Source organism: Amblyomma mixtum, chromosome 1, assembly GCF_055824585.1.
Source record: "Amblyomma mixtum isolate Tamu chromosome 1, ASM5582458v1, whole genome shotgun sequence".
NCBI lineage: Eukaryota > Metazoa > Arthropoda > Arachnida > Ixodida > Ixodidae > Amblyomma > Amblyomma mixtum.
The window spans coordinates 12,248,969-12,392,412 of NC_143012.1; the positions used below are offsets into that span (position 1 = coordinate 12,248,969).

General features: G+C 47.8%; 4 protein-coding genes across 9 annotated transcripts in view; 2 read left to right on the top strand and 2 right to left on the bottom strand.

Annotated features, from left to right (window-relative positions):
• The first annotated feature begins 9,032 nt into the window (after positions 1-9,032).
• On the top strand, positions 9,033-88,174 carry LOC149365484 (uncharacterized). 6 transcript variants are annotated; one of them, XM_089542908.1, is made up of 8 exons: positions 27,650-27,753; positions 34,657-34,765; positions 39,653-39,761; positions 46,591-46,699; positions 54,345-55,416; positions 67,935-70,282; positions 73,269-73,303; positions 81,307-81,535. In XM_089542908.1, the coding sequence occupies exons 5-8, from the start codon at positions 54,359-54,361 to the stop codon at positions 81,448-81,450; spliced, it is 3,585 nt and encodes a 1,194-aa protein (XP_089399034.1). In that variant the 5' UTR covers positions 27,650-27,753; positions 34,657-34,765; positions 39,653-39,761; positions 46,591-46,699; positions 54,345-54,358; the 3' UTR covers positions 81,451-81,535. The 6 variants fall into 6 exon arrangements, with proteins under 6 accessions (XP_089399058.1, XP_089399034.1, XP_089399043.1 ...); XM_089542932.1 differs by lacking the exons at positions 27,650-27,753; positions 34,657-34,765; positions 39,653-39,761 and adding an exon at positions 9,033-9,176; XM_089542917.1 differs by lacking the exons at positions 39,653-39,761; positions 46,591-46,699.
• On the bottom strand, positions 35,774-44,290 carry LOC149365485 (uncharacterized). The gene is made up of 4 exons (XM_089568759.1): positions 44,285-44,290; positions 42,934-43,090; positions 41,492-41,520; positions 35,774-36,130 (listed from the first exon to the last, which is right to left on the bottom strand). Exons 1-4 carry the CDS (start codon positions 44,288-44,290, stop codon positions 35,774-35,776), a joined length of 549 nt encoding a protein of 182 aa, XP_089424885.1.
• Positions 88,175-96,149: 7,975 nt separating the features above from the next.
• LOC149365486 (uncharacterized) lies at positions 96,150-110,993 on the top strand. Its single transcript, XM_089542945.1, has 7 exons — positions 96,150-97,042; positions 97,900-98,105; positions 99,322-99,681; positions 102,152-102,236; positions 103,452-103,516; positions 105,323-105,667; positions 110,633-110,993. Exons 1-7 carry the CDS (start codon positions 96,658-96,660, stop codon positions 110,798-110,800), a joined length of 1,614 nt encoding a protein of 537 aa, XP_089399071.1. The 5' UTR covers positions 96,150-96,657; the 3' UTR covers positions 110,801-110,993.
• Positions 110,994-124,552: 13,559 nt separating this feature from the next.
• LOC149365487 (histone acetyltransferase KAT6B-like) overlaps positions 124,553-143,444 on the bottom strand; it is a 26,087-nt gene continuing 7,195 nt past the window's right edge. The window contains exons 2-8 of the mRNA XM_089542959.1: positions 133,403-133,577; positions 131,419-131,531; positions 129,964-130,045; positions 129,799-129,864; positions 129,588-129,678; positions 128,576-128,708; positions 124,553-124,933 (exon numbers count right to left, since the gene is read on the bottom strand). Of these exons, the coding sequence (XP_089399085.1) occupies positions 124,793-124,933; positions 128,576-128,708; positions 129,588-129,678; positions 129,799-129,864; positions 129,964-130,045; positions 131,419-131,531; positions 133,403-133,577 (801 nt within the window). The 3' untranslated portion in view covers positions 124,553-124,792. The remainder of the gene's footprint in view (positions 124,934-128,575; positions 128,709-129,587; positions 129,679-129,798; positions 129,865-129,963; positions 130,046-131,418; positions 131,532-133,402; positions 133,578-143,444) is intronic.

The window sequence follows — 143,444 nt, forward strand, 5'->3', positions numbered from 1 at the left end:
CTGTGTCTGCATCGGCTGCTCCTGAACGCCGACGCAAAAGTTCGTCGTTCGGTGATGCAGGCACTTATGGACGCTTGCTGCGTGCGTGCCGGAACTCTGACCCAACCCGTCACCATCTCTTTTCAAACTACCGGGCCCTCGGACTTCCAGCCAAAATGGAGAACCAGCTCTTGTTCCCGGCCCGAAACCACCTCTCTGCCCGCAGTGTCCTGCTTGCCTATCGATAGGAGACTAGACTATATGCCCTCCTCTAAGCCTGCGGCCTGCCCGGACCTGTTACTTTATGGACCTCCGCATTCAGACCTGGACCTTGACTGCAGCAACGAAATAGACACAAGGTAACACAGTACACTGTATGCTAAAGATCTCTACTAACTCATGCGCTTAAGCAGCCGATTTTTGCGGATGAGAAAACCGGCCTGTATTTCTTTCACGATCTTAGGAGCCGTTATTTTTGTTGTACTATCTGCAGAACTTCTGATCGTGACATGCAAGTGCCAGAGGGATGCCGTCGCCGTCCACCGGAGACGCCTGGATGCCGTTAAACCCACGGCAAACCGACGACTACCAACGGAGCCAGGCCACCGGCATCGAAGGTGAGTGCGAGGCAAGGCCTCGCGGCGAGAGCGATATAGGTCTGTGAAACCTGCCCTGGACTTCGCAAATTTAAGCTTCATTTGTGCTGTTTCAAGTACCATTACATAATAGTCAGAAAGTAACAGCATAACGTAAAATAGAGGTTTCATGGACCGTCGCCATCGGATTTCTTCTCCGTGACGGAAGCGCGGTGAGCTGGGATTCGTGGCGCGTACAGCTCTAGGCTTATCTCACTGTAGGCAGGTCAGCTGTAGGTATTGAGCCAGCGAGGAAAGTGCATATAGGGCTGGCTTTGCTTGCTGCCTCAAGGTGGTAACATATGCGAGCCGCTGTCGTTTGCGTCACGGAAAGAAATCCGTTCCGAACGGCGTTGCGTCCAAGCCACCACTATGTCATGCCATCAAACGCAAGGGTGCGGATGTGCTCTTAAGCGACATGTGGTTTGTGGAAGCACACGGCGCTCGGAAGTTCTCGCCAACCACGACAAGCAACTCCGAAGAATGGACGTTGCCTACGGTCTGCGGCACATCGTGATTCCGCTGCAGCCAAGGTAGGTAGTTCGCTTTCTTTATGCTTTTTTTTAACCCCATGGTGAGTAGCTTCTCGGCTTGAGGCTTCAGTCGCGCTCAGTTGGCTGGCACGGTGAGTTTGCGCAAATGTGATACGCCTGCGAGTCGTCACCCTTTATTTTCCGTTACAGATTTGCTAATTCCCGCCTTCTCAGATTTGATCAATCGGCACTGCTGAATTGAGCCCGATATGATATCTGGCCAGAAGTGACCACTGAGCAGGAGACCATTCTGCCTGGAGGGTGAGTACCCACGCCAACTCGCTGGGAAATGCTGAGCCTTCGGGCCTCGACCGTGATCCAGGTGGCTGGATCAAAGTCCAGCGCAAGGCCTGGCGTCCAGCCTCCCGCAGATTTCCAAGGCTGACCATGGTTCTTATCTTTCCTTTACGACAAACCCTCTCCCTCAAGGATGTGGTCAAAGAGGACTACAGCCCCTTCCTCTACAGCCAGCCCGGAGTCCTATAGGTGCGGATGAACTGCAAACGCAACATGAATACAGGAGACGCATCTACCAAGGTATCCCAGGAGCAGCTTCTGGCCTCCACCACCCTCCTCTCCACTCCGGACCGCACCATCGAGACCTCCCTTCCTAACGGCAGCATGGGCGGTATCTACGGGGCCGACCGCGAAGTGTACGACACCGACGTTGCGGCTACCATTGAGGCTCCAGTCGACACTAGTAGCCTAAGGCGCCGTGGCCATGCCATCACCGCTGACCATGTGTTCATTACAGGAATGCACTTCAGGGTGCGCCCTCTCTTGTCCGGACCCTGCAGTGCTCCTAGTGCAGGGGCTACAAGCAAATGATTGCCACCTGCAGGAGGCCCCAGCGCTGCACGACTTGTATCAGTGCGCATTACCATGGAGTTGCTGAAAGTAGTAAGAGAACACGTCTACTTAGGTGAGTAGTGACCGCTGATTCGGATCATGACAGAAACAACTAGAAGAATAAGAATGAGTTGGAGCACATATGGCAGGTTCTCTCAGATCAGGAATGGCAGTTTACAAAAGCCCCTCAAGAGAAAAGAATAGAACAGCTACGTCTACCAGAGCTCACCTATGATGCAGAAACGAGGTGGCTAACAAAGATGGCTCAGCTTAAATTAAGGACAACGCAGTGAGTTATGGAAAGAAAATTGATTGGTGTGACTTCAAGAGATCGGTAGGGGGCGGGCGGTTGAGAGAACAAATGCAGGTTATCACATCCTAGTCGAAATCGAGAGGAAGAAATATGCTTGGGCAGGACATGAAGGCAACCGCTGGTCCTTAAGGGTAATGGAGTGGACACCAAGAGAAGGAGAGCGTAGCAAGGGGGGGTAGGAAGTTAGGTGGGCGAATGAGTTGAAGAAGTTTGTGGGTATACGGTGGTCGCAGCTGGCAAAAAACAAGGTTAATTGGGGAGACATGGGAAAAGCCTTTGGCCTGCAGTGACCGTAGTCAGGCTGATGACGACCACATTGCCATGGCGATTGCTCGGCTTCTGAACGCAGGTGCCTCCACTGTGGAAGGCGTCAGGGCTTCGGACTCCAGCCCTCTCAGGGAGAACGAGCAGAGCCAGGTCACCACGATCGTTCGCAGGACGGCCAACCATTTCAGGTCAGAGGCTCGCAAGCTGTACGAGGGCACTCTTGCTGCCGAGAGCTCTATCGACCGCCATCATGGCAGTCCTCTTAAAGGAAACTGCAAGGTCAGGCATTATGCTGTGGAATGTGAATTCCCTGCTCGCGCATGTTTCTGACCTAAATGACCTTGTGTTGGTGGGTACCATGGACTATGATGTGCTCGCCCCCCAGGGACCCGGATTTCAGCCGAAGCCTCCAGTCTGCCTGGGTAAACTAGGTACTCCGATCTCTCCTTCTGAGCCCCCCCCCCCCCCCACGGCTGCAGCGACGCCCCCCGCTTCGACGACGCTCACACTCAGGTGAGGCCCTGTAGAGCCATCTACATGAGGAATAACATCCCTCACTTGGGCCACTTGGAGATTTGTGGTGCGGGAATGCGAATGGGCCGCATGGATACCTGTGTCCTCAGTCTACCTAGCTCCCAGTGTGTCTTGGGATCCAACAATGCCTTCTTGCCCTCCATGCTCGGCTCGGCTAGAGTGTTCTTATGTGTGGTGATTTTAATTCTCTTCACAGGGAATGGGGCAACTGAACCTTTACCACGAGAGGCACAAAATTCCTGGATGCCACCACCGCCGCAAGCTTCCGTGTCCTGCAGCCCATGGCCCTTATCTTCATCCGACCAGGACGCTCGTCTATCATCGACCTCCCGCTCGTGTCAGACGCTTGCCATTACTATTGGGAAAGAGCAGCTGATTCCCGAGGCTCAGACAACTGCTCCATCTTCGTGAACCCCACCTCTAAAGGCAACAGAAGGAAAAGGTGCATAGTGTCTCTCAGTGGCCAGTGTTCAGGGATCTGGTAAAGGACATTCTCCATGCAGGCTACCATCCTCGGCACCCGCTCATTGGCAGCGCAGGCCCCTGGCCCTGAGGTTCGACTGCTGGCCCTCCGAGCTGCTGGGGTCGCGCAGAGCGGAGGGCGTAGAGAACGTCACTGCCTGCAGATTGGGTAGCCTATCGGCGGATCGACGCTGTCTGCCGCTGTCTGGCCAACCTAACTGCTCGGGGACGGCTGGGCTGGCTTCTGCCACTCCATCAGCTCTGCCCGGCAGTCGGCTACACCCTGCCGCCTCCTGCGGTCACTGCTCCCGGTTACCACCAACCGCTATCCTGTCTTCGGAGCGGCCGTCGCACAGGGCGTGTCCTGTCAGGCACTCGCAGATTAGCTGGCAGGCCACCTCTCCAAGGCAACCCACCTGCGCCCCAGCCTCTTGCTGAGCTCCCAGACACCGCAGAGCTGCCCTCCTGCGCCTGCAGGCACTATGGGAGCACACGCGTTGTGCAACGACCACGAGCTCCACAGGGCCCTCAATCGATCCTAGTGCCCTCGGGCCAACGGGTCACAGTGCAGATGCTGCAGAATCTGTATGCCCAAGAATAGATTCGTCACCTGGCCGTGTTCGACGACAATCGTGGAACCCATCCTGATGCCCCGCAAGGCCTCCAGGGAGCTGTGTTCCTACAGATAGTCTCACGGACCTCTGTTGCCTGTAAAGCATTGGATTCAGGGGCACTCGAAAGACTCACATGTACCGCGAGGGGTGCCAACTTCCTGCCGGAGAACCAGATAGGGTACGCCAGGCACTGATTCACCACACACTACATGTCGGTTAAAGATTCTTCCCTCGACAAGGCGAGGCATCATGGAGACATCGACTGCTTAGTCCTCCTGGACGACCAGTCGCCATTCAAGAGCCTGCCGCACACCACCATCGAGCCAGCACAGGACGAACTGCAGCCGATGGGATAGCTCTCACACTTCATAAACTCCTTTTCCTCTGATCGTTCCATGCAGGTACGGGAAGGCACCATCCTGAGCACTCCTCACCTCATAACCTCCGGGATACTTCAGGGCTCGATCCTGAGCATTTCCTGTTCATCCTGGTGAAGGCAGGACTGCCCGGCCCCATCCAGGAGTGCTGCCGCCACAATGTTCACTGCTCTGCGTACGTGAACAATGTGGCTTTCTGGTTCCGAGCACAGACGAGGCAGATCACCGCAGGCAGGCAGGCCCTCCAGCGTGCCTTCAACCGGGTGCAGCGGTTCCTGGCGACCAAGGGCCTGTCACTCTGGGCCAACAAGTTCGAGGCACTTTTTGTCGATCCGAGCGGAGCACGAGCCGCGGCTGGAATATCTACCCTCAAGATCAATGAAAGTAACCTCCCTTGGAAACCCCAGGTGAAGTACCTCAGTCTCACCATTGACCACTGGGTCACCTGGTTTCCTGCTGACAAGGCCCTCCTGAGCCACATTGATTGAGTCGGCCGAGCGGCCCAGTGCCTCCTCGTCCGAGGCAGCGGCTGGACCCCAGCTGGGCCATCCGACTGTTCGAGGCAACGGCCACATCAACCATCGCTTGTGCCTGCCTCTTTCACCCTCTGCCCTATCCTCCTTACTTGCTTGGAACTATCTCGCTGGAGATGCATTCGTCGACTTATGGGAGCCCCACAGCAGTCGCTGGTGCCGGCACCCTGGCAGAGGCGGTCGACTAACGACTGAATCTCCGGCCCCTCCAGAGAGACCTGATGCTCATGGACCGGCTCAATCACATTCTAGAATGCAGGCGCCGTCCGTGAGCGACTGCATTCCAACCCCACTTCATGAAGGGTAAGCTGTCTGCAGCCTATGTGGAAACGGTTTTACCTTCCCACCGGCGGCCGGTCCTCCCTCCCAACCCGATCTCCCCTGTAGGTTACCCTGGGCCTTAACATAGTGACCAAATGTCGGTCCCCTGTCGTCGCACTTCGCCAGACCACCGTAGCCTTACTCGATGGTTGAAAAGGTACAAACCTTATGCTCACCGAAGACTCGGCTCTACGAGCCACTTGGCAGGCCGCGCCTCTGGCGTTCCCACAATTGCAGCAGTCCTGGACCTATAGGCTCTCTTTTCCGTGCAGCTGCCCAAAAGCTGAACTTGCAGGTCTCCACTTAAGAGCTGATTTGATCGGGACCCACGACTCTACTGGCCTCGTTGTTGTCCTGTGTGATTGCAGGCCGGCCCTCCAGCTCCTGAGGAAGCTCCACATCTCCCAGACCTTGACCAGTGTCTGCGCGCCCAGTGTAACGCCCTTGAGGACACCGACGACCAGGTGGCTCTCCACTGTGTGCCTGCCTATGCCGGCATCCAGGGCAATGAGGACGTCAATGTGCTTTCCAAGGCGGGCAACAGCAACGGGTTGCCAGTGACTATGAATCTAGCCCCCCACGACTTTGGAGCTCCGCTAATAAAGCAGGAGATAAGGGCTCTTCGCCCTCACAAGGGTATCTCGGGATACCGACCCTTCCACCGACTCTCGGACAAGATACGACGCCTTCGTGCTGTGTCTGCATCGGCTGCTCCTGAACGCCGACGCAAAAGTTCGTCGTTCGGTGATGCAGGCACTTATGGACGCTTGCTGCGTGCGTGCCGGAACTCTGACCCAACCCGTCACCATCTCTTTTCAAACTACCGGGCCCTCGGACTTCCAGCCAAAATGGAGAACCAGCTCTTGTTCCCGGCCCGAAACCACCTCTCTGCCCGCAGTGTCCTGCTTGCCTATCGATAGGAGACTAGACTATATGCCCTCCTCTAAGCCTGCGGCCTGCTCGATGTGCTGTGCGATGTCAGGTGGTCGAAATTATTCCGGAGACCTCCACTACGGCACCTCTTTCTCTCTCTTTCTTTTTTTCATTCCTACCTTCCTCCATTCCCTTACGGCGCGGTTCAGGTGTCCACCGAGATATGCGAGACAGATACTGCACCATTTCCTTTCCTCAAAAAACCAATTTACCCATCGTTTGCCGCAGGATGTTCCGGATGATGTCATACGATTCAGCGTTTCGTGCAGCATACACTGATTAGTTAGAGCCTAGCTCGCGGCAGGGATTCGAACGGACGAGCTATAATGGGCTGCGCAAAAAAAAAATTAGCTACGGTTTATAGTTACTGTTGAACCTGGTTAGAGAGCGAAAGCTATGGCGTATCGGGCAAACTATACGCGGCTTGGCGTCCGTAACATTGAGTGCGTTCCGGACACTGGATAGGCAGCGCGCCCACCCTGCCACCTTGGCGCGTTTTCTCACCCAATGAACGCTGCTGCCTACTGCTGCAGTGCCGCGTGTCTGCCACAACGTTGTCAGCGCTAACGCATGCAGACCACATCTCTCTCTCTCTCTCACCACCCAATGCACTTCAAAGCGCGATTCAGGCGTTCATTGACCCAGGGAGCCAATTATGCGCACTTCCTTTCCTTAAAATCATCGGAGTTTAAAACGTTGTCAATGACAATGCCAATGAAAGGCTTCAGCCGCTTATCTGTTTCTTCAGCAGCGTCCGCTTCGGCGGACGCGGTTGTTGCTGCGACGCGCGTCTTTCTTTCCTTTTTCTCTTTCCTCTCATCTTTTAACTCTCCTCTATCTGCACGCGGCAGCGGTGGTGGCTCGGCTTGAGCCAGTTGGCAGGCCCGTGCACTTTTCCTTCTCACCCCTCTCTCAGTCACAACAACACAACAACAACATGCCAATGAACGCCGACGGCATATGACTTCAGTGCCGCCTTTCTGCCAAAACGTTGTCAATGCCAACACATGCAGCGCACATCTGTCACTACCGCCGCGTAGCTTAAAGCACGACTGAAGTGTCCACTGTCCCGGGGGCCAGTTATGCGCCTTTGCTTTCCTTTGCTTTATCTGTTTCAGCGTAGCTCTGGAGCTGTTGAAGGTCACTCAAGGCGAAAGCGACATGATCGGCGAAACTCGAGGAACATGCCTTATTTTAAAACTGCTTTATGCGCGGCTCGGTGTCCACCAAGACGTGAGACTGTTGCTGCGTCATTTCCTTTTCTAAAAAAAAAAAAAAATTTCTATTTGTCCAACGCCGCGGTGGTTCAGCGATAAGGCGTTCGTCTACCGAGCCGGAGTACCCGGGTTCGAACCCGATCGCGGCGGCCGCGTTTCAATGGAGGCGAAACGCAAAGGGGCGCCCGTGGGCTGTGCGATGTCAGTGCACGTTAAAGAGCCCCAGGTGGTCGAAATTCTTCTTCTTCTTCTTCTCTACATGAACATCGCACATACCCACGCGGGGGGATTGGCCAAGGTACGGTGGCGAATATGTGAGACAGAGACTGCGCCATTTCCTTTCCTCCAAAAAACCAAACCAAACCAACGGGCAAGTCGTCGCGCCGTACAGGCGATGGCATTCTGTGCACTCCCTTGCAGCGTTGCAGGATGCTGTCGCGTTCCACTCTTAAAAGGCCCAGCTTAGCGTCCTACAAATTTTTTTCCTCTCGTGATCCGGGTCAACGGTCACCTGCCTAAGTATAGACGTATTAAGGCGAAAGCCTTTAATGCGTCATACTGCCGTTAGCAGACGCGTCGGCAGGAGTGTCGACAGACGCGTCGGCAGCCGTGTCGACGGACGCGTCGGCAGGAGTGTCGACAGACGCGTCGGCAGATTCGTCCGCCTTTCGGCGTCACTGCTTAAAAGGCTCAAGGTTCCAGCATGAATAAAGGCGCATCTAGTGAATGCATGGGCTTCATAAATAAAATAAAAGGAGTAAAGTCAAGAAAAAAGAATGAAAACAAGGTGTGAAAATAAAAATAAAAAACAATAAAATTAAGAAAAGGAGCAAAAAAATAAAAACAAAATATGAGAAATAAAAAAAGTAAATAAAAGCAAGCAGTGGCCAGGAAACGCTTTCGCCTTGCAGCACTTTAGAGAGCCAAAGTGCCCCCGGAATTTTCCCTTACCAGTTCCACACCTCACCACCAGTTGTGAACTGTTCGCTTGCGAGACTGTTGAACATTACTTTGGTTTCTGCGTTTGTCCTGCAGTGGACGCACTCAGGCTGCTGCTGCTGATGATGATGATGGCTGAATTCCATTTTTTTTTATTGTGACAGTATGCCTGCTGGCACAAAGCATTATTTACAAATACACCTAGATACACAATGAACCCTCTAAGGAAGTCCAATAATGTCCGATGGTGCGGCCCAAAAATCCATTCTTCCATTTGCTTGATGGAAGAGAGATGGCTGTTCGGGAACGCGCAGCTCATTATCGTCTGATAGGACCAGCGCGGTGTCATGAGGTCACGTGCTGCTGTTGTGGGCGCTCCCTATTGGCTGTTCCCTCGTAGCCTCCACCACGCCAGCGATGCTTGGTAGAGAGCGAAAGCTCCAAGACAAAGCCAGACAAAGCCGGAAAAGGCCACTTTGTCTTCTTCGTGCATGCACGGACGTCGCAGTGTGCGTTGCAGTGATCGTTCGCCGAGGAAGGTCAACTTCGTCTTCTTTGTGGCCGTCGCAGCGTGCGTTGCCGTAGCCGTGATCCGGGAAGCGTTAACATTGGCAGTAACCGTGCGCCGAAGAGTCTCCGTCGCGGGTGCGTTCCGTCGCGTTGGTTAACGGTAAGTGGTGGCTTTGGCTTTCTTCGTGTTCGGTGCTTTGTCCCTGCTTTTAGGGCCGCGCTGCGCCCTGTACGCCACGAGTTTGGTGCGATTCCGCCTGAGAAGGCATGCATGGAGTCCATCCAACCGTGCAGCGTACTACAAATTCATTGTCGTTGCCTGAGCACCGCGTCACGCGTCAGAAGATCTTGCTAAGCAGCGTCACGGGAACCCTGCAAATCTTTTATAAAAAAAGTACATTTTTTTAGAAATGCATTTTCAAGGCGCATATCTTGCTGTCTGCGTACGCGTCCGGCCAGAGCTGTAGAGGAGGAGGAGGAAGAACATTTATTTCCGCCGAATATGGCGCGGCAGCCACCTCCGGGTCCGCACGCAGGCGTCCGGGGAGGCAGTCTGTCGCACCGCGGCCGGAGGACATCCGATCCCGTCTAGGAGAAGAGGTCTTCAGCCTCGGCCGCCAGGCGGACGGCGAAGCGTTGAGTTTTTTCGTCGGAGCTTCTCAGCGTGGTCTCCCATTCATCGCTAGTTTTAATCGCGTTGCGCCCTGGGGCACGAACGCATCTCCAAATTATGTGATCTAACGTTGCCACGTGGCCGCAAAATTGACAAATTTCGGTTTCTGCACCGTCCCTCTTCCGCCCTCTGGCACCCGTCCAACTCCTCCAGAGGGGCGAGAAGAAATTTCGAGCTTGGAGTCTTCTCCACTCGTACGACTCATTTTTACTGAGGGATCTATCCGGTGGCGGATATATCCTCCGGTCTTTCTTCAGATTTTCGGTTACATCCCTAAACGTACCAATACTTTCTTTGCTTTTAGATGCTTTTAGATGATGATGTGGAGGCGTCCGCAGCACCCCGAGGTAGCGAGGAGCGGGCGAGCATGTGGGCAGCTGTAGAGGTTGCTAAAGGAAGTTCCACCTCTGCTCTAGGGTGCCTCGACGCCAGTGTCTTCACCCAGTACGGCGGTGCGCTACACTGAGTAACCCTATTCAGGCCTAGAACGCTTCGATGCCAGCGGTGCGCAAAGTCGAGGCACCTTACTCGGGTTTGTAGGGTAGCGCCCTCTGTGTATCACATGATCATCCGAGCGTGCAAGTACGGACACTTGTCCGTCAATCATAGGTGGTGGTGGTAAACACTTATATTATCACAGAGGAGTTGCAGCCCCCTGGGCCTCCGCACAGCTCCACTACACTCAAACGTTCATGTTCAGGGCCGCTTTGACTGTCTAAAGTGCGTAGAGGCGAAAGCGTTTTCCGCACCACTTTGCCGCTGCGGCACTATAGCGACGTCACCACAGGATGAGGCCACACACAGTCAATTACTGATTAATGTCAAATTACCAATTAATCACTAATTATTGATTAATGACGCTTAAGCTTCGCCTTTAGGAGTGGAACGCGACAGCGTGTTGTAGCGCTGCCAGGGAATCCACGGAACGCCACCATCCGTTCGGAGCGACGCCTTGCCTGTTGGAAATACCTTCGAACGCAACACATTTTTAAGGCGAAAGCCTTTAATACACGTTAGCAAATCTGTCCGCGTTTCGGATTGGTCGAAATAGTCGTGACGTTACTGCGCGTGAATTTTGGCGGGTGTCCGCCCAACTGTCTGAGGCGGTTACTGCGCAATTTCCTTTCCTCGAATACAAGACATGTGAGACAGTTACTGCTTAATTTCCTTTCCTCAAATACAATTTTCTTTTTCTTCATTACGGCTCCTCTTTCTCTTTCACTCTACTTCCTCCCTTTCTGTGTGCGGTTCGGGTGTCCACAGAGATGGCAGAGAATTACAGCGCGATTTCCTTTCCTCAAAAAGCGTTGCGTTCAAAGGGCAACGCATCGCGCCGAACGGGTGGTGGCGTTCCGTGGACTCCCTGGCTAGGGTGCCTCGATGCGCGCGCGGGGGCGCGCGCATCGAGGTGTTGATCGAGGCCGCACGCATCGAGGCACCCTCTCCCTGGCAGCGCTACAACACGCAGTCGCGTTCCACTCCTAAAGGCAAAGATTAAGTGTCATTAATTGGCAGTTAATTAATGCACCAACAGAATGTGGAGTGAACAATCGCGTAGCAGAATGCAGCACTCAGGCTTTCGCCTTTCACCACTCTAGCCGCGAAAGTTCCGAGTATAACAAGGAAAGAAGAGCGGCGAGGGCCAAGGCTCTCATCGACCTGCACGCCAACGACGAGCACGCGCGGTACGTGGACGCGGCCGAATACCAACGGAACGCCTTCGCAGCGGTCGTCATACAGGCGTCGACCGGCGCCACGAGGACGGCAGCGAGCGTGAGAGGCGCCGGAGCGGAACAAGCGGAGGAGGTGGCCATCGCCCTGGCCATTGCCGACGCAGACTGCTACACGGTGCTGAGTGACTCGAGACAGGCGGTGCGAAACTTCGCCAAAGGCCAAGTCTGCAGGGAGGCCGAGCGCGTACTACGAGCGACTAAACTGCAAGACAGAAGAGTAAGAATCAAGTGGTTTCCGGCGCACGCGGGCGACGCGTCGGAACGCAGTGCGAACCACAATGAGACGGCACATGCAGCAGCGCGAGCGCTAACCAACCGCGCCCCGGCAACACACCGTCCGACGTGGTTGGGAGCCAAGGACCGCATGACCGACTACAGCGAAATCACGAAGGCCTACCGCCTGGCTCGCAGGACTCTCCCACCCCCGCACCCGAGGCTGAGTCGAGCGGAGGCGGTACTACTGAGACAGCTCCAGACCGGATCGCTACCGAGCCCGAGACTGATGCATCGCATGTACCCCGAGACCTACCCGACCGATACGTGTAGAGTCTGCCGGAGGGAGCCGGCAGATCACACGCACATCCTGTGGGACTGCATAAAAAATCCAAAGGAAGCAAGATCAGGAACAATCCCGCCGCGGCTGGAGGCAGCCGCGAAGAGCAACGACCATGACCAACAGCTATGGGCCGTCCAGCAGGTCCTCGGGGCGCTCGAAAGGCAAGGATCCAGCGAGCCGGCAACGGCGAGCGGAGACCCGCGCCGAGTAACGGCAGCCTCGTAGACGACGTAGGCCCTCGTCGGGGCGCGCGAGCGTCCAACTGCAGGCACAAATAAAGTTTACTCCAATCCAATCCAATCCTCGTAATTTTTGAGGAAAGGAAATGGCGCAGTAATTCTCCGTCATCTTGGTGCGTAGAGGAAGGGAGAAAGTGCGGGTGAAACAGAAAGAGGTGCCGTAATGAATAAAATGGTAAATTGGTTTTTGAGGAAAGGAAATGGCGCAGTATCTGTCGCGCATATCTCGGCGGACACCTTAAGGGAAGGGAGGAAGGTAGGAATGAAAGAAAGAGAGGAAGAGGTGCCGTAGTGGAGGTTTGGTTGGTAACAACTTTATTCATAGTCCTGCAGAGCTTTCGCCGACGGGGCCTTAGGTCTCCCACGTGGGGACGTCGAGGCGCTGCCTCGCCGTCGCCTCGCGGGCCTGCTGGACGGCCCAGAGTTGGTCCCCGAGGCTGGGGCTGCGCAAGGCAGCGGCCAACCGCGGCGGGAGGGTTCCGGAATTAGCACCGTGAAGGTTTTTCTTACAGTCCCAGAGCATGTGAGTTAAAGTGGCTACATTGGCGTTGCAGACCTTGCATATATTTGTCGGGTATGTACCGGGGTAAAGCCTGTGGTATAGTTCCGGGTTGGGGTACGTGCGCGTCTGCAGTTGTCTGAGGGTCACCGCGTGCGCCCTGTCCAGCTTGTCGCTGGGCGGAGGGAAGGTTCGGCGGGCCAGGCTGAGGGCCTTGGTAATTTCGTTGTAGCTGGTCAAGCAGTCTTTGGTGCTATTCCACGGACGACGGTCGCCGGCGCGGTTCGCGAGCTCGCGCGCCTTGGCGTGTGCCGTCTCGTTGCGGTTGCGATACGTCCTCGATACTTCTCCCATGTGCGCCGGGAACCACTGAATTCTGGTTTGGAATTCTACCTCCTGCTGGACTTGCCGGTTCCTCAGGACTTGGGCCGCTCTCTGTGAGATCCATCCTTTGGCGAAGTTTCTAACCGTCTGACGCGAGTCGCAGAGAACCACGGTGCACGTCGGATCCGTGAGGGCGAGTGCCACCGCCGCTTCCTCCGCCTCTTCTGCGCGTTCGCACGCTACACTTGACGTTATGCGCGTTTTGCCGCACGAATCGACGACCGCAACCGCGAATCGCGAGCGTTCTGCGTATTCCGCGGCGTCAACGAACCTTGTCCCCGTATCGTCTCCATGGCTGTGCAGGAGAGCTCTGGCCCTGGCCACTCTTCTTCCCCGGTTGTGTTCCGGGTGGACGTTTCGTGGAATCGGGTCGACTCTTAGCGTTTGTCTGATCGCGTTTGGAATGGCGACTTTCTGGCCTTGTTGTACGTGGTAACGGATGCCGAGACTTTCCATGATCTGGCGGCCTGCTGTCGTTCCCGTTAATCTTTCCAGTTGTGAAGTGCGCTGCGCCTCGGCGATTTCGCTAAGCGTGTTGTGAAGTCCGAGCTGGAGCAAGCGATGCGTGCTGGTAGACTCGGGTAGACCCAGTGCTATCTTGTACACCCTGCGAATGAGGACATTGATCTTGGCTTCTTCTCCCTTGTACCAGTTGTGGAATGCCGCAACGTACGCAATATGGCTAATGACGAAAGAGTGTATGAGTCGTGTGAGACTCTCCTCCCTCATCCCGTTTCTTCTGCTAGTGACCCTCTTGAGGATTCGCAGGGCGTTAGCTGTCTTGTGCTTTAATTTAGTGATCGTTTCGCCGTTGACGCCGTTGGCCTCGATTATCATGCCGAGGACCCTAATTGTGTGTACTATCGGGATGGTTGCTCCGTTTCTCGTACGTAGTCTGATCTCTTCGTACTCGCGCTTTGTCGTTGCCGCATTCCGACCACTCCCGGGTGGTCTGCCCCTCTGCGTGGGGCGGTAGAGTAGGAGTTCTGACTTTTTCGGCGAACATCGTAAACCCGTACCCTCTAGGTATTCCTCTATTGTCTCGATTGCTAGTTGCAGTGCTGTTTCGATGTGACCGTCTCTGCCTTTGTGCACCCAAAGGGTTATATCGTCGGCGTATATTGTGTGCCGGACGTCTTTCAGTTCTTGTAGATTTTCTGCTAGGCCGATCATGACCAGGTTGAAGAGTGTGGGCGAGATGACGGAGCCCTGCGGGGTGCCGGTGCTCCCCAGCGTTTGCTCTTCTAGCTGGAGGTCCCCTGCCACTAAAACAGCTCGCCTGTCTGTCAAGAAATCTTTAACGTAGTTGTACGTGCGTACACCAAGGTTATGCCGCGATATCTGGTGTAAGATCGCCGAGTGCGCGATTCTATCGAACGCGCTTTCAAGGTCGAGGCCGAGAATTGCTTTGGTGCCTCTCGTCTTGCCATCAAGAACGTGGTGCTTCAGTTGTATCATTGCGTCCTGCGTGGACAATTGTGGGCGAAATCCTATGATGGATGGTGGGTATGCCCCTTTGTGCTCTAAGTGGGCTTGCCAGCGGTTAAGCAATGCGTGCTCCATGGTCTTGCCGACGCAGGACGTCAGCGATATCGGGCGAAGGTTTTCGAGGCTCGGTGCTTTTCCGGGTTTCGGGATTAGTATCATTTTCGCAGTTTTCCATTGTTGCGGGAGGGTGCCGCGCTGCCAGCAGTCATTGATAAATGCCGTTAACTGTTCCACGGATTTGTCGTCAAGATTCTTCAGGGCGCGATTCGACACACAGTCAGGGCCTGGCGCCGATCTGCTGTGTAGGTTGTGCAGCGCCGTCCTGATCTCTTCTGCACTAAAGTCCTTATCCAATTCTACATTCGGATCTCCATCATAAGGGCCGTGTTGTACAGTCGACGTGTGCGGCAAGTACTTGGCTAGTAACTGGTCGGTCACTGCATCTTCTCCGTACTTCTCGAGCTCCCTGTGTAATAGACGTGCGAGGCAGTCACTCTGGTGGGATTTGGTCTTCGTTTCGTCCAACAGATACCTGAGCAGGTTCCACGATTTCCCGTTGTGCAGTTGTCCATCGACTGCATTGCATAACTCGTCCCATTGCTGGCGGTTGAGCGTTCGGCAGTGCTCCTCGATGTTGCGGTTGATCTCAGCTATTTTCTTTCTAAGTCTCCGATTGAGTCTCTGGCCCTTCCACCTGGCCAGGAACGAATCTCCGGAATAATTTCGACCACCTGGTGATCTTTAACGTGCACTGACATCGCACAGCACACGGGCGCCTCTTGCGCTTCGCCTCCATCGAAACGCGGCCGCCGCGGTCGGGTTCGAACCCGAGTACTCCGGCTCGGTAGACGAGCGCCTTACCACTGAGCCACCGCGGCGGGTGTGAAGAAAATGAAAATTGTATTTGAGGAAAGGAAATGACGCAGTAAATGTCTCACATGTTTGTGGACACCGTTATAGATGACGTCACCTTTTGGCAGCTGCGCTCTTCGATGAGTCACCCCGGGCGCTGGATGTAGCGACACTCTCCGCGACACTCTCCTCCTTCGCGGCGCATTCCTCCTCGTTTCTTCTCGCCCGCCGGCTGCCCGCGCTGCACAGGGCACACTTTTTCACCCCAGCGCTCGCCGGCCAGCCGCGCCTTTGAACGCTGGCTTGCTTTTGAAGCGAAAAGCTTCACTAGCTTCACTACGCGGGTCAGAGCCGAATTTCGCGTGAGCCGAACTGGTGAGTTATGCGTATGCGCGAAACCGAGTGACGTCACGCGCCGCGCGGGGGGTCGCTCCTCGCCGCTGCCACCGACTGCGTCGTCTGATCTTTCGGCGCAGCCGCGCGCTACTGCGCATGTGCGTCGCCTCCTCGCTGTCGCTACAACTGCGCGCTTCCCCTCATCGCCCACCGTTTGACCTTTCGTTGCAGCCGCGTGTTGCCCCAACACCCCTTGCCCGCGTCGCAGCCGGCAACCCTCCTCTCCGCATTCCTGCGGGCAGTTTTAACCGCGCCGATTTCCGTCTCCTCCTCCGCCTCCGTACAGGCAGTGTGTGGACGGCCGAACGCCACGGTGGTTATGGTCTCCTTCTAGCCACCATACCGTGGTGCTCCCACTGCATTGTGCGCGAACTGCTACAGCCATGACGTCAAATCAAGCATAACTGAAGCTTTTCGCTTGTATATCCAGGCTTAACCAGAGCTAAGCCACTGCCTAATTTTTTTAGGACAGTTTACAGCTTCCGAAGTGAAAAGAATTCTCATAAACGGTTACCCAAGCGATGCGAATGTTGAGAAAAAATTCTGTACTTTTTTCAGCACCTAATTTGTAAATATTTCCCAAAAGCAAACAATTTTCTGCGGGTTTCATTTACAAAGACTGCCTGTCAACTAAGTGCTGCTCAGCTATGTACTCAACTGAGGACTGCTACAGGCATATGTTAATGCGTGTTAAGCTTATCAGTGCAAGACATCTAACGGTTTGCTAGTGTTTACGGCGGGGTACAATAAATTAGTTGTAAGTGCAGTGCAAGACGATGTGTTTAGTTTCCTGATGCGAACGTAAGTGCATGCAGTGAGATGCGCGGCGCAGAAGTGATGGGCTTACAAAAACTTACAGCAGTGACAGATCAAAACAGAACACAAAAAGCAAGCGCAAGGGTACAAAAAAAAAATATTACGCCATGCATGAATAAATCAGTTTTAGTGTGGCTCAAAAATGACCAGTACGGTCTCAAGCATGAGCTGCTTAGATTTCCAAATGGAGACTGATGTAATGAAGCCGACGCTACATGGTGCGAGGGCTAGCACATTATTTGGAGCCGGAACTCTGCATTAAAAGGAAGTTCAACGCATGGAACGCACGAAACGCAGTTTTATTTAACGTTTATTCTCTATCCCTTGCCCCGTATGGACGCTCTGAAGCTTTTTTTTTTCTTGTTGCACTTCCCCATTGAGCCCCTTCAGTTTTATGTTACAGCAAATTGAAAGCGGGTAGAAATAAAAAAAGTCGTTTCTGTTGTGAACTAAATTTATTTCGACATGAAAAGTGAAATCCTCACTTTAGATATTAAAAGTAAGACACGACGATTTCGCGCAGAATGGCTTGCACATTAGTCAAGCGTAGCGGTTGCCAAGCTACCATGATGCAACCGGACATAAAGATTGAACAGGTGTGCAGGCTTTCGCCCTGACGCGTTCCCTTTTTGTCACAGCTGTAGCGCTACCCAGTGTAACTTGCAATTAGATACGTAATAAGGGATTTGTGGCTGACCGCTATAGCCATATCAGGGAGTGTTCACCATGTCTAAAGGGATTATGTCCGGACAGTAATATGGCGCCCGTGACGTCACGTTAACACTCCCCTCTGTCGCACACGCGAAGGAGAAAAGTAAGGAGGGAGTGGTACAGTGAGGAGGTCCATGGAGAGATCAGACACTGGCGGTATACCACCGAGTTTAGCCCTCCGGCATTGTGAGGCGAAGTAAATGTTTGGTTAAGGAAGTACAGCAGCTGGTTTACTCTTTTTGTGTGCCTACAGTTTTTCTAGTCCTTAAAAAGCAACGTTCTTTTGCAGCGCCATGTTGCCAGCCACAAGGTTCCGTGGCGGTTTTTGACATCGCGGCTCTCCCACTCGTGCCGTGGTGAATTCGACATCGGAGCAGATCGCCTAAGCGTTTGAGGTGGGTACATGTCTGTAGTCGCTTTTACATGAATGCGGCAGAAGTGGACTCCAGTCCACTTTTTGACGGAAAGAGCAGGTTTTGAGAACGAAAGGAGTGACTCGCCCTCAGCTTTCTCACCCATCACTTTAGGCTGGGGAGGCGCGCATATCCCCCTCCCCACAAATCGTTAACAAAAGCGCAGCAAGTTACCTGGCGCCGACTGCAAACGCGCTCCCTTCTGAATCCGGCAGTGCTTGCCCTCATGTGCCCTGGCCAGTACGACCCAAACTGCCATAAATGTGGTGAAAGGGCCACCTACGACCACATTCTGTGGAATTGTGCAGATGATCCGCCTCCGGCGGAGTTGATACAGCTCCCTTCTCCCGAGCGGTGGGAGGCCGTGCTGGTCAGCTTGGACCCCAAGATCCAAGTGCGGGCAATCGAGCGGGCCAACGAGGTCGCCGCCAGCCATGGGCTAGCTGCCATCTGCCCTTATAAAAATGGTCTATAGACAGTGTATAGACTTCTTATTGACTCTATTGACTTCATATAGATATTGCTTTTTGTCCATTCATAGCCTATAGACTCTCTATAGACAAAATTCTACTAGAAGTGTATGGCCATAAATCTATACGTTGTCTATAGACAGTCTATGGCATTTGTTTTGCCTATAGACTGCTGTTTAGGATTTGTATATAGACAGTCTACAGACTTCATAGACAGACGTGTATAGACACTCTAGAGACTGTATAAAACTTTTTCTTTAAGGGTGGTAATAACTGCATGGCGCTCCTCCGGCTTCGTGAGATTGATCTGCAGAATACAAATCAACATCAGTAACGTCTAAAGGTTTATACACTACTAATGCTAAGATGGAAAAAATATGGACAGAGAAAACGGAAGGACAGTAAAAAGGCGGGAATAGCTACACCCGAACTGAGAAAGCAATTCAGGGAAATGAGATCGTACTGTAGAAAAACCGACAAAAAACTCTTTTAGCAAAAAATTCACTGGTACCTTCATCTTTAGCGGCTCCAAAATTTCAGAATTCCAGGTCGAAACTTCGCATGCTCGGTGCGTCTTTGCTGTGTGCGTTCAGAAGGCAGTGGGTAACCATAGGCTCGGAGCAGAATGTAGCCTTGCGTCCCGCATGCAAGCCGTGTGCTCAGCGACTTCACCAGAGTGTCAGCTTCCCACCGCGATCTATGAGTGGACAACCGCTCCATTGACGACATTTGATCATCATTGAAGAGGTGCTTGATTTTCTTCTGTAGCTGCTCCTTCTCGGTTTTACACTTCAGGTATCTCCTTTTAGCAATTTGTAGTTCTCTGTTAGCATCCTTTTTGGCGCGTTCCAAATCTGCTGTGTGTTCCGGGAGTGCCTGCTGGGATGTTAAAAAAGAAAGCCGATTTCAAAAACTGAAATTTGAGCCCTGCACTCACGAAAGTTTAAGAAACATAATATTCAGGGTTTCTAATGAGGCGCGAAAGCTCTTCTTCCTTTGGCGTATATCAGTATAGTAGTAAAGGTCGCATGGCAGCATAATATATTCTAAATTTCTGTACGTTACAAGCTACACTATAATGAACAAAAAGCAGCATTTACCATTCACTCAACTCTGCTCGTGGGGCGTGCATGGTACCTCTCGATGTACTTCGGATGGGGCTGTAGAAAAAAGATAATGTTACATGTACTACGGACTATATTGGAAGTATGAACACGAAGGCGGCCGCTTACAGCAGGGTTCACTTGTAGCGGTGAACTCTGCTGTTGACTCACTGAAGTCTGCGGAGACTGCTGCTGGGGTACTGAGTGCTGCATAAAAAATCACGCTAGCATCTGATGCAAGAAAAATAAATTCAGGGGGCACTTTGGCTGTCTAAAGTGCGTAGAGGCGAAAGCGTTTTCCGAACCACTTTGCCTATGTGACACTGGTCAGGACACCACTGGATGACGTCGCACGTAATTGATGACGAAGTAATGGCAAATTACTGATTAATCGCTCAGCACTAATTGACTACTAATTAATGGCGCTTAAGCTTGGCCTTTAGGAGTGGAACGCGAGAGCATGTTGTAGCGTTGCCAGGGAGTCCACGGAATGCCACCATCCGTTCGGCGCGATGCCTTGCCCTTTGAATGCAACTCTTTTTGATGAAAGGAAATGGCGCTGTAATTCTCAGTCATCTCGGTGGACACCTTAACCGCACCGTACAGGAAGAGAGGAAGTGGGAGTGAAAGAAGAAAGAGGGGCCGTAATGAAGAAACTGAAAATTGTATTTGAGCAAAGGAAATTACGCAGTAACTGTCTCACATATCTCGGTGGACGCCCTTCAAAACGCGGACACATCTGTCGACACGGCTGCCGACACGGACGCGGACACGGCTGCCGATAGCATGAGGCATTAAAGGCTTTCGCCTTAATAAAACCTAACTCACCGTCGGTTAAATCTGGTTCATGGCACGCGTTTGGTAGCTCAAGGCACTCTTGAGATGGGTCTGAGAGAGTTCTGAAACTAATGTAGAAACTGACTATCGGAGCCAAATTCATGAGTAAGTAAATAAAAAAAAGATGCTTACAGAAGAGATCCCTTGAAAATGGGACAGGCCCTATTGCTGCGACACTGGCTTATGAACAAAAGTAAGGATTGCTAATACCTTTGGCCAAACGTTATTCCTGCGCTGCATCAGGTAGCGACGAGAACTTTCGGGGAAGTGCTGATTGAGGAGTAAAATTATTGCAGGAATGTGCGAAATTCAGATTTAATCAAAACGGGTACTATTTTCAAGAGACTTCATTAGGATTTGTGGCGGGTGTCGAGGCATGGCATGGAGCGGGCAGCAAAGCGGAGGTGGAACAGGCTGTACGAAAAATCACTTCCTTCATATCACGCGCTCCAAAAATGTGAAAAACGGACGTTTGCCATTGCTTAAATACAGGCTCATGGCACGCCTCAGATAGCTCGGAGCTCTCTCCGTCTGCTGCTAATGAACATTCATTGTAAGGACGCATGACCAGGCACTAAATTCACACGCAATCACTAAGAACATCGCTTAAAGAGTTTTTCATTCGAAGAAGTACCAGACTACTCTGAGACATTGCAGGAACTAGGCAAGCCCGCACTGTTTACACTTGCTGGAGAAAAAAAAAAAGATGATGAGCTGCATCGCTGAGCGACAGAACTGATAGATACGAATAACTGGACAAAGAAAGAAAAAAAAACAGCAGTTATCACTCACTTCTGTTTTCTCGAGGGTCAAGTCTTAGTCGGGGCGGTTTCCCTGGTTTTGCAACAGGTCTGTGCGAGAAAAGCTTCGGAACCGCATTTGGCGCCAGCTTCTTTTTTCCATATTTTTGCAATATCAGTAGTTCAAACTGATCGTCGCTGATATGTGCACATATACCTAACCTTGGTGGACCACCTTTGACATTGAACTTTGACACTGAACTTTGTCTTTGCACTTTGGCCTTGACCTTTAAACTTGACATTTGACCTTGAACTTCGAGATTGAATTCCGAGCTTGCAAGTTGTCGGAAGACGCAGTAAGAAAGCCACGTGGTAATTAAGTTGTAGAAATAACGTTTTGTCACGCGATTCAGTTCACAGTTGTGACGTCAGAAATGGGGTATATACAACCAGTGCTGTGCTCTTGACAGTCGGACGCTATGGAGGAAGGAGAGCGCGCTGAGGAGCTCACGTCTAGTGAACTACATCTTAGAACGGCGGTGCACGAAATGGCGGTGCATATGTACCGCGTTGATTCGTTTTTGCTTAACTACTGCTCACATACAAGGCTGTAGGGCCAGGGTTTAGTCTAGGCTGCGGCGGCCGTGTTTCGGTGGAGGCGAAACTGAAAAGATGCCAGTGTGCTGTGCGATGTCATGGCAACGGCACATTACACCACGGGCGTTTTTGAAGCGAAGAGCTTCACTACGAGGGTCGGAGCCGAGCTTCGCGTGATCTGGTGCACAGATTTGCAAGTTCTGCGCATGCGCGAAACCGAGTGACGTCACACCCGGCGCAGGTGGCCGCAGCCGTCGCCGCCGACTCCATCGCCTGACCTTTCGCCGCAGCCGTGCGCTACTCCTCCTCGCCACCGCGCGCTACTGGGCTATAAATGCGCTTGTCAGAGAATGGGCGCTCGCACTCGCCATGGAAGAAGCACCCAGACGTGGCTGTAGAAAATCTACCGATCCAGAAGTGCTAGCTTGGGAGTTGGCCGAAAAGCAGCGAAGAAATGAAAAGCGCAAAGCGAAACCTATGGCCGAAACGCCAGAAAACCGGGCGGAACGCCTCTCAAACCAAGCGTAACTGAAGCTTTTCGCTTCTATATCCAGGCTTAACCAGAGCTGAGCCACTGCCAAATGTTTTTGCTTTTTTTTTAAAGTAAGACACGACGATTTCGCGAAGAATGGCTTGCACATTAGTCAAGCCTAGCGTTTGCCAAGCTACCATGCATGATGCAGTCGGACATAAAGATTGAACAGGTGTGCAGGCTTTTTCGCCCTGACGCGTTCCCTTTCTGTCACAGCTGTAGCGCTACCCAGTGCAGCTTGCATTTAAAAACGTAATAAAGGATTTGTGGCTGACCGCTATAGCCATATCAGGGAGTGTTCACCATGTCTAAAGGGATTGTGTCCGGACAGTAATATGGCGCCCGTGACGTCACGTTAATACTCCCCTCAGTCGCACACGCGAGGGACAAAAGTGAGGAGAGAGTGGTACAGTGAGGAGGTCCATGGCGAGGTCAGAGACTGGTGGTATACCTCCGAGTTTAGCCCTCAGGCATTGTGAGGCGAAGTAAATGCTCGGTTAAGGAAGTACAGCAGCTGGTTTACTCTTTTTGTGTGCCAACATTTTTTCTAGGCCATAAGAGCATCGTTCTTTTGCAGCGCCATGTTGCCAGCCACAAGGCTCCGTGGCGGTTTGTGACTTCGCGGCTCTCCCACTCTTGCCGTGGTGAATTCGACGTCGGAACAGATCGCCTAACAAGCATTTCAGGTGGGTACATGTCTATAGTCGCCTTTACATGAATGCGGCAGAAGTCGACTTCAGTCCACTTTTTGACGGAAAGAGCAGGTTTTGAGAACGAAAGGAGTGACTCGCCCTCAGCTTTCTCACCCATCACTTTAGGCTGGGGAGGCGCGCATATCCCCCTCCCCTCAAATCGTTAACAAAAGCGCAGGAAGTTACTTGGGGCCGACTGCAAACGCGCTCCCTTCTGAATCCGGCAGTGCTTGCCCTCATGTGCCCTGGCCAGTACGACCCAAACTGCCATAAGAGTGGTGAAAGGGCCACATACGACCACATTCTGTGGAACTGCGCAAATGATCTGCCTCCGGCAGAGTTGATACAGCTCCCTTCTCCCGAGCGGGTCCGTGCTGGTCAGCTCGGACCCCAAGATTCAAATACGGGCAATCGAGCGGGCCAATGAGGTCGCCACCAGCCATGGGCTAGCTGCCATCTGCCCTTATAAAAATGGTCTATAGACAGTGTATAGACTTCTTATTGACTCTATTGACTTCATATAGATATTGCTTTTTTTCCATTCATAGTCTATAGACTCTCTATAGACAAAATTCTACTAAAAGTGTATGGCCATAAATCTATACGTTGTCTATAGACAGTCTATGGCATTTGTATTGCCTATAGACTGCTGTTTAGGATTTTTATATAGACAGTCTACAGACTTCATAGACAGACGTCTATAGACACTCTAGAGACTGTATAAAACTTTTTCTTTAAGGGTGGTAATAACTGCATGGCGCTCCTCCGGCTTCGTGAGATTGATCTGCAGAATACAAATCAACATTAGTAACGTCTAAAGGTTTATACACTACTAATGCTAAGATGGAAAAAATATGGACAGAGAAAACGGAAGGACAGCAAAAAAGGCGGGAACAGCTACACCCGAACTGAGAAAGCAATTCACGGAAATGAGATCGTACTGTAGAAAAACCGACAAAAAACTCTTTTAGCAAAAAATTCACTGGTACCTTCATCTTTAGCGGCTCCAAAATTTCAGAATTCCAGGTCTAAACTTCGCATGCTCGATGCGTCTTTGCAGTGTGCGTTCAGAAGGCAGTGGGTAACCATAGGCTCGGAGCAGAATGTAGCCTTGCGTCCCGCATGCAAGCCGTATGCTCAGCGACTTCACCAGAGTGTCAGCTTCCCACCGCGATCTATGAGTGGACAACCGCTCCATTGACGACATTTGATCATCATTGAAGAGGTGCTTGATTTTCTTCTGTAGCTTCTCCTTTTCGGTTTTACACTTCAGGTATCTCCTTTTAGCAATTTGTAGTTCTCTGTTAGCATCCTTTCTGGCGCGTTCCAAATCTGCTATGTGTTCCGGGAGTGCCTGCTGGGATGTTAAAAAAGAAAGCCGATTTCAAAAACTGAAATTTGAGCCCTGCACTCACGAAAGTTTAAGAAACATAATGTTCACGGTTTCTAATGAGGCGCGAAAGCTCTTCTTCCTTTGGCATATATCAGTATAGTAGTAAAGGTCGCATGGCAGCATAATATATTCTAAATTTCTGTACGTTACAAGCTACACTATAATGAACAAAAAGCAGCATTTACCATTCACTCAACTCTGCTCGTGGGGCGTGCATGGTACCTCTCGATGTACTTCGGATGGGGCTGTAGAAAAAAGAAATAATGTTACATGTACTACGGACTATATTGAAGTATGAACACGAAGGCGGCCGCTTACAGCAGGGTTCACTTGTAGCGGTGAACTCTGCTGTTGACTCACTGAAGTCTGCGGAGACTGCTGCTGGGGTACTGAGTGCTGCATAAAAATTCACGCTAGCATCTGATGCAAGAAAAATAAATTCAGGGGGTACTTTGGCAGTCTAAAGTGCGTAGAGGCGAAAGGGTTTTCCGAACCACTTTGCCTATGTGACACTGGTCAGGACACCACTGGATGACGTCGCACGTAATTGATGACGAAGTAATGACAAATTACTAATCAATGACAAATTACTGATTAATCGCTCAGCACTAATTGACTACTAATTAAGGACGCTTAAGCTTGGCCTTTAGGAGTGGAACGCGAGAGCGTGTTGTAGCGCTGCCAGGGAGTCCACGGAATGCCACCATCCGTTCGGCGCGATGCCTTGCCCTTTGAACGCAACTCTTTTTGATGAAAGGAAATGGCGCTGTAATTCTCAGTCATCTCGGTGGACACCTTAACCGCACCGTACAGGAAGAGAGGAAGTGGAAGTGAAAGAAGAAAGAGGGGCCGTAATGAAGAAACTGAAAATTGCATTTGAGCAAAGGAAATTACGCAGTAACTGTATCACATATCTCGGTGGACGCCCTTCAAAACGCGGACACATCTGTCGACACGACTGCCGACACGGACGCGGACACGGCTGCCGACACGGATTGCTGGCGACAGCATGAGGCATTAAAGGCTTTCGCCTTAATAAAACCTAACTCACCATCGGTTAAATCTGGTTCATGGCACGCGTTTGGTAGCTCAAGGCACTCTTGAGATGGGTCTTAGAGAGTTCTGAAACTAATGTAGAAACTGACTATCGGAGCCAAATTCATGAGTAAGTAAATAAAAAAAAAAGATGCTTACAGAAGAGATCCCTTGAAAATGGGACAGGCCCTATTGCTGCGACACTGGCTTATGAACAAAAGTAAGGATTGCTAATACCTTTGGCCAAACGTTATTCCTGCGCTGCATCAGGTAGCGACGAGAACTTTCGGGGAAGTGCTGATTGAGGAGTAAAATTATTGCAGGAATGTGCGAAATTCAGATTTAATCAAAACGGGTACTATTTTCAAGAGACTTCATTAGGATTTGTGGCGGGTGTCGAGGCATGGCATGGAGCGGGCAGCAAAGCGGAGGTGGAACAGGCTGTACGAAAAATCACTTCCTTCATATCACGCGCTCCAAAAATGTGAAAAACGGACGTTTGCCATTGCTTAAATACAGGCTCATGGCACGCCTCAGATAGCTCGGAGCTCTCTCCGTCTGCTGCTAATGAACATTCATTGTAAGGACGCATGACCAGGCACTAAATTTACGCGCAATCACTAAGAACATCGCTTAAAGAGTTTTTCATTCGAAGAAGTACCAGACTCTACTCTGAGACATTGCAGGAACTAGGCAAACCCGCACTGTTTACACTTGCTGGAGAAAAAAAAAAGATGATGAGCTGCATCGCTGAGCGACAGAACTGATAGATACGAATAACTGGACAAAGAAAGAAAAAAAACAGCAGTTATCACTCACTTCTGTTTTCTCGAGGGTCAAGTCTTAGTCGGGGCGGTTTCCCTGGTTTTGCAACAGGTCTGTGCGAGAAAAGCTTCGGAACCGCATTTGGCGCCAGCTTCTTTTTTCCATATTTTTGCAATATCAGTAGTTCAAACTGATCGTCGCTGAAATGTGCGCATATACCTAACCTTGGTGGACCACCTTTGACATTGAACTTTGACACTGAACTTTTTCTTTGCACTTTGGTCTTGACCTTTAAACTTGACATTTGACCTTGAACTTCGAGATTGAATTCCGAGCTTGCAAGTTGTCGGAAGACGCAGTAAGAAAGCCACGTGGTAATTAAGTTGTAGAAATAACGTTGTGTCACGCGATTCTGTTCACAGTTGTGACGTCAGAAATGGGGTATATACAACCAGTGCTGTGCTCTTGACAATCGGACGCTATGGAGGAAGGAGAGCGCGCTGAGGAGCTCACGTCTAGTGAACTACATCTTAGAACGGCGGTGCACGAAAAGACGGTGCATATGTACCGCGTTGATTCGTTTTTGCTTAACTACTGCTCACATACAAGGCTCTAGGGCCAGGGTTTAGTCTAGGCTGCGGCGGCCGTGTTTCGGTGGAGGCGAAACTGAAAAGATGCCAGTGCGCTGTGCGATGTCATGACAACGGCACATTACACCACGGGCGTTTTTGAAGCGAAGAGCTTCACTACGAGGGTCGGAGCCGAGCTTCGCGTGATCTGGTGCACAGATTTGCAAGTTCTGCGCATGCGCGAAACCGAGTGACGTCACACGCGGCGCATGTGGCCGCAGCCGTCGTCGCCGACTCCATCGCCTGACCTTTCGCCGCAGCCGCGCGCTACTACTCCTCGCCACCGCGCGCTACTGGGCTATAAATGCGCTTGTCAGAGAATGGGCGCTCGCACTCGCCATGGAAGAAGCACCCAGACGTGGCTGTAGAAAATCTACCGATGCAGAAGTGCTAGCTTGGGAGTTGGCCGAAAAGCAGCGAAGAAATGAAAAGCGCAAAGCGAAACCTATGGTCGAAACGCCAGAAAACCGGGCGGAACGCCTCTCAAACCAAGCGTAACTGAAGCTTTTCGCTTCTATATCCAGGCTTAACCAGAGCTGAGCCACTGCCAAATGTTTTTGCTTTTTTTTAAAGTAAGACACGACGATTTCGCGAAGAATGGCTTGCACATTAGTCAAGCCTAGCGTTTGCCAAACTACAATGATGCAGTCGGACATAAAGATTGAACAGGTGTGCAGGCTTTTTCGCCTTGACGCGTTCCCTTTCTGTCACAGCTGTAGCGCTACCCAGTGCAACTTGCATTGAAAAACGTAATAAAGGATTTGTGGCTGACCGCTATAGCCATATCAGGGAGTGTTCACCATGTCTAAAGGGATTTTGTCCGAACACTAATATGGCGCCCGTGACGTCACGTTAATACTCCCCTCAGTCACACACGCGAGGGAGAAAAGTGAGGAGAGAGTGGTACAGTGAGGAGGTCCATGGCGAGGTCAGAGACTGGTGGTATACCTCCCAGTTTAGCCCTCCGGCATTATTAGGCGAAGTAAATGCTCGGTTAAGGAAGTACAGCAGCTGGTTTACTCTTTTTATGTGCCTACATTTTTTCTAGGCCATAAAGAGCATCGTTCTTTTGCAGCGCCATGTTCCCAGCCACAAGGCTCCGTGGCAGTTTGTGACTTCGCGGCTCTCCCACTCTTGCCGTGGTGAATTCGACGTCGGAACAGATCGCCTAATAAGCATTTCAGGTGGGTACATGTCTATAGTCGCCTTTACATGAATGCAGCAGAAGTCGACTTCAGTCCACTTTTTGACGGAAAGAGCAGGTTTTGAGAACGAAAGGAGTGACTCGCCCTCAGCTTTCTCACCCATCACTTTAGGCTGGGGAGGCGCGCATATCCCCCTCCCCTCAAATCGTTAACAAAAGCGCAGGAAGTTACTTGGGGCCGACTGCAAACGCGCTCCCTTCTGAATCCGGCAGTGCTTGCCCTCATGTGCCCTGGCCAGTACGAGCCAAACTGCCATAAGAGTGGTGAAAGGGCCACATACGACCACATTCTGTGGAACTGCGCAAATGATCTGCCTCCGGCAGAGTTGATACAGCTCCCTTCTCCCGAGCGGGTCCGTGCTGGTCAGCTCGGACCCCAAGATTCAAGTACGGGCAATCGAGCGGGCCAATGAGGTCGCCACCAGCCATGGGCTAGCTGCCATCTGCCCTTATAAAAATGGTCTATAGACAGTGTATAGACTTCTTATTGACTCTATTGACTTCACATAGATATTGCTTTTTTTTCCATTCATAGTCTCTAGACTCTCTATAAACAAAATTCTACTTAGTGTACGGCCATAAATCTATAGCTTGTCTATAGACTGTCTATGGCATTTGTATTGCCTATAGACTGCTCTTTAGGATTTGTATGTAGGCACTCTACAGACTTTATAGACAGACGTCTATGGACACTTAGAGACTGTCTAAAACTTTTTCTGTAAGGGTGGTAATAACAACATGGCGCTCCTCCGGCTTCGTGAGATTGATCTGCAGAATACAAATCAACATTAGTAACATCTAAAGGTTGATACGCACTACTAATGCTAAGATGGAAAAAAATATGGACAGGGAAAATGGAAGCTCTCCCGAACTCTGAAAGCAATTCAGGGAAATGAGATCATACAGTAGGAAAACCGACAAAAAACTCTGGTAGCAAAACATTCACAAGTACCTTCATCTTTAGCGGTTCCAAAATATCAGAATTCCAGGTCGAAACTTCGCATGCTCGATGCGTCATTGCAGTGTGCGTTCAGAAGGCAGTGGGTAACACCATAGTCTCGGAGCGGAATGTAGCCTTGCGTCCCGCATGCAAGCCGTATTCTCAGCGACTTCACCAGTGTGTCAGCTTCCCACCGTGAACTATGAGTGGACAACCGCTCCATTGACGACATTTCATCATCATTGAAAAGGTGCTTGATTTTCTTTTTTAGCTGCTCCTTCTCCACTTCAGACTTCAGGTATCTCCTTTCAGGAATTTGCAGTTTTCTGTTAGCACCCTTTCTGGCGCGTTCCAAATCTGCTATGCGTTCCGGGAGTGCCTGCTGGGATGTTAAAAAAGAAAGCCGATTTCAAACAACCGATATTTAAGCCCTGCACTCAAGAAAGTCTAAGAAACATAACATTCGCGGTTTCTAATGAGGCGCGAAAGCTGTTCTTTCTTTGGCGTATATTAGTATAGTATAGTACAAGTCGCATGGCAGTACAATGTATTCTAAATTGCTGTACGTTACTAGCTACACTATGACGAACAAAAAGCAGCATTTACCATTCACCCAACTCTGCTCGTGAGGCATGCATGGTACCTCTCGATGTACTTCGGATGGGGCTGTACAAAAAAGAAGTTATGTTCTGAACATATACTGCGGGCTATATTGAAGTATGAACACGAAGGCAGCCGTTTACAGCAGGATTCACTTGTGGCGGTGAACTCTGCTGCTGACCCACTGAAGTCTGCGGAGACTGCTGCTGGGGTACTGAGTGCTGCATGAAAAATCACGCTAGCATCTGATACAAGAAAAATATTAAAACCGAACTCACCGTTGGTTAAATCTGGTTCATGACATGCACTTGGTAGATCAAGGCACTCTTGAGATGGGGCTGAGAGAGGTATGAAACTAATGTAGAAACTGACTCTCTTAGCCAAATTCTTGAGTAAATAAAGAAAAGATGCTTACAGAAGAGATCCCTTGAAGGTGGGACAGGCCCTATTGCTGCGACACTGCATTCACCGGGCAAGGGTGCACTGGTTGAAGGCTCTGCATGAAAGATCAGAGAGAGGTGGTTTAAGAACAAATGTAAGGATTGCTAATACCTTTGGCCAAACGTTATTCCTGCACTGTATCCGGTAGCGACGACAACTTTCGGGGAAGTGCGGATTGAGGAGCGAAATTATTGCAGGAATGTGCGAAATTCAGACGTAATTAAAACGGACACGACTTACGAAAGACTTCGCTAGGATTTGTGGCGGGTGTCGAGGCATGGCATGGATCGGGCAGGAAAGCGGAGGTGGAAGAGGCTGTATGAGAAATCATTTCCTTCATATCACGCGCTCCGAAAATTGGAAAAATGGACGTTTACCATTGGTTAAAATCAGGCTCATGGCACGCCTCAGATAGCTCGGAACTCCCTCCATCTGTTGCTAATGAACATTCATTGTAAGAACGCATGACCAGGCACTAAATTCACGCGCAATCACAAAGAACATCGCTTACAGAGTTTTTCATTCGAAGAAGTGCCAGACTCTACTCTGGAGACATAGCAGGAATCAGATAAGCCCGCACTGTTTACACTTGGTGCAGAAAAAAAAAGGCGATGAGCTGCATCGCTGAGCGACAGAACTGATACGAATACATGGACAAAGAAAGAAAAAAGCCGGCATTTATCACTCACCTCTGTTTTCTCGAGGGTCAAGTATTGATCGGGGCGATTTCCTTGGTTTTACAACAGGTCTGTGCGGGAAAAGCTTCGGAACCGCATTTGGCTTCAACTTCTTTTCCCCATATTTTTGCAATATCAGTGGTTCAAACTGATCGTCACTGAAATGTGCCTAGAATGAAAAGCGAAGATTGGGTCCCCCAAGAAGGATGAGTCAATTTCCGTCAAATGACGCGGCTAAAAATTTATGTAGTTAAACAGCGATACAAAGAATTTATTCCCACAACCATCCCCGCAGTATTTCGAAAGCAACTGAATGCCCATCGCAGCTAGAACTCTGTCATTGGCGCCGGAATAAGAGCTGTTAAGAAGCATCTAAGCTTAAAAGGCGAGATGCCATGGTCACACCGCTACGAGCGAAAATTACAAGAAACGAATAAAAATAATAGTTTATGATGCATTTCATTTCAAATCAGTCATCGCAAACTTATTTCACAAAATTAAATAATTCAAACGAAGATATTTAGAGCGATCTAAATAAATACAAATAAATTACAGCTAATTAGGGTGATTATACAGTACCCGAACGAAGTTCACTTGGTATTTCAGCTAATATCTCGTGCTTCCAGATTAAGTAACACTCATTCCGTAAATTTTCTAAAAGAATATTTCCGCATGGATTTCACCTCGTCTAGTAAACTTGGCCAGAACTGCCTGTATTCTCAAATACAAAAAAAAAAAACAAACAAACAAAAGAAACGGAGATTAACGCTGGGTCCTGACATTTTAAAGCAAAGGTTCCTGGTTTCTGCATAATTTCGATTCAGAAACCGGGATTCGGGTTGGAAATGAGTTGTGGTCCTATTGGAATTTTTGGGTCCGGTAGGCCAAATTTCGGGTGTCACCCATCTAAATGTGGAGGCCACCATTGAGTCGGTCATACTCAAATTACGTACGACGCCAATTTCGGTCAATATTAGAATTAGTCGAATTGCGGAGGTCCGGTGGGCCAAATTTCGGGGGCGACCCTCCTAAACATGCAAATCACTATTGAGCTGGTCATACCCAAATTACACCGGACACTGATTTTGGCCGAATCAAAACGAGCCAAATTTTGGAGGTGCTGCATAAAAAATCACGCTAGCATCTGATGCAAGAAAAATAAATTCAGGGGGCACTTTGGCAGTCTAAAGTGCGTAGAGGCGAAAGCGTTTTCCGAACCACTTTGCCTATGTGACACTGGTCAGGACACCACTGGATGACGTCGCACGTAATTGATGACGAAGTAATGACAAATTACTAATCAATGACAAATTACTGATTAATCGCTCAGCACTAATTGACTGCTAATTAATGGCGCTTAAGCTTGGCCTTTAGGAGTGGAACGCGAGAGCGTGTTGTAGCGCAGCCAGGGAGTCCACGGAATGCCACCATCCGTTCGGCGCGATGCCTCGCCCTTTGAACGCAACTCTTTTTGATGAAAGGAAATGGCGCTGTAATTCTCAGTCATCTCGGTGGACACCTTAACCGCACCGTACAGGAAGAGAGGAAGTGGAAGTGAAAGAAGAAAGAGGGGCCGTAATGAAGAAACTGAAAATTGTATTTGAGCACAGGAAATTACGCATAACTGTCTTACATATCTCGGTGGACGCCCTTCAAAACGCGGACACATCTGTCGACACGGCTGCCGACACGGACGCGGACACGGCTGCCGACACGGATTCCTGGCGACAGCATGAGGCATTAAAGGCTTTCGCCTTAATAAAACCTAACTCACCGTCGGTTAAATCTGGTTCATGGCACGCGTTTGGTAGCTCAAGGCACTCTTGAGATGGGTCTGAGAGAGTTCTGAAACTAATGTAGAATCTGACTATCGGAGCCAAATTCATGAGTAAGTAAATAAAAAAAAGATGCTTACAGAAGAGATCCCTTGAAAATGGGACAGGCCCTATTGCTGCGACACTGGCTTATGAACAAAAGTAAGGATTGCTAATACCTTTAGCCAAACGTTATTCCTGCGCTGCATCAGGTAGCGACGAGAACTTTCGGGGAAGTGCTGATTGAGGAGTAAAATTATTGCAGGAATGTGCGAAATTCAGATTTAATCAAAACGGGTACTATATTCAAGAGACTTCATTAGGATTTGTGGCGGGTGTCGAGGCATGGCATGGAGCGGGCAGCAAAGCGGAGGTGGAACAGGCTTTACGAAAAATCACTTCCTTCATATCACGCGCTCCAAAAATGTGAAAAACGGACGTTTGCCATTGGTTAAATACAGGCTCATGGCACGCCTCAGATAGCTCGGAGCTCTCTCCGTCTGCTGCTAATGAACATTCATTGTAAGGACGCATGACCAGGCACTAAATTCACGCGCAATCACTAAGAACATCGCTTAAAGAGTTTTTCATTCGAAGAAGTACCAGACTCTACTCTGAGACATTGCAGGAACTAGGCAAGCCCGCACTGTTTACACTTGCTGGAAAAAAAAAAGATGATGAGCTGCATCGCTGAGCGACAGAACTGATAGATACGAATAACTGGACAAAGAAAGAAAAAAAAACAGCAGTTATCACTCACTTCTGTTTTCTCGAGGGTCAAGTCTTAGTCGTGGCGGTTTCCCTAGTTTTGCAACAGGTCTGTGCGAGAAAAGCTTCGGAACCGCATTTGGCGCCAGCTTCTTTTTTCCATATTTTTGCAATATCAGTAGTTCAAACTGATCGTCGCTGAAATGTGCACATATACCTAACCTTGGTGGACCACCTATGACATTGAACTTTGACACTGAACTTTGTCTTTGCACTTTGGCCTTGACCTTTAAACTTGACATTTGACCTTGAACTTCGAGATTGAATTCCGAGCTTGCAAGTTGTCGGAAGACGCAGTAAGAAAGCCACGTGGTAATTAAGTTGTAGAAATAACGTTTTGTCACGTGATTCAGTTCACAGTTGTGACGTCAGAAATGGGGTATATACAACCAGTGCTGTGCTCTTGACAATCGGACGCTATGGAGGAAGGAGAGCGCGCTGAGGAGCTCACGTCTTGTGAACTACATCTTAGAACGGCGGTGCACGAAATGGCGGTGCATATGTACCGCGTTGATTCCCTTTTGCTTAACTACTGCTCACATACAAGGCTCTAGGGCCACGGTTTAGTCTAGGCTGCGGCGGCCGTGTTTCGGTGGAGGCGAAACTGAAAAGATGCCAGTGCGCTGTGCGATGTCATGACAACGGCACATTACACCACGGGCGTTTTTGAAGCGAAGAGCTTCACTACGAGGGTCGGAGCCGAGCTTCGCGTGATCTGGTGCACAGATTTGCAAGTTCTGCGCATGCGCGAAACCGAGTGACGTCACACGCGGCGCATGTAGCCGCAGCCGTCGCCGCCGACTCCATCGCCTGACCTTTCGCAGCAGCCGCGCGCTACTCCTCCTCGCCACCGCGCGCTACTGGGCTATAAATGCGCTTGTCAGAGAATGGGCGCTCGCACTCGCCATGGAAGAAGCACCCACACGTGGCTGTAGAAAATCTACCGATCCAGAAGTGCTAGCTTGGGAGTTGGCCGAAAAGCAGCGAAGAAATGAAAAGCGCAAAGCGAAACCTATGGCCGAAACGCCAGAAAACCGGGCGGAACGCCTCTCAAACCAAGCGTAACTGAAGCTTTTCGCTTCTATATCCAGGCTTAACCAGAGCTGAGCCACTGCCAAATGTTTTTGCTTTTTCTTTAAAGTAAGACACGACGATTTCGCGAAGAATGGCTTGCACATTAGTCAAGCGTAGCGTTTGCCAAGCTACCATGATGCAGTCGGACATAAAGATTGAACAGGTGTGCTGGCTTTTTCGCCCTGACGCGTTCCCTTTCTGTTACAGCTGTAGCGCTACCCAGTGCAACTTGCATTCAAAAACGTAATAAAGGATTTGTGGCTGACCGCTATAGCCATATCAGGGAGTGTTCACCATGTCTAAAGGGATTGTGTCCGGACAGTAATATGGCGCCCGTGACGTCACGTTAATACTCCCCTCAGTCGCACACGCGAGGGAGAAAAGTGAGGAGAGAGTGGTACAGTGAGGAGGTCCATGGCGAGGTCAGAGACTGGCGGTATACCTCCGAGTTTAGCCCTCCGGCATTATTAGGCGAAGTAAATGCTCGGTTAAGGAAGTACAGCAGCTGGTTTACTCTTTTTGTGTGCCTACATTTTTTCTAGGGCATAAAGAGCATCGTTCTTTTGCAGCGCCATGTTGCCAGCCACAAGGCTCCGTGGCGGTTTGTGACTTCGCGGCTCTCCCACTCTTGCCGTGGTGAATTCGACGTCGGAACAGATCGCCTAACAAGCATTTCAGGTGGATACATGTCTATAGTCGCCTTTACATGAATGCGGCAGAAGTCGACTTCAGTCCACTTTTTGACGGAAAGAGCAGGTTTTGAAAACGAAAGGAGTGACTCGTCCTCAGCTTTCTCACCCATCACTTTAGGTTGGAGAGGCGCGCATATCCCCCTCCCCTCAAATCGTTAACAAAAGCGCAGGAAGTTACTTGGGGCCGACTGCAAACGCGCTCCCTTCTGAATCCGGCAGTGCTTGCCCTCATGTGCCCTGGCCAGTACGACCCAAACTGCCATAAAGTGGCGAAAGGGCCACATACGACCACATTCTGTGGAACTGCGCAAATGATCTGCCTCCGGCAGAGTTGATACAGCTCCCTCCTCCCGAGCGGTGGGAGGCCGTGCTGGTCAGCTCGGACCCCAAGATTCAAGTACGGGCAATCGAGAGGGCCAATGAGGTCGCCACCAGCCAAGGGCTAGCTGCCATCTGCCCTTATAAAAATGGTCTATAGACAGTGTATAGACTTCTTATTGACTCTATTGACTTCATATAGATATTGCTTTTTGTCCATTCATAGTCTATAGACTCTCTATAGACAAAATTCTACTAAAAGTGTATGGCCATAAATCTATACGTTGTCTATAGACAGTCTATGGCATTTGTATTGCCTATAGACTGCTGTTTAGGATTTGTATATAGACAGTCTACAGACTTCATAGACAGACGTCTATAGACACTCTAGAGACTGTATAAAACTTTTTCTTTAAGGGTGGTAATAACTGCATGGCGCTCCTCCGGCTTCGTGAGATTGATCTGCAGAATACAAATCAACATTAGTAACGTCTAAAGGTTTATACACTACTAATGCTAAGATGGAAAAAATATGGACAGAGAAAACGGAAGGACCGTAAAAAAAGGCGGGAATAGCTACACCCGAACTGAGAAAGCAATTCAGGGAAATGAGATCGTACTGTAGAAAAACCGACAAAAAACTCTTTTAGCAAAAAATTCACTGGTACCTTCATCTTTAGCGGCTCCAAAATTTCAGAATTCCAGGTCGAAACTTCGCATGCTCGATGCGTCTTTGCAGTGTGCGTTCAGAAGGCAGTGGGTAACCATAGGCTCGGAGCAGAATGTAGCCTTGCGTCCCGCATGCAAGCCGTATGCTCAGCGACTTCACCAGAGTGTCAGCTTCCCACCGCAATCTATGAGTGGACAACCGCTCCATTGACGACATTTGATCATCATTGAAGAGGTGCTTTATTTTCTTCTGTAGCTGCACCTTCTCGGTTTTACACTTCAGGTATCTCCTTTTAGCAATTTGTAGTTCTCTGTTAGCATCCTTTCTAGCGCGTTCCAAATCTGCTATGTGTTCCGGGAGTGCCTGCTGGGATGTTAAAAAAGAAAGCCGATTTCAAAAACTGAAATTTGAGCCCTGCACTCACGAAAGTTTAAGAAACATAATATTCACGGTTTCTAATGAGGCGCGAAAGCTCTTCTTCCTTTGGCGTATATCAGTATAGTAGTAAAGGTCGGATGGCAGCATAATATATTCTAAATTTCTGTACGTTACAAGCTGCACTATAATGAACAAAAAGCAGCATTTACCATTCACTCAACTCTGCTCGTGGGGCGTGCATGGTACCTCTCGATGTACTTCGGATGGGGCTGTAGAAAAAAGATAATGTTACATGTACTACGGACTATATTGGAAGTATGAACACGAAGGCGGCCGCTTACAGCAGGGTTCACTTGTAGCGGTGAACTCTGCTGTTGACTCACTGAAGTCTGCGGAGACTGCTGCTGGGGTACTGAGTGCTGCATAAAAAATCACGCTAGCATCTGATGCAAGAAAAATAAATTCAGGGGGCACTTTGGCTGTCTAAAGTGCGAAGAGGCGAAAGCGTTTTCCGAACCACTTTGCCTATGTGACACTGGTCAGGACACCACTGGATGACGTCGCACGTAATTGATGACGAAGTAATGGCAAATTACTAATCAATGACAAATTACTGATTAATCGCTCAGTACTAATTGACTACTAATTAATGGCGCTTAAGCTTGGCCTTTAGGAGTGGAACGCGAGAGCGTGTTGTAGCGCTGCCAGGGAGTCCACGGAATGCCACCATCCGTTCGGCGCGATGCCTTGCCCTTTGAACGCAACTCTTTTTGATGAAAGGAAATGGCGCTGTAATTCTCAGTCATCTCGGTGGACACCTTAACCGCACCGTACAGGAAGAGAGGAAGTGGAAGTGAAAGAAGAAAGAGGGGCCGTAATGAAGAAACTGAAAATTGTATTTGAGCAAAGGAAATTACGCAGTAACTGTCTCACATATCTCGGTGGACGCCCTTCAAAACGCGGACACATCTGTCGACACGGCTGCCGACACGGACGCGGACACGGCTGCCGACAGCATGAGGCATTAAAGGCTTTCGCCTTAATAAAACCTAACTCACCGTCGGTTAAATCTGGTTCATGGCACGCGTTTGGTAGCTCAAGGCACTCTTGAGATGGGTCTGAGAGAGTTCTGAAACTAATGTAGAAACTGACTATCGGAGCCAAATTCATGAGTAAGTAAATAAAAAAAGATGCTTACAAAAGAGATCCCTCGAAAATGGGACAGGCCCTATTGCTGCGACACTGGCTTATGAACAAAAGTAAGGATTGCTAATACCTTTGGCCAAACGTTATTCCTGCGCTGCATCAGGTAGCGACGAGAACTTTCGGGGAAGTGCTGATTGAGGAGTAAAATTAGTGCAGGATTGTGCGAAATTCAGATTTAATCAAAACGGGTACTATTTTCAGGAGACTTCATTAGGATTTGTGGCGGGTGTCGAGGCATGGCATGGAGCGGGCAGCAAAGCGGAGGTGGAACAGGCTGTACGAAAAATCACTTCCTTCATATCACGCGCTCCAAAAATGTGAAAAACGGACGTTTGCAATTGGTTAAATACAGGCTCATGGCACGCCTCAGATAGCTCGGAGCTCTCTCCGTCTGCTGCTAATGAACATTCATTGTAAGGACGCATGACCAGGCACTAAATTCACGCGCAATCACTAAGAACATCGCTTAAAGAGTTTTTCATTCGAAGTAGTACCAGACTCTACTCTGAGACATTGCAGGAACTAGGCAAGCCCGCACTGTTTACACTTGCTGGAGAAAAAAAAAATGATGAGCTGCATCGCTGAGCGACAGAACTGATAGATACGAATAACTGGACAAAGAAAGAAAAAAAAAACAGCAGTTATTACTCACTTCTGTTTTCTCGAGGGTCAAGTCTTAGTCGGGGCGGTTTCCCTGGTTTTGCAACAGGTCTGTGCGAGAAAAGCTTCGGAACCGCATTTGGCGCCAGCTTCTTTTTTCCATATTTTTGCAATATCAGTAGTTCAAACTGATCGTCGCTGATATGTGCACATATACCTAACCTTGGTGGACCACCTTTGACATTGAACTTTGACACTGAACTTTGTCTTTGCACTTTGGCCTTGACCTTTAAACTTGACATTTGACCTTGAACTTCGAGATTGAATTCCGAGCTTGCAAGTTGTCGGAAGACGCAGTAAGAAAGCCACGTGGTAATTAAGTTGTAGAAATAACGTTTTGTCACGCGATTCAGTTCACAGTTGTGACGTCAGAAATGGGGTATATACAACCAGTGCTGTGCTCTTGACAGTCGGACGCTATGGAGGAAGGAGAGCGCGCTGAGGAGCTCACGTCTAGTGAACTACATCTTAGAACGGCGGTGCACGAAATGGCGGTGCATATGTACCGCGTTGATTCGTTTTTGCTTAACTACTGCTCACATACAAGGCTGTAGGGCCAGGGTTTAGTCTAGGCTGCGGCGGCCGTGTTTCGGTGGAGGCGAAACTGAAAAGATGCCAGTGCGCTGTGCGATGTCATGACAACGGCACATTACACCACGGGCGTTTTTGAAGCGAAGAGCTTCACTACGAAGGTCGGAGCCGAGCTTCGCGTGATCTGGTGCACAGATTTACAAGTTCTGCGCATGCGCGAAACCGAGTGACGTCACACGCGGCGCATGTGGCCGCAGCCGTCGCCGCCGACTCCATCGCCTGACCTTTCGCCGCAGCCGCGCGCTACTCCTCCTCGCCACCGCGCGCTACTGGGCTATAAATGCGCTTGTCAGAGAATGGGCGCTCGCACTCGCCATGGAAGAAGCACCCAGACATGGCTGTAGAAAATCTACCGATCCAGAAGTGCTAGCTTGGGAGTTGGCCGAAAAGCAGCGAAGAAATGAAAACCGCAAAGCGAAACCTATGGCCGAAACGCCAGAAAACCAGCGGAACGCCTCTCAAACCAAGCGTAACTGAAGCTTTTCGCTTCTATATCCAGGCTTAACCAGAGCTGAGCCACTGCCAAATGTTTTTGCTTTTTTTTCAAATAAGACACGACGATTTCGCGAAGAATGGCTTGCACATTAGTCAAGCCTAGCGTTTGCCAAGCTACCATGATGCAGTCGGACATAAAGATTGAACAGGTGTGCAGGCTTTTTCGCCCTGACGCGTTCCCTTTCTGTCACAGCTGTTGCGCTACCCAGTGCAGCTTGCATTTAAAAACGTAATAAAGGATTTGTGGCTGACCGCTATAGCCATACCAGGGAGTGCTCACCATGTCTAAAGGGATTGTGTCCGGACACTAATATGGCGCCCGTGACGTCACGTTAAAACTCCCCTCAGTCGCACACGCGAGGGAGAAAAGTAAGGAGAGAGTGGTACAGTGAGGAGGTCCATGGCGAGATCAGAGACTGGCGGTATACCACCGAGTTTAGCCCTTCGGCATTATTAGGCGAAGTAAATGCTTGGTTAAGGAAGTACAGCGGCTGGTTTACTCTTTTTGTGTGCCAACATTTTTTCTAGGCCGTAAAGAGCATCGTTCTTTTGCAGCGCCATGTTGCCAGCCACAAGGCTCCGTGGCGGTTTGTGACTTCGCGGCTCTCCCACTCTTGCCGTGGTGAATTCGACGTCGGAACAGATCGCCTAATAAGCATTTCAGGTGGGTACATGTCTATAGTCGCCTTTACATGAATGCGGCAGAAGTCGACTCCAGTCCTTTTTCTGACGGAAGGAGCAGGTTTTTTGAACGAAAGGAGTGACTCGTGCTCTGTTTTCTCACCGATCACTTTAGGCTGGAGCGGCGCGCATATCCCCCTTCCCCCAAATTGTTAACAAAAGCGCAGGAAGTTACCTTTCGCCGACTGCAAACGCGCTCCCTTCTGAGTCCGGCAGTGCTTGCCCTCATGTGCCTTGGCCAGTACCACCCAAACTGCCATAAATGTGGGGGAGGGCCACATATGACCACATTCTGTGGAAGTGCGCAAATGATCCGCCTGCGGCGGAGTTGATACAGCTCCCTTCTCCCGAGCGGTGGGAGGCCGTGCTGGTCAGCTCGGACCCCAAGATTCAAGTACGGGCAATCGAACGGGCCAATGAGATCGCCGCCAGCCATGGGCTAGCTGCCATCTGCCCTTATAAAATGGTCCATATACAGTCTTTAGACTTATTGATTCTGCTGACTTCCTATAGATATTGCTTTGTGTCTATTCATAGTCTCTAGACTCTCTATAAACAAAATTCTACTCAGTGTATGGCCATAAATCTATAGGTTGTCTATAGACTGTCTATGGCATTTGTGTTGCCTATAGACTGCTCTTTAGGATTTGTATGTAGGCACTCTACAGACTTTATAGACAGACGTCTATGGACACTTAGAGACTGTCTAAAACTTTTTCTGTAAGGGTGGTAATAACAACATGGCGCTCCTCCGGCTTCGTGAGATTGATCTGCAGAATACAAATCAACATTGGTAACATCTAAAGGTTGATACGCACTACTAATGCTAAGATGGAAAAAAATATGGACAGGGAAAATGGAAGCTACTCCCGAACTCAGAACGCAATTCAGGGAAATGAGATCATACAGTAGGAAAACCGACAAAAAACTCTGGTAGCAAAAAATTCACAGGTACCTTCATCTTTAGCGGTTCCAAAATATCAGAATTCCAGGTCGAAACTTCGCATGCTCGATGCGTCATTGCAGTGTGCGTTCAAAAGGCAGTGGGTAACACCATAGTCTCGGAGTGGAATGTAGCCTTGCGTCCCGCATGCAAGCCGTATTCTCAGCGACTTCACCAGTGTGTTAGCTTCCCACCGTGAACTATATGAGTGGACAACCGCTCCATTGACGACATTTCATCATCATTGAAAAGGTGCTTGATTTTCTTTTTTAGCTGCTCCTTCTCCACTTCAGACTTTAGGTATCTCCTTTCAGGAATTTGCAGTTTTCTGTTAGCACCCTTTCTGGCGCGTTCCAAATCTGCTATGCGTTCCGGGAGTGCCTCCTGGGATGTTAAAAAAGAAAGCCGATTTCAAAAACTGAAATTTAAGCCCTGCACTCGCGAAAGTCTGAGAAACATAACATTCACGGTTTCTAATGAGGCGCGAAAGCTCTTCTTTCTTTGGCGTATATTAGTTTAGTAGTACAAGTCGCATGGGAGCACAATTTATTCTAGATTGCTGTGCGTTACAAGCTACACTATGACGAGCAAAAAGCAGCATTTACCATTCACTCAACTCTGCTCGTGGGGCATGCATGGTACCTCTCGAAGTACTTCGGATGGGGCTGTACAAAAAAGAAATAATGTTCTGAACATATTGAAGTATGAACACGAAGGCGGCCGCTTACAGCAGGATTCACTTGTAGCGGTGAACTCTACTGCTGACTCACTGAAGTCTGCAGAGACTGCTGCTGGGGTACTGAGTGATGCATGAAAAATCACGCTAGCATCTGATACAAGAAAAATATTAAAACCTAACTGACCGTTGGTTAGGTCTGGTTCATGACACGTGCTTGGTAGCTCAAGGCACTCTTGAGATGGGGCTGAGAGAGGTATGAAACTAGTGTAGAAACTGACTCTCTTAGCCAAATTCATGAGTAAATAAATAAAAAAAGATGCTTACAGAAGAGATCCCTTGAAGACGGGACAGGCCCTATTGCTGCGACACTGCATGCACCGGGCAAGGATGCACTGGCTGATGGCTCTGCATGAAAGATCAGAGAGAGGTGGTTTATGAACAAATGTAAGGATTGCTACCGTATTTACTCGCATAATGCTCGCACTCGCGTAATGCTCGCACCCCCCACTTTGGCTATCAAAAATTGGGAAAAATTTTTTCCCCGCATAATCATCGCACCCCCAAAATTACTGCCGCGAGCCGTCTGCTTGTCGTAGCGGTCGCCATCTATTGACCGCGGCTACAACTACCGTATTTAGGTGATTCTAAGCACCCCCTTTTTTTCACGATCGCGATCCCAACGCGATGCCCAAACTGAGAGGGGGTGCTTAGGTTCGAAAAATCTAAACTGACTCCGCAGTAAACTGTCGAAGGTAAGTTCCGCTTGAAAGTAATGTTTTCGTTATATTTACAATAGCGGACCTGACAATCCCGATCTCGCACCCATTCATCTTTTCATTTAACACTCCGAAACATTTGCTTGAAAAATTTCCCCGCATAATTATCGCACCCCCAAACTTCGCGTTGATTTTCAGGGAAAAAAAGTGCGAGGATTACGCGAGTAAATACGGTAATACCTTTGGCCAAACGTTATTCCTGCGCTGCATCAGGTAGTGACGAGAACTTTCGGTGAAGTGCTGATTGAGGAGTAAAATTATTGCAGGAATGTGCGAAATTCAGACGTAATTAATACGGGTACGACTTAACAAAACACTTCATTAGGATTTGTGGCGGGTGTCGAGGCATGGCATGGAGCGGGCAGGAAAGCGGAGGTGGAAGAGGCTGTACGAAAAATCATTTCCTTCATATCACGCGCTCCGAAAATGTGAAAAACGGACGTTTACCATTCGTTGAAATCAGGCTCATGGCACGCCTCAGATAGCTCGGAGCTCCCTCTATCTGCTGCTAATGAGCGTTCATTGTAAGAACGCATGACCAGGCACTAAATTCACGCGCAATCACAAAGAACATCGCTTACAGTTTTTCATTCGAAGAAGTGCCAGACTCTACTCTGGAGACATTGCAGGAATCAGGTAAGCCCGCACTGTTTACACTTGCTGCAGAAAAAAAAAGGCGATGAGCTGCATCGCTGAGCGACAGAACTGATACGAATACATGGACAAAGAAAGAAAAAAGCCGGCATTTATCACTCACCTCTGTTTTCTCGAGGGTCAGGTATTAATCGGGGCGATTTCCTTTGTTTTACAACAGGTCTGTGCGGGAAAAGCTTCGGAACCGCATTTGGCTTCAACTTCTTTTCCCCATATTTTTGCAATATCAGTGGTTCAAACTGATCGTCACTGAAATGTGCCTAGAATGAAAAGCGAAGATTGGGTCCCCCAAGAAGGATGAGTCAATTTCCGTCAAATGACGCGGCTAAAAATTTATGTAGTTAAACAGCAATACCAAGAATTTATTCCCACAACCATCCGCGCAATATTTCGAAAGCAACTGAGTGCCCATCGCAGCTAGAACTCCGCCATTGGCGCCGGAATAAGAGCTGTTAAGAAACATCTAAGCTTAAAAGGCGAGATGTCATGGTCACACCGCTACGAGCGAAAATTACAAGAAACGAATAAAAATAATAGTTTATGATGCATTTCATTTTAAATCAGTCATCGCAAACTGATTTCACGAAATTAAATCATTCAAACGAAGATATTTAGAGCGATCTAAATAAATACGAATAAATGGCACCTAATTAAGGTGATTACACAATGCCCGAACGAAGTCCACTTGGTATTTCAGCTAATATCTCGTGCTTCCAGATTAAGTAACACTCATTTCGTAAATTTGCTAAAAGAATATTTCCGCATGGATTACACCTCGTCTAGTAAACTTGGACAGAACTGCCTCTATTCTCAAATACAAAAAAAAAACAAAAGAAACGGAGATTAACGCTGGGTCCTGACATTTTAAAGCAAAGGTTCCTGGTTTCTGCATAATTTGGATTCAGAAACCGGGATTCGGTTTGGAAATGAGTTGTGGTCCTATTGGAATTTTTGGGTCCGGTAGGCCAAATTTCGGGTGTCACCCATCTAAATGTGGAGGCCACCATTGAGTCGGCCATACTCAAATTACGTACGGCGCCAATTTCGGTCAATATTAGTCGAATTGCGGAGGTCCGGTGGGCCAATTTTCGGGGGCGACCCTCCTAAACATGCAAATCACTATTGAGCTGGTCATACCCAAAGTACACCGGACACTGATTTTGGCCGAATCAAAACGAGCCAAATTTTGGAGGTCCGGTGGGCCAAATTTCGGGGGTGGCCTACCTAAATTTAAGGGTCAGCACTGAGTTGGGCATACTCAAATTAGGTTGGACACCGATTTTGGTCCATATCGGACGAGATATACTGAGTAACGTTACCAGAGCACATTACACATTTGTGAACACCTTTCTGTGGACACCCTTTCCATCATTATCCTACAAATGCAAGTGCGCATTAAATAGGAGTTTTTAGGCTGCTAAGTACAGCTGGCGCCACTAAGCACGTGGACCTACCCGCATGGACTTCACACTAGAAAACAGAATCTGCAGTGCTAGCTACTGACCAAGTAGCCCAAATGCGAGGCAAGTAATAACGAGCAACATATTCAACATAGAGTGTCAGCCGTGTTTAATTAAGTGAAAGAATAAGGAGGAATATGACGAGCAAAGTGAAGCATCAGAGTGATGCGCTAAAGCGGGAAAATGGGAGAGACTCCTTACCTCGCACACAACGCTGCTTCTTGTCGGCACGAAGTTCTTTCGCCCGATATAATGAAGCCATTGCTTCGTCCTCAAGCGATCCCGCTTTCCTTGAGGTACCAAGAAAACTGCATAGCCATCCTCAGGCCGGTTTGAACAGTTATATGCACAACACTGGCATTTGGCGAGCGCGCCGCAACGAGAAACAACGTGCGCAAGGTCTCCTTTGCTTGAGTGAGTGAAATCCGGCGCGCGGTGGAAGAAAACTTCACCAAGGAAACTAAAAGCGCGCGCGTAACCACGGCGACCCCGGGAACACCTAGATTGACCAATCAGCGCGAAGCGGAACCCGGCGCGCATCTGCGCGCGGGGTCGCGCAGCCAGTGGCCGCATTTGTTTTTCCAGTCCCGGACTACTTGCTGGCAGGTCTCGGCTTCCGCTCGGACAGGAAAAGCGTCATCGTCACATGACCTACTTGCCATAGGCTGCTTTCGAACACGGCGCCAGAGTCGGGCTCCCCCTCGGTTACCGTACAAGGACGCTGTCATCTGCTAGCACACGATGCAAGCCACGGCCACTACGACGCCGAAGCAACGCCGTGCGCTCGATCATGATACTGAGTCGATTTAAAGACTGTACTGTCAGCTTAGCGTAGGTGCATTACAGAACTCAGCTTCGGAGGTATGCTCGCCGCTACTGCTTGCGGCGAAGTTCGCACAAAGTAGCCCAACTCGTTGCGGATAGACGAAAGCCTCCGCAAAAATGTTGACAACAAGCTCTATAGCTGCTCCAGTATACGAGTGGTTCAGCTCCGAACGCGCGTCCGTGTGCGGTGGATTTCAAGAAAATAAACGAAGATGCAAGAACAAAAAGTCTTGCGATGGCTCAGAGAGGAGCTACGGAGGTCATGTGAAGGTTTAACGCATGATATCGACCTCCAGGGACACGAAAAACACTCAAAATGCACACGGAGTCTAACTTAATATGGCTGCCAGCGCGGCGCGCAGCTATCGTCTGCTGCCTTCTCAGCAGCCCCAAGCAGCCCGCGGACTGCCATAGGCTAAAAACGAACGCGTTGCTATGGCGATGCAAGCAGGTGGGCGGAGCTTTCGGGCTGCCCGAGAAAAACAAATACCGGACTCGAGTCCGCAAGTAGTTCCGGACAGTCCGGGACTGAAAAACAAATGCGCCCACTAGTGCCCGTCGCGCGGAGCTCTGAATCCGTGTAAAGCGCGGCGGTACTTTCTTTGGATGTAACGCCGGATGGACGGGAGAATGAGCCATTAGAGGCTTTCGCATCGGCTACCGCTGCGCGCGCTACTCCTCCTTACCACCGCGCGCTACTGGGCTATAAATGCGCTTGTCAGAGAATGGGCGCATGCACTCGCCATGGAAGAAGCATCCAGACGTGGCTGTAGACAATCTACCGATCCAGAAGTGCTAGCTTGGGAGTTGCCTGAAAAGCAGCGAAGAAATGTAAAGCGCAAAGCTAAATGTATGGCCGGAACGCCAGAAAACCGGGCGGAACGCCTCTCAAACCAAGCGTATTTTCGCTTTTATATCCAGGCTTAACCAGAGCTGAGCCGCTGCCGAATTTTTTGCTTTTTTTTTTTTAAAGTAAGGCACGACGATTTCGCGCAGAATGGCTTGCACATTAGTCAAGCGTAGCGTTTGCCAAGCTACCATGATGCAGTCGGACATAAAGGTCGAAGAGGTGTGCAGGCTTTCGCCCTGACGCGTTCCCTTTTTGTCAGAGCTGTAGCGTTACCCAGTGCAACTTGCAATTAGATACGTAATAAGGGATTTGTGGCCGACCGCTATAGCCATATCAGGGAGAGTTCACCATGTCTAAAGGGATTATGTCCGGACAGTAATATGGCGCCCGCGACGTCACGTTATAATACTCCCCTCAGTCGCACACGCGAGGGAGAAAAGTAAGGAGAGAGTGGTGCAGTGAGGAGGTCCATGGCGAGATGAGAGACTGGCGGTATACCACCGAATTTAGCCCTCCGGCATTATTAGGCGAAGTAAATGCTTCGTTAAGGAAGTACAGCAGCTGGTTTACTCTTTTTGTGTACCTACAGTTTTTCTAGTCCATAAAGAGCATCGTTCTTTTACAGCGCCATGTTGCCAGCCACAAGGTTCCGTGGCGGTTTGTGACTTCGCGGCTCTCCCAGTCGTGCCGTGTTGAATTCGACATCGGAGCAGATCGCCTAACAAGGGTTTCAGGTGGGTACATGTCTATAGTCGCCTTTACATGAATGCAGCAGAAGTCGACTCCAGTCCACTTTATGACGGAAAGAGCAGGTTTTGAGAACGAAAGGAGTGACTCGTCCACTTTAGGCTGGAGAGGCGCGCCTATCCCCCTCCCCACAAATCGTTAACAAAAGCGCAGAAAGTTACCTGGCGCCGACTGCAAACGCGCTCCCTTCTAAATCCGGCAGTGCTTGCCCTCATGTGCCCTGGCCAGTATGACCCAAACTGCCATAAGAGTGGGGAAAGGGCCACATACGACCACATTCTGTGGAATTGCGCAGATGATCCGCCTCCGGCGGAATTGATGAGCTCCCTTCTCCCGAGCGGTGGGAAGCCGTTCTGGTCAGCTCGGACCCCAAGATTCAAGTACGGGCAATCGAGCGGGCCAATGAGGTCGCCGCCAGCCATGGGCTAGCTGCCATCTGCCCTTGTAAAAATGGTCTGTCGACAGTGTATAGACTTCTTATTGACTTCCTATAGATATTGCTTTTTGTCTATTCATAGTCTATAGACTCTCTATAAACAAAATTCTACTAAAAGTGTATGGCCATAAATATATAGGTTGTCTATAGACTGTCTATGGCATTTCTATTGCCTATAGACTGTTCCCTGGGATTTGTCTATAGAGTCTATAGACACTTTATAGACTGTCTAAAACTTTTTCTGTAAGGGTGGTGCGTGTCTCCTGCAACCTGCTCTCGACGCAATAAATGTCTTACAATCCTAGCAATCCAGTCTGCTTTCTTCCTCGACGTTTTTGCACTTTCCCTCAAATAGTGTACTGGAGTCGACCTCTGGCGCATTCACGTAAACGCGGCTGATGCCTCCATCCCTTTCAGAGACGCCGCCAGGGGTTGGAAACGGGTGACATCCGCCACCCCAAAAACTTGCCTTGCCTCACAGACCCTAACGAGGAGAATGCTTACTTCCTGGGAATACACTCCCTACTGGTTGTCTCTTCCTGTCTTCGATCCTTTGCGGGATGATGGCCACCTCTATGTGTACGCAGACAACATCGCTTTCTCCTTCTCATCAGCAGCCATCCATTCCCTGTACCATTCTCTGCAATCTTATCTTTCCGGACCGGAGGTCTGGCTTGACTCTATTTCCTTCTCACAAAATGTTATCAACTGTTCAAGTCCTGTTTTTCCTTTTGATCACCCAGTATACATATTTCTCATGGCTTGACTCCATTTCCTTCTCACAAATTGTTATCAACTGTTCAAGTCTTGTTTTTCCTTTTTATCATCCAGTATACATCTTTCTCATGGCTTGACTCCATTTCCTTCTCACAAAATGTTATCAACTGTTCAAGTCTTGTTTTTCCTTTTGATCACCCAGTATACATCTTTCTCTCTCGCACCATCAGGAGCCGATCGCTCAAGTTTATTCCCTGAGGTATTGTGCAGTATTGGGCCGCAACTGGCAAAGGACAGGGTTATTTGGAGAGACATGGGAGAGGCCTTTGCCCTGACGTGGGTGTACTCAGGCTGCTGCTGCTGATGATGATTGTGCAGTGCTCTAAAGTGCGCCCCATGTCGAGCATATCGCGCATAAAGGGACGTGCGCCTTGTGTTTGCTGCGTCCTGCCACCCATAGAAGGTACTAGAGGCGAAGAACAGCGGTTAATTGTTATCTGTAAGCTTTACGTCCATTCCATTGAGTTAAAGAACCCCAGGTGGTCGAAATTTCCGGAGCCCTTCACTACGGCGTCTCTCATAGCCTCAGTCGCTCTGGGACGTTAAACCCCAATGAACCAAACCAAACCAAACCATTTCATTGAGTTTGACTGCTGCTTTTGATAATGATGATGTACTCAGGCTTACTTTCAGGGTGTGCTGACTATACAGACTTCGTCATCTTCCTCTTCTCGAGTGGCAGGTCTCGAGGTTATGCCTTAGTTTGTCCATAGTTTCCACAAAGCTCGTGTTCTTCCGTTAGAAATCTCGCCTCAGCAGCTTACACTCCAGGCCTTCATGAAGTTACACAAACTATTTCTTCGCCATATTTATTTTTCCAGTTACATTGGCTCCGCTTCTAAAAACCGCTGGTAGTCATCGCTCAGGTGCTTCTCTCGCAGTTGCAGGTAGACTCGCTTTGCTTTGAGTTCCTCCCAGTGTCCCCTCGTCTCGTTTTAACTCGTTTTTTGACAACATATTCCCAAACCATGCAACGTCACTTCCTGTTCCCTACCCCTGGCTACAACGGAAAGGAGTAATAAGGGTGTAAGCTGTCCTCTAGCACTCTCTCTTTTGTAAAAGAGTATGTTACTCCCTTATAACTCCCATTTGCTTCACCTTACTCCTTTTTACTCTCGTATTTGTGTTTGGAGTGTATAGAACCTTACAGGACAACTTGAAGCGACACCCATCGCAAAGCAATATTGCTACTGGCTCTGTACAGTGCAAAGAAAAGGCCGGTCTAGGCATTCGCTCATTCCATCTTGACTGGGCTTTCTTCCTTCGGCTTTCCGATTACACCGCAATTTTTGTCGCAGAATTTCTGGCTGTTTTATGGTAATCAGAGGGTTACCTGCCTAGCAGTGCAGCTTCATCATTAAGTCTGATCCCCTTTCAATCTGTACAGTCCTAACATCTCCAAACCGGGAAAATTTGCTCCATCTCTCTTTTTGGTCTCATGCCTCGTCATGTTCGTCAGGTCAAACTCGCGTGGGATCCTCGGGCACAGCTGAATTCATACGAATGAGATGACGGACTTTATCGCGTCGTCTTCTTCCTTGAGCAGGCCTGTTCTGCCCGCCTTTGCGGGCGGGTGCCCTTTCAAAGCTGTTTTTATTGCTAAACCATACCAAGACATCATATTACTTTCGCCTGATTCGAGTGAATATCTTTCTCGTCAATGTGAGATGATCGGACCAGTTTCCGATGCAAGATTCCCCACCCCCCACCCCCATAATTTCTACCTTCATAGATCTGGGTGTTCTCTCTCAGCCCATTGTTCTTCCTGCAATAAATCTGAAACCTTGGATTGTTTCCACCTTTCCTGCCGCCGATTCGCCTCCCCCCGAAAAATTTTCCTTGAAATTCCTTTCCAAAATTGCTTTCTCTGTCTATTCCAAATTTACTCTCGTTCGGTGCCTCACAGCTGGGCTACAGCCACGGGACAGGTCGCTCCGCTGTTCACGAGGTCGTTTCTTCCTCTGAAAGGATTACTTGCTACGGATGCCGATCACGCTGAGCTTGTGTGTTTGTTTTTGTCTACTCATCGTTTTTCTCCGTCAAACTAAGCTCATGTTATGTTCTTTTTCGTATTTAGTTTGTAGTGATATCGCTGCTCCTTTTGTAACTTCTTTTCTCTGCCTAAATCCTAAACGGTAATATCAGGCTTTGAATTCTTCTTTGTGTCGTCAGTCCCCCTCGTGGGTATGACACTCACCAAGGGTATAACAACAACATCGTCGTCGCCATATTGCTCGCTGGGCTGTTTTGGGTATACCTGGCGCATTCACGCGTCGCACCACGTTTGCGACACTCCAGAAAGGCGGCGTTTCGACATCTCCCCCGTCCGATGCAAAGGACTCGCCTAAACTGATCTCTAGCAGAACGAACGCGTGCATGACAAGGAGATTGCTGCATACTACAGAAACATACTCTTCGAAGAAAGGTGGCATTACTTACTCACTTTGGGATAATAACTGGTTGTCACAGATGTTACTACCCTCTTAGTGCCTGCAGTTATTAACGGTAAGGTTTCTTACCCATTGATTAGTAACGGCTGCTACCCGCAGTTAGTAACGGTTTGGTTTGGCTTATGGGGTTTCCCAAAGCGACTCAGGCTATGAGAGACGCCGTAGTGGAGGGCTCCGGAAATTTCGACCACCTGGGGTTCTTTAACGTGCACTGACATCGCGCAGTACACGGGCCTCTAGAATTTCTCCTCCAAAGAAATTCAACCGCCGAGGCCGGGATCGAACCCGCGTCTTTCGTGTCAGCAGCCGAGCACTATAACCACTGAGCCACCGCAGCGGCAGTTAGTAACGTGAAGCTAGTACTATTTACTAAGAAAATGAGTAGAAACTTTCGCATATGTTGCTGAGTCCTTCGTACGTTGCGCTGGCGTGTGTTGTTAAATTCGTGCACGCTGGAAAAATAAAGCGACATAGTCAATTTGGGTTTGGGTTGGTTTAGTTTAGTTTATAGGGTTTAACGTCCTTAAGTGATTCGGACTGAGATACGCCGTAGTGAAGGGCTCCGGAAATTTCGACCGCCTGTGATTCTTTAACGTGCACTGAAATCGCACAGAATACGGGCCTCTTAACGTGCACTGAAATCGCACAGAACACGGGCCTCTAGAAGTTCGCCTCCATCGAAAATCGACCTCCGCGGCCAGGATCAAGCCCGCGTCTTTCGGGTCGGCAACCGAGCCCTGTAACCACTGAGCCACCGCGGCGGCAGGAAAAAAGGTAGTAGTACTTACCAACTTTGGGATAGTAACCGGTTGTAACGAGAAGCTAGTATTATTTATTAAGAAAATGAGTAGAAACGCTCGCATATGTTGCTACACTCTTAGAAAAAATATAGTAGTGCTTACTAACTTTTTAGGTAGTAACTGGTTCTCACGTATGTTGCTATCCTGTTAGTAGCTGCAGATAGTAACGGGAAGGTGAGTAACAGTTACTAACCCATTGAGTTAGTTACGGCTGCTATCTGCAGATAGTAATGGGAAGCTAGTAGTATTTACTAAAAAAAATTACCGACGATTACGTTACTTCCTAATGCGAAATTTGAGCGCAGCAAATAAGCTGTTTCACCTTTTCGATAGATTGAGGCAAAGAAATCGAGCAACACATGTATGCGCTATCACAGAATTTTTTTTTATTTTTCACACGTATTCGCAATTTCGGCTCGGGCGGTGCACATATACAGATCCGCCGCCACCGATCTGGCTCTCTGATTGCCACCGCACAGGGGTTGCATTGGAGGAGGAGCGAAGAAAGGAATCAAGTTCGAGCCGGCGCTTTGACAACCGGAGACTCGCAGGAAGAGGGGGGAGGGGGGCGGCGTGTACACCCAGCGGCAAACGATGGGGGCAGAAGCGCGCGCAGCAAGCGGACAACACGATAAAGGGAGGAGGGAAGAGATAGCAGCGACTGACTGATGCCGCTGACGCCGATAGCGCTGGGGGGATGAAAGGGGGGCGGAGCTGGTTACGAGGCCGACGCCGACGACGACGCGAAACCCAGGAACGGACGCCAAAGAGCTGCGCTCTAAAATGAATAGAAACTCGCATATGTTGCTGGATTAATCGTACGGTGTGCTGGCGTGGCTTGTTAAATTTATGCGTACTCGAAAAATAAAAAAAAAAAGCTTCACAGTCAATTTGACGAATTCCGGAATCCAGACAGAGCTATCAGAGCGTGCTGGCCGTAAATCACGCTCTTAGGTTTAAACTTGTCGCGCACTACATATACAAATTATGCGAGGTGGTGGCATCAACAACCTTACCGTGCGCACACAAAGGTCCATAATGTAGGAAAAGCACAAATCAGAAAGGGTCACACTCGCGTACTGCGCGTGCACAGGTAAATCTTTCTTAGTCTTATATATTCCGTAAATCAGACTCTCATTAACTGGCTAGTGGCTCTTGCCGGTTGAGCTAAGATACCAGCTTTAATTATGAAGTTGAGATTGTAGACACAGCTTACTCTACCTAACCATATGCCCCTGCAGAAATGTTTAATTACGAAACCAATTTATTAGCACGACAACCTGTGTCAGTTTATATTCTTTGACTTTATTTTAGGGTTAAAGGAACGGTTACTAACTAGGTAGTAACTAGCCACCATAGTTAGTAAAAAGGTAGCAAGGGATACTTTTACGAACTATACCCTGAAGAGGGTAGTAAATAGCTGATAAAAAGTAGTAAAACGAAGTCATAGTAACTGCTGCACTTACTACCTTTTTACCAAATTTTTTTAAGAGTGTAGGTTCTTCGTACGGTGTGCTGGCGTGGCTCGTTAAATTTGTGCATGCTGGAAAAATAAAAAAAAACGCTACATAGTCAATTTGACTAGTTCCCGAAACCAGTCAGAGCTATCAGAGCGCGGTGGCCGCAATCGCACACTTATGCCTAGGCTTATCGCCGCCGCGGTGGCTCAGCGGTTATGGTGCTCGGCTGCTGACCCGAAAGACGCGGGTTCGATCCCGGCCGCGGCGGCTAGAATTTCTTTGGAGGAGAAATTCTAGAGGCCCGTGTACTGTGCGATGTCAGTGCACGTTAAAGAACCCCAGGTGGTCGAAATTTCCGGAGCCCTCCACTACGGCGTCTCTCATAGCCTTAGTCGTTTTGGGACGTTAAACCCCATAAACCAAACCAAACCAAACCTTATTGCGAATTATATGTATACAGAATGCAAGAAAAGCACAAACCAGAGAAGGTCACACATGCGCACTCCACGTGCGCAGGTAAGTCTTTCTCAGTCTTTTATACTGCGTAAATCTGACTCTCAGTTACGGGCTAGTGGTTCTTAGCTGTTGAGCTAAGATGCCAATGTTAATTATGAGGTTGCGATTGTAGAAACAGCTTAGTCTATACCTTACCGCACGCCCCTGCAGAAACGTTTACTTAGAAAAACAATTTATTCGCACGAATTTATTCTCAAATCGATTAATTTTTATACACCTTCAACAGCTTATCTTAAACAAAAGATACTTACCAAACGCGATGTCCGAAGTACTGGTACGCTGCACATCCGCGGACTAATTAATCTCGGAGAATATCAATGTGTTTCAAGCCTCGTTATCAGGTCTGTACAATTATTATTGCTGCTAACGTTGATTATGTGCGTGTTGTGCTGGTTAGTCATAATATTATAAGTGTTACTGCATAATCGCAATCCTTGTGATATATACACCTTTAGTGTTTGATTTTAGTGTATTATTTTTTCTGTGCTGCATGCCTATTTTGTGATGTCATGTACCTATGCAGCTTGTGAGCTGAATAGTTTTCATTTTTTTTCTTTGCTCACCCATTTGTTTTTTCTTTTTTCCTTCGTGTGCTTGTTTATCATTGTTTTCAAAGCGCTGTCACTTCGCACTGCTGCTGCTGCCAATAAGCGGGTTTCAGGACTTGTCAAGCTGCTTCTGCAGCTTTTTTCCCTCAAACCTGTCCGTCCTCAAACGTATGATGCTAACTGAAATAAAGCACTTACTTACTTACTTGACAGTCTGTGTTAGTTATATTCTTTCACTTTATTTTAGGTTTAGAGGAACGGTTACTAACTTGGGAGTAACAAGCGATCATAGTTAGTAAAAAGGTAGCAAGGCCTACGGTACTAAATATACCTTGAAGAAGGTAATAAATCGTACAAAAGTATCAAAACGAAGTCAGAGTTAGTAACTATTGCACTTACTACCTTTTTTAAGGAGCTCATGACGCAGCGATGCTTCGGCAGTGTGGCTCATCAATGCGGCCGATCAAACCCTATATTGTCGCGTGTTGGAGCACTCGACAAGTTCGTCTGCAGCAGGCGTATACGCTGGCGCAGTGCGTACGGAGAGCTTTGAATGCTTTTTACTGTTGAAATGCATGCGAGATGAGTAGTCGATTCGTCGGGTCCCCGTGTCCCAACTTTGGCTCCTATTCTTTTGCGTTGCAGCGTCCGTGCCGAATATGACGGAATTGGATGTCGACGGCGTTCTGCGCTGGATACTGGAGCTCATGAAGAATATTGTGCGGGAGGTGGGCGGCGGCGTACCGATCGCCCGCCTGCAGAGAAGGCTGTCCTTCATGCCGGCCCTAACGCTTGGGGGGCTCGAGCCGACGGCAGAAACGATTCGCCTGGTCATTAGCAGGTTTCCGGAGGTGTTATGCTTAGAACCTGACGGGATGGTTTACCCCTGCGGCGAAGTTAGAGCTCCAGCGATGCCTGCACCTCCAGGGGCACAGGCTACTAACGCCGCGACAAGCAGCAGTTCTTCCGGCAAGGTAATCGCCGAGGGTCGCATCAGAACCATCGACGAGCGGAACCGGGGTGTCATAGAGACTCACCACCCCGTCAGATGTAGCGCATGTTTCCACCTGAGTGACGCCACAGGGTGGCCCGTCGGCTCCGGAGGGCCGAAGGTGGGCGACCCCGTGGAGGTCGAAATCTTGAGGGGCCCCCTGAGGCGCAATGGTAGATACAAAGGGAGTGCAGTCCGGTATGCCGGAAACACTCCAGCGGAAGCGGAAGAGCCCCGTGGCCCCGATGCCCAGCTGCAGGTGATCTCCGACCGGGTGGGCGTCATCACATCCATCGATCGTGTCCGCGGAGTCGTCAAGTTCGGGGATGCAGACGACGAGAGGGCGTTTTTCGAGAAGAAGAGCGTCCCGAGGTCACTCCTTCGGCGCGGAGAAAAATTGACGGACATCTTCTCTGTCGGGGATTCTGTTTCCATCGAAGCGCAGCCGTACTTGCAGGCCGGTGGCCCGTGCAAATGGTTCGCGACACGGGTAAGCACTGTCCAGCGCCGAAGCGGCAGCGCTGTTTTCGGCGACGACGACCCGGTGTGTGGCGCTGAAGCGCGCACTTCCAACGACCAGCCGTCTAAAAGACTGGAGCTGCCGGGCATCGGTGTTGCCAGCCAGCCAACTCGGTTCGGCTGCGAGGACGGCGCAGAGCGTGCCACGGCGGACAAGCGGCGTACAAGCCACTCCGCACCGCAGGGGCTCAACTTAAAAGTGCAACCGTAAGTATGTCTTCAAACGTCCCCTGCTGTACTGCGGTGTAACAAAAAAAATGCCTAGTCTAGCTGTGAACAGCAAATTTATACGCAGGTCTTTAGCGAGGCGAAACGGCTGCCGCGGCCTCCTCGCGTCGTTCGTGGTGAAAAAATTGGCTGTGGTTTAACTCCGGTTGACCTAAAGGAATGCGAAAGCACGTTGCTTCTTCCTCGCCTCCTCCTACTTGACCCGCCGCGGTGGCTCAGTGGTTACGGCGCTCGGCTGCTGACCCGAAAGACGCGAGTTCGATCCCTGCCGCGGCGGCCGAATTTCGATGAAGGCAAAATTCTAGAGGCCCATGTACTGTGCGATGTCAGTGCACGTTAAAGAACCACAGGTGGTCGAAATTTCCGGAGGCCTTCACTACGGCGTCCCTCATAGCCTGAGTTGCTTTGGGACATTAAACCCCAATAAACTAAACCAATCCTTCTACTTGCTCTCTCCTTAGCTTTATCCATAGCCAGCGCCTCCTCTATTTTTACAATGCCTGCCGAGTAGTGCCGATCCGACCGTCCAAAACCCTCTCCTGTCCTCCTTTCCTGCTCTGCCCCGTCGGCTAGCCTTCGCGCCTGCTGTGCGTCTGTGGGGGAGAGGACCATCTAGGTGGCGCCAGACAACGGAAAGCGGACGAGGCCACTTTGTTATCATATCTATCTTTCTTCGTGAGGCGGCGCTCTGCATCCTTCATGGTCAGCAGGCTGCCTGTCAGGTATGGACGCGTCATTGAGCGCGCTGTTCGTGGCGCTGGTCATCGCGAAGCCGCTGGTTTTAAAACGAGTCACAGACAGTGCGGCGCAGCGGCGTTGGCATTTGCAACGGAAGGCTGTGGCGGCTTTGCCGAATCATGTCGGTCTTTTAGCTAAGCTAGAACGCTGGAACATTTCGGGAGAGGAACTGAAACTGCTTGGCGAAAATATGAAATCAGATGGTAAACGTATTTAGTAATCGGTTATGCTGTTTCGGCTTTGGATTCAATCATGTTCAGTAAGAAAATTGGAGAATGAAATAAAGAAATCATGGAAAATCTTCACGACAAGGCATTTTCCAAGACTACCAGACAGCAATAGCTTTCAAGTCGTAGCTGTACTTTTTGTCAGGATAAGCTGTCATTGTTACGACGACTAGATAAGATTATTATCTGCTCTTGGCAGCCTGCAGCTACGATTGTTTTGAGAAGCGAAAAATGAACTTCATTCGCAAATATACGGCGCAGCAGCTGTTTCCAAAGCATATCGGAAGTTCTGTCTGGTCCTGACTACAACCAAGCGCTAATAAAATGGTGCAAAACAAAGAAAAGCGCCTGAAGAAAAAGAGGCAGATAAAACGGAAATCAAGACCTCTTCAGCACGTGTTCAGGGGCAGTCACCGTAAAGGCCGAACCGCAAGGCAGAGCTTCTTCGGCCCCGCGTCAGCGTCTCTTTTACCGACGCCAGAGAGGGCGACCAAGCATATGAGGGCGTGCAAACTGGCGTGTCCACCCGGGCGTTAGGTGTGTTTTGATTGTGGTTGAGCTCCGCTCGCGCACGAGATGTTTTGTCCTCCTCGTGCGTACAAAAGTGGTTGCGCTACAATGCAAACTTCTTAAGGCTGTAAGTACCTGCTAATACAAGCAAATAGACACCAATTCTATAAATGTGAATGGATATAAATACAAAGAGTTGCATATACTATTACCGTAAATTGTTGTAAGTGTGAATAAATGCACGTAAACGTCAACTTCGTTTGTACTGTCTGTGCAGCGAAGTTCCTCAGCTCCACATAAACGAGCTTAAAATTGCTCACTCTTCCCACAAAACTGAAAGCAGCAGCCCTGCTGCAGACAATTATCCGGTGCCATTTTACTGCTGCTGCGAGGACACCTCGTCAGCGTCGCGGACCCCACCATTTACCCGCGCAAAGCAATTTTCGTTAACAATGGTGCCACGAAACGAACGAGCCTTAAAACACTCCACTCGTCTGGCGAGGAAGAGCAATAAGTAGCGCAAGCACCTCAAACAGCGCATCAAGTATGCCAGCCGCCATCCTCAAGGGATACGCGGAGCGATCGCCACAGGCCACCTCTGCAAACGGCGAGCAAAGCTGCCGCTCCAGCCTATTGCCGTTGGAAAAAGCGCCGCGCCACGGATGAAGCGAGAGCTACACAAGAAGGGGTAGACAGCAACAACCTGACACCAGGAGTAGGAGTAGGACAGCGCTATCACCACCGCGCGCCACTACGCAAGCAGTGCTACCTAAAGCCCCTCAATGAATATTTAGGGGCTTTAGTGCTACCATCTGGCTAGCGCCGCAACGCGGCAACTAACTGAAGTGAGGTGTACGGACGGCTCCAATTGCGAAGCGGGCGATGCGGCTGGCATTGTAAAAATAGAGGAGGCGCTGGTTCAGCCGACACCAACGGTTCAGCCGATGGTTCAGCCGAAAATGTTTAGAGGGAGACGATGCTGTTAACTGCATTACATCATTTATAGCGGCGTCCTTTAGCAACGACATTGGGGTAATCTCCCCAAGTGAGGCGGCAACACAGGACAGCACAATAGAGAACAGCTTAGAACTGACTAGTCTTAACTGGGAAAAGGCGGAAGCGAATATTCCTAAAACCACATCCGCAGGGATAGACGAAATTCCAATTATGCTGATTAGGGAACTTGGCCCAAGAAGCAAGGAAGCGCTGATAAAAGCATTGGAGACAGTCATAACAAATCAGCAAATTCCGCACAGCTGGAGACAGAGTAAAATGAATTTGATTTATAAAGGGAAAAGAGATAAGATGAACATCAAATCCTACCGTCCGATTACGATAACGTCTGTTATGTACAGGCTGGCTATGCAGGAGGTGAAATTAAAAATGCAGGCATGGGTAGAAGGTAATCGGATACTCGGAGAACTCCAGAATGGGTTCAGAAGGGGTAGGCGTTTAGATGATAGCCTGTTCGTGCTTACCCAATGCATAGAAATAGCTAAGGCGGAAAACAGACCTCTGTATTTAGCCTTTCTGGACATAACCGGTGCATACGATAACGTGAACAGGGAACTCCTGTGGAGCATATTGAAAGATTTAGGTATCGGTCATGAAGTAATTGATTTTCTACAGGAAATCTACCGAGATAATGAAGTTGAAATTACATGGGAAGGGAAAAAAAGTACCACAACTGTGGGGGTGCACAAAGGATTAAGGCAAGGTTGCCCTCTATCACCGCTGATTTTCATGCTTTACGTGATAAATATGGAAAGAAGGCTAGAAGAAAGTAATCTAGGTTATAATCTGTCGTACAGATTAGGCGGAAATGTAGTTGAGCAGCGACTCCCGGGTTTAATGTATGCGGACGATATTGTACTGTTAGCAGATAGCCAGGAAGATTTACAAACTTTGGTTAATTGCTGTGGAGACGAAGGAGACGCTCTAGGATTAAGTTTTAGCGCAACTAAATCAGGTCTGATGATTTTTAACGCTACAACTGACCAGGTGCTTTCAATACAAGGCCACGAAATACCCAAAGTGGCCGAATACAAATACCTCGGGATATGGCTAAACGAATGGCAAATATACACGGAAAATCACGAACAGGCTCTTAGGGCAAAAGGACGAAGAGACGCCGGGATAATGAAACATAGGGCATTATGGGGGTACAACAAATATGAAGTACTAAGAGGTATTTGGAAAGGAATAATGGTGCCGGAACTTACTTTCGGCAATGCGGTTCTGTGCTTAAGGGCAGAAGTTCAGTCGAGATTAGACGTAAATCAGAGAGCTGTTGGAAGATTAGCACTAGGTGCCCACGGCAAAACCACAAACGAGGCAGTACAAGGGGATATGGGCTGGGCATCGTTCGAAACACGGGAAGCTAAGAGTAAAATACTATATGAAGAACGCCTGAGGAAATTGGACGATAACAGGTGGGCAGCTAAGGTATTTAAATATTTATATAGAAAGAGCGTTGACTCACAGTGGCGGAAAAGAACTAGAAAACTAACCAGTAAGTATGCAGGTTATGAGGACGGAGAAAGAAAGAGCATTAAACGACAGGTTAAAAACGCAGAAGTTAAAAATTGGATGAATTCAATGGAAAAGAAACATAGTGTAGAACTATATCGATACTGGAAAAGGCAGATCAGGAAAGAATTTTTCTATGATAACTCAAGAGGCAGTGCCCTGCTTTTTGAAGCTAGGTCAGGGTGTCTTAGAACGCGCAGCTACAAAAAGAAATTTAACGAAGATGACTCATGTGCCGTATGTGGTAGATCTGTGGAAACAATTGAACACCTCGTAATCAAATGTGATGATATCCATCCGGATGTCGATGCCGGCGCAGTCACTCTTCCTGAGGCCCTAGGGTTTAAAGATAACAACGACCATGTAAACAAATCTGCAGTGGAAGTTAGCAAAAAGCGATTGGAGGATTGGTGTCTGAAAAGCAGAGATGTGGCATAAGGTTAGAATTGTAGGAAACTGTAGGTAAAGATGATGACGATTCTTAATGAGAATTGCCAACACAGTAAAAAAATACAAAAATAGTAAAGAAAGAAAAGCTGAGCATGGTGGCAATAGCCACCACCCCGTTTCAAAGGGGGCGCTCCTATCCATCCATCCATCCACCTCCTCTCCCGGAGCGAGCGCTGTCGAGAGGGCCGGGAGGGGCGCGACATGTAGGCTCCCTAGCGAGAGGGAGGAGCTAGCGCCCTCGGTCGCGCTGCTAGGCGACGGCTCATGGTCAGCGTAGCTACGGCGCGACGGCGGCCATCCGAGGTCTCGCTTTGGCTGTCGGAGTGTTGCTTTCGCAACAAAGTTGGAAAAGCTCCGGATGCGTCTGCGCGCGGCCCAGATAACATTCTGCTCCCAGAATGTTATCTGGGCGGCCCAATGAGGCGGCCCATTCTGCTCACGGCCCAGACGATATATCAAATTATATTTTGAAGCTATGTGCAATAGAAATAGCTCCATTTTTGGTCACAATATTCAATAAGTCCCTGGATTATAAAAAACTCCCAAATGACTGGTAGCGAATGTAACGCCAATACATAAAGATGGGGATCGCGCAAATATATGTAATTACATACCGGTGTCCCTCACCTCTGTTTCTTGTAAAACACTGGAGCATGTAATATATTCTGGTCTTATGAAGCACCTTAATGATAATGATTTCTTCACTACCGCTCAACATGGTTTCCGTTCGGGCCTATCGTGTACAACTCAGCTCACTGAGTTCATCCATGATGTCGCGGAAGGTGTAGATAGGGGTGTTCAAATAGACGCAGTTTTTCTTGATTTACGCAAGGCTTTTGACGTGGTTTCGCATTCTCTGCTCTTAACAAAGTTATCATATTTAGGTATACCTTCTAGACTTCTTGGATGGATTCAAGATTTTTTGTATGCACGGCAACAACGGGTACTTATAAACGGTGTCACTTCGCACTCTGTTCAGGTTTTATCGGGTGTGCCGCAAGGCTCGGTACTTGGGCCTTTGCTGTTTCTTGTTTTTGTAAATGATTTGCCGAGTGATCTGTGCTCCCGTGTTAGGCTGTACGCCGATGACTGTGTTGTTTACCGTTCTGTCACGTGCGCAAATGATACCATTCTGTTGCAGTCCGACCTTGACAAGGTATGTGCGTGGTGTGACAAATGGAAGATGACTCTCAACACCAGTAAATGTTACCTCATGCAGTTCACAAACAAAAAAAAGAAGATATGGGGCAACTATAATCTAAATCAATCTGTTGTACAGACAAACGACCGAGTAAAGTATCTCGGTATCACATTTACAGCGAAGTTGGATTGGACCGCACACGTCGACGCGATAACTGCCAAAGCTTCCCGCGTTCTCAACCTTTTTAAAAGAAACTTTAAACATACAACTCCACGTCTAAAAGAAACATTGTACGTTACGAATGTCAGGCCAGTTCTCGAATATGGATGCGTATGTTGGGACCCGTTCCCAAATATTTTAAAAGACAAGCTAGAAAGAGTTCAGAAGCGGGCAGCAAGGTTCGTAACTGGGAATTATAATTTTAAGGTTAGAAGTTCTGAACTTCGGGAAGCTCTTGGTTGGAAGTTATTATCCCACCGAAGAAAAGTTTTTAGAATAAAGTTTTTGTACGACATTTACAATAATAAAACAGGAATTAATAAAAGCCTCTATTTAAGGCAACCTCACTACGTTTCGAGTAGAAGGGATAATACAATGAAAATTAGAGGGTATAACTGCCGGATTAATACATTTAAATATTCATTTTTCCCCAACACAATAAGTGACTGGAATCTGCTGCCTAATGAAGTGTTTGAGAGCGAGAATTTCCAGGCCGCAATTGACCATGCAATAATCTGATTATGCTGTTGTCAGTGTTGGTTTTGCGTGTCGGGTGCAATCAGAATGCTTTTATCTTTTTGGAAGTTCTTAACATTTTTCTGTAACTTTTCTTTCTGTTTTGTTCTCTTGTGCTGTATTGAATTTTACTGTTAATGTACTTACCCCCCCCCCCCTACAATAATGCCTCTCAAGGCGCTGTAGGTACCTTGAATAAATAAATAAATAAAGGAGAATTTGGCCCTCGACTTTGCAGGATTGTTGCTGCCTCCGCAGAGACGCGACCGCACTTATGTTGATTGTGCTCTTGTGTCGCTTACAATGACGTTGGCTTGTTTCGAGGAGGTTGTTAGTGCGATGACCATTTCTAAACACGAAAAAACACGCGTGCTGCGCGGTCAGGAATAGTTCCATAGTGGCGGCGGAACAAGTGGTGGCGGTAAAAAAACATTTATTTAGAATTAGTTGCGGTCGTGGCTAACGCGTTTGTATCGCATCATGCCGTGATTCGCATCAGCCGTGATCGTAACACCGAGATACTGTATAATCAGAAAAAGTGTCACAAGAGGTCATTAAGAACTTAACAGTGTACACAGACTAAGTGTGCTCAAAATGCTAGAGTGCAGAAACGCAGTACGACCGTTAGTGGGCGACATAATCCACAATATCGCAACAGCTCGAACATACGGACAAACAAAGTTATGCTGGGTCCTGAGCCATGTCAGCATAATGTGAGCACGTTTGAGTCAGTTTTGGATCTTCTGTGGCCGAGACATTTCCAAGGGCTGTCCTCCAAGTGACACAAACTGGTCTGTGGAGACAGCCTTTGCTTGTTTTTTGTGGCGCAACATCAGAGATCATACCTTTGCAAGCGTCTATGCAAGCTTCTTTACAAGCGTACCATGGTGTATAGAACTTCACCATCCACCGCGCGCCCATCAATCCTGGTCACCACAGCCTCAGTGTTATTGCATTTGCGACAAGTGACAGTGGTCGCGAGGGACTTGTACAAAATTGAACATTGCCTATGTGTTGACGAAGTGACGATATCTTATAGAAATTGCATCTATTCAACGTTAACTCAGCACTGTTGGCCACGGTCAAGTTGGTCAACAAAATTAATATTGAACTTCGGTCTGCATATCATTTCTTGAGTAATTTCTGTTCAATTTACATTCGATCGTGCCTCATGACCGTCAGTGTAGCTAAGCTTAACTCGAATAAATTAGGTCTAATCTAGATATATCTTGCGCAACCACAGCCATTACTATGCACTTTAAACTTAGTAAGAACGCAGCGCCTGTTACGACTTTAGTAAGCCGCTAAAGCTCGCTCTTTCGGGTCAGAAAAAAGTGCCGATGGTAGAGAGCACACTGATGGCCTACGTTTTGCGGAGTTTTCGATGTGTGGTCTGTGGGGTTTAAAATGGGGGAGATAAATCCGTTCTCCCCGCTTAACCGCGGCTGACACAGTTCAAAGCCGCGCGGACCCCACCCCGTGGTCGCGTACGCTACCGAGCGCACACCGACCACGGCGGGCCTTGCTCTGCGGGAACAAAGGAACGACACACTGGCTGACACAAACAAGGCATTTATTGCTATAACAACAATAACGCCAGCTAGCAACAAAATACACTGAGCAATCGAGAATGTCCGACTCACCAGCACGGTTACGAGCGAATGTTCGCCTACGCTAGGGCAGGGGAAAAACTCCGAGGCCGGACAGGACGAGCTGAGGGGAACATGTTTCCACACGAGGTCGCCGCCGGCGAAGAGCGGAGCGGCTCGCAAAACGTCCGCGAGCTTCCCGGTCCCAAGGAGAAGAGACCCTGTCGCTCCCCGGGCGCGCGCAGCAAAACGCCGTTCGTGGCGCTGGTGTCGCTGCGACGTGAGCGCCCTCCCCTGTTAGTTAAACACAACTAAGGGGAGTGCGTTGCGGGGAAGCTAACCACAGGTAACTAGTGCGTTGCGGGAAAGCGAACGCAGGGGACGAAGGCGTCCCCACAAGTCGTGCAAAAGTGGCTCTACTGTTGGCCCCATTTTTTGGTGTTCTGAAAGACATTAAGGCGCTAAACTACTATGCACGAACAGCAAAATGCATAACCGCAATAATATTCGGGATAACTTAACTGATTGGTAGTTCGTCACCTGCACCGATCCGGACACCCTTGAGGAGGAGTATATAAAGCTGAAGCCGAGGTTAGCAGTATCAGTAAATTTTCAATCATTCTATGATACAAATACATGTCCAAACTGTTTCCTGCTCTGTATAGTCGATGGTTTATGGCGGTTTGACGTCCGAAAGCAACTCAAGCTTATGAGCTTATGAGGGACACCGTAGTGAAGGGCTCCGGAAATTTCGACCACCTCGGGTTCTTTAACGTACAGGTGCCGTCAAAAGTAAATGGAAGGCACTATTAACGAAAAAATTTAATCATTTCCCGCTCAAATCATGCATCCTTGAATTCATATGTGCAGACTAATTGTGATTGTGCGAATTGCGCTGTGTGACCAACAAACATGGACCATTATGCTTTAGATTTAAAGAAATTAGATTTCTTTGACAAAGTCGCCTGCCATTTACTTTTGACGGCGACTGTACAGTGACATCGCACAGTACACGGGCCTCAGGAATTTCGCCTCCATCGAAATTCGACCGCTGCGGCCGGAATCGAACCCGCGTCTTTCGGGTCAGCAGCCGAACGCTATAACCACTGAGCCAACCCCCATAAACCTTGCTCTGTATAGTGAGAGCTGTATGTGCGTTCGCGTACGTGTAAGATTGTATGTATATATACAGGGTGTTTCACCTTAGACTTTACGCAATTGCAAAAAAATAGGCGGTTTAAGTTGGAAGAGCGCTTTTTTTCGGCATATCACTGTCACCGGTGTAGTACTTCAGAAAAGAGCTAAGACGTGCTAACTAGCTGGCTGGTTAACTTGTCGGGAAATCACGGGGTTGCAGGGGAGCGCCAAACTAGAGATGTAGCATAGCAGTAGCATAACCCCAGTAAACGAAACCAAACCTTCAATGCATCCAGTTCTTTTTTGGACAGGTTCGATATCCGTGGAGTGCGGCTTTTGTAGGCGCGAATTATGTCGTTCTGGACCGCATTAATATGCATGTTCAAGTGTTTCTCTTCCCACGTCAAGAGTCCAGTGTTGGTTTGTAACGCAGAATCCTCTGCTATCACCAATAAGTTGGGGCCTATCAGAAAAGTATTCTTTGAGTCGCAACATTCGTGCAAAATTGTCCAAATCTTTTAAAACCGACAGTTTGTTGTATTTACTTGTCGTTAGGGCACTGGATGGTAGATAAACAATGCCATCCTGGAAGCCAAGGCCAGAGCTTGTAGCCCAGGATTATCATTAGTGGCTGCTCCCGTTCCAGATCGTTCTGCGTGTGTTGTCGGTATTAATGTCGTTTGTGTTGCGTTGAATTTGTTGTTGGGAGCTTATCGTAACCATAGGGTTGCTATTAATTAGTAGCTGCCTCCGTTCCTGATTCTTCTTCGCGTGCTGCTGAATTTGTCCACGCGAGGTGCGGAATCCCGTCCCTAATGAATTTTTTTTTTATCTCTCGTACCTCGCCCGTTCTCTTTTCCTCAAGGAGCGTAAATTCGGTGGCCTCAGGCGCGGTTAGGGGATGTGTTAACGAGCAGGACTCTCTTCCATTTTCAGCGCCTCCAACGCCTTCTCAAAATGGGCAATCGCAACTTCAAGCAAATATATAGAGGCAGATTCTAGTACATGCTTCCCAATATCCTTTTCCTCGTCATACAGGTTCCCCATTGATGGTGTTAATGAAACTTGTAAACCTTGTGGTGCGATTTTTGGATTGCATATAGATGTTTAGGCTACGGATGTGGAGTTCATGCCTTATTCGGTTATCCCCAATTTTTGTATATATATATATATATATATATATATATATGAAAAGCCAACAGCCACAAACCAAGGAACACAGGTTCTTTAATTTTATTTATTTTTTAAATTGTAAAAAAATCTTCTCTGTGCCTTGGTTTCGGTGGCTGTTGGCTTCTCTCATATTTATAGCGAGCACCTCATTCATTCCGCTGCCCTTGTCTCCTATATATATATATAGTTGCAGGAGGTCTTGTCGTTCAATGGGCCAGGAAGACTTGTAGAAGAAGGGGTCACAACCTTGCAATTATCTTAATTTAATACCCAGTTTCGGACGGAGGACCGTCCTTCCTCAGGGTATACACAAGAATCCCCTGAGGAAGGACGGTCCTCCGTCCGAAACTGTCGGTATTAAATTAAGATAATTGCAAGGTTGTGACCCCTTCTTCTATATATATATATATATATATATATATATATATATATATATATATATTACGATGAAAAAACTTGCTCGACTGCTGACAACATAAGCAAAGAGTTGAAGTACACTTCTTAGAGAAACATTTATTTACCGACGGTTTCGGACGGTGGACCGTCCGAAACCGTCACGCAAACAACCTTACCTTACCACAAACAACCTTACCCTGATGAAGGACAGTTCACCGTCCGAAACCGTCGGTAAATAAATGTTTCTCTAAGAAGTGTACTTCAACTCTTTCCTTATATATATATATATATATATATATATATATATATATATATATATATATATATATATATATATATATATATATAATGCTAGTGTAGTCAACAGAATGATAATTGCAATAGACAAAAAATTAGGCAAAGGCAGTGACACTGCCAGGTGTGAGAATGCGAAAGCATTACTATCTCTGGTTGCATTGTTTGTAGAACTATTAAAATTATTTTCTATGAGTTTATGAACATTTACATTCCAAGTGGTGTCTACTTGCGTACGAGACCACTCGGCACTCTGTATGACGAGCAGTTGCATCGCAATTTTGATATGAAATTCCGGGAAGGCACACAATTGATGGTGCATACGTCGTCGAAGCTAGTCTTCAACTTGACTACTACATGTAAGCTATATGCAACGGGGAAGCATATGACACCACCGGGAATGTTTTACGAAAAACTGGTGCGCCACAATATCGGTACGAATGTTGTCAGGAAAACTGGCGCCACATTGATTGGTTGGTTTACGGGGTTGAACGTCCCAAAGCGACTAAGGCTATGAGAGACGCCGTAGTGGAGGGCTCCGGAAATTTCGACCACCTGGGATTCTTTAACGTGCACTGACATCGCACAGTACACGGGCCTCTAGAATTTCTCCTCCAAAGAAATTCAACCGCCGCGGCCGGGATCGAACCCGCGTCTTTCGGGTCAGCAGCCGAGCAACATAACCACTGAGCCACCGCGGCGGCTGGCGCCACATTGAGGTCAGCCAACGCGGAGTATATAGACGAACGACATGTATATGTTTTTCTGAAGGGGTGGTGCTCGGCTTGCTGTGTGGGTCGCATGGCCGCTTGATGACGTCACACTATTTTTCTCGCCATCGCTGAGAGCTTCTATACCATCTGCGAGTACACTTTAAAACACATACTCCGCCTTTTCTCGTAATGGTACTAATGTTTTTGCGTTAAAAGTCAGTCAGCAATTGCTCATCAATTCGTAGTGCTACTATTCAACAGTTTGCAACGGCATATGGCTATTGTCTTTTCGGATTTATTGATCGGTTTGAGGCAATTCAATGAAACCGAAACAAATAAATTGTTGGTAGTTTAGCTCCGGTTAAACTTGGTGCGTACGCGATAACTTCATGCGCAGCGAGGCTGCGGAGTCGGCGGCGTTGCAGCGGTGAAGCCGGCGCACGCGCGGCGCACCTGTGACGTCACGCGCGGCGCATGCGCACTAGCGGCGTCGGCTCGGCCCGGTGGCCTTGGCTTTACATGGCGTAGTGAAGCTATCGCTTCAGAAGGACACACCACTTTTTAGGGGGGGGGGGGGGGCATATTTTTGCAGTGCCCTGGAAGACAGGCTGTAGCTCTTAAGACGGCTTTTAGCATGGAGGCTCATAATTACCTGGAGCGATGACCTGGAAGTCTTAGGCCATAACTCTCTTGAGGGCTTCTACTGTGAAAACTCATATTACCTGGCGCAATGATTCGACATGCCTATGTAATGCATTCAGTACTTCCATGCAAAGTGTGGCACTGATGTGGTCTACTCACTATGTATTTCTGACCGGCGCTGTGTGATAAACTAATCCCCGTTTCTTTCATTTCCTGTCAACAGACCCCAGTGCAAGAAGGACGTCACTCAGGTCAGCTCGAGGAGCCCCGCACGACTTGGGCCGGCCAACCGGGCACACGTACCCGGACGCGCACATGGGCCGACCATCCGGGCGCAAGTACCTAGACCAGCCCTGCTTGGTGAACAAGTGAGTGGACCCACTCTACATTCAGCGACCATCGGGACGCAAGTACCTAGACCAGCCCTACTTGGTGAACAAGTGAGTGGACCCACTCGACGTTCAGCGACCATCCGGATGCAAGTACCTAGACCAGCCCTACTTGGTGAACAAGTGAGTGGACCCACTCGACATTCAGCGACCACCGGGACGCAAGTACCTAGACCCGCGGTACTTGGTGGACACGCAAGGATTGGGCGGACCAGCCGGGAACGAGTGGCTGGACCCACAAGACTGGGGCGGAGCAGTGATCAAGTGACTGGACCTGCACAGCTTGGACTGAACAGCTGGGCGCATGTGCCTGAAAGACAGAGGCAGTGTCCGTCAGCAACAAGCGTTCCATCTCCGAGCCAGCGCTCTGCGTTACTTCGGGAGCATCCAGGAGCATATGGAGAGGCAGAACGGCTGCGCAACAGGGCACAGGTGCCTGAAAGACAGAGCCAGTGTCCTTCAGCAACAAGCGTTCCATCTCTGAGCCGGCGCTCTGCGTTACTTGGGGAGCATCCAGGAGCATATGGAGATGCAGAACGGCTGCGCAACAGGGCACATATGTCTGAAAGACAGAGCCAGTGTCCTTCAGCAACAAGCGTTCCATGTCTGAACCAGCGCTCTGCGTTACTTCGGGAGCATCCAGTAGCATATGGAGAGGCAGCACGGCTTGGGATGGACAGCTGGGCACAGGTGCCTGAAAGACAGAGCCTGGACAGTTGGGCACAGGTGCCTGAAAGACAGAGCCAGTGTCCTTCAGCAACAAGCGTTCCATCTCTGAGCCGGCGCTCTGTGTTACTTCGGGAGCATCCAGTAGCATATGGAGAGGCAGCACAGCTTGGGCTGAACAGCTGGGCACATGTGCCTGAAAGACAGAGCCAGTGTCCTTCAGCAACAAGCGTTCCATCTCTGAGCCAGCGCTCTGCGTTACTTCGGGAGCATCGAGTAGCATATGGAGAAGCAGAACGGATGAGCAACTGGGCACAGGTGCCTGAAAGACAGAGCCAGTGTCCTTCAGCAACAAGCATTCCATCTCTGAGCCAGCGCTTTGCGTTACTTGGGGAGCATCCAGGAGCATATGGAGAGGCAGAACGGCTGCGCAACAGGGCACAGGTGCCTGAAAGAGAGAGCCAGTGTTATTCAGCAACAAGCGTTCCATGTCTGAACCAGCGCTCTGCGTTACTTCTGGAACATTCAGTAGCATATGGAGAGGCAGAACGGCTTGGGCTGGACAGCTGGGCACAGGGGTCTGAAATACAGAGCCTGGACAGCTGGGCACAGGTGCCTGAAAGACAGAGCCTGGACAGCTGGGCACAGGTGCCTGAAAGACAGAGCCCGGACATCTGGGCACAGGCGCCTGAAAGACTGGACCAGTGTCCTTCAGCAACAAGCGTTCCATCTCTGAGCCGGCGCTCTGCGTTACTTCGGGAGCATCCAGTAGCATATGGAGAGGCAGCACGGTGTGGGCTGGACAGCTGGGCACAGGTGCCTGAAAGACAGATCCAGTGTCCTTCAGCAACAAGCGTTCCATCTCTGAGCCGGCGCTCTGCGTTACTTCGGGAGCATCCAGTAGCATATGGAGAGGCAGCACGGTGTGGGCTGGACAGCTGGGCACAGGTGCCTGAAAGACAGATCCAGTGTCCTTCAGCAACAAGCGTTCCATCTCTGAGCCAGCGCTCTGCGTTACTTGGGGAGCATCCAGGAGCATATGGAGAGGCAGGACGGCTGCGCAACAGGGCACGGGTGCCTGAAAGACAGAGCCAGTGTCGTTCAGCAACAAGCGTTCCATGTCTGAACCAGCGCTCTGCGTTACTTCGGGAGCATTCAGTAGCATATGGAGAGGCAGAACGGCTTGGGCTGGACAGCTGGGAACAGGTGCCTGAAAGACAGAGCCTGGACAGCTGGGCACAGGTGCCTGAAAGACAGAGCCCGGACATCTGGGCACAGGTGCCTGAAAGACTGGGCCAGTGTCCTTCAGCAACAAGCGTTCCATCTCTGAGCCGGCGCACTGCGTTACTTCGGGAGCATTCGGTAGCATATGGAGAGGCAGCACGGCTTGGGCTGGACAGCTGGGCACAGGTGCCTGAAAGACAGATCCAGTGTCCTTCAGCAACAAGCGTTCCATCTCTGAACCGGCGCTGTGCGTTACTTCGGGAGCATCCAGTAGCATCTGGAGAGGCAGCAGGTTAGAACCGGTGCGAGTTCTGCGCAAGCTTTTTAGAGCGAAAGCCTTTAATGCCTCATACTGTCGTTACCAAGACGTGTTAGCAATGTGTCCGCGTTTCGGATGCATGCCTTACATGGGCATCTGCCAATCAATAGCCAATCGATACTTAACCGGGTGCAATCGAAAGATATCAGAACATCATATAAAGGGATTTCATGATTATGTCATTGTACTTAATGAATAAATGAATAATTGGTAATCAGTAGTAGTTAAGAAGTGGCATGTGGGACTGTGCACTGCACCTGTACCTTAACAACACTAATTAATCAGTGTACTAGTTAAGGTCACGTTAACTATCACTAAGAAGTGGCATTGGGACTGTGCACTGCACCTGTACCTTAACAACACTAATTAGTCTACTAGTTAAGGTTACGTTAGCTATCACTAACCATACATTAACTAAGCAGACAAGGAAAGGGGAATGAGGGACTCGTTATAAATATGAGAGAAGCCAACAGCCACAGAAACCAAGGGGCACAGCGGATTTTTAATTAATTTATTTATTTTGTGGTGTTGATCAATTTATATTATTGAATATGTTATCGCTTAAAGCTAAATTGATTAGAAAAGCAGAAAAAACAACCACATGCCGCCGGTGGGATCCGAACCCACGGATCCCACCGGCGTTATGTGGTTGTTTTTTCTTCTGATTTTCTAATCAATTTAGCTTTAAGCGATAACATTCAGTAATATAAATTGTGGGCTCCCTGGCAGCGTTGCAAGACGCTGTCGCGTTCCACTCTTAGAGGCAAAGCTTAACACCTTAACCACACATCAGTGACAGAAGCAGCAACACTGCGCTTAACGCTTTCGCCTCACCGGACTTCAGGTCAACAAAGTGCCCCCCTGTATTTTCAACTATTTTGTCTAGTATTTCGGCCACTCAGTACGAAGCTCTTGGGACAAAATCTGCCCTTGCGCCATTAACATTCATCATCATCATCAATTCTCATGGAAAATTCCCGCCCCCTCCTCAAAATCCACCCCTACTTGGCGTCACCATAGTTTGCTGGCAGAAATGCCTGACTAGTGGTAGCCATGCCTGTTTTTCATGTATTTTCCTTTTCTTGCCTGTAAAAGCTTCATTTCCAGATAAAATAGCCTTGTTGTCATTAAAATACGGTATTCTTTCGACATAGGTCTACTTCGATGTGTCCTTGTTGGCCTTTTAAAGCCGCCATATTGACATTCTTCTCTGGAAACCCTGTGCTGGTGGAACCATTTTATTGCTATTAAACCTTAGTCCTCAGCCCAACTACCGTAATTTCTGGACTATAGTACGTGGTCTTTACATGTTTAAGAGCTGAAATTTTGCTTTATGTGAACTATATGCAGGGTCTGTTCTGAAAGTAGTAGGACTGGTTTTTTTCCTGGGCTAACGGGCGGACGAGAGGCGGTCTGCGCTTGCAGAATCGTTGAAGGGTGATATTGGGAATGCTGGGGAATAATCGGCAGTCGGCTGTCGGCCGTTGAAGAGAGCAGGTCGCTTGCACTGTGAACCCCTGTCGAAACGTCTCGTCACACAGAATCATGGCGCCTTTACTGGATCAGCGATAGGCGATCAAATTTTGTGTAAATCTTGGTAAAACGGGCAAAGAGACTCAACCTGATTTTGGAGGCCTACGGTGAAACTGCCATGGGTAGATCAGGTATTTTTTGAGCGGCACAAGATGTTCCGAGAAGGTAAGGAAAGAGCGGAAGACGGCGACCACTCCGAACGCCCTTCCACCAGCGAGACCAATGAAAATGTTTAGCGAGTGAAACATTTACTGAACAGTGATCGCAGGATGAGTATCAGAATGGTTGCTGAGGACTTGAGCATTCCTCAAACCCAAGTTTTTGAGATCGTGACAGGAAACTTAGCCATGAGGAAAGTGTGCGCGAAGTTGGTGCCGGGAGTGCTGTCAGGAGCAAAAGGCCAACCGGAAAGCGATCCGCCAGGATCTTCTTCATCATGTGAATTAAAACCCCGATTTTTTGCCCAGCACAAGGCGGCAACGCTGCCTCAGCACCGTTACAGCTCCGACTTTGCCCCGCCAGACTTTTTTCTATTCCCGAGAATAAAATCGACACTCAAGGGGAAACATCACAGATCGGTAGAAGCGGTCCAACAGGCCGTGACGAGGGAGCTGAACAGCATTCCGGTCGAGGTGTTCCTGGAGGCGTACGAAAACTGGAAAACTCATTAGAATCAGTGTGTAGGTGCGGAAGGGTGCTACTTTGAAAAATTCTAATCGTTTGTACTGTTCTCATGAATAAATAGTATTTAAAAAATGAGTCCTACTACTTTCAGAACAGACCCTGTATGGTACAGACTGTACATGATTTTATTTTTTCAGATTGTCTCTCAGAGCCGAAGAGCCTACAAGGCGGCTATCAAATAAAAAAATGTGCCCCGTGTGGGCACCTACGACATGTTACCGTAATAAATAAAAGCGAAGTCAGCTCCGATACACAATCAACTTCAATATTTTAACTTCGCAAAATTTTATTTTGAGCCGAAATTTGCCCCTGTGGACTATACACCGAGTGCGGACTATAGTTCGGAAATTACGGTATTTCCACTGCAGTACAAACATCACTCTTAATAATTGCTACGTAACCTTGTTGTACAGTGGAATGTACAGTTCCTCTCTTCCATACAATTGTAAACAAACTGTTGTTTCAGGCCGTGCAGTACGTCACGAAACGGCCCATGTGAAGGAAAAGACAGCAAAGTCTTTGTGGTTATCTCAATGATGCCAAAACATTAGAGCGTGGAGGACAAGGTGGAAGCTCTTCTTTGATACTGACTTCTCTTCTTTGAAACATTGCGTCTTCTATCCTCATACATATACTAAGTTTTCCTTCGCCTATCATCAACTTAAAAAAATGGCAGCCAGCTTGTGAAACGTGTCCCTTTTTGTCAAGTTTGCTGATCCTTCGTGTACTTTTCTCCTTCCAGGAGGACGACTTCAGGCTCAAAGACGTGTCTTCGCCGTGAGTATATGGGTCTCTTGTTACACTGCAAGGCAGTACCCAGAAACTGCGGCTGTTTTGGTTGGATCTGTTTATATGGTTTACGATATGCGTTGCCGGATACCAACTGAACTGTAATTTCAATAGAAGATTATTCAATTTACAGTGTACCGGTAGTAGGGTAATACATGTTACCGTAGGCAGTGACTAGTTTCGAAGCAAAACCGTAAAGAACCCCAGGTGGTCGAAATTTCCGGAGCCCTCAACTACGGCGTCTCTCATAGCCTTAGTCGCTTTGGGACGTTAAACCCCATAAACCAACCAACCAACCAACCAAACCCGCTGCGGCTTCGATGCGAAGCAGTTTATGCTCAGCGCCTCTAGCGAGCAGTGCGCTGGCAGCCGGCGGCGGCGGCGGCTTGTCCCTTAAAGGTGCACTGAAGAGGAATCTGAACTCGTCTTTTTGCCGCGGGAACTCGATCTACACCTTCCTAGCATTCTTAGAAACGGCGACTTATTGCCCTGTGTGGCCAATTTCCCTAATTAAATCGAATTAACGTCCGGCTCCCGCCCTTTTTTTTTTAATTCTGCGTCGTACGGTGGGCGGAGTCGACCAACGCGTGGAGTGCCTTTCACCCAGTCCCGTGGCGGCTTGCCGCTCAACCATCGGCGGAGTAATACGTAGTAGTCCGTAGTAGCAAATAGTCCGCGCGTATTTTTATTTCTGCGGGCTTATTTTGCGGCTATATTATCTCCGAATGAAACTATTTATTCATGGAAACCTAAAAAACAAAATAAAGCGAAAGCAAAGCCTCCACGGAGCTGGCTGAAAGGAACTTCACGCGTTGGTCGACTCCGCCCATCGTACGAGGCAGAATTCAAAAGAAAGGGCGGGGGCCGGACGTTAATTCGATTTAATTAGGGAAATCGGCCATACTGGGCAATAAGGTGCAGTTTCTAAGAATGCTAGGAACGTGTAGATCGAGTTCCCGCGGCAAAAAGACAAGTTCAGAATCCTCTTCAGTGCACCTTTAACGAAGCGCATAACCAGTGTAGGTCCCAAGACAACAGCCACATGCCCGGTTGGTGGTGCATGGCATAAATGTGCACTAAACAGGAATCTGAACTTGTCTTTTTAACGTGGGAACTCGTTCTACGCGTCCTGGGCAATCTTAGAAACTTCGAATAATTGTCCTGTGCTGCCGATTTCCCTAATTTAAATACATCCAGTCAGAGACTACTACACAGCTGCAAATTAGGCCCACGGAAATAAGACCTTCACGCGCGTGCGACCTGTATATATTTATATTTATCATGTATATATGTAAATAGATTTATTGTCAGTGTACCCCTCCCCCTGTCCTTTCTACTATCCCCTCCCCTCTTTCTTTTCACTTCTACACCTGCCTACTATCCTTTACTTCCGCTGCCCCAGCTCAGGTGCTTCCAGCAACGATAGCAGATGCCGGGGTAGAAAAAATTCTTTTACCTTCCATATTCAATGCAAAATAAAAAATCCACTACTACTACTACTACTCTTTGCTTTCGCCGATCGCTACGTATCACTCCGCCGATGGCAGAGCGGCAAGCCGCAACGGGACTGACCGAAAGGTTGGTTGACTCCTCCTACCGTCGGCGGTGAATTAAAAAAAAAGGGCGGGAGCCGGGACGTTTAATCCGATTTAAGTTAAGGAAATTGGCCGCACAGGGCAAAATTGCAAGGACACGTTGGCAACTAAAGTTTTAAGAGGCGAAAGCCGACGACGCTACGCCGCGATGACTTCCGGTGGATGTGACGTCACATTGTTCCCGTGTCTATATCGATACCCAAATTATGGTTGGTTGGTTTATGGGGTTTAACGTCCCAAAGCGACTAAGGCTATGAGAGACGCCGTAGTGGAGGGCTCCGGAAATTTCGACAGTACACGGGTCTCGAATTTCTCCTCCAAGAAATTCAGCCGCTGCGGCCGGGATCGAACCCGCGTCTTTCGGGCCAGCAGCCGAGCACCATAGCCACTGAGCCACCGCGGCGGCATACCCAAATTATACATCTTTCGGGGATCTTAAGTGTTAATTACGCTTAATTACACATTTCTCCATCTAATTTGACACAAATCTGGCGTTTTTTCCGACCACCCTGTGACAATTTTCACTATGTCGTGACGACTTCTGATGGATGTGACGTCACACCGTTCCCATGGCTATATCGACGTCCGCGCTATTTCGACGCGATTTCAACATTCTTGCCGGTAATTATTAATTGATCTGCAGTAATCAAACTTGGCTTCTAGGCTCATTTTTTGCTCCATCTGAAGCAACCATTGGTTTTCTTTTTTAGTTCCAAAGTTAAACGCGTGTGGCACGCTTTGTTATCGGACGACTGTATGAGCCTTAATGATTCCGAGTTTCTAAGAATGCTAGGAACGTGCAGATCGTGTTCCCACGGTAAAAAAGACGAGTTCAGATTCCTCTTTAGTGCACCTTTAACTGCTGCACCATTGCGCTAGCAGTGTCTACTGACTACTCACTCGCAGCCGCCGCGGTGGCTCAGCGGCTATGGTGCTCGGCTGCTGACCCAAAAGACGCGGGTTCGATCCCGGCCGCGGCGGCTAGAATTTCTTTGGAGGAGAAATTCTAGAGGCCCGTGTACTGTGCGATGTCAGTGCACGTTAAAGAACCCCAGGTGGTCGAAATTTCCGGAGCCCTCCACTACGGCGTCTCTCATAGCCTTAGTCGCTTTGGGACATTAAACCCCATAAACCAAACCAAACTACTCACTCCCCGCGCTAGGAGTGACTACTGACTCCCCGCAATCCATGACTGTAAAGTAGAGAATGACCAATTCCGCATATATATGGGAATGTCGGCAGAACCTATATGCGACAGAGAAGTACTCGCGTGTGAGGGATCTCTAATGACTGCACTCTTAAGGATAGTCTAAGCGTTATGCGATGGTGAAAGAATGAACAGTGGCACGTGTTCGTGTCCGCGAAGTGATACGAAAGCGGAGCCCAGGCCGCGGAAGGAGCCCGTTACATTATCGGGTTATACCCTTAAGGCAGAGACTAAGTTTCCCCCCCAAGCCTTTTTTGTTAATAGTATTATCGATACGTCGAACTGTTTCGCGAACTGTTTCGCCTCCATCGAAATGCAGCCGCTGCGGCCTGGGTCGAGCCCGCGTCTTTCGGGGCAGCCGAGCACCATAACCGCTGGGCGACTGCGGCGGCGCCCTAAAACGGTCGATGGCGGTTTAACGTCCCGAAGCGACTCAGGCTGTGAGGGACGCCGTAGTGAAGGGGTCCAGAAATTTCGACCACCAGGGGTTTTTTTAACGTGCACTGACATCGCACAGTAGACACCTTTAGCACACCGTGTACCATGTTACCGTTACCGGTACCAGAGTACCGGGAGCCTGCGCGCAGCCAATGCGCATGCTCAAATCGCCTTGACGGCGTCAGGTGGCGCCACATACCGGGAAGCTGTGGAAAAGAAACATAGTGTAGAACTATATCGATTCTGGAAAAGGCAGATCAGGAAAGAATTTTTCTATGATAACTCAAGAGGCAGTGCCCTACTTTTTGAAGCTAGATCAGGGTGTCTTAGAACGCGCAGCTACAAAAAGAAATTTAACGAAGAAGACGACACATGTGCAGTGTGTGGTAGATCTGTGGAAACAATTGAACACCTCATAATCAAATGTGATGGTATCCATCCGGATGTCGATGCAGGCACAGTCACTCTTTCTGAGGCCCTAGGGTTTAAAGATAACAATGGTCATGTAAATAAATCTGCAGTGGAAGTCAGCAAAAAGCGATTGGAGGATTGGTGGCTGAAAAGCAGAGATGTGGCATAAGGTTAGAATAGTAGGAAACCGTAGGCAAAGTTGATGGAGAATATTAATGAGAATTGCCAACACAGTAAACAAAAAAAAAATAATAAATAAAGAAAAGCTGAGCATGGTGGCAATTGCCACCACCCCGTTTCAAAGGGGGCGCTCCTATCCATCCATCCATCCATCCATCCATGTGCTCGCGCCGGCAGCGTCGGAACCAATCAGCGCGTACTCACCGCCGGTGGGCGGGCTCCCGGCACTCCGGTAACGGTAGCGGTAACACGGTACACGGTATGCTAAAGGTGTCTAGTATACGGGCTGCCAGAATTTCGCCTACACCGAAATTCGGCCGCCGCGGCCGGCGTCGAACCCGTGTGTTTGGGGGCAGACGAGCTTCATAACCACTGAGCCACCGCGGCGGCACCGCCCTAAAACGTTTGGAGATCCAAGGACCCTGGAATGTGAATAAATGATGGGACTATATGCTAGTACAGAAATAATCCAATGTTTCGTAGTGTAATGTAATAATGTTTTTGTAGTTTCCTTGTACTGTTTTGATTGGGACAGAGTTCAAAATGCGGACTATGTTAGCTGCATGTCGTTAGCTGCGTCACTCCAATCACTACATGAGTATTTATTCACCACCGATTTTTTGTTATAGATTTGATAGAGTGACAGTATGCGCCCAGTGCGGTGGCTCAGTGGGTTTGGCGTTCGGCTGCTTACACCAAGGTCGTGGGATCGAGTTCCTGCAGGCTAAATGCAAAAATTCCCGTGCGCTGTGTGATGTCGGTTTTGTCTTGTTTTGATTATGTTTTTATTTTTCAGATTTTCTTTGTGGCCGGCACTCGGTGCTTTGTTTAGACTGTTACTGTGACCATGACTTTGCAGTGACTTCGGTTTTCTCTTTTTTATTATTATTATTTATTCCGCGGACTGCACGTTGTGCTTTGGGTCTGTGCGACTAACTTCTACTGTGATGAGCCTTTTGTTTTCTCTTCTTTTGAGTTTTTTTTACTGCTCTGTTTTTCGCTTAATTTTTTTTCTTTTTTGCAACATTTAGTTCTTTTTCATTTATCTTGAATTGGCGTTAAGCCTGGCAAAGCTTTGCTGGTCCAGGCATCCTCTCTCTTTCTTTTATGTTTTTTTAATCTTTTTGAGAGGACCAATAACAGGGTAAAAGGGATGTCGGTAGGCAAGAACCTTAGGTAGTCTAAATTAATGTGGAGTCCTCCACTGCAGCGTACCTCATAGCCAATTTGCCACCGCGGTGGCTCAGTGGTTATGGTGCTCGGCTGCTGACCCGAAAGACGCGTGTTCGATCCCAGCCGCGGCGGTTGAATTTCTTTGGAGGAGAAATTCTAGAGGCCCGTGTACTGTGCGATGTCAGTGCACAGAACCCCAGGTGGTCGAAATTTCCGGAGCCCTCCACTACAGCGTCTCTCATAGCCTGAGTCGCTTTGGGACGTTAAACCCCATAAACCAACCAAACCAACCAATCATAGCCAATTTGTCGCTTCGGGACGTTAAAATTTCACAGACCGCATGCACTCTAACTAGCGCACACTCTTTCATAAAACAGGGTGCGCTCGAGGACAGTTTACTCTCTTTTTTTTTGCTCCCACATAGGCGTTTTAGTGTTCAGGGTGTGCCATATGTAATAAGCATTCTTGGAACCAATCTTTCGGTGTATAGGAGTTGTCCTTGAACCGCAATAAATTTTGTTGTTCGGCTAGTTGGTGCATTACTTAGGTGGGTAAACAGCGCACAGAAAAACAAGGACGGGAAGAAGGTGACACGCACTCGCGATGGCGAACAACTATCGCTTTTATTCGAGCACTTCGAAATATATAGCAGGAAAGAAAGAAAGACGACGAGGAAGATGCATGAACGACACTAATATCACACAATCACCACTTCTTTAATGGATAACAGAGTGGCTAAAAGTGACAGGCAAAAACACATGCTCCGCTTTTCCGGCAATCTTCTTGGGTTTGGTTTATTGGGGTTTAACGTCCCAAAGTGACTCAGGCTATGAGGGACGCCGTAGTGAAGGGCTCCGGAAATTTCGACCATCTGGGGTTCTTTAACGTGCACTGACATCGCACAGCACACGGGCCTCTAGAATTACGCCTCTATCGAAATTTAGCCGCTGTGGCCGGGATCGAACCCGCGTCCTTCGTTCCAGCAGCCGAGCGCCGTAAACCACTGAGCCACCGCGGCGGGGGGCGATCTTCTTCAGATTGTGCGCCACCTTGTGAATATAGGAAGTGCCTCCAGTACTTTGGAGGCTTGGAGTGCTTTGTGCAGTTTTAAAAAATGAAAATGAAAATCTGTTTTTGAGGAAAGGAAATGACGCAGTAACTGTCTCACATATCTCGGTGGACACCCGAACCGCGCCGTAAGAGAAGGGATTAAGGAGGAAATGAGAGAAGACAGGAAGAAAGTGGTGCCGTAGTGAAGGGCTCCGGAATAATTTCGGCCACCTGGGGATTTTAACGTGCACTGATATCGCAACGCACACGGGCGGCTTTTGCGTTTCGTCTGTATTGAAGCGCACCTGACCGCGGCGGCCACGTTTCGATGGAGGTGAAACGCAAAAGGCGTCCGTGTGCTGTGCGATGACGAAGACTGTTGGAAAAGCGGGAGCATGTTTGGTTTGGTTTGGTTTATTGGGGTTTAACGTCTCAAAGTAACTCAGGCTATGAGGGACGCCATAGTGAAGGGCTCCGGAAATTTAGACCACCTGGGGTTCTTTAACGTGCACTGACATCGCACAGTACACGGGCCTCTAGAATTTCACCTTCATCCAAATTCGACCGCCGCGGTCGGGATCAAACCCGCGTCGGTTTTGTTCTCCGCACCAGAAAAGCTCGGAGGCCTATACAAAAAGAATAGTACCAGCGAGAGAACCAGGGCAAGCTGCTTATGATGCATATTATCCGTCATGTGGATTGCCGAAGGAACGTGGCATACAAGATACCGCTATCGTGTGGACGTTGCTACGTCGGTCAGACCGGGCACTGTTTAATCGAACTGCTAGCAGGCGCGCACCTTAAAACGGACGGCAGGAAGCAATCTGGCAATTCACAGACGCACGCACAAGGAATATATTTGAAGTGCTGCGGATACTATACAAGGAGACACCTGTATCAGCAGACCTTCCATATCGCTCAAAAAAAGAAATCCAGTACCTTGGAGGCTAGGATTGCTTTGTGCTGTGTGTTTAGTCTTGTTTCTATTCCTTTGGCCCGTCACTTTTAGCCACTCTGTTATCCTTTCGAGAGGTGTTCACTGTGTGATACGTTTCAAAGTTTCAAAGTTTATTTCCCATCTAACACTAGAGATGGAGGAATCGTAGAAAAAAGCTGCCCTTGGGCAGCTTGACGAGTCTACAATCCTGATTATTGACAGGGAGGCAACACAAGAGTTTATACAATTTTAGAAAAAAACAAGCACATCAAGGAAGCAGCCGAGAATACACGAAACAGCAATATGTATACATAATGAAACTTAAACCATCTTATTCAAAAACAAATTATGTAGTTCACGGCGTGAAAAAGAAAACAAATCGAGGTTAATGTGGATATACCTATTTAGAAGAGATGGAAGTGTGTACTGAAGGCATTCCCTACCAAGATTTAGTCGAGGTGTTGGCACTGTCCATTCTTCGCCACGTCTTGTTGGATAGACTGATTCTTTTTTCCTTAGTTCTGCTAAATTTTTAAGATTTGTTACATTTTTCCTGATTTCTGTTTTAAAAGTAACACTGAGGCGATATTTATAAAGATTATGTGCTTTAATAACTCTGGAATGACAAAAGAAAGCTGCACTTGGATGTCGGAACGGTAAATTATATGTATTTCGGAGATATCTTTTTTGCATCAAATGAATACGTTCAAGGTTAGTGAATGTTGTAGTGCCCCACACCAACTGGCAATAGTTTAAGTGTCACTCATGTGTCACGTATAAGTGTCACTCATGTATCTTTCGCGCTATCTTTGCTTCTTTCCTGCTATATATTTCAAAGCGTTCGATTATGAGCGATCACTTGTTAGCGCAAGTCTGCCTCACCTTCTTCCGGTTCTCGTTTTTCTGTGCGCTGTTTTCCCACCTAAGCTGCGCTTAAAGTCTATTTCAACCTCCATTTTCAGTATCTGTGAGCTGAAATTGAGTGGTGTCTATTGCCCAGGTCGAAACAACACGTCAGTTAGCCGCTATCATCGAAGCTACTGCTGTGGCAATGATCCGGGAAGAGTTGACCCTCTTGTTGAGTGAGGAGCTGGGGCTGTCGGCTACGGACCTTCATATGCCCAAGGCACAAACTAAACATTGAAGCGAAATGTCTTCCCACGCTAGAGACAAGGATCCTGCAGTTCACGGAAGAGGTGTACAGAATAAATAAATGTCTGTGTACAGAACTTATTGCTGCAAAGCACATGCCAACACTTTTCTTCTAATATTTTTCTGCAGCTGGTCCTTAGTAGTGGACTCCAAGAGGAAGCAAGCGTAGAAGGGGGCAGCAGAAAGTTAGGTGGACGGATGAGATCAAGAAGTTTGCGGGGATACGGTGGCCGCAGCTGGCAAAGGACAGGGTTCAACGGAGAGATATGGGAGAGGCCTTTGCCCTACGGGGGGTGTAGTCAGGCTGACGATGATGATGATGAAGCCTGTGCAGTAAAAGTCAACGAAACTTGAAAGCGCGAAATCACATGCGGGTTAGCAAGGCGTTTAGGAAGTAATACCAATTCTGCAACCAATCCTGCAATGATTGTTATGTGATACAGCAAGCTTTAGAGCGCTCTTAAATAGGGGGCACTTTCATAACGACGGTCTTATGCTGGAGGCCCGTGCACTATGCGATGTCAGTGCACGTTGAAGAACCCCAGGTGGTCGAAATTTCCGGAGCCCTTCGCAACGGCGTCCCTCACTGCCTCCCGGTCTTCGCGGTCGAATTTCGATTGAGGCGAAATTCTAGGGGCCCGTGTACTGTGCGATGTCAGTGAACGTTAAAGAACTCCAGGTGGTCGAAATTTCCGGAGCCCTTCACAACGGCGTCCCTCACAGCCTTAGTGGCTTTTAAACCCAAATAAACCAGAACATCATAGCCTGAGTCGCGTTGGGGCGTTAAACACCATAAAACCATCATAATGACGGTCTCATGCTTGGAGATTTTGAGAGCACATCATGCTGTCTCCGAGGAATGCGAGCCGTCTTGCGCGATTCAAAGCAGACACCCTAGGTGTCACTTGATCTGAATGCGAAGGGCTCTGGTTTGCTATATACATTCCTTCCCGAATCACATTTTCTGCCCTTCGCCATTGGCTAAAGTGAGGCCCTGTACCTAGTCTTCAGCCAATAAGAACGAACGCGAGAATTTGCGTCACTGGTGAAGGAGGGGAAATTTAAAAAAAAATGCTTGGAATTACTTGGGGAGTCGTTTCATCGCCACTGCTGACTGTGCGCAGCGTCTTCGGTACGCATACATGCTCGCTCTCAAAATGTGCCCTTTTCCCGGCCGCGGCGGTTGAATTTCGATGAAGGCGAAATTCTAGAGGCCCGTGTACTGTGCGATGCCAGTGCACGTTAAAGAACCCGTGGTGGTCGAAATTTCCGGAGCCCTTCACTACGGCGTCCCTCATAGCCTGAGTCGCTTTGGGACGTTGAACCCCATAAAACCAAACCAAACCAAAATGTGCCCGTTAACGTCAGGGGTGCGCAAAGCGAGCACAACGCTGAGGCGTCTTCGTTCCTCAGAACTGCTGCCAGCTGCCTCTCTGTCGGCGCTACGAAACGATGCACAGTGTAGCCCAAACGTTGGCCTAGCCTTATACGCAAACACCCGCTGGATTTGAGGAAGGTAAAGGTGCATATATGGTTACCCTCTGTGTGTGTTAATTTAGCGCCTTGTTTCACATGTTAATATTGTCACGTAGTGGTGACTGCAGTCCGGCGAACAGGAACACAGCGAGAATGTCTTCGAAACGAAACTATTTATTCGGGCTGACTTGCGCCCGCAAAGAACTGAATCACTCGGCGGCGGCGTAGCAACAAGCGTGCTCGGCGGTCGTCGAACAGAAAGACCACCGCTGTCGGCCGTGCTCTTTTTAAAGCTGATAGCGAACCTTCGAGATAAAGCTTTAGAAGTTACTAGAACATTCTGGCGCAAACTAGAAACGGCTCCGTCCGGTTGCGATCAATCGAGATAATTCTAGGCGCGTCTTGCGTCACAAACGAAGCGATAAAGCGGCGTGCCGGCAGCCTTGAAGCATGAACAAATAAACACAACGAACAAATGCTACAAAGGTTCGCGGCAATATGGAAAACCAACTAGTCCGGCAAAATACCTTACTGCAGTACATCTCATCAATCATCACGACGTCACGGTTAATCCCCTTCGACCAGCTAGCGTGACATCGCATAAGGTGGCAGATGGAAGGGAATTAGCACTGCTTGTTCTAATTAACCCAGGCGTGAAAATCGGTCTACACTGTTGTCTGGAGGGTCTCTTTTGAGGGTGTGGCGGGCATCTGCCGCTTCTTTCATGAGTTGTATCCGACTTTAGCCAGCATATAGGGGCCAGCGCGCCTTCGTAGAACATCGACGGAAAAAGAAGATCAACGGTCGGATGTATCGGTAGAGAAAAAAAGAAGAGAAAGGACGCTTGTAGGCTTCGTCCCGGTCCTGCTTCGATCGATCGCTCTGTTAATAAACCCCCGTGCGTATTCGCCCGTTTCGAGGAAGGCGTGTCAGGTTCCGTCGCGGCGTTAACCAGCTCTGTCATTGAGCAGCACGTGCAACGAGATATGGAGACCCGATGTCAGTGCACGTTAAAGAACCCCAGGTGATCGAAATTTCCGGAGCCCTTCACTACGGCGTCCCTCAGAGCCTGAGTCGCTTTGGGACGTTAAACCCCTTAAACCAAAGCAAACTAAGTTAAGGCTATGAATAACGAGTCTCTTTCCACAACCGAGCGTCGCATTCTAGTAGTACTACTTCTGAAGCACGTGCTTGTGTTCGACTTTGCCAAGGACGATTCAACACCGCTGCCTGACTCCCACCAGTCGTATTCACCACAAGATCAACACCGGGTCCGCACCTGCGATACGCCAGGAGCCCTATCGAGCCTCAGCCACTGAATCTAAGTTAATAGTTGACCAAGTTCAAGAGATGCTAAAGCGCGGCATTATTCGAGGATCTTCTAGTCCTTGGGCAGCTCTAGCTATCCTTGTTAGGAAAAAAGGTGGCACATGGAGGTTCTGTGTTGACTACCGTCGCTTAAATACAGCCATGAAGAAAGACATCTACCCGCTTCCACGTATAGATGACTCAATTGACTGTATGCGCTCAGCTTCATACTTTTCTTCTATCGAGTTGAGATCAGGCTACTGGCAAATCCCCATGCACGGTGCAGATAAAGAAACAACGTCATTCATAGCACCAGACGGACTTTATGAATTTAACGTTGTTCCTTTTGGATCATATAATGCGCCTGCAACATTCGAGCGGCTCATGGATGCAATCCTGCATGGACTAAAGTGGAAAATATGTTTGTGTTATTTGGACGACTTTGTAATTTTTTACAAACCATTTAGTGTGCACAACAGCCGTCTGAATATCGTGATTGAATGCATGGAACGAGCTGGTCTTGTCCTGAATTCAATGAAATACCATTTTGGGAACCGTGAAACAATTACTATTCTTGGTCACTTAGTTGATAAAGAAGGTGTTCTACCTGATCCCAAGAACATTGAAGCTGTCAAAAGTTTTACGGTGCCCCAATCAGCAAAAGAGCTGCAGTGCTTTTTAGGGCTCTGCTCGTAATTTCGACGCTTTATACCAAGGTTTGCGGACATCGTTTACCCACTCTCGTGTCTGCTGCATAACGATGCACCATTCAATCGGACCATCGAATGTGACGCAGCTTTCCGTCACCTGAAGTTTCTTTTGACCTGGGGCTCCATCCTACGCTTTTCTGCCCGTCAGCACCAATTGAAGTACACACTAATGCAAGTGGTATCGGTATCGGCGCTGTACTTATACAACGCCATGGCCGCGATCAGCATGTGGTAGCATATGCCAGCCGCTCGTTGAGTAAGTGCGAAAGGAATTACACGGTTACCGAGCAAGAATGTCTCGCCGTTGTTTTCGCTGTACAGCGCTTCCGCTCCTATCTGTACGGGAACGCTTTCATCGTCGTGACCGACCACCATTCGCTTTGCTGGCTAGTGAGTCTTCGTGACACGTGTGGACGGCTCGCTCGATGGGCTTTGCGCCTACAAGAATTTAATTTTAATATAATGCTTCTTAAATACCTGTACTGCGAAAAGACATGCGACCAGCCACTAATATCTAATGACAACGTAAAAAAAATACACGTGATGTCGTAAGTGGCGCACAGTGAAGAGGCTTACAGACTTTCGGAGTTGACACGTGCTCCTCGCAAGTAAAAATAGCATACAAAATTAGCGCTGGGGCATGCAGAAAGCAATAATCAACACGCATTGCGGAGTTAAAGGCATGGCACAGAAACACTTCGTCAACTTGTAAACAATAACATCAAACACAAAAGAGTACACGGGGCATAGGTGATACAGTACGCAAGTATTCTACGAGTTGACACGTGTTGTGCTCGAGTCATGCACCTTCGAGATGAAAAGGGAGTAAAGGAGGAAAACTTGCTTATTCAAAGATACTAAACAGTACTGCGTTGATAGCGCAGGAAATCAGGCACAGCAAACGGCAATCATCAACACCTGTTGCGTTCGTCGTGTCACTATACAATGCAGTCACACTGGTCGTCGAAAAAAATGCTCTGCGTTAAATGCACGAGCATAAGAAGCCTTAAAGACGATCACGTTTCCGTGAACATAATTGTCGCTACTTTGAGAGAAAATATATTTTCCCTGGGTTTTCATTCAATGAAGAAGTTAGGGCTTTGAATTTGAAAATTAGGAAGGATTCTCCAACCTCTGTGTCATGGTGAGATCTGAAAACAGATTCAAGTATTGTGGCTGTAATGTTATCAAATGAGTGGCCGGGAGTCGCGACATGTCTTAAGAGCGGAAAATTAGGAAGGACATTGGCATGTGATCGGTGGTTATTGAATCGCAACCTGAAGGGTAGTTCAGTTTGTCCAATGTACTGCAGCTTACACACACCGCATTCGAGCAGATAGATCGCAACCTGAAGGGTAGTTCAGTTTGTCCAATGTACTGCAGCTTACACACACCGCATTCGAGCAGATAGACAACATTGCTACTGTCGCAAGTGAAATTCCCTTTTATTTTACAGTAAAAGTCTGAGGCAGTACTTCTTGACAATGTAATAGTGGTCATATGAGTGCATACCTTACAACGCGTTTTTTGGCTAGGGCGGCAGCCAGTTGGACAGGGGTTAGTGGTTTTTGATGAAACCAGCATGTCGCGCAGGCTCCGTGACCTACGATATGCTACGCGGGGTGGCTGCGACTTTGCTGACCACTGTGGAAAACTGCGAAATGCTCTTACAGGACAAAGATACCCACCTCAAATTATTGACGACGCAATTAAATGCGCAGATACAATAGACCGCAAGGAAATCCTTCGTTCAGATAAACACGGGTAACGACAATAAAACACCACTTCAGTGCTAACCCATTGTGCATGAATGCCCATTGTTAAAGGTATCCTCAAAAAACATCACAATATTCTTATGCAGAGCAGCCGCCTGACACGAATATTTCCGTAGCCACCTGGAGGTATTTTACCGTGGAAACTCATTACCTGGCGTAATGATTCTCCATGCCTGTGTAATACATTCATTACTTCCGTGCAACGTGCGGCACTGATGTGTTCCACTCACTATGCTCCTCTGACCGGCGCGGTGTGATGAAATAAACCCCGTTTCTTTCATTTCCTGTCAACAGAACCCGGTACAAGGAAGTCACTCTGGCCAGCTCGATGCGCCCCGCACAAGTACGTGGACCCGCCGGACTTGGGCCGACCAATAGGGAACAAAAGTTCCTGGACCGACACGTGTTGAGCCGACCAACCAAGAACCAGTACGCGGACTCGTACGGCTTGGGTCTAAAAACCGTGCACGAAGTACCCGGACCCGCACAACCTGGGCCTAAAAACCGTACACAAAGTACTCGGACCCGAACAACCTGGGCCTAAAAACCGTGCACAAAGTACCCGGACCCGCACAACCTGGGCCGACCAACCGTGGACAAAGTACCGGACCCGAACAACCTGGGCTTAAAAACCGTGCACGAAGTACCCGTACCCGCACAACCTGGGCCGACCAACCGTGGACAAAGTACCCGTACCCGAACAACCTGGGCTTAAAAACCGTGCACAAAGTACCCGTACCCGCACAACCTGGGCCGACCAACCGTGGACAAAGTACCCGTACCCGAACAACCTGGGCTTAAAAACCGTGCACAAAGTACCCGTACCCGCACAACCTGGGCCGACCAACCGTGGACAAAGTACCCGTACCCGAACAACCTGGGCCTAAAAGCCGTGCACAAAGTACCCGTACTCGAACAACCTGGGCCGACCAACCGTGGACAAAGTACCCGTACCCGAACAACCTGGGCCTAAAAACCGTGCGCAAAGTACCCGTACCCGCACAACCTGGGCCATCCAACCGGGCGCAAGTACATGGACCCGAACGACTTGGGCAGAATAATGGGCCACAAGTGCCTGAAAGACAGAGCCAGCGTCGTTCAGAAACAAGCGTTCCATCTCTGAACCAGCGCTCTTCGTCACTTCGGGAGCAGCCAGTAGTATCTGGAGAGTCAACTGGTTAAACCTGGTCCGAGTTCTGCAGAAACTTTTTTTCGTCAAATGCTTCGGCCACTGAGTACGAAGCTCTTGGACCAAAAGCTGCCCTTGCGGCATTAACATTCACCATCGTCATTTGTCATGGAAAATTCTCCCCCTCTTCTTTAAATTCGCCCCTACTCGGCGTCAACAGTTTGCTGGCAAAAATGACTGACTTGTGCTAGCAATGCTTGTTTTTCATGTATTTTACTTTTCTTAACTATAAAAGATGTATTATCAGAGAAAACAGCCTTTTTTTGCACAGTGTAAGATCATTTTAGGTGTTAACGCTGCCCGCCGGCCGTGGCGGAGCGCGCGCACACATGGCGTTGCCGACCGCGGCGGCGCGGGTGCGCTGCGGAGTAGTGGCCATTCGCTTGCGGAGCGGCGTACGCGTCTGAGCGGTTTGCACGAGTTTCGGTACCGTTCTAGGCTGTGCTTGTCGGTGTTATGCGCTGCCAGAGGGCATCACAAGTTGTGGACGTTAGGTCTTCGGCTTCCACGCTGTGATAGGCACCGTGCACGAGCAAAGTTTGGTAGAACTAGCTTTTTGTGTCGCAGTTTGGGACCAGCCACAGTGATCGTTGTGCAAACACACGTGGTGGCGCGGGCCAACGACGTGGACGGTCGTCGCGCCCTATGTATACATATTGGCTGTGATGTGTTGCTGCAGTGGCGCACCTGAGGGGTCCAGCCGGGTACAGAAGCCGACTAGACGCGATTATGCTTCGTACCCAACTGCTAATCGGACTACCAGAGTTGTTCAGACAAAGTGTCACTTTTTAAAGCTGCGTCAGAGCCTGCTCGCCTAGAGCTATGGCGCCAGGCAATCCCCAGAGCAGCTAGGATATTGCAACCGAGCGACCACGCCTGAGCGAAGCAGTTTTCCGAGTATCTACTCCGAGTTCAGTGGTAAGGCACTTTTAAATGGCACCGCCGCGGTCGCTCAGTGGTTACGGCGCTCGGCTGCTGGCCCGAAAGACGCGGGTTCGATCCCGGCCGCGGCGGCCGAATTTCGATGGAGGCGAAATTCTAGAGGCCCGTGAACTGTGCGATGTCAGTGCACGTTAAAGGGACACTGAGGAGAAATTGAAGTTGGCTTGTATCGACAGAATACCAGCTCCTGATTACAAAAACGCCACTCATACTGACAACAAAGCTCTTGTAACGTAGAAAAGAGCAAGAACCAAAATACAGGTATCGCCGCCACAGGCCAAACTCGCAAGTACAAGCGTGATGACGTCATAGGACAAAATAGTGTTGCTATAGTCGGATACAACTTAAGTCTGCAGTGAAGCTCCACCTACATTCAGCCTCCGCGCGCAGAATTCCTCCACGACGAAAAAGTAGTCCTCTGTTTGAACGTTTTTTGTGACGCAAACAAGAAGCTTTAACACAAGAAAAAATTCTCTAGAACTTTGATACATGGATTGTCTGATATAGTCAAACACTAAAAAGCTGACTTCGTTTACAGTTGCGATTGGCCAGCGGAGTAATACAAGAAGCCGCTGACCGCGGCCCAGTGTTAGCAACTGCTTTTTTTTAAGTTGTATCCTACTATAGAACCAATGCTTCTATTAACACTGGGGCACGAGAATCTACGAATCACTGAGGCGCAGCCAATGCATGCACAAATCTCCTCGACGTCGCCAGATGGCGCCACGTACCCGGCAGCTACGCGCGCGCCTGCAGCATCGGGACCAATCAGCGCCTGCTCACCGGTGGTAGGCGGGCTCCCGGTATTCCGATAACGGTAAGAAGGTACACGGTATGCTAAAGATGTCTATTTGCGAGAACTTCGTTGACGACTTCGAGAACGGGATCCATCATAACGCTGGCAAAACGCCGGTGCAAACGTAAACGAAGCGACGGTAGCGACGGCCGTAATAGCCGATAGATGCCTTCAACGTGCGGCCGGCGGTAGCTTTCTTTTCGGCTGCTGCTAGGCCGCTCTGCTGGCCGTCAGAAATCACGGAGTCTGCGTTACGTCATGTGCACGTCATGTTTCACGTCACTTAGTCCTGTGTCGTCATAAGAGATTCCAAAGTTTGAATCAGAGCGGCGGTAAAAACTTTTCAACTTCGAATCCAAATTTCTTAGAAATAAATGCATCTTTCGCTGCCGGCCAAGTGGCAACAAAGCCATAAAATGCTGAACTATCGGATTTTGCTATAAAAATTATTAATAGAGCTCTCCTCACTGTCCCTTTAAAGAACCCCAGGTGGTCGAACTTTCCGGAGCCCTTCACTACGGTGTCCCTCATAGCCTGTGTCGCTTTGAGACGTTAAACCCCAATAAACCAATAAACTTTTAAATGCACAAGAAACCGGTGCTGTTGTCGAATGCTGAGCCCAGCATTTTTCCCTGGTGTCCCGAATATCAGACAAAAAAAAAGGCAATTTCAAGAAAGCCTCCTGCAAAGCAACAGCCCGCAGCCACGTGTGCCAAGCAAGCGGCCCGCACCCGTCGCTGCCGCACTGCCCTCGGGGACGGACGGCCTGTGAAAAACAAGACGCCGCCGATCCACCATGGAGCCCTCAAAAGAAACTGCGCACAGGTGTAAGAACATGTTATTACTTGCTCTATCGGTTGTAGCTTCGCGGAGTATTCAATAGTTGACATTGCAACTTAACAGCGCACGGGTTCGGGCTATAGGTAGAAATATGGCTGCCACAGCAGCAGGACTTTACCACGGTCAATGATAAAATCGCTATGTTGTTGAAAGCGTTCCTTTTGTGGCGGATCTCGACATTTCATCCAGAAATTAGAAGCGGTGCATTGTCTTAATTGTGGCTGCTAGGAAGGTAGTGAAATACATCTTGCGTGTCAGCTGATCAAGGAGCATGCCCTTATCCCACCATGAAACATGGACGCTAAGCTTGTCTTCATCGGCATTCATGGTGCTAATGGTGCTAGGGTTTGTTCTCTTGTGCACTGGTCAGGGTACTTAACAGTCTAGATGCTCGGCGTACCCTGTATATACATGCCATGGCAGCAGAGCAATAAATTTCGCTCCGCGGTCTCGTGGTCAGTTTCCACCCGCTGTACATTTTGGTGCCAGAAAAGATGGTAAGTTGTGTCGGTACATAAAAAATTCAGGGGGCACTTTGACTGTCTAAAGTGCGTAGAGGCGAAAGCGTTTTCCGCAGCACTTTGCCAATGTGACACTGGTGACGTCACTACTGGATGACGTTACACATAATTGATGACGAAGCAATGACAACTCACTAATTAGTGACTAATTACTGATTGATCACTCAGCACTAATTGACTGCTAATTAATGGCGCTTGTGTTGTAACGCTGCCAGGGAGTCCACGCCACCATCCGTACGGCGCGATGCCTTGCCCTTTGAACGCAACGCTTTTTGAGGAAAGGAAATGGCGCTGTAATTCTCAGTCATCTCGGTGGACACCTTGACCGCACCGTACAGGAAGGGAGGAAGTGGGAGTGAAAGAAGAAAGAGGGGCCGTAATGAAGAAACTGAAAATTGTATTTGAGGAAAGGAAATTACGCAGTAACTGTCTCACATATCTCGGTGGACACCCGTCAAAACGCGGACACATCTGTCGACACATCTGTCGACACATCTGTGGACACGGCTGCCGACACGGATTGCTCATGACAGCATGAGGCATTAAAGGCTTTCGCCTTAATATGCAGTAAAGGCTTTCGCCTTAATATGCAGCTGCATAATTTGCCGGAGCCTAGAATGCTCGATGGAGAATTTCGTGGCCCAACGTTACTGAGGTCAACGAGTCGCTTTACCATGCCAACTGTAGTTATTCTCGACATCCGCCAATCCCGCAGTGTACCGTCGCGTATTTTACCTCTGCGCGTGCGCACCAGTCGTTCCTTGAGGGAGACAACAGCTCAGCATCGTCGGTGTCGGCTTAAAAGGTGAGCTTGACAGGAGGAATGCCAGGGGAACTTCCACTAACCATTTTCGCGTCACTTAATGGCTAGTTAAGACACCGCAAATGCACGCTTGGTTTCCTTCAGTTCAGATATGCTCGTTCGTATAGCGGTGCAGGCGTTCCGCATAGCAGCTCAAGAGCGCGGGTTCTATTCCTGGCTGCGGAGACAATATTTCTGATGCAGGCTAAATGCGGAAACGCCCTTGAGATTTCTCTGCACATTAAACAACCCCCGTTGACCCAAGTTAACCATCATCTCTACACGGCGGGCATATTCTCACAGCGTCGGCGCATTACACTGCTCAAGCAATGTCTGTATGCATGCGTAGGCTCTTTGGCCCAAATGTGGGAGCATGTGTTGTTGTGTTGTTGCGACTGAGAGAAGGATGAAAGGAAATTGCACGGGTCTGCCTACTGGCTCAGCCGAGCCACCACCGCTGCCACGTGCAGATAGAGGAGAGTTAAAGCATCAGGAGAAAGAGAACAAGAAAATATAAGACGCGCGTCGCAGCAACAACCGCGTCCGCCGAAGCGGACGCTGGCTGAAAAAACAGATAAGCGGCCGAAGCCGCGCTCGCTTCACCTCCTCCTGAGCATGCGCGTTGCGGCCTACATTTTTTTTTCGCGTTGCGGCCTACCTTTTACATTCAGGAGTCTATATAATTATGCTCTCAGCATTCGTGCGGATGAATAAAAAACAATTCAAGGGGAACTTTGTCCAGTTCGTAGAGGCGAAAGCGTTACCGGCACCATTTTGACTGCCTCTGTGGCACTGGTGACGTCACCACTGGATGGCGTCACACCCAATTAATAACTAATTATTAAGTATGACTCATTAGTGATTACTGACCAATTACTAATTAATGACGCTTAAAGAAGAAAGAGAAAGAGGTGCCGTAAAGAAGAAAATGAAAATTGTATTTGAGGAAAGGAAATGACGCAGTATACTGTCTCCCATATCTCGGTGGACACCCGTCGTCCGTTTCATTGACAGCTCGACAGTATGAGCCATTAAAGACTTTGGCCTTAAAATTTGCAGAGAACGCATTTCGATAACGAGCTCGGAAGGATCGCAGGGCATCGTCTTCGCTGCTGTTCCACCCTCTGTGCCATAACCAGTTCAGAATGTAGGACACCTGCACAGATATATATGAGCACCTGGCCGCATACCTCTCAGTCGTGGGAATCATGCTGAGTCACCTGAAAGCTTTTCTGAGCCCGGTGGACCCTGCGAGCTGGTCATGACATCCAGAAGGTGGGGGGGGGGGGGTGCAAGGCACGCAAGACGGAGAAGCATATGCAGGATCCCCGAAACCGCAAAAAGAGAGCGATGGCCTGTGAGAGAATTTCGTTTCCATCGAAGACTGTCACGCAAGACAACACGGCTTGCACCTCTAGAGTCTTGAGTCGCGGTGACTACTCCGTTTCATACATCAGGTGCAACGCTGTCAAAGCTAGCGCTCTTATTTGCGCAGCCTGCATCTGTGACAGAAAATAGTCCGTTGCTTGTGGTGAGCGAAAAATAACAAATGCATTGCCGACAGGCTTCGTAGGTAATACATTTGTCATCAGCGTGACAAAAAACGATGATATTGCGAGTGAATCGGTCGAGATCTGTGATTTTGTATTTGGCGTGTGTCGTCTTTTTCCATTTCACGTTTTCGCTGTCCCCGCTGGCCGCCGTGTTTACTCCATAGAGTTTCTTACTATTACCTAGAGGGAAAGCTGGCAAGCCGTCTATGGGAGTTTGCATGGAGACCCCACGTGACCACCTCAGCCACCATGGGCGCTCAAAGCATCATGGGGCGGTGAGCTACTTGTTGCGGAACTTTAACTTTTGGCCAAAAAATAATAAGAAAATAAAGCTGTTTGATAGCTACAAACGTCCTAACATTCAATATCTTGTCTAATGATTGCAACAAACGAGCATAAAAGCATTTAAGTGAAAAGTTTGCCTAAAATAAGACATGACTAGCTTTCCTATTGGCCAAGTGATGAACACTAAAAAAACTAATATTTCGTAATTAACAGGCGCACTTTTAAAAGTAAATATGTTTTTAGAAAAAATGTTGTTGTTTAGATACTTTAAGAGGTTTTTTAATGGCATTTCGGAAGAGTAAAACCTTTTATTGGCGTCGTGTGTCGTCGCGTCTTCACTACTATGTCTTTTGCACACTGCGTTCGCGCGAAAGTCGTCTGCGCACACGCGAACTACGTTTTCGGAATGAAACGTCTTAGTAGTGCCACTCCGTGCTCCCCAAAAACTACGACTGTCTCGCAACAAGTAGCTCACCGCCCCATGATGCTTTGAGCGTCCATGTTGGCTGAAGTGCAGCGCCGCCAGCTTTCCCTCTAGGTAGTAGTAAGAAACTCTATGGTTTACTCTTTCTGTCCGCCTCCCTTTTACTTTTGAGAAAATGGCGTCCAGCTCAGCGGCGTGACGACAATTTGGACCAATCTGAAACGCGGACAAATACGCCTTGCTCGTCGGTAAATTGGTTTTTGAGGAAAGGAAATGTATCTGTCATATCTCGGTGGACACCTAAACCTCGCCGTAACGGGAAGGGAGGAAGATGGAGCGACGCGTTAGACCACACGGCCACAAAACAGCGCGGAGGGATACACCTCTCTTCATTTTTTTTTGCGGACTACTTCCGTAGCCTTCACCGCGTTGCACATGATGTATGAAACGGAGTATAGAGGCATCAGATTTTACTCCTTCTTGTCCTCGATTTTAAACGGGATGAAATCAGGAAAACAGCATTGACACGGAAGCTACGTGCAAGAATGATCGGAGTCCGATGCGAAAGATGGAACTGCGTGGCGTGTCGCCAACTGCTCTTGACAATGTGACAGTAACATATGTGGCAGCCATGAAGATGTAAAAGGCAAACCCCCGCTGAATAAAAGGAAGACAGTATTTATTATGGAATCCCCTTTGTGAGAATTCTGATGCCGACGTCCGAACTTTGGCCAATCCCGCACAGTGGTTGAGTCAATTTACAGCTGAGAACAATAACATATTTAGTGTTAGAATTAATTTAGTTTGGTTTTATGGGGTTTAACGTCCCAAAGCGACTCAGGCTATGAGAGACGCCGTGGTGAAGGATTCCGAAATTTTCGACCACCTCGGGGTTCTTTATCGTGCACAGACATCGTACAGTACACGGGCCTCTAGAATTTCGCCTCCATCGAAATTCGACCGCCGTGGCCGGGATCGAACACGCATCTTTCGGGTCAGCAGCCGAGCGCCATAACCACTGAGCCACCGCGGCGGCAGAAATGCTGGTGCAACAGTGTCTTCTTCAGTGATGTTAAAGGACATGGTACCAGCATGGTACCATCGTACCAGGACATACCTCGGGTGAAGGAGTTTCACTTTTACGGAAGAACGGAAATTGTAGCTGTCTATCACTGGACGTCATTACGATGAATAGGTGCCACACGACAAGACAATGACGGTTTTCACGCTTTAATGCTTTGAAAGCAACAAATAGCTACCACCATTCCTCTCTGACGAGTGTTATGCGTGAATTCCTCCACACCATACCTCTACTTACCCTTATGGATCAATTAGGCAGAGCCGTAGTAACCGTAAGCGCGCGGTCGCCAATTTGAAGCGGGTCCTCTCGTACTGCCACGAAAGCTCGATGGAAACGTTAATTTTCGTCGAGTAATCTTGGTAGGGCCGCGATCCAATCGTTGCCCCCAAGATCTGACGTTCTGGACTGTTGTCTTCGATCTCGGAGGACGCGCATCAGCCGTTGTGCCGGCGGAGAGCGCTTCGCAGTGGCACGCCGACCTCCGCCACGTTGACATGTGCCATCCTCTGGCGAATCACATTCACGGCCACGATACGTCTCTATGGCTTAATAGAGCAAGGGAAATCGGATTGATGAGAGAGCAGTTGCTGTGTCGGGATTCGGCAGGCCCCTACCCTCGTACGCGCATCGTTTGAAAGCTACAAACGTATTGCTCATTATCACTAACGGGCAGTGTTGTTCTATCTAAGAACACATTTGGCGTACCGAACCCCACAGCTGTGGTGAGCAGTAAAAGCAGCAGCTGGTCACGCTCGAGCTAAGCCGTCATAAAAGCCTTTCGTAAATGCCGCCGCTACCAACGCCGTTACCAAGATCGCCATGGATGAAGATCGCTGAAGTCGTTCGATTCGCTAGCCTCATCGTTACCAGTCTCGTATTAACTTCTTGCTATTTATAGCCTTTTCTATGCACAATAAAAATATTATCTAGATAAATATTTATTGCATGAATATTATTATGCTTTATACTGCATTTTCAGTGAATACGAAAGTTTTCAAGCTGAAATATCGCGGCCAGGTTGTTCGTGATATGGCGGTCTTGTTGTTGTTTTTGACAAGAGTTCAACGTTGCAAATTACTGTCCAGGGCTGCCGTTTAGCCCAACTTGAGTGCTTCTCTTGTGTTCTTTGTGCCATGGACGGGGTTTTTCGTCGTTCCGACCTACTCCGACCAACCTGACATGCCGCCGCCGAAGTGCAGAGCCGATGGCGTCATATCGGCGACGGCGACCAAGCCAGCAGGTACTGCCGCGCGTGGCGCGTAGTACAAGAAACAGGACCGAAAGTTGAGCGCATCGCTGCTGAATTTGAAGCGTACCTTCGCGTCTGATTCGTCTCGAAGAAAAACCCGTCGCGTCGGGCGAGAGCGTCCTTAAACGAGGCTCAATTTCCGCAAACTTGTTCAAATTGCTTGTGGAGGGCGACTTTCACTTCCCGGTGACCGCTGTAGCCGCCTTGGCAACAACATTCGAGTGGTAGAGGATTAAAAAGAAGAAAACATGGCTAGTGGCGGCATTTCGAGATCGGGTCGTGTTCGCAAGAAGTCGGCCAAGTTAATGGAAATGGAAGATTGGGATGCGTTCGACCTGAACGACGCGCCGTCCAAGGGTAAGAAGAGGCCGAGATCAGACGAACCGGAGCCGCTGTCCGAACCGCCGGAGAAGAAAGTCGCGCCCATCAAGATCACCAAGGCCGTCGCGGCGACCAAGACGGCTGCGCCGGCGGTGAGCCCCGCCAAACGGAGGGCCATGGACGACATGATCCACCTGAAGAACCTGCAGAACATCCAGGAGTCCGGCTACCTGAACGTGCCGACGGCTCCCAAGGCGGTGCCGGTCTCTGCGCAGCATCAGCCGCTCTACGGCTCCAGCAACGTCGCCGACGGTATGGATTTCCCGTAAAAGCCAGCGACTTGCATCGCTTTCGCTCTTCGCCGGTTGTAGCTAATCGTTGGTTTTGGCGGTCACTGATGTGACAAACCAGTGGCAGTGGAGCAAACCGGCAGTCCAGTGAAAGCTACCAGCAGAGCTGTAGCTGTGACCACACTCGTTTAGCATCACTGGGCATGGCAGCATAGGACAGGGCTTCAGCAGCTAGAATTGCAGTTTACTTGTGAATGTTTTCTTTTATCAGAGCACTTGACCTTAGATCATTTGTGATTTTCATAAGTAGCGTCCAAAAACAATGTTTTTTTTTTTTGGAGTGCAAAATGGGCGCCTTTCATTTCATAGTTGTTTTCACAGTTCATGCTGGGAATTATCTTTCTGGTAGCTGGCTGTACACTCAGAAGTAACACAGTGTCATGTAATAACCTCTGCCAAAATAATGCAGCTACTGCAAACTTGAGTCTGTGGGCTGCTAAATACTGTGGCACGGTCTTCATTTTGCATGAATTACAAGATTTCAATATAAGTGCTATTGTTTGCTAATACCGGTGTAAGATGTCACGCTGCACTTTTTCTCTGGAATTTTCTGCAAAGGGTGAGTCTTTGTTATAATCGTAAATAAAATAACTCCCTTCTGCTGTTCTTTTTGAATTACAGAAAAATTAGAAGCTGCCCTTTATATAAACCATCAGTGTAACGTGTTTGAGTTTATTGTGTGATTCCTCGATAAATACTTCCTTCCTGCCAGCCACTGAATCAGTGGTTTTGGAAGCCAAGCATTAGCAACTGTTATGAATGAGAGGGTGCATTTTTCCCGCACTATTATAATGACTGTGTCATTTTGCATGCTGTCAGATTCATCAAGTTCCTCATCAGAATCGAGCGAGACGAGTTCAGAGGAGGATTCAGACTCGGACGACTCCATGGAGTATGGCCGGCCGCTGCCGCATCTGCAAATGCAGCAGCAGAAAGGAAAGAAGCCGACCTTCCAGATGCTTCCTCAGCCCAAGGCTGTGGCAGCTGGCGGAGCAGATTTTGAGTCTGGCCAACAGGCTAGACAGGTGAGTGCTTGATATTACCAGCGTCCCTTGAAAGCTTTATTACTTGTGAATTTTCCCTAAGTTTAGTGTAGGGATAGAACCAGCCACTGTGTGGCGCCAATGTGGATCGGAGGGCAGCAAACTGTTGTTCTGCCGTGAACAAATCCTTGCACTTGGCAGAAGAAATTACGCCCGGGTCGTGTCGTAAAGGGAGCATAAAGGGAAACTGAGTACATGAAATCCAGATATTATTTTCAGTAAAAATTATTTCTCTGGCTCTTTCCGGGTGTGTTAGCATTTTTCTGGCAGCAAAACAACCATTTATGCCTGAGAAAATTGAATTAAAAAAAAATTTCCCGTCACTTGAATAAAGCTTGTGACGTCGGTTAGTTGAATCAAGCTTGTGACGTCGGCTAGTTGCTGTCGCTATGAAGGAAGGAGGGTAGCATAGCCTCTGGGATTTGTGCCAAAAATTTGGTATCGACCCACGCAGTGTGCTTTCCAAATTAACCGGTAACAGTGACACCTGTATTTTCATTTTTTTAATTTTTTCTAGCTTCTAAGAGGTCTGTTTTCAGTGAGACTGATCTTTTAGTCATTATAATGTGATAGAGATGAACTGTCGATACAGGCGAACTTTTCGTCAGTGTCCCTTTAGTAATTTTAATGCAAAATGCAGTGCGATAAGCAAATAAAGCTATTCATTTATTTTTCATTGGGACAGGACTCAATTTCTTGCCCCTTGGATGCGCTGGTAAGCAGCCTGAAACACAGGACTGGGTAATTTAAATTTTAGCTACTTTAGTGCTGGGGTCCTTGCTTAGATAAAATAAAAATAACTGAGAAATAGCTGCTTTATTTGCATTTTCCTTGCTTTTAACAGCCCTTGGCTTTGTTTGTCAGCTGATTAATGAATTTGATCTTGTAGGACAGTCCAGTGCAAGAGAACACACATAAGCATGTGACCTCAGTCCTGACTAATACCTCTCGGCTTTAGTCTTCTTGAGCCACCTCATGACACAAAAAAAGGCAACGTGCTGAGGTGTTGGCTGTTGCCTTATTTGCTGACAAGCATAGCATTCTTCTCAGTGCTGTCTGCTTTATTTGAAATGGAAGTGATGTGTTGATGCTTCCTTTGGTAGTGGACACCACGGTGCCTTATTTCTGTTAGCATTTTATTCCTTTGAGTCTTACTTTTAATTTTTGGTGTTGCTCTTCCTGCCCTCTCTTAATGCAGCGAGGTCTGCACCACATGGAACCCAGGGCTGACATGATCAATGTAGAGGAGAGTGACGATGACGACGACGACGACGATGATGACGACGATGACGACGACGATGATGACGATGATGATGACGATGACACCAGGGACTCCCACTTGGTGATCGCGGAAGATGAGCGGCGGCCAGCGCCCAAGCGGGGTGGTGCTGCATCCACGAGGGGAAAAGCGAGCGCGGCACCTCGAGGGAAAGCCAGCCGCCCCACCAAGAAGGCCAACGATGACCCAGAGTACGAGGAGCCCACCCCGAAGAAAGGCGGCAAGAAGGCCACGGCGCCCAAGGCAGCTCCGGCAGCCAAGAAGGCTCCCCCCAAAGAGGTGACTTTCGTGTGAAACACTTAAGGGGATGTTCTGTAGCTTTTGCATGAGTTAAAGGGACCATGCAATGAATTAAAAGCCGCTTGTAAATTTTGGAAGTGATGCTCAGAAGCATTGGCACCAAGTATGAGTCTTCGGAACTGAGCCGGCAATTTATTATGAATTTTTAAAAATCGTGTTTTTTTAAATTCGGGGGCCGTTTGGTGTCTTCGTAGGGAGCCATTTTGGAACCAAAATCGGGAAAACAGATGTCACTAGTCCCATGACGTCGGCAGGCCACCACACGCTGTCATTCGCTCAAGCCGCTGCAGCTACGACGTCACGGGCACATTTCCGGTAGCGGTGAAAATCGTCTGCTCGAGCCGCCACGCGACCTCCTTGGGCAAGCGCGAGCCAGCTAGGCATTGCCTTTGCGCGTATGGTTTCAATTTCCCTCTGCCGCCTCTTTCTGTCGCGAGTTTGGGAGCCAAGAAAGCGCAGAGACCGGAGAGACGCTGCCGACGCACGCTGCCCCTCGGGAGTGCGACAACCGGAAGTCGTAAACCGAACGTCAGCGAATGACGTATTCATGGGCGGAGCCCAGTCTCGGAGCTGTTTTCTTTATTTTTTTATGGTGCCCCGCACATACGAGCTGAGGGGGGAGAGGAGGAGCATGATTTTTAATCGTCTATAACTTCGTTGTTATTGATGCTAGCTCAAAAATTCTTGCGCTGGGGTGACGAGTGATGGATTGCCTATCTTTACGTAATCTCAATAAATTTATTTCATAGTCCCTTTAAAATTTACATAGCGTTCACGCCATGTCCCGTAATGTACTAAACTCACGGAGAGCTTGGCTGCATGTGTGCGCTGTACAGCTTCTTCTGGCTTCATCACAGATGCCATTTTTGCTAGAGTCAAGGATACGCAACCTTGCCCTTCCTTTCCAAGCTTTCATCGTGCTTTCCCTCACCCGCACCTGCTAGACGAGCCTAGCGCGCCAGCACTTTAAGTTGTCCTAGCACTCCTAGCTTCTTGCCTCACCCATTTTTCCTCACTGGGGTCATACTTTCGTGTGTGTTCAGGGGACATCGCATAGATAGCTCTGCCTGTAAAACTTTGTAGCTTAACATACTGCCTCAAGAACAATCATAGTTGCTTTAATAAGGCATCAGAGTCAAGTTGGCAAAGCAGAATTTTAACGTAATAGATCATTGAGGCAGCTGCCAGTAATAAAACCATGACAATTCCAGAAGAGTTCGCTGCCGCTGGTGTTCGTCCTTCTCTTGTCTCGCCTTCCGTTGTGCTGGTTTTTCCAGTTCTTCAAACTATGACAATGGCATAGCAATGAACACTGCATAGCTTGTGTACGCAGTGTTGATTGTCGTTTTAGTTGCAGGACAAGTTTTACTGGTCTTTTTAAGCATATGTTTATCAACCTGTTTCTTTACCATGACATGAAAGGAAGCAGTCCCGAGGGCTGCCTTTGATCGAGTTGTGTAGTGTGCTTGTCACAGTGCGTGCTAGCAAAAATGTGATTACTAAAGTCATGCTCCTTTATGCCAAGTAGAATTACTTTATAAGTGCCTACAGTTGCACTTAGGTCTGCTGAGTTGCCACAGAAAGCATCCAAATTCTAAAGGAAAGCTGCAACTCTTGCTTGCAACTTATGTAGACAGACTGAGAGCTTTTTTTTCTTTTTGCGGTTCAAGGTATTGTATGGGATGTAAATTTCAGCCTTACAAACAGAAGCATTGGCAGCAATGTCAGTTGGCTTGAACATACGGTTGTAACTGGGAAGAAGAACGGAGAGGTCTTACTTTTATCACTGAGTGTGCATAACAGTCTCATGGGTATGTGCATGGTTTCCAGCAATAAAAGTGTTAGAGTTGTTAGAAAAACGTTGGAAAATGCAATGCAGGATGGAGTCCTAGTTTGTGACTGTATTCATTACATTTAGGCATGCTGGTGTTCCTCAAGGTTTTGTAGAGCAAGTGTAATACTAAAACAGGAAACTTCTCAAAAGCTGCTCATCTTCAATGTTCTTTAAAGTATATTATAAGAACTAGTAGAGCATTGAAACTCTGGAATGATGTGAAACTAGCAGGGGCAAAACTCTGCTTATTAGATAACTGTGCAACGGACTTGTGCAAGCTATAGGTTCAGAACCAGGAGTGCAGCTATAGCATCGGACATAACTAATCATGTACTTTGTGCAATGCCTGATGGCACTAAGCTGACAGTATAATAGTATATGTAAAATTTTCATATCTACATATCTCTCTTCACTGGAAACTTTAACAGGCGGTGTTTTCCACAGCATAATTACTTCTGCGCTAAAAAAAAAAAGAAACGGAAAACCGCTTTTCATGCACATCGGCTGTACGCCTGAATGAAATTTGCATGCAGTTTTGAGCTCGCTATGCATGCGTCTTCACCGTCAAGGGTATGGTGATGGATCTTTTATTCATTTATTTTTTCTTTTTCTCAGAAAGCAAAGCCAAGACCCATGACGGCGTACATGTTGTGGTGTCAGGAGTACCGTCGCAGGATAGTCAGTGAAAACCCTGATCTTGGTGAGTTCAGCTCTCTCCTCTACTTTGCCAAGTAAAATGGAATGCAGTTTTGATGCTAAAGCGAGCAGCATAACGATTGGCAAAAGACACTTGTCAAAAGATGGAGGGAAGAAAACCATTGACATTTGGCACCCTTACGGGGGTGACTTCCTGCGCTAGGAAATAAGGGCAGAGGTCAATGACACAAGGATGGTTTTTCATGGTTTGTTTGAGCAGTGAGAAGCTCGTAGCACATTAGCAAGGACAGCTTGCCATGTAGTTGTAGGAATGGCTGGAAGCAGTTTTCGGTAGTTGTAAAAACATGAAAGATTTAGCATAGTGCAGTCCGCGACTCACTTATGCAAGCTCCCAGCTGCGCTAGCATAGTGACAGGTGTGTGTCGGAGCAATGGCTCCTCACAGAAATGGATTGTGGTAGTGGATCGTTGATTGCACAGTGCTGAAGCACTGTACAGGTAAAGTCAAGAATTTCATTGGCTGCATGCTGGGAAACAGAAACATGAAATCTGTTATATCCGAGTAGAGACTACGTAGCCTTTGTACAGTGCTTTCAGGCAAGTTTTTAAAAAGCAATATTCCTTTGAGGGTTTCTTCTGTTCTGGACATTTTTTTTTTCCTAATGCTTTTGTGGTTGGTAATGCAGTTTACTTGGCCTTAAAATGCCTTCAATAAGACACACACTGGATGCACTAACATCTCAGTGTGCCAGTGGTTGTTTTGTTGAGCTGTCTCCCTAGCTTCCCCTTGCACTGTGATATCTTTGATCTTGAAAGCATGACCCAACCTCAGAGTGGACATTAAATATCTCAGTCATAATTTATGGACTGTTCTTAAAGAGAGATGAGTGAAATTTTTTCTAGGCAGTGTTGTGCAGATTTTCGTGATTGGTTTTTGGCTATGTCGACGATATTTCTTTGCTCTCATGATAATGTTGCACATGTGAGAATGCGTATCGTACATTGCACCTTAGAATTCATTAAACTCTGCAGATGTGTGAGGATTTACCTTGCATGTGTTGCAGTGTCAACATTTTGTTTTAGCCCGAGTTTGTTCACTCTGTACAAATCACCAAAATTTTTTCTTTGGCCTGTAGCCAAGTACTTCCTCAGCCTGACAAGGTACTTCACTAGAAAAATTTTGTTTTCATTTTTGGAATAAACCATAACAGTTTGTGATGTCTGTCTTGTCGAAAATGAGCGCACTTTTGCTTTTTCAGATTTTGTCTCCATAAGCAAAAAGCTGGGAGAAGCGTGGAAGATGCTTCCAGAGAAGGAGAAAATCGTAAGCTTGTTTCGTTTCTTCTGGAAGGGTGATTTTTCTCTCTTTTTTTGAACACTCGGTCACAAATGCCAGGCAGTGAAGCCATACTCAAGCCACACTGTGAAGCCAGAGTGAAGTGCATGCCTTTCGTCTCGTTGTCTTTGCGCAGTATTACTCGTTCACTTCAAATGAACCAGCTAGCCCGTCTGAGCGTCCTACTTTATTCGAACTCTGAAACGCCGCGGAAATTTCATCATAAGAGTTGACATTCATGTTATATCCCTGAATAACATGTCTTGAGCTAGTGAAATGGTAATCACAAAGCAAAAACAGCACTTTTTCATTACATCCCTCTTACACGGGCAGTTTCAACCACCGTTAAGTTTAATGGCAGCTCAGCTTTCCGGCTGCCGTTGAACTGAACAGCTCTTAGCTGTGGTTTTGAATCGAATAAAAGGAGCAGCGCCAAAGCATGCAAACAGACAAAGAAAGGAGAAGACGCAAGCCCAAAAAAAAAGTTTTATTGAAGTTAGCTGTGGTTATGTGGCACTTTATGTTGAACCTAGTTCAACCTCAGGATCATGTGATCGTGCCACAGATTTGTAGATAAAAATGTGCTTGTATTCCGTTATTCCTAGCCTTAATCATTTCTTTCTGTGTTAGCCAGGACAGCAATTTTTTTTGTTCAATTTGAGAATGTGTGGCAGCGGGATATATTGCCTCTCCGGGTGACACAGCAGGTTGTCAATTGACCCGTCAATCTTGTCAATCTTGTCAATTGGCCCATTCACCTGCGACCTCCGACCTCAGTTGAACTGATCTGCCATTGACGGTTCAACAGCAGGCTTGTGCTGGCATGTAACACCATCCAACTGCTGTTCAGCGTAACTGGTTGTCAGCTGACCTGCCTTTGAAAATGCCCATGTAACAGTGGTATTACAGGGCTGTCTTGAAAGAATTTTAAAGACCCAGGGGGCAACTCCATCCAATTCTGTTTTTAAGTGAAAGCTGATTGTATGCCTCTTTCTGACTATGCTGACGTTTTTTGGCAGTAAAAAACGTATTTATTGCTGAGAAAATTGGCTTGCAAAAAATGGAACATTTTATTTTTTTTGGCCACTCGATTCAAACTCATGATATTAAGACTGAAAAGGCATTTACATAGCCTTAGAGACCCGCACGCAAAAGCTGTCTTAATGTCGGCTCACTGTGCTTGCAAAAAGTGGCTTGTGGTGGTGACATCTGCATTTCATACTTTGCCCTTTCCTGCTTATAAAAGCTATGTCTTAGGTGAAAGTTGTCATTAGAATGTGGTAAACAACTGTCAAAGCTCTAGTTTGTACTTGGCGTCAGTTCAAGAATTTGTTAGCGGCCCCGAGCTGCATGTTCCCTGAAGCGTCCCTACTTCGCATAGCATATCTCACTGACTTGCCTAAGCGTTTGCGCTTTTTAATCATGTGAGATAGCCGACATTGTGGCATGTGGTTGAAGTCATGAAATGTAAAAAGAAGTAAAAATTACTGACCTCAAAAAATGGCTTGGGTCTAGTAGCTGCTTAAAAATTATTCCAGTTTTCACATGTTTGAGAAAAGAATTAATAGAAATGAGTAATAGTTCAGAGACGTCAACTTTTTACATGTGGCTAGCTTTAGATGCAATTTAGGATGGTAGCTGTACTGAAAGTGATAGATCACAGGTGATCATTGTCATTGGTTCGATGATCATGATGATAACACTGAGTGTGTGCTCATGCCAGTTCAGCATGAAAGCATTTCATGCTTGAGGCATACTTTTGGGTAAAAACCTTGGTGCCTCGCTCAATTCCAGGCGTGGCGGCGTAAGGCCAAGGTTCCCGCTACCAAGGGATCCATGCTGATCAGCACAGGTCGGCCGTCAAACACCGCCGCATCGACGCCAACGACGACCGCCGCTCCTTCCACCACCACGGCCCCGACCGCCTCGCACGGGCGGGCTGCGGCAGGAGCGGCAAAGGCTGCCGCCGCTGTGACACCATCGACAACGCTGACCTCGGCACAGGAAGACGCCAGGGCCATGGCCTGCACTGGGGAGGGACCGAGGTCCCTCGGCATTGGCCCCGTGGATGTGGCCGCCCACCTGAAACTCCTGGGCGAGTCACTGAGCACCATTGGCCAGCGACTCACCGAGCATGAGGTGGGTGACTTGTCCCAGAATGCTACAGTATTCGCGATTTCTGAGTGAGGCTCAAAACTCAGTGACGGCATTACTCAGCAAATGCAAATGTCGGCAAATTTTTAGCCGCTCATTACTAGTCAGTTTGCTTTGGTCATCGTCTTTAGCTACTGCAGACATAGGAGCAGCCATGGTGACTGACCCTTAGCACTTGCATCGAAGTCGTTGCATTGACGTCCACCGCTTGCGTATTGCGGATTTTGGGGTCTACATGATGCTTACTGCTTTATTCCGTCTTTGTAGTGCACTCTCGCTGCCTTGGCCACAGGAAACTCCAGGTCCTTAGTGGGTGTTTTCGCTCTTGATTGTGAGCGTGACATTGAGCAGCAGTGTCATGTGACTTGGGTCCTTCTATATATTGAATGACTGCATGCATGTTCCGCATCACCCACACTATGTATCTGTGTGCTATGTCATCACCAGCTGTAGCAGTCAGTCGGTGCATGTGTGATGACACTTCCACGCCCATGGTAGCCACTGTGTGCAACTCTCCCCTCCTTTCAAAGCGGACACCAGCTACACATTTCTGAGGACAGTCGTGCCTGCAGCTATCATTGTAAAAAAACTTACAAACGTTTATAATGCTGCATAATGCAAGCACCCACCAATAGCCGTTACACCAGGCCCTCTTGCATCATGGTTTATCAGCTGATGCTTAAAAAAAAAATAAGAGAAAACAGGCTTTTTGCTTTTTGCCAAGAGAAATGAAAGACAGTACTAATAGCTCTTTGGTGCCTTATATTCGCAACTGTTGGTCAACAAGATGGGTACAAATCACATATACCAGTGCTTTTACACACTGCTTTGTGCACATTTTCTGTATTCTTTCTTTATTCATTAGCTTCATTAGTAAATTCTAGTGTGATTACTACCATGTTTAGCATGCAGAAGGGGGGGTCAAATGAGCAAAGACTGTATGTCAAAACCTTCTGCAGAAAATAATTATCAAACACAGCTAAGTAAACAGTAAGTAGAATGGTGAATGGAATAGCTAAAAATTAAAGGTGCACTGAAGAGGATTCTGAACTTGTCTTTTTGCCGCGGGAACTCCATCTACACGTTCCTAGCATTCTTAGAAAGTGCAACTTATTGCCCTGTATGGCCGATTTCCCTAATTAAATCGAATTAACGTCCGTCTCTCGCTCTTTTTTTTTAATTCTGCCTCGTACGATGGGCGGAGTCGACCAACGCGTGAAGTTCCTTTCAGCCAGCTCCGTGGAAGCTTTGCTTTCGCTTTATTTTGTTTTTTAGGTTTCCGTGAATAAATAGTTTCATTCGCAGATAATATAGCCGCGAAATAACCCCGCAGAAATAAAAATACGCGCGGACTATTTGCTGCTACGGACTACTACGTATTACTCCGCCGATGGCAGAGCGGCTAGCCGCCACGGGACTGGGTGAAAGGCACTCCACGCGTTGGTCGACTCCGCCCACCGTAGGAGGCAGAATTAAAAAAAAAGGACGGGAGCCGGCCGTTAATTCGATTTAATTTGGGAAATCGGCCATACAGGGCAATAAGTCGCAGTTTCTAAGAATGCTAGGAACGTGTAGATCGAGTTCCCGCGGCAAAAAGACAAGTTCAGATTCCTCTTCAGTGCACCTTTAAGTAAATGAACATAAAATTACAAAATCAAGACTGCTGTAAACATAGCACTGGAGTCATGACCTCTGGTCATTGATCATTAATAAGTTGCTATGCAAAGGTACCCAACTTGTATTTATTTAAACATAGCAGTCGTGTTATTCCTTGGGGGAGGGATCTGGCATTAGCAGTTCATATGCTGGATGTAATGAATGGCTTGGATTTGAACTGTCTGAATCAAAGCTAGGCAAATACAACAGGGAAGCCTCCATTTTAGTAGCATCTCAGTGATGTGATCATGAGTGATATGAATTTCGGGACAATACAAATATGTAAAATTTCCTGGCGGCAGTGCGTTGTATACAACACGCAGAATTTCAGGTGTTCCAAACACTGGAGCTGTGACTGCACCTTTTAGCACTAAGTGCTTCCTGCACAAAGCCGACGTTTGCAATCATCAGCCACACGGTAAACACCACAAGCAGTGAGCAGTGGCGTGCGACTTGGACGCTGACGATGTCGCGAGTGAGCTGTGGTGCATGGCTGTAAATAAATCTCATTGACCGTATTCAGGTCTACGTGAATGTTTTTCTCGCCCTGCTGAATACTGATTTCCTTTGTTTTGGATGATGGGAATATTTTTCATGACACCGCGTGATTCTTGTCATCGAGATTCTGCTGTACATGGTGCCACAAATGGAAGCACACGAACGATTGATATTGTGAGGTATGTCACACAGGTTGAGGTTAGGACAAACTTTGATAAGAAGCCATTTTCTAAGCACTATTTATAGTTTTATGCTAGTTTTCTGTTCCCCGGTATTTCAAGTTAAATTTAGTAAGTTACAGTAATCCCTCGTTATAACGAAGTCAGCGGGACGGCGAAAAAATTCGTTATAAGCGATAATTCGATATAAGGGACCGCTCAAAAAAAGCTAAAACAGTCGAGATTTAATTGCGCCACAACTGCGAGGAAGCTGGCGGATGACCTTGAGCCGTTGCCTAGCAACCGCTGCAGCTGGCGGACGCCGCGCGGCGTCCGCCAGCTGCGGCGGTTGCTAGGCAACGGCTCAAGGTCGGTCTCTGTGCCTCCTCGGAGCACTGCCACAGCGAAATCGCAAGTTCGTGGCCAATGTAGCTTTCGCTACAAAATTTTCTCGTAGCACATTTGTTCTACCAGCAACTTAGTTTTGGTCAGCGATCCTCAAAGATGATACAGTTTTCAAATTGCTTATACCAGAGTTTATTATCTAATATCAAGAACAAGCTTTAGCTCATTTTTGTGATCCAGACGGGATCCAGGCTGATCGACAGGCCGGCAGGCCACGGCCGGTCTCGACTCGCTCGCGCGTCGAGACCAGCCCCGGCTCAAAGGAGCGCGCCCTACGTCATCATGACGCTGCCGCTCTCCGCGCTCGCGTTGGCTCCCGCTTCCCGTCATCGCGTTTGCCGCGGGCGGCCCGTCGTTGACGTCTAGCAGGTTGGACGCAAGCGGCGCGCTGCGATCGGACGCTGCGGCGCCGTTCGCAACCTCGCGATTCAACGCGGCGCCGTTCGCAACCTCGCGCCGCGTTGAATCGCGCTCGCTTTTCGCACATGTGTTCCCGCCGTAACAACAAAATTCAGTGACCCTAACGCGCATTTAGACCGTTTGTCTAGTCGAATGGCGCGAATCGAGCATGACCGGCCACTTTTCCGCATTCAAGACACCGCGGTTTTCTGGCATCGCAAAGCACGAGGAAAACTTTATTGAAGCGAAAAGCTTCACTAGGCTCGTCAACACCGCGCTTCGCGTGGGCGCCGCCGCGGCGCGCCCTTCCCCCTCCTCGCCACCCCCTCCGTTCTCCTCCTTGCCACCGGTTTACCCTTCGCCGTTGCTAGCGGTTCTTATCGCGTTCTTATAGCGTTATCGCAAGGCGTTGTGATAACGCCCGAGCGGCGGCGGCGGACATAAAAGAGGCCGCGCGCTCCATCGCCACTTCTCCTCGCCACCGGTTTACCCCTTGCCACTGCTGCGCGGTCTCGCCGCGGTCCCAAGATAAGGTTCTTTCGCAAGGCGTTGCGAGAACGCACGTATGAGCGGCGGCGGCGGCCGTAGAAGAGACGCAGACATTCGCCATGGAAGGAAGAAAAGAAGACCCAGAAGTGGTAGCGAGGGAGTTGGCTCAAAATCTACACCGCTACCGCGGTTCTCCCAGTGCCTTGTGCACGAACTGCGACAGCCATGACGTCAAACAAAGCATAAATGCAGCTTTTCGCTTGTATATCCAGGCTTAACCGGAGCTAAGCCACTGCCAATTTTTTTCGTGTGGATTCTGTCAAGGGCAACACGAATGCGCTTCCGACCGAGATTAACGGTTCGGGCGCGCTGCACCATGGAATTTGGCCCCACTGAGCAGGGGACACTCGACACTCTCTTGGTGCCGGTTACTAGGCAGGTCATCGATCGTGGGTTTGGTACTTTTGTGGGTTTGGTACTTTTGTGGCCTGTTCTATGCCTGCATGAGTTTAATTCGTCGGCGGTATTGATTTCGCACTGCATGCGCAAAGGGTCGCCGCCACGGCGGCGATGCCTACGCTCGGCGGCGGCGATGCCTCCGCTCGCCACTTCGCTCTAAGCGGGTCAAGCTCTTCGTGCGCTTCGAGTAATGCGGCTTAAAATGCATGCGTTTGGGTCGGGACCGGAAGAAATTTCGAATAAAGCGATATTTCGAGTAAAGCGATTTCGTTATAACGAGGGATTACTGTAGTTGAGTTGAATTTGAATGCCCACAGATATCCTGTTAAATTTTGTGCCATGCACTTGTGCAGAATTTTTGTGGTGAGGTATTTGCCGTGGTCATTAATTGGTACGCAGATTATACAAGTTCTGCCCTTTGTCAGCAGCATTGTTGCATAACGTTCCTCTTATATTTCTGTTGTTTCTTGCATTTTTTTGTATGTTTCACATGAGGATTTCTGGGCTGTACTGTGCAACTTTTGATTACTAACAGGTTCTGTTCAGATGTACGCAGTGCTGTACAATAAGTTTAAATTTGTTTCAACTAGTATGTGCTAATGCCTGTCATTGCCTTGTCGCTCGAAGTTCTTGTTACGATGAAATCTTGTTATATTTAAAATTCACTTTATTTTAACTTCCAGTTATACAAACTAGGGCTTTGGTCTTGTCAACATCAAGTGTCTTCAATAGGGCTCCCCTTAATTCTATCTCTGCATGATTCAAATTCATTTTTGGTTCTGTTTGAGTTCAAATTATCGAATACCTACTGTACCGTGAGCAGTGCTCAGGTAAGTCTTGTGCTCAGAGCAAATGAGTGAATGCATGTTGTTCTTTGCTCTCACAGGGCCAGATAGCAGTGTCCGGCAGTCTCTCCGTGCTGCTGGACTCTACATTGTGTGCTCTGGGTCCCTTACTCTGCCTGACTTCGGTTGGGAAAGAGATGAACGGCTGCTCAAAGGAAACTCTGACGAGAATCCTCAACAACATTGCGTATGTGATGCCGGGCCTCTGAACGTGGGCCACCTGGTTTGAGGGATGGACTCTGATGGTTGCAGTGATCTGGAGCCATCCTGTTTTAAATCGGGGTGGACGCATGTGTACTGGGGCAAAGAATATGCGCACAAACCTTGTTTCGAAATTGGAAATGTTTCGTTTTATCCCAAGTTTGATAAAATGCTGTGAGAGAACCAGGCTCCGAAATGAAACGAACGTGGTTTGGTCGCTTGATTACAGATTTCCGAGAGAGACAATGTGACAGTGTGGGCTTAACAGCACTGTGTATTTATTTTGTGGGTCCACAGTGTTTTCTGACGGAACCTTTGGGGTAGCATTCGTGTGTAAAAAGAAAGAAAAAAAAAGGGGTTGTGGGGGCTGTTTTCTGGTATCTCTTAAAATTTTGTTAACTCTTCGCATTTAGAAGGCCTCGTTGAGATGTACCTAGAAGAGAAACTTTAGGACAGGGCATTAAAAGATGGAAGGAGGTATTTTACATTTGCTCATCTTGCCAAAGCCTGAGCCCTCACTGCAGACATGCTGCATGGCTGAATAACATCGAACTCTTCAAACATTAAGAATTCAACAGATCACTGCTGTGTAGTACTGATTGCATACTTCTATGTCACTCAGTTTCATACATCCAGACTAAAGCAACAATCCAGACTAATGAAGCATCCAGACTAATACATTGCAGTCAGCGCTGCCAAAGCTAGCTCCCTTATTCACACAATCTAAGTCTGCGCCAGAATGTAGTTCGCCATACAAACAAAGTAAACACAGGCATATTTCGTTTCGATAAATCTCAAGTACCATGACTGGCAGCCTCCTACCACGTTTTCGTCCTGAGACTCATCAAGACTTCGAGTCGAGAAGTAAGAATGACATGCGGCGGTATGATGCTCAGCTGGTAGGGAGGATTGCTCAGACTCTATCCATGCCTAAGATGTAGTGCACACATACTGAAAATTATAGCCAGAGGGCCCGAATATGAGTGCCTCACAGTTTCGAACGTGATTCCCAATGCTAGCTTTTTGTTTTATGCTGCTCTTTGTTTTCGTCCAAGCCATAGAGTTTCTTACTATTACCTGGAGGGAAAGCTGGCGGCGCTGCGCTTCAGCCACTATGGACGCTCAAAGCATCATGGGGCGGTGAGCTACTTGTTGCGAGACAGTCGTAGTTTTTCAGGAACACGGAGTGTCATTACTAAGATGTTTCATTCCAAAAACGCTGTTTGTGTATGCGCAGACGACTTTCGCGCGAACGCAGTGTGCAAAAGTCATAGTAGTGAAAACGCGATGACACACGACGCCAATAAAAGGTTCTACTCTTCCGAAATGCCATTAAAAAACCTCTTAAAGTATCTAAGCAACAACATTTTTTTTTAAAACATATTTACTTTTAAAAGTGCGCCTGTTAATTACGAAATATTTGTTTTTGTAGTGTTCATCACTTGGCCAATAGGAAAGCTAGTCATCTCTTATTTTGGGCAAACTTTGCACTTAAATGCTTTTCTGCTCATTTGTTGCAATCATTAGACAAGATATTAATTGTTAGGACGTTTGTAGTTATCAAACAGCTTAATTTTTCTATTATTTTTTGGCCAAAAGTTGCAGTTCCGCAACAAGTAGCTCACCGCCCCATGATGCTTTGAGCGCCCATGGTGGCTGAAGTGGTCTCGAGGGGTCGCCATGCAAACTCCCATAGACGGGCTGCCAGCTTTCCCTCTAGGTAATAGTAAGAAACTCTATGGTCCAAGCACTCACCAAGACTTCTAGAGGTACGAACGATACTTGGCGGAGTAAGATGGTTTTGCAGGCTTATTACTTCCGCAGCCTCCGCTGCGTTGCCTGCTACGTATAGAACGGAGTATGATTCCTACCGTGGCACTGTGCCACTAACCACAGTTTCTTGCATCATCAGGTTTGCAGCAAATCATGCAGTGTTTATTAATAATGGACAGCAGAAAGAGCACCGGTTATTTATACCAGGTATATCATTTGGTCAAACGCAGATTCAGTACAAAATGAGGAGCTGAAATTAAGATTTACAAATGTGCTTAACAGTGTCTGCCTTGCCCAACTCTAAAAGCATTGCATCAGTGCTCTGGAGCTGCTGTGTCATTTTAACAAAAAACATGTAATGAAAATGAAAACATTCATAGCGAATGAAAAATGCATTTACATACTATGCACTGCGCTGAAAGAACCAAGCTCGGAATGAGAAGCTCACATGGGAAAGCAGCGACACATCTTATTGCTTGTGTAGTGATCTTGATGGAGACTTGAAGTTCGGGCTTTTTTTTTTTTAAAGAAAAAAACATGCAAGGCATCGATCACAAAAGTGCAAATGTTTGGCCTTCTGCCAAGCACTTAAAATCTTGAGTAGGTCAAGCCTGGGCCTGTGCACTGGCTTTGATTCCGAGTATAGTGCATCTTGACTGACAGCAGCAGTGGAACAGCTTGTGGTGGCCATTTGCAACGCAGAAAGCTGTTGGATTCGCTGTGCTTGACTTCAGATATGGTTTGCTGCATGGTCTCTGAGGCTGCAAAAAAAAGAAGAAGAAAAAAAAGAAAGCTGCAGTCATTAGTCTCAGAGGTGTGCCACTTTCATAAGAATGAGTCATTTAATTTGAACACATCAAAGCAGCACTTGCACCACCATGGTATCGAAGGTTTTTCTTCATGAATGGTAAAATTTTACAAAAATATGTGATTCAAGTGTTGAGTGTGTTGAGCTCATATAGTAGTTTAAAAAGAGTGATTTATGCAACTGCGAGGGAGTTGACAGGCACAAATGGTGTGACAGCTCTTTTTATCTCAGTTTAAGTACAACTGCTTTCACTAGTTCAGCCAAATAGTGGTAGTTAAGAGACCAGAGCCAGACTGGACACCCAGGTCTAGGGCTGTTGTCACCAAAGATTGGCAGTGTAGTGTGAGAAAAAAACAAAACAAAACAGGAAGCGTTCACAGGAAAGCAACCAGACATTGTGGCGACTCTTTTAAAGTCACCAACGTGAGCATCAGATGATGCTGCTTTGCTGGCAGTACATAGAAAATGACAGAACCTCATTGTTTGTACCTCCCCTCATACTTTTATAGTAATGTTGATATCTGTGCACCTAACAATCTGAGCAGTTATTTATTTGTTTGAGGAAACATAGGGACATTTTGCACCATGTGAATCTGTCTCTTGGGTAAGTTCCGAATCTGGAGTATCTGTGCGCTGCCAGGTTAAAGTTTTGTGATAAACTTTTGTACAGGTGGTGCAAATTAACACTATAAATAGGCATTAGGATTTGGCAGCACCTCTGTTCCACTTTTATTTTTAATCTGTCTTGCATGTTTGCTCTTACTTTTCAAATACGGTTACATAACCACTTGCACATTTCTCGTTTTCTGTGCTGATGAATTTTGTTTTGTGTCAGTTTTTGCCCTGGCCGCCGGTCGTTTATTGCAGTTGTAGTGAAGACCTGAGGATCATTTGCGAAATCTCAATAGAAGCAAAAAGAAATATGGAAAATTATGCACACAGCTAGTGTGCATGTCTCGAGATGCACAGTATGGGGGATGCATTAACGTAAGGTGCACATGTTCTGAAGACACAGTACAGAAATGCTGGCTGGGTTATTTGGTGAACAAAGGCCTGTAGTTCCATAAAGTGTCATTGCAAGGACCTTTGCCCTTCCGGTCAAAGAAGCGATTGGAATAACTGTACAAACCTTTCTCCCTGTTTCCACAAGAAGGCCTGTTCTCAGGTTTTCGTACCTATTTCAGGTGCCAGCAGATGGCTTGTTCTCATTGGCCAGCTCATCAGCGTGGCTGTGCTTAGCTCTGACTGGTCAGGAGGTGATCACATGATGCCATACTGGTGATGTCATTGAGAGTTTTTTTTTTTTTTTTTAGGACAGCCACACCACAGCCATTGGTGTGGAATCCACTCTCTGTCTGTCTCACATAAGGGTGCAGCATTTTAGGCACTGCGAACGTTGTCAAAGATATCGACAGTAGTGTGCCAAAGAGTAATGCAGCTTTAAGACAGTGTTTACGAGGCACATTACAAAACCTAACATTGCACTATGGGCTTTCAGATGAGTCTGTGCTGCATCGTCTGCTTCTAACCTGGAAAGTAGATGACTCGGGCAGAGATTCAATTCAATTCAATTCAAGATTGATGCAATTCAAGATTGATGTGCATCAAAGGAACGCTCTGCACTGTTGTACACTAGCTCACCAGCTTCTGCATTGCTGTACGATTTCAGGGAGACCAAGCATAAATGCGCGTATGCAAATGCTGGCGTTGCAGCGGGAAATATGAAACGGATCAATAAAGTCTTGCTGGTGAACCCTGCAGAGAAAGGCTGATGCTGCTGTTGTGAATGACATTACAAAGGTGGTGGGTATGTTTATGTTGTCTTAGCAAGAGCAACAAAATTTCTCAGGCGTGATGAACCCCAGTTCTCTGAAGAAGGAAGGGTACAATGAAAGATGGGTGGATGAAGGAAGGAGCCATCGACGTTCAAGGACTTTGTTTGGCCTTGTTGCAAATATGAGCTGTGGTGGCTCTTTATCCAAGCAGGGTAAGCATAAAGTGGTAACCTGGGTAATGGTTTTCACTGTACCACTGGTTGTCAGATTTTTTTCTCGCAGGGTATCTGACTTGTAGATCCTTTCACGTGTAAGCTTAACTGGCAGAATGAAATGGCAAGGCCAGTCGTCTAGCCCACGGGTTCTCAAACTTTTTTGCTTGGAGGAACCCCAAAAGCCTTCAATAAATTCCAGGGAACCCCCCCTCCCCCCCCTGCTTTTACTTACCAGCAATGTTGTCGAGTGCATTTTTGCAAAGAGAGAGTTGCTAAAGTTAAATGTTTATTGCACAGATTAATACAAATACTAATGTGATGGGTGGTACTGCTTCCCTTTTAAGAGCAAGTCAAAGCATGACTCAGTAGCACTCAGAGCCAGTCTCATATCAGCTACCGGGTCAGGGCCAGTGAGGGTTCTCACGGAACACAAGAAGACAGCCCGCGGAACCCCTGTGTTCCGCGGAACCCAGTTTGAGAACCCCTGGTCTAGCCTCATGCTTTAATGATGCATGACTGTTGATTCTCTATCATCCTCTCGAGTAACACCCTGGCTAACGTGTTGCTTCTACGAAATCATACCCCTTTTTTTCCTCAATGTATGTGGCATATGTTGAGGTTCTGAGGTTGGGGTTTTTTTTTTAGGCTGTGAATTAGCTGCGTAATGGTTGCTGAGCATTTATTCCAACAGAGGGGGCACTTAGTCCTCACTGCTCAGCCTGCAGTTCTGCAAGACTCGTCGTGGTTGCTTGGAGGCTGTCGAATTAATTGCTGAACACGAGGTTACGGGGTTGAGTCCCAGCCGTGGCGGTCCCATTTCAGTGCGGGAGAAAGGCAAAAACATCCATGTGCTGTGCAGTGTTAGTGTACATCAAAAATCCTCAGATGGCCAAAAATAATCCAGAGCCCTTCTAGACAACACCTCTTTCTATCTCTTTCTTCTTTTATTCCCTCCTTCGTACCTTCTCTCATGATGCGGTTGATGTACTCACTGAGAGTGTGACACTTACTGTGCGTTTTGTTTCCCGATAACCGCCCCACTCCCCTCCACCTCCTCCATCAAACTGCTCAGTTGTCTCATTTTCAGCTGTCTTGTGTTTCACTAGCAAAATGCTTAGCTTTTTGTAGCATTGGCAATTACGGTTAGCTGGCATCACCCCGTGTGGCCGTGGTGCTGCTTTTGATTTCCTCTCTTTAAGGTGAGAGCTCTAGACTTGCTGGTTGTGACATACCGCTCCCATTGTTTTTGCTTTGCCATTTACTACTAGTGCATCACCTGTGTACCACACTTGATGTCTTTATTATTATTTGTTACGTCCTGCACCTTGTAATTACGAAGGTATGAGGCACACTGTACTTATGCACTGAAACGAGCAAGGGGCTGAAGCAGAGACGAAACAGGTAATGTTTTATGTTCTGTGCAGTGCTCTTTCTTTCGCTTTGCCTTGCCAAATTCCCCTTATGTGTTTGTGTGGTGTTCCTTTCATGCTGTGTGTACTGTTGTGTGGAGTCTTGCTTCTTTCTATATCTTTTCTCTCTTTTTGGAGTTAGCCAACGTTGTGCTGCTTCTGATGGCATTTGTTAGGCTGTCTTTTTTGTTTTCTTGTTGTCTGCCTTCATGTTTTCAAACCAAATAAATAAAATGTTCTTCAGAAACCATTTCCACAGCAAAAGCACTAAAAAATCGCTGTGGCTTAGCTTGGTTAAGCCCGGTAATTCCGAAAGCAATATCCGTACCTACGCCATGGTACAGCTGGTAGTGTAGCTGGTGGTGGTGCTTGTGGTTAGACTTGTGGTGATGCATCGGTTATACAATCCAATCCACTCCTATCCAATGCAATCCAATCCAATGTAATCTAATCCAGTCCAATCCAATCAAATGCAATCAAGGTCAAATGAAGGTCAATTGTGGTCACCGCCGCGGCACGGCAAAGGCGTGAAAGTGCAAGTCGTATTGCTTTCGCAATAAAATAACATGTCAGCAAGTTATAGCAGTCGTGTTGCAATAGCCGGTGTGGTGGTTCAGTAGTTATGGTTCTCGGCTGCTGACCTAAAAGACGTGGGTTCGATCCCGGCCACGGCAGTTACATTTTGATGGAGACGAGATTCTAGAGGCCCATGTGCTGTGCGATATCAGTGCGCGTTAAAGAACCCCAGGTGGTCGCAATTATCTGGAGCTCTCCAATGCACCGTCCCTGATAGCCTGAATCGCTTTGGGGCGTTAAATCCCATAAATCCAAACCAGTAGTGTTGCAATAGACTCGCCATACGTGATGCGTGCAGCTGATTGGTTCATTCTCTTTTCAATGGGAGCACCTCAGAAGTGTGAAATCTCCATTAAAAGTAGATAGATGGTCTAGTTGGTGATTCGCATTTTGAAACATTGCATTAGAAGATTGGATGAGCACTGGAGGATTACTGTAATAGAGGGATTTATACAAAGCAGCAGAGGAAGCGCAGCCTAATGACGTACGTGGCAAATAAAATGGCCAATTTGGTCAAAATTTTTTATTCCTCATTTTATTTTATTTTTTGTAACCCTCTGGGCTTCATCTGTCTCGCGATGAAAAATTGTAGTAAAATATGGAGTGCAAATTTAGCAAATGGTGTTATTTTTTTTATGTGTGGTCGTCGAAAATTAAGCAAATCGTGCTTCTTATGGTCACCCCGCATCGCAAATTACGTGGTTTTCCGACGATGGAGCGTCGCTACTATCTCAATATCACCATGAAGAGGAGAGATCAGAAGATAAGAGCTTCCTCGGTTTTAATGCCTCATTCTGACTAAAATCAAAAGCATACTGGGCAATGGATGAGGCAAATGATAGATTAAGGTTGATTTTCTCAACTTTCACTTTTTCTGCAATTGCTAACTCATTCCTTCAGCATTTTGTAATGAATGACAGTGGAATGATTATTTTTTGAGCATGAATCCAGAGGCACTGAAAGTGCAATAAAGATCTATAGTCAGATGCAACTTAAGTCTGTAGTGAGGCTTCTCCCACATTCAAGACCATCGCACAGAATTCCTCCACGCCAAAAAAATAGCTAAAACTTTTCTTGTTACCTGAACAAGAAGCTAATCGCAAGAAAAAAATTATGAGCTCTAGAATTTTGATACCTGGCTTGTCTAATAAAGTCATTCATTGAAAAGTTTATTTCTTTTACTGTTGTGATTGGCCAGTGGAGTAATATAGGATGGCACAGACAGTGGCCATGTTACCACGGGCCAACCTCTCCTCTTTTCTCTCTAGTTGTATCCTGCTATTAATATTTCTATGTGCACATGCAACAGTTCTTGAAAGTTGTTTTGTAACAAGTGTTTTCTAGTGAATATGCTTGCTGGAGGATTAATTTTATTTTACTTCCACGTGTACTCTGCGTCTAAAAAAAAGCCACTAGCTTTGTTGCACTCAACAGGCCTTTGTGAACGTGGCGACATAAAAAACTTGTGCTGTTACTTCTTGATTATTTAACATCCCTCGAGTTGCTTTATGAGGATGGTAATTGTAATTACTTGAGAAATATGCAACTAGTGTAAAATAAGATGCAGGTCTGAAATTAGCGTAAGTGATGAAAATAGTTCATTGCCGCGTCCCTCTTTAAAGCTGGGAGGTGGGCTGTTCTAAAATGCTGGTGCATTGGTCCAAGAAATCAAATTGTCATCTAGCCTACCGCTGTGTTTTAATTGGTCCTTTCTAAAACGTTCTGTCATTTTTCGCCTGTGCTTTATCCTGAATCCCTAAATTACGTTACTTTTCTAACAATGACCCTGTGTGCTGTTCTATGTCCACGTTACACTAGTGCAGTGTTTCACAATTCAAATTGCAAAATAGCTCACTTTCCTGCTCAACCGACACCCTTTCTCTGGTACACTGGCCCATATCTCCCATCCTGTAGCAAGAGTCCCTCCGTTATCTTTCGAAAATCATCCTGTACGCTTCTCTTGTATGTCCTTGTGCAATGTTTCAATGCATGAGATTTATCTTTATTACCCTAGAGTTCCCCATTTTTGCAAGGTCTTGGGACGGGCATCAGCTGACGTAGCAAAAAGAACATGGAATTTGAAGTGGGCTGGAAATTTGAATTATACAAAGCCCAAAATAGTGGGAGTGTTTTTAATACCCTTGATTTTGGTCGAGTGGAAGCGTCAGGTCAATTTATGCAATACTGTGCTACCCCTAGAGAACCTCTTTTAGCAAGCTTCGATTAGTTTCACAAGGCCACCTGTAAGAGTGTGTGGGTTAAAGGGACAGTGAGGAGAGCACTATTAATATTTTTTTTATAGCAAAATTCGATAGTTCGGCATGTCATGGCTTTGTTGCCACTTGGCCGGCAGCGAAAGATGCATTTATTTCTAAGAAATTTGGATTCGAAGTTGAAAAGTTTTTCCCGTCGCTCTGATTCAAACTTGGGATTCTCCTATGACGACACAGGACTAAGTGACGTGAAACACGACGTGCACATGACGTAACGCAGACTCCGTGATTTCTGGCGGCCAGCAGTGCGGCCTAGCAGCAGCCGAAAAGAAAGCTACCGCTGGCCACACGTTGAAGGTATCTATCGGCTATTGCGGCCGTCGCTACAGGCGCTTCGTTTACGTTTGCACCGGCGTTTTGCCAGCGTTGCGATAAATCTCGTTCTCGAAGTCATCAACGAAGTTCTCGCAAATAGACACCTTTAGCATACCGTGTACCTTGTTACCGCTAGCGGAATACTGGGAGCCCGCCTAACGCCGATGAGCAGGCGCTGATTGGTCCCGATGCATCAGGCGCGTAGCTGCCGGGCACGTGGCGCCATCTGGCGACGTCAAGGAGATTTGCGCATGCATTGGCTGCGCCTCATTGATTTGTGGCTTCTCGGGTCCTAGAGTTGCTAGAACCATTGGTTCTAGCAACACTGTTTTGTCCTATATCACGCTTGTACTTGCAAGTTTGGCCTGTGGCGGCGATACCTGTATTTTGGTTCTTGCTCTTTTCTACGTTACAGGAGCTTTGTTGTCAGTATGAGTGGCGTTTTTGTAATCAGGAGCTGGTATTCTGTCGATACAAGCCAACTTCAATTTCTCCTCAGTGTCCCTTTAACACTTGCCGTGCCAGTAGCAAGGAAAAAAAAGCTGAAATTACTTCATGGATCACAATACAGCTGCCAATACTTACCTTTGTTGCACCTTACGTGCTTTTTACTTCTCACCGTTTTTTTATAAATAGGGCAGAAAAGGACACGGACGCAAAAAGAAAACCTAAAGACAACCGTGTCCTTTTCTGTGCTGTTCCATAAATGATGAATTACCGACAAGCCCGGTCTTTTGTCTCTGGTTTCACTGAATGTGTAAAAATATGCAGGGATGATGCAGTGCTACCATACTGTCCAGAACACCCCTCGTTACTCGGCTGTTCCCCACCGAGAAAAATTGTAGCCAGTTTATTCAACAAACTTTATTCCAACATACCTGGTTTATACAATGCCTCTCTCTCGTGGCGAGGCAGATGACAAATCTCCACAATGAAGAGCAATTGTTCAATGGCACACGAGACAACAAAAACACTGCAAAAAAAAAAAAGGGGCCACTCAAGCATGGCAAATCTCATAACTTGCACATGGAATCGTAATTCAGTGGTGATAACTATTTTTTTTGTACAAACAACTGCTGTAATCGCACCCAGCACAGGTCTAGCACCTGCACGGGACACCAGCGGGGAAAGCTTAGATGTGAAGACATCTGAATGGCATATGCAAGACAAGACCAGAAATCACTGTTAGAAATCAGCGCCATCTCGTGTCATGTGCAGGTACCATGGCTGCGTGACTAAGCATTACATACAAGAAAAGTGTCTTTTTCTGCCTACCGCACACCAAGAAATCACTAAGGCCATGGAGCAACTGAACAGAAAGTTCTGCTAGTCTCTCATTCAAATGCTGGCAAGATGAGCTCATCCAGAATTGTAGGAATACCTAGCATTGTGACTGAGGCAGCTGTCATGCACTGTCTGCTGTAATTTATGGTAATAAATAGCTGATTTTGTTTTATAAATTGCTCCAGAACAGCTGTACGTATACCAGTGACAATTCAAAACAGTGGGGTTTGACATCTCATGCATTATATCACTCTTTCAAAACACTGTGCACAGGTAGAAAGTAAAACACATGCAATGATTTGCTAGCTTCTATATACAGCAGCCCTCTGGCCAACATCCTAGAACAACCATGCTGTGTCGAGTATGGCATAAAGCATTAGGCTCTGACAGGTTGCAGCAAAGCTCCTCACATAGCAGAAACTGCGGCTGTGCAAGGTCTAAAACTTTGGTGTGTTTTGAGCACTCGAGCCATGGCAGCGACATTGAGAGCAGTGCAAAATGAAGGCTGTAATCCCTGCAAACTCATTAGCATCGTCTTTGTTATTGCACATACCGATATCCACAGGACCTCTACCATGCTCTGAGGAAGATAAATCTGTGTGTGCTGTGCGGTCAAGTTCTGCCTTTGCTTCACTGGTTACTAGTGACAAATGAAGAACAAGCCAGTATCATGTTACTGTCAATCTAAAGACACAAATTAAAAACATTGCATTAAAAACCACTGCACTCTGGTTCTGTGTAACAGAGTTCACAGACAAAAGCTAGTCTACATTTCTACTGAACAAACTGAGTAATGAACCGTAGAATTAAAATCTCCGCGAATGACTTGTATGAATGACATCTCCGGGAATGACACGATCATCATTTGGATTCCTCATTTGTCACTAACAACCATACAGCAAGCCACATGCAGTAGTTTTCAATGCGCAAGGCATGACAACTCACTTTGAACTGAGCTCAAAGTGAAAGCTTAAAGGGACACTGAGGAGAGAAACAGTTATTGGCCTAGATTGGTGAGTTATCACTTTCTAATGATAAGGAGTGTAAGTATTGCAGAAAACAGCTTTAATAAACTCTCAATGAGCAAAAAAGTTATATAAAACATAGCCATAAAGCCATAGCCACAAAGTCCAGCGAGCTATTGCATTTTACTGATGGCAGAAACCCAGTGGAGTTGTCGTCAGTGTCCCCTAAGCTACAATTAAGCATGGGTGGCAGACAGGCAAAGCAAAACTAACCTGCACACGATAAGCAGCATGGGTGCCCGATGTGCCCTAAAACACGCTCTTTTTCTGTACACTAAGGTCACTAAAATGCATCAACAGTGTGATGCCCGCCATTTGATCCCTCGAAGCTGCTGCTACTATGTTCTTCACTAAATACTTTGTACACAAGTGTCAGCAAAAGGCAAGACAAGCACCGGAAACTTTGACTACAGCTCACTCGCACGCTGACAGGCACAATCAGGAAGCCGCCGAGCATTGCAGTGAGCACAGCTGTGCTGCACTTACTATCCTCCACAGTAGACATCGCCCAAAAATCTGCAAGCGGCCATGTTCAGACTCCCTAATGGTACACTCAAATTGGCGTTCTGGAGAATAGCCCTGAATCCGCAAAGGTGCACAAAATCCACTGCGGTGCAGGGAGATTCAAATGACGATTGGAACAAAAGACGCGCTCTTAGCTGCGAAGGGCAAGAGGAGGCAATCCGACATGAAGCAGTTGCTCCCAGTGCACAACTGGAACATAGGGTCTCAATCCTAATTGCCCACTGAAACGCATATTGGTTCTTTCAGCAAGAAAACATGCTCCGGATCAGTACACACTACAAGACACACTCAGGGGAAAAGGCTTGCAAGCTACGGTTCAGACACTAGTGCCACATATGTACACCCGCTATCATAAGTTTCTAAAGTGCGATTTCCGCTGATAAATTTCATTTTTTTTTTGCACGCAGTGCACACCGCCTGAAAATTAACGGTGCACCATATAATTTGTACCGTCTGAATCAGTCCTCAGATGTCTATTGCTGGCTGGGCACGTAATGACTGCTATTAGCTTTTTTTTTTTTTTTAATAATACTGTTTCCCACTCCAAGTTGAACCTGCTCAGAACGAGACTGCTGCCAAATCACTCATGCTATCATGCAGAATTCCAAGGTCCCATGGTTCATGCAGTTCACTGAACTGGCAGATGCCTTCTATGTAAATTTGCTAACAGCTGTTTATAAGGCAAGGAGGGAAGGAAAAAAAGACAAAAGCCCCTGAAATTGCTGTGCACAATCTGGCAGTCTGTTCCGTGCTGAACCAAGTATGCATAAAGGAGCAGCATCCTTGCGTGGCCTTAAAGGCACCACTGAGACAGCGACCCCTCATGCTCTCAACTGGCCTTTGCAAACAAGCGATTCTTGAGGACATGGGACAAGCAAGATTCGCATAGTATTTCAACGCCCCTTCCTCCTCTGCTCACTGTGGGGCAATACAGACATTGTGAACACAAAATGTAACTTTGCCAGCAACACAGTCAAGCCATGTGTTTAATACATTAGAAACAATTTCAGTGCGACAGGAAAGGCTACGGCCATGAGCAGAAAGACATGAGGGTGCACGTTAGATGAGTAAAATGAAGACAAACGACCTCGTGGGAAACTAAAGTGCTGGTGGGACTTCTAAACAATGTGGCACTCGTGCACTCAACTTGTAGAGAGCGCGACCAGCTGTTTAAATTTGTGTGCCTTAATGAGCTACATATGCTGCCAGCAGCATATAAGTTTTCGGGGTAAATTCCCTCCATATCAGCTCAGTGTGAGCTTTTTAATTCTCAGCACAGTGTGGTCTAACTCTGTGCAGATGAATGTATGCGACAGAGAAGATTACCCCGGCACAATCCTTCAGGCACATTTCTGCGTCGCTTCTAGAGATATGTATTAATGCTTCTCCTAGCTAATCCACCTGTAACTCAGTACACACAGTTAGTACAACGTAGCCAGTTTCATCTGAACTACACTGAAGCCTCCTTTTGCCTGACATGCCAAACCAACAAAGCAGATTTTGCAGTATGAAGAGTGGTGGTGCCATCTGCCAGCAGGCATGCAAAACATTCATAATGAGAAGATGGCGAATGTCACAGCACATTGCTCCCTTAACAACAGATGGCATGAATGCTCTCTGCACATTGAAATTGTTCGTCTTCGACCTAGTGCCATACTGCAACATACTTTGGCAAAACCAGACAAGCTCTAAAACCACACACCACATTAAGCAAATTCTTGGCTACAAACTAGCAATTGGTTTAGCCAGAAGAAGTATTAATACACTTGTCTTTGAAGGTCAGCACAGCACAATCTTCCACAGCTTCCACGAGGCTTCCTCCAGTGACACAAAATTGCAAAGCAGCACAAAATGCCCTGGGCAATGACTTGCTCAACAAACGCACTCTTCGTGTCACCACAGATTGCGAGAGACTCCAAAACAACACTCTGATATATATACAACAGCAGCATTCGGTGCTACCAAAACAAAACAAAAAAAGATGATTGCAATGCTCTGTGACTGATCGGACTGCAGGCTTCATCAGCAGAGGTGTCCGTTGGGCAGCCCCGTCTGGAGCCTCTTGATGTGGTTGTAGATCTTGAGCGCTGGGCCCAGCTTGAGAGAGAGGCCGGTCAGCACGTCACTGCGCTTCAGCAGGAGCAACGAGCGGCCGTCGATTTCCTGGTTTTCGAGAAGCACAAAAAGGACTGTGTCACTCATCGCCAATCTTATATGAGGCACCTAGTTTCTCGCAATCCCATGATTCTGCGAAAAATCGCAGATTTAATCACTTTTAGTGGTATTTTATGTTCACAGCCAAATTCTAACTTTTGATACAGCTGTTATGAACATTTAGTAGAAAAATGAATAATTGATCTTATTTGCAGAAATAAAAACACAAAGGGGAGTTTTGAAACCTCAGGAAAATTTTTAAAGAAATATTATTACGATTATAAGGAAATCCGAAACAGCTTGGGCTAATCACAGCCGAAGGAGGATATGCTGCTGGTTAAGTTTCTACCAGAAAAAAAGTGGTAAAGTGTTCACTTAGTTATCTTCGTTAAAGTGTTAACATAGTGCGTCGCAGTTTAAAACAAGGCACGATCGGCTGCGGCTATAGCACAGTGCTCTCGTACAGTGGCCAGCGAAGCTGATGTGTTCGCACCACCATGGGTTTGAAACCCAGTCGCGGCAATATTTTATCTTATTTCTGCACCGTTGAGGTGACAGATGCCACAAGATTCTTGGCTGAGTTTGACCCTGTAAAGTAGTGCTTTTGTACTAAAAAAGATTGTAGCTTGCAAGCAAGCCTTGGGCTTAAGAATCGCCAGTCCTAGCTCGTGAGTGGCAAGTGTACCCGAAAACTGCTCAAGAACTGAAATCCACTGACAGAGACCACACACTGTTTCTTTCTAGGCAAGAGGGACAAGCTTAACTCTTTCGCTACCGCGCCATAGGCGATCGTTCGCATATGATCGATTCAAATCGCCCGCGCAAAAAAGCTAATTTTGGAGCGTTGTGGACGTGCTCCGCCATCTAGTTTGCGAGCTCAACAACTGCTCTTTCGATTGCAGCCTTGGTTTTAGTGTTTTGACATGAGGGGGCGCCGTGAAAAATAAAACTTTGAACGGCCGCAGCACCGTCAGCCGGAGAAAATGGCGTCCGCGTCGCCGCGCGCTCCTCGGAAACGAAAGCTGACACCGAGCACGTCGGCCGGTTCCGGTTTCGTTTTTCGCGACGAAAGCAGCGGTTATTACTCGGGCAACAATGTACAAACGTTGGATTTCGGTTTCGGCAGCGAGACTTCGCCTCGGGAGCCTGGAACGTCAGCGCGTACTTGCATGTAAGTTCTGTTTTCGTTCGCTGTGTGTTTTCTGCGGTGCATACGGTTTGTAATTGATGACAGTGGTTTATTTTTGTGCTTCAGGGTCTTGACAACGTATGGCGAAGACAGTTTGCCAAATGCTCAAGGTCGCGTCGCGTTTTTCAACCAAGACGACAGCTAGGTGTCCATATCGGCACATCGCTGCGGAGCGGCGCTCGGAGATTCGCTCGAGTTCTAGACTTTTTTTTGATGCTCTTCACAGCAGAAATGATGAAGATCGTGTGCGGAAACACTAATAAGTATGCATGGATGAAGATTTTCAGCAAATTCGGCGTGACGGCTCATGGGAAGACGTGAATCTGTTGGAGATTCTGATGTTCATTGGAATCATCATATACATTGGAATTGTTGACCTGCCACGACTGTATCTCTACTGAAATACCAGAATAATCTATTCTGGCCCTCTGCCATCAAAAATCATTTCTCAAAATTGGTTTTTCGCTTTTTTTTGTTTTTGTTTTTTTGCACGTAACGGACCCGGATGATTCAGTGGCGGCAGCTTCTATTGGCAACACTTGAAAAGTGTCCTGGCTTTTGAAGCACATCGATAAAACTTATTTCATCGATCCAGATGTTTTAGAGCTTGCCTAAAATGCCAAATTTTATCAGCTGACTTTCAGGGAGCAGCTCATTCAAGAAATCTTCGGGTATGATGAGGGAAAAGAAGTCCACGCCCCCAATCCTCTCATAGAATCCATTCAACACCAACCGAAAAGAATGAAAAAAAGAAGAAACTACAAGCTCGGCTATCAGAGAACAAGGGAGGAACAAAGATAAAACCTTATGTGAAGCACTTGTCAGTCTACCTCTACTTCACATCTTCACCTCTGACTGCTCTTCACAGTGGCACCACAGTCATGACCCCTGACTTGACAAGCCATGGAAAGTGCAGTAAATTTTTCTCATAGCTGAAACTGTGAATAATGACAGCTATAAACATGTGCAACAGTTTGTATATTCCAGTTTTCCTCTAATCAAGTTCGGGCTTAGTGCAGCCGGTAATTTTTGTTTTTGCTATTTACTTTTTTGTGTTTTTAGCAAATTTCACAAATAAATGTTCATTTACTTTTGCACACACAACTCTGGTGTTTGTTTCATTCAGAAGTGTAACTAATAAGCTACAATTTCATGCATTGCAATATGTGCTGGGTGTATTAGTTCTTGAGAAAAAAAAATTTCTTTCAGTACGCTCCAAATCGTGCATTTTTCCGCGGTAGCGAAAGAGTTAAGATTTCAATGTACAATCTTTCATGGCCAGAATGGAAGAAGTGACCCCAACACTCACTTCCATTGCAGTCGTTGTGGAGATCCTTGTATCACGCATGCATCATTCTTTGATTGAAAATAACAAAATATTACTTTATACTGAGTTACAACAGCCACTTTCAATTTTAGAATATGGACTCCTGCAGCATGCAAGGCATGAGCTAAAGAAATAAACTTGCACGTTCCTTTCCTGTGTCTCATGCTTCCCGCAGAATTTCACCATTTTTAATTCTGGATTTGCGGAATTTCACGAATTCTTTATTCTGCATTCATGGAATTTGAAATTTTCCGCTGAAGAAAGTTAAGAGGCCTAAGTTACTAAATATTACGCCCTTAAGAAAGGTCAAAGGGCATTACATAAGGCATACCATTACTAAGGCAGAGCAGTAGACAATGCTCTGGGTATTTGCTCACTGTGCTGCGCACAGCCGATCACAGCGGCAGCTTTGTAGCTTGGGCATCCCCTTCGTTTTCAAGTAGTGTGGCGTTTGGCTCAAGAGCCGTTGGGAGACCGACTGATTTTGCACTGTTCAAGCTTTCCCTTAGCCTGGTGTAACTTGCTCCTCTGAGATGGAACATTTGGAAAAGTGGGTCTTCGGCCTTACCTCATGCAGAGCAAATAAGCCATAGCCATCGCGATCTTCGGTCAAGATGCCCTCGCTCTAATAAAAATCTAATCATCATCATCATACTGCCCCAACTGCAGCACTGCGTACATGGCCTACCCTTGAAGAGGAAGTGGTGATGTTTCATTATAAAACTTAAATTAAAGAAATAAGATTTTGCTGAGTTTTCTTTTAAAAGGTACCATCATCATCATGCTACCGCTTAGCTGCAAAACTGCCGCACATTGCCTTGTCATGCAAGAGGCCGCATTACACACTAGAAAAAGATTGGTAAAAGAAAGACTGATGACAGGCTGTTCTTCTGACTATGTTTCAAGAGTATACAAAAAGAATTTAAAATCAAAGCGTGGTTTGGTACCCCCTTCCATGCCAGGACAGCCAGATACAGCTTAACAGTGCCAGAAATACTAACTTCCACTTAATGCACTTTTTAGCAAGAGTCTGCCAGAGAACTGAGCGTCCCGCTTGACTTTCCCACTCTTTACTAAACACAGCTTACGATTAACACCTCTCGGCTACCATGCATCTATTCTTTAAGACTCTCACCTGGTCCCTAAAGACTGCCGCTTGTTCCGGAAAGCCGACATGCACCAAGAACTTCTCGACCTCTTCCACGGACCAGTCCTTGGCATCAGGAACAACGTCAGGATACTTGTCCAGGGCTACGTAGTATGCAGATCTGGGGAACAGCACAAGCACGTTAAAGGCAGTGTGCAGCATTTTGTGCAACTGCATGCCAAGACAACATCAGAATTGTGTCACAGATTTGCAATTGCAGAACAGTAGATGAAAAGCTCCAGCTGCTACTTTGTTACTGGAATTTTCCTCCTCTAGGAATTGTTAAGTGTGCTGCAATCACTTCAATGGCACATTCGTTTACTAATTTGAATTCGTTATGTGGTCTGCAGTGCAGTATTTTATGAGGGGTGCAATACAAGGCATAGACAAACGCAGAGGTTTAACTTTATGCCGTAGACAACGAGTTATTAAGGTAGCTGTCATACGCATAAAAGGAGCCATTATGGGGCAGTTAAACTGTACTAACATTGAAGTGGCCTCTTCACTGAATGGACACAGCCACTAGACAAAGAGATAACGTGCAGGAAAACACGAAAATGGGTGTGGAAATATTATGCACTGCTGAATGTGGAAGAATCTAAAAAAAATGATTTTCGAATGTTTCTGCACCATAGAATAATTTGCTTTGGCAGAACCAATACCCATGAAAGGCTAGCTGCAAAATATGTAAAGTGGTGCGCTCTGCCATGATGTTTGTATTGTTCTTGACCAAGTATGGGGGTTACTTAGTATGGAGTCATAACCATGCATGAAGTCATAGTTCTACTTGATATGGTGCCATATTTTGTGGCTTCGTTTGCTCGAAACTAGGCAACACGCCTCCTGTCTTTCTCTTTCAAGTACAGGGTTGCACTTTCTTGAAAGTCATCATGTTGTAAGAAACCATGCTTATACTATATAGCAGCTTTGGTGCCATGGTTAGAGCCTATGTTTGCCTGCCACCACTTGTGATCATGCAGGGACAATAACTAAATCTTACAGGTCAGCATGTTCTCCGTCGAAAGGTTTGAGCTCTTCGTCAGGCACGGGGGAGTCGCACGGTGTCGGGAGTCCGACTGAGTTGTCCACTTCTGCAAACACGGGAAGAACGACCGTAAATGTGCTGACAACCAAATCTCAAAATGGGTGGCAACGAACTGATAAAAGCATCACACTGAAACAGTGCCGAGAGGAGCTTGGCATTTACGTACCAGTTTTGACCTTTACGCCAGCTGGCTTCTTCGTGACATCGCAGCAGGCCTTGCACAGCCATTTGCCTGCAGAGGGTCGTAGTTAATATACGTTAGATGGCTCCTGGTGACATATTTTCACGAAATAGAATTCTATCCAAGAGAAAATAAAGATGGCGCCCTTACGTTGAGGCCTATGCGTCAGCTTGGGCCTGTGGCAAACCATGTGGTAGCCTCGATCGCAGCCGTCACAAATGATCAGCTCATCCTAAGAACAGGGGGGCAAAAAAAAATGAAGTGTGATTGTTTGTACATACTGAGATACGTGTTAAGATAGGATGCATACTGATGTTAAAGACAATGAAAAACTACAAGGGACTACAAGGCATGCTAGTTAAACCAGGTAAAGTAAGTACACTGAAAAATATTTATAAAGTAAAACGTAGGTCAGTACTGGGAGTATGTATCTCAGCTTCAAGTTTTGTGCAAAATGCAGTAAGCAGAGTCGTGAAAAGCCCGATTCAGCACATCAAACGCCACCAAGCAACTGTGGAAGGTCTGGTTTGGTTTGGTTTTATGGGGTTTAACATCCCAAAGCGACTAAGGCTATGAGAGACGCCATAGGGGAGGGCTCTGGAAATTTCGACCACCTGGGGTTCTTTAACGTGCACTGACATCTGACAGAGCACAGTACACGGGCTTCGAATTTCTCCTCCAAAGAAATTCAGCCGCCGCGGCCGGGATCGAACCCGCGTAGCGGCGGCTGAATTTCTTTGGAGGAGAAATCCAGCATGTTGACAGCCATCAATAAACTACAGGTCCAAACCCAAATGCACAAACTGCTTACAACAAGTAGCTGAGGACCCTATAGACCTTGCTAAATGTCATTCCAATTCCTTAGCATTAAAGCCGCACTGCTATCGAACCTAGTGTAGCATTAATTGTGCTACATGTGCTACATGTGACATGAGTCAGGCTTGTTTGTTAGAGGTCAGAAGGCTATTATAAATACTAAGCAGTCAGCAAAAAAAAAAAAAAAAACACAACTTTATTGGTAAATTTTATTAACTTTTCAGTAGTAGCTATGCCACGCATCACAGTTTTCTTAATGCTTAGAGTGCAACACAAAGGGAGAAGGTCAGTTTCTAGTTAATCTAGAGAAGAACATGGTATATGACAGCTGGAAAATAAATGAGCACACCAAAGTCATGCCACACTGGTGACACATGCACCCCACACTTGTACCACATTTGTTACCATCATTCTTGGTGTTTCCAGCCCTTCTCGAGAAATCCTAGCTTCCCTAAAACCAAGCCTACGAGAAAGGCACATGCCTATCCTCAATAACTGGAATTTGATACACGGCAGAATTTGTTATACCCAGGCTTGTTATAAGAGAATTTCACGGCACATCTCAACTTTCGATCCAGCCTGACCTTCATTGTTAATTTGACAATCTCCACAGTGCACACACACACAACTGGACATGTTTAATTAATTTGTGTCAACGTATAAGTGAGCGACTTTTGTTAGTTTATCAGCATAGAGAGCACATAATTTTCCAAACTCTGCGACTGTGTGGAACAAGTGCCTACACCAAAACGACTCGCTTGGCAATTATGTCCCAGCAATGCGACTTACGTTGTCAGCAGTCGCGTTGCAGCCTGAGCAGGTCTTGCAGTCGACGCACTGCCACGTCGCAAGGCGGGCAGCAGCGGCCAGTTCAGCAGAATAATTCAGGCAGGATGGGTGGGCTGTTGGCGGACGAGAGAACGGAACAAAACGCAAGCCGCGGCGTGTCAGGCGTGCTGAACCTTTGCTCTTACTGGGCATCGCAAGCGAAAAAAAACCACACTTTGCATCAGACTTCTTCCTTCCTAACCACTCGTGAACCCGGGAACATGCACTTAAAGTAGCGTCAGAGCATTAATAAGCAGCTGTCATCAAGAACAGCTGCACAAAGTTCTTCTATTCAGCGCAGAAAATGTCAAAATATGCAAGAACTGGTGCAGTTAGGGAGCAGCCTCAGGTTTCTTTCCACAAGCCTCCCAGCACCTTGGCTCGGGTGAACTCAGTGGCCTTGGACAGAGAGAGCGCTTCCCCCCCTCTTCATTGTGCATTGTAAGGACGTGATGGATTATGTCCCGCACTTCCAATGTGCGAGGAAGTGTTTACGACCGGTTAGGAGCCAGGTTCCTTACGTAGGCTTGCCTGAATTTGGGTGTTTTATGACTGGAATTTTACAAATGTTACACCAAATGTGCAGAAAAACAAACCAAAGAGGCACTAGGACCAGAAAAACACTCAAATGAAGGTTTTGCTTTACTTTTTGTTTCTGGCAGACTTTTATAGAAATGGTTCTTCAGTGTAACCATGGAAACACACAATGTTTAGCTATGCAGAAAAACACACAAGAGCTTCTTGTTTTTAGTAGTATAATAGGTGTTATGTGATATACTGCATCTGCAGTTCCGTATACTTCTACAAAAGAATTACGACTATTCCGACTGTTGAAGTCAATGTGTGGCCTTCAACATGTCTTGTAGTCAAGGCTGCATACTTGTAACCCATTACATAATGTTGGACACCACTGCATTCTCAGAAGTAAATATCTCGTTTCCTCGTAAGCCAAGCCTTTTGAAGCTTGTCTATAGTGACTTGCAAGGATCATTAATGAGATCTTTGAAGTGCACTCCTCCTTGGCATAACTGCTTAATTATTGTATTGATCCACTGACTAATTATTGTACTTGCTCCATTGATCATTTGTTCACACAACCTTAATAGTACTGAAGATGGACAGACTGTCAAATTCACTCATTTTATATTTTTTTTCCTTGAAATGAGAGAAACACCATCTCTCACTATTCCGTATTTTGAGGTATGCTGGTTATGTGTTCTTTCTCTATAATAATGCCTGGAACATTCGTTAACTAAAACTAGCATGTGGAAATTTGCCTGAGTCCGATAAATAGATAATTTATAATTAAATTTTTTCCCCTATGCTGTTTCAGTTTTAGCAGCCAAACGGCAGTCATGACATCAAAGTTTACTTTACGTGACATAATGGCGGTATTTTAACTGCTTCTTCATCCATTATTCCGGCTTTTGGGAATGGCTGGCATAAAAAGTAGCAATGAGTTAAAACAACACAGCACTGTGTCAAAACTTCTTATATGCCTCACGTGCGCTGAATTGAACTTTGTAGTCATAACCACCATTATGCTGTTAAAACCGAAACAGCTGGAGAGAAAAAAGTAGATTATAAATTATTTAGCAGCCGTAGGGGAATACCACCTAATGTCTAATGCATCAAAGGAGAAAACATACAATGAAGTTAGGTGTCTATAGTCCTTTCGAACTTAGACCATCAAGGCACATGACATCACCCATTCCCAGTTTCAGTGCTAAGTGCTAAGTGGTCCTGGCAATATCTGCAATATGTACAAAATTAATTCTAGTAAAGAAGTTCTAATTTACCCTTGCGCTAGTCAACTCTGCGGATGAGTACAGACCAGAGGTAAATAACAACAGGTCTGAAGTCATCTGCTGGTGGTTACGGTACTAACACAACATGAGGGGCACAATGCGCACAGGCTCAAGCAAAGGCCTTTAGGGCTTCTCACCCTTGGTGTTGCAGTCTCGGCAGATGAGCAGGGACTTGTAGTCATTGCTGGTCGGAGGCACAGAGAGGTAACAGACGAAGCAGTGCGGCTCGTCTTCCTCGAAGAACTCAGTCACGTCCATGGTGGGGCTGTCCAGGTTCTCCAGGAAGTCCGGCCCATGCGTCTTCTTGATCCTCTGAACACCGACGGACAGTCAAGACGGAATGTGAGAGGCACGGTAACTGGCTGGGCACGTTGTGGTGTCGTTAGTAATTAGGTCCACAAGCCATTACAACTGCTCTAACTAGTCTGTACAGCAATTTAAAACGTCGCACGTCACGGGGCACTGCAGAACTTATAGCCAAAATAAATTTTCCGAACAACAAGAGCATGTTTCGTGACATGTGCTTCGCAGTCCTTGAAAGTAAGCCCAGCTGAAATTAACGGGCTTCTTAGACTCCACTACTGTACTGCTAAAGGAAGATACTGTAAATTGTGTTGTGGGTGACAGCAGATAATAGCAAAAACACTTTTTGAGGCTTTACGTATATAGAATTTAATATGCTTACTATGAGTGCAGAAAGCTCTTATTAATTCAACTTCAGTGCACTCCCACAGCCCAAATGCTGGTGATGAATACGTATCCTGCTGCTAGGATCACACAGCAACTTGTGTCACTGACAACGGATGCCAAAATACTGGACAGACTGTATCAGAATATGCAGAAGTTCTTTTAAGCACCATAAAAGTTTCTGTACTGAGCAAAAGAGGACAGCACGCAAGGGCAAAAAACAAAAAAAAAAAGGTTTTTCTAGCAGCCATGAAACATATGGACACACTGTGCAGGTCTAATAACACAATAAACAAGTAAATTGCTGACTATCTCGTATATCGATCAAAACAGCGCTCTGGCCTATCTCGTATATCGATTAAAATAGCGCTCTGGTAACAGCACCATTGCACCAAGGAACCCCAGACCAACGAACCCCTTTGAGAGCATCAACATAATTTCAGCTTCACCAAAGTGTATGGTTTCCAAGCTCTGTAGCAGAGTGCTTCATCAACATACGCTGCTTGAGTGGACAACATTTGTGCACTTTAGGTGCACTCAGCACACATGTGCTATTCAGGTGCAGCGAGTAAGGAAACTTTTTTTTAGCAATTAATTTACAATCGAGCTAACAAGCCAAGACAAGTCAAAGAGAAGTATGAGGCTGAAGCAGACCACGCGTCCACTAGCAGCTCGCTGAACTGGGGCCGGTTCACACGGGGGTCTCCCAGGAAAGACAGAAGGCACCGCTCCGGGCTTTAGGTTGCGGCAGACGACAGGCCCATCCACGTAGTCGTCTGCCGTGAAGTGAAGGCAGCAGACGACGCTGGTGGCTGATGCCCCCTTCGGACAGACATTTTCCCTGGCCACCGCTTTCAGCCATCTCTGACGAGTGACAGGGTCTGACGGGAACTCGTGAAAGATGACACCGGGCTGCTTTTTGTTTTTGGACGATCGGCAAAAAGGAACGCAGCAGTAGATCATGGGCACTCTGTAAAAAGTGGTTCGGACATATTGTGGACTTCTGTGTCACAAAGTGATTGTTAGGCATGGGTGCTGTTTCTTATGCCAGTGAGCATCATGTGTGATTCATACCTTAGGTATGCATTCACCCTTTGATGTGTGAACTATAATCTGCTCTCTCTCTCTCTCTTGCTCGCTTTTCTCCTCTCTGTCTGTCCTTTCCCTTCCCCATGTGTAGGGTAACAAAGCAGAATTCAGTCTGGTTAACCTTTATTACCTTTATCTGTTCTCGCTCTATGTTGTCAACCTCAATCGTCACAATTCCTTCACTAACATATTCTTGTGGACAGTGAAAAGACTCAAAAATGCATTATTTTCGCATTACTAACGTGTCATAACGCCGCGCCGGATATCAACATGCCTCATTCTGAAATGCACCCAAGACACGCGCAGAAAAAAAAAAACGCGGTGGTATATGATTTTGCACGCATAATTAATTCGCGTGGGACACCACAAGTGTTAATATAAGACGCATCAACGCAAATGGCGGTTCGTGCGAGCAGCAAGAAAGATCATGCAGCCGACGTGGAAAGGGACGGGGAGAGGAGGAGAAGCGCTCCATTCGACATATTCGCTAACACCCGCAAGTAAATAATAAACAAGTCCGACGACCGTCCACGGCACGGGGCAGTAAGCGGTCAGCCAGTGCACCAATGTTGTCAACCAATTCTAGCGTGCGTGCGAGCGAGCGAGCAAACACGGCGAGAGCCGCGGACCAGCTGACTCGATCGTCCGCCAAGAAAGAGAAACAAGAAACAAAACCGTGACCTCATTACCGCAGAGCCTCAAGCTAGAACGTATATGCACCACCCTCTGGTTTCGGAGCTGTATTTATGCTCGCACTCGCCAAGGTACACAAACAGACAAGCTCCATAACGAGGGGGCGGCACAGCTGACCGCGAGATACACACCGTCTCGCGTCGACGTCGCAATCGCGAGCGAGTTAGCTCCGACACACGGCGAGCTGCGAATAATAATAAAAAGAAGACCGTGCGTCGGGCTCGACCAAGGCCATTTATAGAACGTTGGAAAACCAGACTCCCTTCCCGCGGCATCACCCGTGCGAAACCATAACGCCTCGCTAGCTGCTAGCACGGAGGAGTCTCCGACGCCGCGACGAAGCCCTGCATGACACCGTCGCTAACGTCTCCATCGCCCGTGTTTCCTTACAGCGACATCGCGGAGAGATCGGAAGCAACGAAAACGCAGTTTTAGTGGCGGAAGCAAAACGAAAGGGTGCGACGAGGGATGACTGCATGGCTGTGACGGCAAAGCAAGTGTTCTGCTGCAAAAATGTTACCTCGGCGCTGGCGTCTTTCCCTTGAGCATCGCGGAACGACGACTCCCGACACCCGAATCTGAACGGTATTCCGCACACGCCTGTGTGCTAGGGGAGACCACGAACGTCGGCGATCTTCTTCCCTTTCTTATTTTTTTTTACCTCGCTTCCTCGCTCACACCGTTTGTTGCGGTACGCGAGACGAGGGAGGGCGAATGGAGAGGAGGGGAAAAAAAATAAGGAGCGCGATCTCCTTCCTCTCGAAAGGAAAGGGAGGTTATTGGCGGAGAGAAAAGAATGAGAAAGCGAAGAGAACTGTGCTGGATTAATGCCGTTGAAGGAGAAACAGCTGGAGAAAGGCAGGCTCGCTTCGGGAAGGACGGCTGCGCCACCTGGGCACAAGACTGAAAACGTGCCACTTTCGGTTTTCCTTCGCTGCCGACAGAGGGCGGTAACTACCTGTCTCCTATCGCTTTTTTAACATTCCTGCTCGCCTTGCCTCATTTTTGCTATCCGGCTTATTTCGCAAACTCGCGCCGGCGTGCACGGCATTCGAATGTGCCCGAGCCTCAGTTACATTTTATTGTTGTTTCAATTAACCCTTCAGGTTCAAACACCTGTCGCTGGAGAATCCTCCTCCTCCTATCGTCACACGTGCACCTCGATCGTTCGGCCACGCCATGGATAGGGATATATTTAGAGGAGTACCGACATCGTGTTCTCTCGCTTGATAGCAGGGCAAGCGTTCAAAAATGTGCGCTAGGACGCCGCACGCATCTCGGTGCGCCATCGATATTTGCTTGGCGTCGTGCCAGCGCTTCGGCTCCAGTGTTCTCCTCCGACGGCGATTACTGGCGGCAATATTTGTCACCATCCATCATGGCGCAGGGAGCATCGTGGAGGCCTTCGAAAGATATCAGCCCGGAGAACGCGACATTATGTGCTCTCCCGTAATTGTAATTTTTCTTTCCATTACTGCACGGTCGCACGGTCCTTTCGTCACAGGCTGCGTGACAGCGGACGTCCAAATACCGTAATGCGACTTTTTTTTTTTTTTTCGGGCAATGTATTAGAAACAGACGTTTCAGTTTTTCGTGGGACTCGCAGAGCAACTACACAAAAGAAGAATCAAGCTTGCGCCGTAATACAAACGCACCGACCGGATCCGTGCAGATATTTTCCACCGGCGATAGTGGCAAACTGCAAAAGCAGCAAAGATCGCGAACCGACACAGCACGTGGGAACTGTTTGGTATATTCCAAAGTAACAAACCCGTTACGGTATTCCCCGCCTGACGGAGGCAGCTAGCTACATAGCTGTGCATTCCCCCTTTTTTACTGCGCCTCTCCCGTCGAAAATTTAATATCAATCGCAACATGATCACCATATTCCAAAGTACGTGGACACCATATGAGAGACCAATGACCATCCTCCGCTCTAAGTGCATGCTGTTAGTGGGAGTTCTGCATTTTTAAAACGTTATATTACATGCATATTGCACAGAAACCACATAGCACCCCCTGTATACAACCCAGCGCTTACACAAGGACACGTCACTGTATATATCACAAATACGAACGACTACTTCGCAACAGGGTTACTTCTGGATTAGAAATTCACCCCATGCGATTTTTTTTTTTTCAAAACAAAGTTTGCGTCCTGCTTTTCGATGTAGTGTTTATTTGTAATTCAGAAAAGAGGGGGGGGGGGGGGGGTCATAACATTCGCCGCACGTGCGCACGCGGCAGGTCTGCTGCTAGACGTACAACCGTACGGCAACTCGCTGCCCCTAGAGGCGCAAGTGAAGGCGCGACCTGCAAATGCGCATGCGCAGTATTTATGCGGCAGGTCTGGTACACGTCCACGCTAGTACGTCACCGCAACTTTAAAACTTAAAATGCCAAGAGCCTTTGCATCTCACCATAGAGTACATGCTAGCACAAACAATATCACCATAGATATATAATTTTCCAATTGTATGCGATTCCACTTGACTGACATCTACTGTGAGGAATGAAACAGCAATGTGGGTAACAAAAAATCCGTGCAAAAATACTTCCTAATGACGTGGTGTGGCGGATACGGATCAGCTTTTACAGTTATGCACGAGGTCGCGAGTTCGATATATGGCATGCATTTCAGTGTTGAGGCAAAATGCAATAGAAGCCAGGCACGTATCCAAGGGAAAGGGTGGAAGCCACCCCCCCCCCCCCCCCTCCCCAGCTTTAAAGTTATCTTGGGGCCCCTTCCTGAAAAAAATTCCCGGCTACGCGCCTGATAGAAGCCCATGTGCCGATACTTCGATGTACCTCAAAAAAGCCCACATAAATAGTAAGGATTCGAGCCCTTTACCAATTGGCTTACCCCGTATCAGTACCAGGCTAACTGGTAAAAATCAGAAAATTTTCATATCGATCCACCCCTATAGAGGTGCATATGGAGAGACAGATTCTTATTCCCGCATCTGAGCAGGAACTCGTACGCGCCGCCCACACACACAAAAAAAATAGTAAGACCGCTGACCGCACATGCAACGACGCGTGTGCGATGACGTTTCGTAATTTCACGTGCTTTGGCTACGGGCACGGCTGCGTGTCCGGTTTGTGCAGTTCCCTAACGTTTGTTCTTCAACTTCTATCACTTATTGCGCTTTCAAAAAATTGGTAGAGTAAGGGGTCAGTCCCGTTCGTAACGTTAGGAATCGGAAGCAGCACTCCTTCGAAATCGACCAGCGTGTAGAGAAGCAAGGAGGTATATATTCCAGCTGAAGGAATTCTCAGCGACTTTGGGCTAGGTCAGCGAGAGGCGATGCCACACTAACAGCACAGAATGTCAGAACTGGCAAGCCTCTTTGGGCGGATCAAGCGTTCTCTCAAAGCTTCCGCCTAGACTTCATCGCTCTACGCTTGTTGGTGCCTACCACTTCTCCCTGAGTGGCTTTCATTAACAAAGGAAAAACCATGCCGAACCCCATTTTTTGTCCAAAGAAACCGAAAAAATATATCGCTTAGATGAGATCCCCCCTCGGCTGCCATCTCCCAAGAGTGATCCTCAGTGCGCCCCGTGACCACGGCACAAGATAATCCGCCTGCTGATAACCATGCGTTCATCACACGTGAGCACGCGCACACCCTAGCCATGTGGCGCGGCCAAGGCGCTTGGGGTGAGAGTTCCAAATTCGGTTTTATGACCAGAAAAAAAAAAGTACTATGAAGAGCGAGCGCCCTGGAGAAGAATTCACACCCCAATTCCCAGCTTCTCTCGTTCTCTCCTCACATCGTTATCAGAGCCCGGTGCTCGCCTACGCTCTCCTGCATGCTTTCGGGTCAGCTTGTTTTTCTTCCGCATTTCGTTTACGCGCACTTTGCTGTTCTCTTTCTCTCCTCCGCCCTTCCGAGCAGGGGCAGGGCGCCGGCTGCTGTATATTTATACCGCGGTCAGGGGCTTACTAAAACGGCGCCGGCGGTTTCCAAGCTTGAAGCGATATCTGCCCATACAATCATCCCAAAACCATGTCGAGATACAACGCACGCGTCTGACTAAACAGCAGAACCCCCCCCCCCCCCCCCCTAAAAAAAAAAAAAAAACTGCCATACTCAGGGACTTTTCTTTGCAATGCTGCACAGGCTAGGCAGGAACGGGAAGGAAACGGGATTCTGTCCCCGTGCTCTGGGGAGAGGGGGTCGTTCGGGCTAGGGGTGCGGAGGGGTGAAAAGGTGGAACCTATGGAGCCAAACAATGAGCAACACTGCACAGGACAAAGCCCCTTCCCTTTCCTGCCTAGCCTCTGCTGCGCTGCGAAGAAAAGTTGTAATAGTGCCACAACACCACTTATAGCAATTCCAGAAAGCGACGGACGGGAGAGAGAGAGAGAGAGGAAGAGAAAGGGAGGGGGGCAGCGCGACCATACAAGAGGACCCTTTCATTACTATCGGGACAGGTGGACCTTGGACTGTAGGGGAATACCTGTGGAAGATTCGTCCCTCGAATCTCGTCCATTTATACGAGCAGGTGTTGGAATGTGTCCGCCACAGTACAGCGTCGAATATCGCGGCGACCTTAGACCTCTAACAAAACGTCCACACGGACCTTAGCGCCGGCACGCACAGGAGTGAAAACACCTACTCTTTGGACTCTTGCGAGCGGGTGCTGTAGGGGAAGAACAGCGTCGAATGGTCGCCCAGGCGGCCGATACGCTCGGCCTGTAAATTTTGGCCCAATACTACTACTACTACTACTGGTGGAAAATAAGTCAACAGACAGAAGATAACCGGGGCACCGATACAACTTAGGATCATTGGACTGGCCTTAAAAACGTAGCAAAGCGACGTTCGCCCCCGCCGCGATACAAAAAGAGGCCTATATTAAGGCGAAAGCCTTTAATGGCTCATTCTCCAGTCCGTCCGTCCGGCGTTACATCCAGCGCGTGGGGTGACTCATCGACGACCGCAGCTGCCAAAAGGTGACGTCATGTTCATCGACAGGTGGAGCTGTCGGAGCTGTCCATCCATCCGTCGAGCGCTGTTCCGTCGTCAGTCCATGTGCGGCAGCTAGTGGAGGAGGATGGCTCTCAAGCGGTGCAGCCGTAATAAATATAGGTAGTCACTGGCAGTCGAAGTAGCGCGACAAAGGCTTTCGCCTGGCGCACTTTGGGCTGCCAAACTGCCCCCACAGTTTTTTCATCCATCCACAGATATAAATGAGAGAGGCCTCTGTCATGCAGGTGACGTAATCTATAGTTGATGATGACGATAGGTAGCAGGCAAATCTCGCCGTTAATGTTGACCTGCCTCCTTTGGAAGGCAGCCGCAAAACGGCAGTCGAAGCCAGTTCCCGACGCAGTATTGAACCCACAACAACTGTCCGCGGAACGGCAGAGCGAAGAGCGCGTCCGGAAACGTCAAACAGAGACTGCGAAGGCCACAGGAAATTAGGCGAGCAGCGGGAGCTACGGAGCCGCTGTGCGTGGGTGGATGGATAGATGAGTGCGCAATGAATCGCCGCAATGGATGGACAACACACAACGGATGTCGACCTTGGCCACAGAGCATTTTGGCATTTCGTGCTTACTGCCGCTTCCGCCTATAAGCGATCCTTTCGTCTTCCAGACATCGATATAACGAAAGCGCCGTTACCGCAGGCTCTCCAAGAAAGAAGGCGATAGACTCGGCACGCGCAGCCACGTGGGAATACGCTGTGTTATTAGTTTGTTGACAGCACTGAAGAAAACAGCAAGTCGAAACAGGTGACCAACGAAGGTCGAAATCTCAGCAGTGGGGAACAGCATTTCTCCTTGCCTCGAGGGGGAGGATAAGCTTTATTTAATAACACAGATAAAACCTTCCCTGGAGGGCTCCTCAGTCCTTCCCCTCCAGCCTAGTCCGGTCAGTCATTCTGCGCTGTACACCAGCTCGTGTGGTTAGAGTGGCGGTCTCCCAACAAGTTGGGGCCGGTGTGTGAATGAGGTATATGCCCACGTACTGAATCAGAACGCAATGTCCTCTCGGGAAAACAAACTCTCGACGATACCGCGAAAAAAAAAAAAGAAAGATCGGCGTGAGCGCCATCTAGGTAAAAATGTAGAACCGAAATCTGAGCGAGTTGGTACATATTAAAGAGGTAAACGAATGGTATCACGGATAAGCCGATTTCGCTGTAACGCGCGTGTCCACTCCCGTTATCTGAAAGCAGCATTTTTTTTTTTAGCACAGCCAACGTTTGTCAACGGGCTGCAAAGCCAACCGATTTCGCTAGTCGGGAGTGGCTTGGGAATGTAAAGTTTTCACCTCTTTGGAATAACAGTAATACTAATAACACTGCAAACAGGCCGAGCCACATTTCTTGCGCAAAAATTTTGTTACGAGAAGCTGTTCGCTATTACGTAAGACATGAGCCGAATTCGATTACGAGAAGCTCGTAAGATAGGAGGCGAGAACGAGGTAAGCATCGATTATCAGTACACAAAGTTCGACAAAGCAGAGAAAAGAAAATGAAAGCGGTAAAAAAATTAGACCATAAATGAAAGCAAAATCACGGATAGGCGTAGGTTTGCCGCGGTGGCTCAGTGGTTGTGGTGCTCGGCTGCTGACTCGAAAGACGCGGGTTCGATCCCGGCCGCGGTGGTCACATTTCGATGGAAGCGAAATGCCAGAGGCCCATGTACTGTGCGTTGTCAGTGCGGGTGGTCGAAATTATCCGGAGCCTTACACTACACTTAATGCCATGAAAGGGAATGCGCAAAAAAAAAAAAAAAGGACGACACAAAGAGAGAAGACACGACAGGACGAGCGCAAATTCACAAATGGTTGATTCAGAAGTTGACACCTCCAAATATAAGACGATCAGGCGCACGCGCGGCGGATACACCCACAGCATGCCTGGTAAATGTGATAACACCATCATACACTACAAGACAGATCTTAACAAAGCTGACTAGCTTCTCTACAAGGTTAGAGACACATCGCTGACGCAATTTCGTGCATTCTTAATCAAGAAGGATTCCATTATTTCCCGCGCCACGGCGTTGCTGCCCTGAGCAAGAATCTTGATGTCATACAGTCGCGGCCTGCACTGGCATTTTCGGCAATGTTCGGCCAAATTCGGCCACGACGTCCCTCATGGCTTGAGCCGCTTTGGGACGTTAAACCCCATAAACCGACCAAACCAAAAGCGCAGAGTGTTAAATATTTCAAACAACAAAAAAAAAAGAAGAAGAAAAGTATGACGTTGAAGACACAAAACCAATTCGTAGGCATAGAGCCTGTTATAGTAACGCTGAGCGCCAGATCCTCCACACTTCAATATTACCACTCCATCGAAAGCGGGTTTCGTTCTGGGAAAAATGAGGGGCCGTTTATATCAGTCCTCCATGCGAGCTTTTTGCACACAAACGCACATTTCGCGATTCTCTGGGCACGACGGCGAGCGTGCTTCGAACAAATCGATCCACAAAAGGCTCCTCACAGAAAGGTCAACCTATACGTCGAAACGGTTTCGCCTCCGCAAAGTTGACCATAACCGTTGCAGTCATTCCCGAGTCGGAAAGAAAACTCACGGAAAGGCCGACCTACACGTAATATAGTAAACATCCATGTCATACGCCAACCGGACAGTTCACTATACCGTCGCGTTTCCATGAATTCTGCGACAGGAATGCTGCAAGGCGGGCGCATAAAATCGGATTATGTCCCACGCTAAACGTCGGCTCGGGG

What these genes read in the sequence shown, in the direction of transcription:
- LOC149365485 (XM_089568759.1), bottom strand. An exon ending in TGACCCTCGAGAAAACAGAG is followed by an intron (nt 41,521 to 42,933) that starts GTGAGTGATAAA and finishes TGCATCACTCAG; the next exon opens with TACCCCAGCAGCAGTCTCTG. An exon ending in AGCAGTCTCTGCAGACTTCA is followed by an intron (nt 36,131 to 41,491) that starts GTGAGTCAGCAG and finishes ACATCCCAGCAG; the next exon opens with GCACTCCCGGAACACATAGC.
- LOC149365484 (XM_089542932.1), top strand. Translation starts at nt 54,359, where the DNA reads ATGACGGAATTGGATGTCGACGGCGTTCTGCGCTGGATACTGGAGCTC. An exon ending in CTCAACTTAAAAGTGCAACC is followed by an intron (nt 55,417 to 67,934) that starts GTAAGTATGTCT and finishes TCCTGTCAACAG; the next exon opens with ACCCCAGTGCAAGAAGGACG. An exon ending in AGCATCTGGAGAGGCAGCAG is followed by an intron (nt 70,283 to 73,268) that starts GTTAGAACCGGT and finishes TTCTCCTTCCAG; the next exon opens with GAGGACGACTTCAGGCTCAA.
- LOC149365486 (XM_089542945.1), top strand. Translation starts at nt 96,658, where the DNA reads ATGGCTAGTGGCGGCATTTCGAGATCGGGTCGTGTTCGCAAGAAGTCG. An exon ending in AGAAGGCTCCCCCCAAAGAG is followed by an intron (nt 99,682 to 102,151) that starts GTGACTTTCGTG and finishes TCTTTTTCTCAG; the next exon opens with AAAGCAAAGCCAAGACCCAT. An exon ending in AGCGACTCACCGAGCATGAG is followed by an intron (nt 105,668 to 110,632) that starts GTGGGTGACTTG and finishes TTGCTCTCACAG; the next exon opens with GGCCAGATAGCAGTGTCCGG.